The 140,746-nt window shown below is 53.7% G+C and overlaps 3 protein-coding genes and 1 long non-coding RNA gene across 7 annotated transcripts; 2 read left to right on the forward strand and 2 right to left on the reverse strand.

Moving 5' to 3' along the window:
* The first annotated feature begins 246 nt into the window (after nucleotides 1–246).
* On the forward strand, nucleotides 247–60,242 carry ADAMTSL4 (ADAMTS like 4). 3 transcript variants are annotated; one of them, XM_084614118.1, is made up of 19 exons: nucleotides 247–324; nucleotides 1,134–1,243; nucleotides 16,737–16,885; nucleotides 24,894–24,963; nucleotides 29,154–29,959; nucleotides 30,706–32,032; nucleotides 33,725–33,827; nucleotides 45,337–45,473; nucleotides 46,878–47,082; nucleotides 49,383–49,561; nucleotides 49,883–49,988; nucleotides 50,410–50,652; nucleotides 51,752–51,881; nucleotides 52,951–53,155; nucleotides 53,540–53,713; nucleotides 54,556–54,729; nucleotides 56,541–56,720; nucleotides 57,418–57,562; nucleotides 58,509–60,242. In XM_084614118.1, the coding sequence occupies exons 3-19, from the start codon at nucleotides 16,854–16,856 to the stop codon at nucleotides 58,646–58,648; spliced, it is 4,356 nt and encodes a 1,451-aa protein (XP_084470244.1). In that variant the 5' UTR covers nucleotides 247–324; nucleotides 1,134–1,243; nucleotides 16,737–16,853; the 3' UTR covers nucleotides 58,649–60,242. The 3 variants fall into 3 exon arrangements, with proteins under 3 accessions (XP_084470244.1, XP_084470246.1, XP_084470245.1); XM_084614120.1 differs by lacking the exon at nucleotides 247–324 and adding an exon at nucleotides 10,440–10,556 and having other exon boundaries at nucleotides 463–1,243; XM_084614119.1 differs by lacking the exon at nucleotides 247–324 and adding an exon at nucleotides 463–706.
* Nucleotides 60,243–99,911: 39,669 nt separating this feature from the next.
* MCL1 (MCL1 apoptosis regulator, BCL2 family member) lies at nucleotides 99,912–105,324 on the reverse strand. The gene is made up of 3 exons (XM_084613930.1): nucleotides 104,683–105,324; nucleotides 102,304–102,551; nucleotides 99,912–101,695 (listed from the first exon to the last, which is right to left on the reverse strand). Exons 1-3 carry the CDS (start codon nucleotides 105,305–105,307, stop codon nucleotides 101,579–101,581), a joined length of 990 nt encoding a protein of 329 aa, XP_084470056.1. The 5' UTR covers nucleotides 105,308–105,324; the 3' UTR covers nucleotides 99,912–101,578.
* On the forward strand, nucleotides 105,206–128,353 carry LOC311512614. The gene is made up of 4 exons (XR_014709488.1): nucleotides 105,206–105,325; nucleotides 119,411–119,451; nucleotides 127,527–127,568; nucleotides 128,087–128,353. It is a non-coding gene; the product is annotated as an uncharacterized lncRNA (long non-coding RNA).
* Nucleotides 122,095–134,716, reverse strand: ENSA (endosulfine alpha). Of its 2 annotated transcripts, XM_084613931.1 has the most exons (4): nucleotides 134,545–134,716; nucleotides 127,577–127,702; nucleotides 124,800–124,966; nucleotides 122,095–123,039 (listed from the first exon to the last, which is right to left on the reverse strand). In XM_084613931.1, the coding sequence occupies exons 1-4, from the start codon at nucleotides 134,599–134,601 to the stop codon at nucleotides 122,982–122,984; spliced, it is 408 nt and encodes a 135-aa protein (XP_084470057.1). In that variant the 5' UTR covers nucleotides 134,602–134,716; the 3' UTR covers nucleotides 122,095–122,981. The 2 variants fall into 2 exon arrangements, with proteins under 2 accessions (XP_084470057.1, XP_084470058.1); XM_084613932.1 differs by having other exon boundaries at nucleotides 122,095–124,966; nucleotides 134,545–134,714.
* Nucleotides 134,717–140,746: the final 6,030 nt, after the last annotated feature.

Genomic DNA, 140,746 nt, shown 5'->3' on the forward strand with positions numbered 1-140,746 from the left:
TATGTGGTCACCCTGGGCAAAAGTCCCTCCCTTCTCCGTGCCTCGGTCCGTCCCCCCTCCCGGGAGGGGATAATCACCCCACTTTGGGGGAGGGGATTGTTATTGCCTTTGAATTTCCAGCCCCTGGGGTGCAGGGGTCAGAGGGTGGCTAGGCGGAATGTGTGAATCGCAGCTGGCAATTGGGGGGCGGGAGTCCAGAGCGGCTGCTGCTCTGGGGGGGAGGGGGTCTCTCGGCTCGGCTCGGCTCGGCTCGGCTTTTCTCTTCCGTCCTTTTTCAGGCCAGGCGCTGGGAGCCTCTCGCCGGCAGCAACTTCGTGCGGGGAGGTAGGAGGCCGCGGGGGGCCAGGGGAGCCAAGCCCCCGGGCGCAGGGGAGGGAGCGCGGCCGGAGGCGGCGGGGGGAAGCGGGCTGGGGAGGCGGAGCGGCCGGGGATGCATGGGGAAGGAGGCGGAGAAGGGGCAGGAGGAGGCAGGGCTGGCCGGGCGGCCGCTGCTGCGATCCGCGCCCGGGGGGCTGCACCCGGGGACCGGCTGGAACTGACCAGCCAGGCAGCGAGGGCTACCGGGAGCCGGGGCAGCGGTCGGCGGGGTGAGCCGGCCCCGGTGCACCCACCCTTGGGGGCGAAAGGGGCTCCCATCCGGCAGCAAGAAAGTTACAGCCAGGTCCGGAGCGGCCGCTGGACCCCTCTGCCTGCATTGCACTGGGAGGTGGGCGCAGACCAGAAGTGGGGTGAGGGGCTTGCAAACCGCCCAGCGCCCCCGGATCACCAGTACTGGACTGGGGGCATCCGTAGACGCTGGAAAAGCGAGTTTTCTGCCTTGGAAAAGGAACCCAGCTGTTTGAGCCCAAGCAAAATATCTGGCGTTACCAGCTACTTAGTGGATTTCCCTCCCAAAATATTATAGCCGTCTCCCGTTTCTTTCTATCCTTCCATTCCCCCGTTTCTTTCTATCCTTCCATTCCCCCGTTTCTTTCTTTCTTTCTTTCTTTCTTTCTTTCTTTCTTTCTTTCTTTCTTTCTTTCTTTCTTTCTTTCTTTCTTTCTTTCTACTCTCCATACACCCCATCTATTTATCCCTATACAACCTCTCTCTCTCTCTATCTCATCTTCTTCCCCGCCCCCTTATTTCTCCAGGAGCATATTTCTTTCTCAAAACAAACCCGAGAGCCAAGGGGTTAAACGTCCAGTCTGCAGCCCCCTTGCCCCAACCCCTGGATGTGACTCGGGAGCTCTTCAGAAAGAAGGTAAGTGACGCCGGTTGATTATTCTCTGTAGATAAGTGGATTGCCATGGAAAAGCAGCTCTTCTCCATTCGGCCCCTGTCTGTTACTCACTGGAACTGGGTCAGTTGCACTGTAGTTTGAAACCTGTTGCCTGGGTGTGCTGCTGGCTAATTGTCATACACCTGTTGGGTTTTTGAGACTATCTTTTAGCTGCTACTCCCCAGAAAAATGCCAGAAAATTGTGTTGTGTGTGTGTGTGTTAAAATGGGTCTTGTTGTACCAACCTTGGTTGCAAATGAAGCTTTCATCTGCTCGTAATATTTCACCTTGCACTGATGTCTGTCTGAAAGAACCACCGGGTGGATTGTTGTAAAAGCAATGGGGTGGGGCGGGGGTTCATAATATTTCAGACACCAGATGCTTAACAAAAAGTCAATCTGACTTTTTAAAGTTCCCCTTTTTTCTGCCCATCGTGGGTGTGACATAGTTACCAGGATGTGTTTATTTGTGTGCACCGGGGTGTGTTGAAAGCAGTGGCTGGGAAGTGGCAATGAGAGCCGGGGCAATGCTTTAGCAAGCCACACACACAAAACAGCGCCCATCAAGTTTGTTTTAACTTTTATTTCTTGCAGAGACAAAGCTTTGCCCCATCCCTGCCTGGAAAACAGCTCAAAATAAATTGTTATGGAATGTGCAAGTGAAAAATTCTCCCCCCTCCCCAGCGGTTTTCTCCTTCCCAGTTGTGATTCTCACACTTGAAGGCTTTGGTCCTGATCCAAAGCCCCTGTCGAAGTCAATGGCCAGGCTGCCCCATTGATTTTGGGCCTCTCTGTGCAGTAGCAAACAGCAAAATGCTCCATTCTACTGTTTCACTTTGGCATCCAAAAATACTTCAGATTCTTTCATTTCAAAGGGCTCAGGGAAGGGGGCAGGGAGGGGGATGTTTACAAACAAGGATGGGTTACAGAGGGGAAGAGAAAGGTGCATGCAAAGCTCTGGCCTTTAGCCATTTCTGGGCCCAGCACAGATCCACCCTGAGGGTCCGGGTATTTACTGGGCTGCGTTTTCCTTTTTCTAAGATACTCCAGTGAGGAATCTGGGCAGTGGAAGCCACTGGCAGCTCTGCCGTTATCACTAAAGGGGCAAAGGATTGTGTTGAGAGAAATATAAAAGGACCCTGCATCGCATAAAGGAACCTAGAGAGTGCTGTTGGGTTTTTTTAACCCTGATCTATAGCCACTTTTGGCTGGCACTTCCCTCCCGTGATATATTCGAGAGTTAAAACCTATGACCTCTCTCCCATTTGGTCCTCGGTGCCAGCCTGGGTGGTCCTCGGTGCAAGCATGGGATTGGGTCTTTTCTCTGCGATAGATAGATCCATATTTTTATGGGACACATTGCTTCAACCTCAGCCCAATTTGGTGCCAACCCGTCGCACCCAGCCCAGGACTCTGTTCCCAAACAGACTAAAAACCACCTCTTGATGCGTATCACCCCATTGCAGCAGCTGCTGGGGTGACTGGAACCTCAGTCCTTCCAGGAGTACGTGTGCTGGACTCTGTTTTCATTCACACGGCACGGCTTAATCCCCGAGGGAAAACGTTAGCGGGCCGTAATCCTCTGGGAGGTGGCAAGCGGAACCCACCTGCTGTCAACTCCCAGCAAAATTCCCTTTATAGAGCCATGTGTCGAATAAAGGCCCAGATTGTTTCACTGCATTGCAGTGTGCTGATTGGGAAGCTCCCGTGTGGAGTGGAGTTGCTTGGTGGAAAAAAAATGACTTCACTATAAATGTGTTAGTGGGCTTTCTCTCCGGTGCATATGCACTGTGGTAGCAGCTCGAGCAAGGTGGAGTGTGGGCCACATCGGGACCTCCAGACACTTTTGAACAGACCCCCCAAAATCTTTTTATTTGCTTATTATGATCATTATTGTTGCTGGCTGTTTTTTTATTATTTTCTCTGGAGTCTGGACCTTGGCTATACCTTGACCAAGAAGTTTGGAACTTGACAAAAGAAAATAATTGACTACCCCTGGGATAGACTTTCTAGAGCTAGCTTTCACAGAATCATAGAGTTGGAAGGGACCTCAGGAGATCATCTTGTCCAACCCCCTGCTCAAAGCAGGACCAATCCTCAATTTTTGCCCCAGATCTGCAAATGGTCCCCTCAAGGATTGAACTCATACAACCCTGGGTTTAGCAGGCCAATGCTCAAACCACTGAGCTATCCTTCCCCCCATTTGGAAGAGGAGAGGAAGAGGAGAGTTTGTTTAATCATCAGATCAGGGACCGGGAGTCATGACACCTGGGTTCTTTTCCCCGTTCTTCCATTGTGTTACCTTGTTCAAGTCATTTGCCTGCTCTTCAGTATTGCCAATGACAAGTGTTTGAAAATGATGAGTCATCTCTCCACCCCCACTTGCGGGCAAAAAAAAAATAAATAAAATCCACCAGATTGGTTTAGAAATGATGAGATTTCTAAAGAAAAGAATAAATTTTGTGGGCTTCCTGTAAGGCCTCGGGATTCTGAGACTTTGATGTTCATGACTTGCAGCTTTTTTCATAACCATGAGGGCGAGTAATGTACTATAAAAAAAAACCCAAACAAACAGGAACCTGAGATTCTGATATATTCACATGACTCCAGCAGCTGGGTCTGCAAGAAAAGCATCAAATAGCTCAAGATTCTCAGTTAAATTAGGAGAGCTGACACTACAGGGTTTGTGCCTCTGTCTTCCTAAGGGGAGAATATTCCTTGCTTTTACAGGGGAGTTGTGAAATATAACTGGTTAGGGTCTCACGGGCTCCCATGGGAAGTTTGCCTGAGTGGGGAGTTCAGATCCTGGCTATCTGTGAAAGGTTTTGACCTCCTCCAATGAAAGGTGATCTATAAGAGCAAAGTATTATTTAACAAGGATATGGGGATATATTGTACGCTTAGAGGAGGTGTATATTTGAGTGGTAATACCAGCATTAACCCCTGCCCACGCATTAACCCTAAATCCTGCCCCCAAGCCCCCAAATCCTCGGTCCGAGTCAGTTTAGAACCAGCACGGAGTACTAGAGACTAAACCTCATATCTAGCCTGATCTCCTGTAATCTAAGGTCAGGAGCAGCCCCAGAAGCTTTGAGCGGTCCCCAAAATAATGTGCAGTGGCATTTGCTAATTGCGGCCTGGAACGGAACAAACTCTGTTTCTAGTGGAAGAGAATGGAAAGCCAAAGCTATTTCAGTGCCCTGCAATGTTCAGATTGCAATCCATGCCTGTGACAGGGCAGGGTGTGTGTGTGTGTGTTATGACTTTGCTGTAGTATAAAATCCCTCCTAATTGATGGTTCCATGCACCTGGATTATTCTGTGTATTCTGGAGCACCACCCTTTGTGCTGGGCACCATCCCAACACATAAGAGATGGTGCCCGAGACGTCATTAGATGAGCTGCAAGTAGCATTTCCCTGCCATATTTATCCCTTTGATTGGAGTAAGTGCGCAGCGAGCCTAAATGTCACGTTTAGACGCTTCCTTTTCACACCTCTATCCATGGGAATCAAAGAAAGTAGAGACAGAAGAACCATATGGGTTCATGGCCAGCACTGGATTTTTCCCTATGCACACTGGCGATGCTCTGGTAGCTTTCCCTTGCAGGAGCCGCCACCCCTGCTAACAAGCTGGCTTGTCTCTCTACAAAAGTGTACTCAGCCAGAGATAGTACAGCGGTACAAGCGTCCCCTCGTTATAGAAAGGGGCTTACAGGAAGGGGCAATAAACTATCTCAGCATCAGGCACTTTTATACCAGGACAACAGCTAGGTGTGAACCAGGCTTCAGAATGTTCAGTTGACCGCCCTCTTGAGAAGGGATAATAGACGACCGAGGGTACGTCTACACTGCAGAAAAAACCCTGTGGCAGCAAGTATCAGAGTATCAATTGTCTGGGGTTCACAGGGCTAAACATTGCAATGTTAAGTGTTCCCGCTCAGGCTGGAGTTGGGGCTCTGAAACCCAGAAAGGGGGGGATTGAGTTGACCCAGGCTCTGGGACTCGCTGACGTGGCTTTTGTTTTGCAGTGTGGATGTACCCTTAGGCCCTCATTCTGCAAACACTTAAAACAGAGCTGCTGGACTTTATGACCAAGAGAAATCATGCTGAAATCCAGTTTGTGAGGGAAAACCTGGAAAATTTGGTAGAAATGTTTCATGGGGGGGTAAAAATCCCCATTTCCCACTCAGCTCTGGTAGTGACGTTTCTGCCACGGATGCTGATTTGCACCAGTTTGCAGCATGTTCTGCTTGACCGGCCCTTGTCCCCCGGTGGATGGAAGCTGATTCGGTGGATGGAAGCTGATTCGTTACTTGGTACATCTAGTTACAGGTGCTTTCAGCAGCAGTGTGTGATCCTGGCTGTGGGCCTGCAGCTGCAATGACATCCATGCAGGCGGACTCCTGCACCCAGATCTGATTGCAGGATCGGGGTTGGCTGATCTCTGATTTAATGCAGATGGTGAGGTTGTTAATATGAAAGGCTAGATTCTCCCAAGAACGCAGGGCCAGATTTCCAGGGGATCAGCAGTGCACCCCTGATTGGGGCTAGATTCTCCAAAGCACTCAGCACCCAGCAGCTCCCATGGTGAGATTTTGCAAAGATGTTGGCAACCCGCCCCCCACGCTGAGCTCATCTGAAACTCTTGAGCTTTAGGAAGACGCAATCTGTTCTTGTGTTCCAAAACGTGAGCAGCGCTTGGACGCTGGTGTTGAGGAGCCTTGTAAAGCAGATGTGCAACCAAAGGAAGGCACGGACTTTTAATGGGACTGAACTAAGCGGAGCAGTTTGGCTCCAAGCGGGAGCGTTCTCCTGATGTTGGCTCTTCGTTTCCTCTTGTCTCCGTGTCTCTGCTTTATTTCCCAGCGATTTGCCTCCTTTTCCAGTGTATCTCCAAGAAAAGAGTACGTCATAGTATTAAGGAACATATGTGAGTGTAATGAATTGGAACAGGTCCGGGTCTCCAGGGAGGCGGTGTGGCAATCCGGAGGATCTGGGGCCTAGTCCTAGACCTGACACTTAACGTCTGCCCTTAGGCAGGTTATTCAGGCCCAGATCAATCGATGGAAGGGAAATCGGTGGCCGTCAAGAGCCGAAATCCCTTTGAAGAGCTGGGCCTTAGAGCCTGTGATACTTACGCTTGTCCTCAAGTCTATCCCCGTTGGGCTAAGCCTGTGTTTAAGCGCTTTGATAAATGGTACTCAGGTGTTTTGCTGAATCAGGGCCAAAGTAACTAGTGATTTGGGGGGCCCAACGTGAGACAGGCTACAGGATGCTGGAGAGGCCCAGTTCCTGTTGACTCTGATTGGTGTGGTGGGTGCTCAGTACCTTTGAGGCACTAAAAATCCAAGGCCCCCTCTGGAAATTTGGCTTTGAACTTCTGTGATGTGTTATCACCAGATGGGGAAAATGCCTCCCTGAGTCAATGGGGAGGAGTGGAGGATGGGCTATAAAGCTCAGGCTGCAAAACTGGGTTCCCTTAACCCCTCAAAGTCCCAGGGCGTTTGAGGTGTCAGTCCCGGGCTGCCTCTAGTCATTCCTGGTAGATGAAATGCCTCCTCCCTGGAATGGGCTGCCGATGTGCTAAGTGGCGGTCCTGCTACTTCGGACCCTGCTGTTTTACTGTCAGATGTTGCTGTGGTTTGAAAATCCCACAGAGGAGAAAGTCTCTTTTCAAAGACACTCAGGCCCCTTATATGTGATGGGACAGGCCAGGCAAAAAGAGCTGGGACTGGGTTTTGGTCCCAAGCTACACCCCCTTTTCATCAGTCTCCCATCCAATTGGTCAGTTCTATGCTGACCATAGTCTCGGCAGGGGGCCGATGGAGAGAGGAGGTGGAGCCGTAATACAAAGCACTCCGGCAGTCCTTAGCTGGTGTAAAGATCCTTAGGGGGCGTGTGGCTCAGAGCAGCCCTTAGGCTGCTCTAAGTTGTGGCATGGGTTGGCCCAGCCCTGAGTCAGACCGAAGATCAGGGGAGGAGGGAGATGGCTTAGAACCACTCTTCTTCCCCTCTTAGGGTCCCCTCGCTCTTTGCAAAGATCATGGATCTCCATTTTATTGTGATGACCTGGCTTTTGTTTAAGGACCGAACCACTGCTCTTGTCCAGATATTCGTTACTAGGGAATATGAAACAGCTTGTCCAGTGAGAAAGGGGCAGAAAAGCTATGATGCTGTGTGGGAAATGGCTACAGGCAAACAGTCCTGTTTTGAGCTGGCTAGTTATAATATGGGGTTTTCCTCTCCCTTTTTCTTTATTACTGTCAGGACTATTTGCCTGAAAATGGGGTTTTTGCTGTTCTCTGGGGCTCCCTTTCTCCCTCCTGACATCATGTTTCTCATTTCACCGTTGTAGTGTTGCCAGCTCTTGGCATTTTATCGTGATAGCTGGTGTTTCTTTCCATAAAGCCCCAGCTCCTGGAATCCTTTGACAGTACAAAAATCTCACCTTCAGTTTAAAAGAAAAAGAAGGTTTCTAGCCCTCACAGTGGCAGATAAAAGCTCGTGTCCGGAAGGCTCAAAACCCAGAAAGCAAATAAAAAGAACTCAAAATGCATTATTATTTTTAAATCTCGTTATTTTAAGCCCATCTGATGATTTTGGAGGGCCTGAAGAGTGATTTTAGGATGCTTGCAGTTGGCAGTCCTGTAGCTGGCTGCCACAGAAATGACTCTGATGTTATAACTTCAGGTAGGGAATTTATAGGCTTTGGAGCCAAATTCCTGAGTTCTCATGCAAAAGTTCTCAAATCCCTTAATAATAGAGATCAATAAAAGGAGTGAAGGCAGGATCTTTTCCATACAGAGTGTTCCTGAAAGTTTTTTCCACTAGGCATCAGCTGTCTTGGCATTCAGCATTCGTTTTATTCATTGTTTTTTGTGTGTTATTAAAATGGCTTGCTAGACAGTTAGCTCACAGCATCCAACTTTATCTGCAAATCACCTCCTGTTTTCTGTGTGAAAACATCTGTCTTAGCTTTCTGCTTTCCCCGGACACTTAATTCCTCTAGCATATTTTTTTCCCCTTTGCCCCCTCCCTTCCCCCACCTCCCTGCTGCAAACGACTGGTGGCTCGTATGAGGTTATCAGGAACTTTGTGCTCTTGAATCTGAACAAAACCGAGCAGGGCTGTTTCTTTAACAATGGGGGTTTGGATTCAGTTCATAACCCAGATCTGGGCCCCACCCAGAGAAACTCTTCCAAGCCCTGGTGTGTTTTGGAATCTGGATTTCATGGTTGGCTCTCTTACTATAACAAACCAAATGCAAAATCCCACATCTCAAATTTTGGGGCGTGTGAAATGCACGTTCAGATCGGGTTCCAAATTTTCCAGCTTTCTAGTTGAAAGAGGAAGCATCTGGTAGTTTAGATCGCCAATTTAGGGTTAGGGTGGGATTTTCAAAGGGTCTGGAATAGGAAATATTATTATAATCTCAAAAATTGTGTTCTATCCTAGAAAGGTTCCTATACCAGGCTCATCACCATGGCGCCTGGTCCCTTTGCAGTAGTGCAGTAAGAGATGGGGCTAGCATGTGTCACACTTTTTCTTTAATTTTTCTGTGGAACCAGAGACCCAAACACAATAAACTTGCCTTGACCTATGAGAACCAGAAAGTGAAACTGACTAAAAACATGAAGTGAAATTGACCAGTCTGGTTTTACAGTCAAAAGTGAGCAAAATATTAAATACCCCAATAGCATCAGGGATGAAAGCCGAACTGGACACAGATTGCTAAGTCCTGGCCTTTTGACTCCTGTTTATTCCTGTGGCGAGTGATGGCGCAAATAAGAAGCTCCCATTGTCATTCCTATACAGCCCCTTTATAATATCGTGTCCTCATATTTAACAAGTTCTGGTGAAAGTTTAGCAGCTGGCATTCCAGCACCGACCAGCTGACAAGTGCAGCTATGAGGGTTTCTCGTAGCTCGAAGGACAGTTCAGATTGTGGGGAGAGTCACTGTATGGTCTGAGAAGAGCGAGGTTCTCATCCCAGCTCTGACAAGGATTCCCTGAGTGAGTCACTGCAACGCCCTGCCTCAGTTTCCCCTTCTGTGCGATGGGGAGGATAATGCTGTCCTTGTTCACGGAGGCCTTTGGGAGGGTTAGTTAGTTCATGTCTGAAAAGTGCTGTAAGCGCTAAGCACTGAGAGCTAAGAAGTGGTTAAATAATGTGCTAGGGAGGACATAGGAGGAGAGGCAGGCAGGATACCTTTCTCTGCCTTGCCCTTAAATCCAGGGCCAGATCAGAGGGCCCATGGGCGACTCCTGTTGGGTGGTATCTGATGACGTAACAGGTGAAACATCACTTACAACGTGATCTGATTCCCAACTACCTTCACTTTTCCGATTGGCCTCAGCAGGCCCGCCCTCCGCTCCCCCAGCCCCTTACGGCATTAGCTCGGTGGAGGGGTGGCCGGGGACAGACATGATCATGGCTTCAAGCCCAGAGATCTGGTTCCAAAGTGATTAGCACTAATTGTGTTCCCCACAGACAAAAACCCGCTGCGAGAAGTCTCCGGGCTTCTTTCCGTCCTTTGCATAATCTCCTCTGAAACCTTGAGGAGGGATTGTCTCCCTCTTGATTCTTAGCTGAACTGGCAGGTTCATAGAGTCATAGACCTTAAGATCTGTAAGAGCCATTAGATCATCCCGTCAGACCCCCTGCTTAACTGTATCCTCAGCATTGCAGGCCCCTGGAGCTCTAGCCCTGGGGATTAGGTGCTGCCGGAACTAGGGGGCTCCCATCAGAGGAGTCTTTTAATGTCCCCTGGTTCCCAGACGTTGTGGTGGCTCAGCTATCTTGGAGATTAGGCCTGGTCGGCCTGAGTGGTGGTGACGGCTGCTGGATTGACGGTGCTGGAGAGCTCTGTGTCTTCAAAGGACAGGGGCTGCGTCCGTGTAGGCCTGATCTGCAGTGTGGCTCAGTCCTACCCCAGAGAGAACTGTCTCAGGAGGGGAGGCAATGAGCCCCTGAGCTCCCCATTCAGGCGTTGACCCCCCAGGCCCACTGGGATGGCAGTGCTCACTGCCGTGAGGAATCGATCTCACCATGCCATACTCTGATCCCATGGATATTTGCAAGGTTAGGCTAGGCTGAGAAGGAACGACGCGGGTAGGGATTACAGGCAGGCTGGGGAGATGCTTCCTGAGGCTAAACGCATTGTCCTCCTTCTCCACAGCAGCATCTGCTCAGGCGATGTGATAGACACGGGCCTTTGAAGTCCAAGGTTCTGGAGTGGATTGCGCCGGGCTTGGGAGTTCCTGGCAGAGGTCGGGCTGATCAGAGAGCTGGCAGGGTGAGCGGTGACTAATTTGCAATGCCAGGGAGTTAGTTCTGCCAGCCTTGGCACAATCATCAGTCAGTGAGGCCTGATTCTCAAGCAGTGTACAGGAAGGTCATGTGGCTTAGTGGACAGATCACTGGGGTCGGGTTCAGGACACTTCCGGTCTATTCCCTCTCACCAAGAGATGTGCCTTGGCTGAGCAGTTGTCCTGCTGCCTGGCCGTGGCTTGGTGAACCCTCCCACACCCTGGAGAGATGGTGCTATTTCTAATCGCCCGCTTGGTCACGACCGATTTGGGAAGCTAAAGGGGAATGCAGCGGGCGTGGCGTATTTAGATCCTACTTGGCCATCTGAGCGAGTGCCACATAACAAGGAGCTGGAGACATCCCAACTAGATAAAAATACCAGAGCGTGGATTAGGGGCTGGTTGGCCAACAGGGGACAGAGCCAAAATCTCACATCTAGCACAACCACCTTAAAGTTAAGAGAGCCTAACTTTCACTAAGGCCCACTGTTGAGGTATCAAGGGAGGCAGTGTGGCCTCGTGGATAGACATGTGGGTTCGATTTCCACCTCGGCCACCGGCCTGCTGGGTGACCATGGCTCTGTGCCTCAGTTTCCCCATCTGTAAAACGGGGATCATCATCGCCACCTCCCTGGTAAAGCGCTTTGAAATCTACCAATGGAAAGTGCTAATTAACAGCCAGGGACTAAGTGTAACTGTAATTCATGCCCACTTTAAGGCCCTCTTGCTCTGCCAGAGTGTTGTAAATGGGAATCAGGCTCTTGTCTTCATGACAGGAAGCTGTGGTTTATCTCAAGATAGGATCTTGGTATAAGATCCTAGTGGACAGGGCAGGAATGGTTTTATCCTGATGGAGCTAATCAGGCTCAATAATATACTCCCCATCTGGAGTTTACCTGGGCTAGCTACATGCAGGTAAAAACCCCTGAGCCCTGTCTCTGCTAGGATTGTACACTGAGACAGCTAGCTCTGTGTCATGAGTGTTTTAAAATATTCCCAGCCAAACTCCGGATGAGACATCGGAATTGCAACAATGTTTACAAACTGAAAACATTTTTGGTTTGTGTCGATTGAAAAATTTAATTTCAATTTGGGCCCTTTTTAACCTTTCTTTAGTATAAATTAAGTTACATTTCGAACCACCAAACCCCAAATTTGGGTTCCAAGAGCAGCAAAATGAGAGATTTTGAAACTTTTCCCCAAGTGTTTTTCATGTCAGGAAATTGGTGGAAATGGACCTTTTCCTGCAGACAGGTTCGGTTTTGGTGAATCAACATTTTTCAACAAAAAAATTGTTTTGTCTCAAAATTCCCAGCCAGCTCAATATAAAAACGCACCTTGTTTTTGCAGTGAAATGGCCAGAGGCCGAGGGGAGCTGGTCTGATTTTACCCGAGAGTAACTGACTGCAGAATCTAAGCCAGCGATGTGGAGTGTCAGCCCCACGTTTGGGGCGTGGATTTACATGGATGACTTTTTAAATAGGGAGTTGAATGCAAATAGAAATGTGACCATGGGGTTTATTTTTAAAAGCAACAAAAACATTTGTGGTTGTTATGGAAACAGTTGCACTCCCCCCTCCCCCTCCCCTCGTCATTTTGGGAACCTAAACATAACAGCACAAGACCCAGGAAGAGAAATTGTCTAATGGGGCTGGATTCTGAATTCCCTTGCACCCCTGGGTGCTAGAGATGGGAAGCCAAAGGACCATCGTCCTCCTACTTCTGAGAACCTGAACTCAGCGGGGTGCAACGGAGGAGGGGGGCAGGTCCCCCTCCTTGGCCCCTGACCACAGCCAGGTGGCATCCCAGCAAAGCCCCTTTGCTTAGCCACATAGGGGTGGCTGGGCCAAATTTATGTGGCATTGTGACCTCATGCACCAGGTTGCAACGCCACTCATTCAGATTTGGCCTGGCCCCGCCTCCACCATAATGGAGGGCCGGCTGAAGCAAACTTGTCCCCCCCACCACTTTTTCAGTCCTTCCAGAACCGCACCGCCCCCCCACCCCAAAAAAAAAACAGAGAGGAAGAACCACACGCAGGACAAAAAGCCAGTCTCTGCCCCAAGGAGCTTGCAATGGCTGGGGACAGCCAGCCGGGTGGGCGAGCACAGGGAAACGACGAGACGATTGTGGTCAGTGTGGCGGCCGGTGGGGATGGCACAGCAGCAGCCTGGCTAGTCTCGGGTGCTTTGGAGTCACCCTGGTTAAGTAGCGTTTTAAGAGGGTTTAGAAGCAGATAATTTTGTGGATGTTGACAGGGAGCTTCCCCGTCGGCGTGAGGAGCAGCAGGGGAGGAAGGACAAAGGGGCTCATTTGCCTGCGCATCACGTGGGCGAAAGAGGCTGGGATCGTGGGTCGACATCTCGAGGGCACGGGAGAGATGCTAGGGAGGGAGGGGCCAGGCCGGGAAGGGCCCTGAAAGTGAAGGCAAGTAGCCGACCTTTGATGCGATGGAGAAGAGGCAGCCAGTGGAGGGATGCAGAGTAGGGCCAAGCGACGGGCTAGGAAAACCGTCTTTGCAACAGCCTCGTGAATGGCTCTGAGCGAGGCCAGACTGTATCTGTCCGGGCCAGAGAGGAGAAGGTTGCAGCAATTGAGATGCAAGATAAGAGCCTGCCTGGTCTGGTCCTCGTCGGGGCAGGGACTGTCTCTTGCTCTGTTCATGCAGTGCTCAGCGCGAGGGGCATCTAGGTGCCACCATGCGACAACAGCCGACGGTTGTCTGCAGTGCCGGTCCCGGGATATGAGAGAGACGAGGTGGGTGAGGAGATATCTTTGTTTGGATCCAGCTTCTGATGGTGAAAGAGACAAACTCTCATCTTCTTCAACCCGAACGTTTCTCTCTCTCACCAACAGACGTTGGTCCAATGAAGCCGAGGTTCTCAACATTATTCTCTCTGAGGGTCCCCCAAGATACTATTAAAAACTCCACTGCTCATCTCTGCCACAACAACTGTACATAAAAGCCAGGGCCAGCATTAGGGGGTAGCAAGCAGGGCAATTGCCTGGGGCCCCATGTCTCCTCGGGCTCCGTGAAGTTAAGTTGCTCAATCTTCGGCTTCAGCCCTGGGTGGCGGCTTCAGCTTTCGGCCCTGGGCCCCAGCAAATCTAATCCTGGCCCTGCTTGGCGGCCCCCCTGACACCTGCTCGTGGCCCCCCAGGGGCCCCTGAACCCCTGGTTGAGAACCACTGCAATAAAGGATATTACCTCCCCCACCTTGTCTCTCTCAACCATCACTAGAGGGAGGAGTTGGTTCACCTGCAATCCAGGGCCTGACCCCACCCTCCCGCGCCCGAGTCCCGTGGGCGACAGTGGTGTTACACTAGTGCCGCTGAAATCAGGATGGGGCCCCGAGTCTGCATCCGGTGCTGAGGAATGCACAACCGCTCAGCCAGAGGACAGGCGCAGGGGGACAGGGCCCTGGACACAGTGCACCCGAGATCTAGTGGGGATCGGTTCTGATCTCCCTGACCCCGGGCGAAATCCAGCGGGACCCTATTGGCTTCAGTGGCGCAGCCATGTAAACAGAGCAGAGCTTATCAGGAAGTGCTCCAGGGACTGACTCGGAGACGTGCTCTTCCCGGATGGGTGCAGAGGGGGGTCATATGGAAGCGGGGGGGGGGGGGGCAGGTAGTCCCAGTGCCAGCCCATCTGGAGCTCCTCAGCCCAAGGTGATGGAAGATGATTTCAAGGCTGGGTGGTGAAACCTAACAGGAGGGATGGAAGGGGTTAAACTCCTAGTCCTGAGAACGCTGGAGTCTCCGGGGAAGTGATCAAAGCTTATAAATGCCGCCCAGGGAGCCATCTAAAGGAAGGATGGAATTAGCCTGCGTAAGGAGCAATGGCCCCAAGCGGAGGAAGGAACTGTTCAGGCTTTGCAGGGGGAATTCTTTATCAGGACAGTTGAACAGTGCGCAGCCATCCTCCCCCGCAGCCGGGGGACGGGGCCTCGGCCCTGCAGGGACGGGAACTCTGGGGGCGTGCAAGCTGCCGTCCTGCCTGGCGAGCGCCAGAGCCCCCCACTCTGCACGGGGGGGTGGGAATGGTGACATGGGGCGCAGAGCGTACAAGGCGGGGTGTCCACGCGCGCTGTGTCTCTGGGCTGGGTACGCAGCTCTGTGCATGGAAGCAGAAGTGGGTCTGCGTGTGCAGTGTGTGTGTGGGGGGGGTTGTGTATGTGGGGGGGGGTGCGCGCACCTCCGCCTGTGGACATCTCGGCTTGCTCTGGGCTGCTGGCTCCCGCTGTGCGGTGACCGACTTTGTCCCACTGGCTGCAGCGTGTTGCCAGCCGCCCAGATTCCTTCCACAAAACACACAGGCCAAGAAAGAAGCCTCCAGCCCGGGCTGACAGCGTCCTGCCTCGAGGGGCCAGGGCCAGGCTTTCCCCCAGGATCCTGACACAGCGGGGATTCTCCTGGCAATTGCTCTGGGTAGAACCAGGGGGCAAAGTCTCAGGGTTGTGCTGAACTTCGATCTAAGAGAAAGTCCTTATTTCAAAGGCTGGTGGGAGAGCCGAGCTTGTGTGTTGCACTGCCCGGTACCTCCCTGGATGGGACCATCTGGGAGAGCAGCAGCCCTGACTTTGGTTTGGACCTCCCCTCTGTATAACACGGTCCTGACGGGCCCTGGCTCTGGGGCAGGGGCTGGGTGGCTCAGTGGGTTGAGAAGGGGCTGCAGTGCCCATCTCCCTAGGTTACCTGTTCGACACCAGCCCAGAGCAGCAGTAGCCAGCAGGAGGGACAGTCAGGTGCCCTTGTTCTCGAACAGGTCGGGTGGGTCCAGTTCCCGGGGAGACGAATGCTGGTGAGGGTGGCTGTTAATTGCCCCCCAGTCTAGTGGCCTCAGTGGAAAGCCCGAGGGCTGAACTGGCCCATGGAGACTGCACACGAGACCTTAGCCCCTGGCCCCCCTTTCTGATGACCTTGTGGGACGTTGACAAGAGGCAACCGATCCACAAGCAGCTGTTCTTGAGCCGGGGTAGGGCAGAAGCTGATCCCGTCCCCAGGAGACCTGCCCGCCCCAGCCTGGGCTTGGATCCTCCGGAGGTGTCTCAATAAAGCCCATGTTTGAGATGGGATGAGCCCGTCCCATCCAGTCTGCCAGGGGGCCTGCACCCTGGAGTGACCCTTGTGGAAGATATTTCCCAGCTGCTGTTCAGTGTTCCTCAGGCGAGCCGTTCTGCCGTCTCAGAGATCTCACAGTCTGGAAGTCGTCCCTGGGATCTAGCCTGGTCTCCGCTTTATCCTGGTGATGCCTCTCCGCCCCTGAGGCATGGGTCACCGTACTCACTGATGGCAATTTAGGCGTGGAATTCCAAAGGAGATTAAGGGAGTCCGGTGCCTAACTCTCACTTCAGTAGGATTTGGGCATTGATTCCTATAGGTTCCTGTGAAAATCCCACGCTTTGTAAGCACCCGTCCCATTGAAACCCTCCCTCCACGAGGGGCAGCTGCACTGAGCGACCCCCGCTGTGCTAAGAGGCGTGACAATGGATAGACGCGTTCCCTCTGAGAATCACAGCCGCCACTGGCGGGGCACCAGTTCTTGGGATTTTACTGGGAGTCTCGCGAGATTTGTCGTTTTCCTCAAAGCCCCAGCTCCTGGAGTCAGGTGATGATGAGCTCTCAGCTTGTATTTCAATAAGAAAAGACATTTCCTAACCTGCACAGTTGGAGAGAAAAGCTGGAACATGTGACCCCCCCCAACAAAGGCTCTAAACCCAGAAAGGAAATAACAAGATCCCCGAGTTCATTATTTTGTTTCAATCTCGTGATTTTTTGAAGGCCTGTCTCCTGGTGTTTGAATGCTTGGGGGCTGGCAATGCTGCATCTGAGATGGCTGGGAACCTCACAACAATCCCATCCTCCTTCTCTGAAAGCACAGGCCTCTGCCACCTGAGCTAATGGAGAATCCTCACTGCAGTGTGGCGTCTAAGACACACAGCGAGCAGTTCCCAGTTCTTTCCAGCAGAGAGCCACATTTGCAATGATGCTTCTCCCATGCAGCTGGTTCTTTGATTATGAAATGTCCCTAAGGGATTCAGTGTTAGGTTTAAGAACAGAGCCACCCTTAAAACCAGAATTGCCTGGACGTGCCGTCAATATTTAAGGTGGAGGTAAAGGGTTTATGTAACAATTGACTTTTGTCTCTTACTATTTTTACGCAGGGAGGCAAGGACGCCTTAAAAAGACTCTCAGGACAGCCCAGATGCTGAGAAGAAGAGGAGGTCATTTGAAGAAGTAAAGCAAGGAGCTTCCACTTCAAAGGAAGGAACTGAGGCAGGATGGGATCTGTGCATGGAGGCTGGATCAGCAGGTAAGGAGGTATAGTCCCTGGGCTTCTCTGTAGGTTTAGATGTTGTGAAGTGGGAAAGAGAAAGACCTGGAATCCAATGCACAGGGACTTCAGTCAATCTGTGGAACTCACTGCTGCAGGCAGTAGAGCCAACCCCTGCTCAGTTTATTTATATGGCTTACTGTGTCCATAGGGGTCCAGCCACCGTCATCCCTCACTTTACAGCTAGAGGGACAGCACTTTGCTCAAGCACACCAAGTGAGTCAAGGGCAGAGCCAGAAATAATCTCTCTGAGCAACTCACAGTCTGCAATGCGTTTATCTCACAATCCCCCAGAGGCAGGGCGGTACTACTATCCCCACTGTACAGATGGGAAACTGCGGCACAGAGCAGCTAAGGGACTTGCCCAAGGTCACACAGAGAGGCTGTGTCAGAGCAGGCAGTCCAGCCCAGCCAACCCAAATCCCATGCTACTGTCCTAATCACTAGACCATCCCTCCTCCTGTGCTCTCTGCCTCCCAGCCCGTGTCCCATTCACTGGCCCATGCATGTAAGCCATGCGAGCTCAGGTAACATGGTTAATCAGATCTCAGGCTTCAGGGTGGCAAGTGACCACCTGCTGGGGTCAGGAGGGAATTCCCTCCTTCCTCACCACCCCACGTTCCACGCTGCACAGTCAGCCAGGTGCAGTGTGGAATGTTTTTTATTTCCTTTGTTTGGAGCATCAGGTCTCGGCCATTGCCGGAGGCAGGGATGCCAGACGTGACGAGCCGACAGTCTGATCTGCTGGGGCAACTCCTCTCTTCTCCCTCACCGCGCCCCAGCTCCTACTTCCTGGGCATTACTGGGTGGCCGTGGTCAGAAAAGTGACAACTGATGGCCCCTTCTTATCCAGACATTGGCGTGCGAGTGTGTGCACACGTGTGTGAGCACATGTAGAACCAGAGCTCCTTTAGTGACACAGATTAATATTTATCTTGCTAGCCCCCCAGAGCCATCTCAGCTCTGGGGAAGGGAGCTGGCCTCTGTCTGTTACCATTAGCCCAGCCCAGCTTCAGGATCAGGTGGGTTCAGTTCTGTCTCAGCCCCTCCAGGTCAGGGTTACGTGCGGGATGGCGCGTAAACCACACAGAACGTGGCGTGATTCTTACGAGCCTGGGGGAAGGTGTGGGGATGGTGGGTAGAAAGCCCGTCCTTTTACTTGTCAGCTGAGCCAGCCAGACCGAGGGTCTTTGAGACATGACAAATGTGGGTCCGCCCCCTGTTAAGGCCGTTCCCCCCCAAGAACAGAAAGATGCTCCCAGCTGGCTGGGTCTGCAAGGCAGGGATCCTAGGTGTTCACAGGGAATTTTACAACATTGATTGGACACACAAGCCTGCCGGGTGCTAAATGCCTCTGGTTCAGTCCTGGTCCCACGGAGCATAATGCAAGGGTCATAAACAGACCAAAAACCAGGGTGAAGGGAAGAAGGTAAAGATCAGGGAGGATTAATAGGCTCATGTGGCCACTTAGATCCAAAGCCCACTGAAATCACAACAGATCCGCCAGTCCCTGGGGCTCTGGATTGGCTCTAGGGCATGGACACATGGTGGTGGCTTCCCTTTAAATCTCACTTCTTGTAAGGTTTGCAGGAGTGAGTTTTATGAGGGGGTTGGAAGTGAGGCCAAGGCAGTGGCTTGGCAAACAGTTAGTGTCCTATTATATAGGGGCAGCCTAAAAGACTGGGTACGTGCCCCCATCTCTCCCTCTGGGGGCTGGTGCAGCTAAAGGATAAAAGCCTGCTGTTGTTGCTAGCTAGTGGAGTTGCTGCTATAGCGTAAGACCGTGCTGCAGATCCAAGCTTTGATTTTGCTGCTGACCAGTTCTAGAACGGGACGGGGACGGGGACGGGAAAGGAGACCGGCCCGCACCAATGTAGTCGCATCGTTGCCGTGACAAGGGCACAAAATGCACCAAAAAAGGGACCACCAGCTACCAGCGTGGGGGTGAAGCAAATTCAGCTCACTTCTGCCTCAGGGATGTGGGAACTTCCCTGCTGGGACGCAGCCCCGAGCCCCCGGTGCCCAGCACGACGCACGTCCCTGCGAGATGAAATGGGCAGCCGTGCCTCTGGCATCGCTTGGAGCTAAGGGGCCCGTGGAGGGGCCGCAGATTAAACTAGAGCCCACGGGAAACTGCGACGCCGAGCATCCCATGCTCCGTGTCGGGCTGAGATTGAGCGCCACACTGCATGCGGGGACCTGTTTGCTGGCGAACTCCATGCTCAGCACCTGGCCCGTGTGGTCTGATGCTGCTCAAGCTGGGCTGGTCGGCTCCACAATGTCTCCTGGTGCTGAGATGGTGACCCAGAAAGTGTCCGCTGGCCTCCTAGCTTGGGCTGTGTCCTTCCCTGGCTGCATTCCTTCGCCTCTAGCTCCCTTCGCGTTCCTGGTAAATGCCGTGGAACTTGCCCTGACAGCCCAGAGGGCCCAGCTGTAGCCAGGATGGCGAGCAGAACTGGGGCCAGATCCTCAGTAGATCTCTGCTGAATCTGAATCTGCATGGGTGTAAATGACAGCACAGGCTGCCGGGCAGCAGAGAATGAGACCCAGGGAGTTTCTGAGAGCCGCTGTCCAACCCTGAGCCTGACTGATCACATTTACACTGGGGTAAATCAGATTCTTCTAGCTCATGGGATGAGTTCTCCTTAGACCCTGCGCTACCATCCTGAGCTGTTTAACCCAGGAGCAGCCGGATTGCAGGATCGTGTGAGCAGCGGCAGAAGGGCTGGTGCCTGAGTGCGGAGTGGAGGTGCATGGGAAATGTTCTGGCGTTGACTTTCTAGTGGGAGTCCTGCTATGGGACCAGGAGTCAGAGCACGAAGGGAGGCATGTCGTGATACCACATCATCAGCCATTTGGGACCCTTGAATGGTTTGCTGCTCGGGCTCTGAGACGCAGAGATCTCGGCTCCACGTTGGCCTGGGGTGCTTCTCAGGCTGGGAGCAGATGAGACACTGAAGAAGGCGCCCTCTCCAGGGGAGGTCAGGGCCAAGGGCCGCGGCTACTTAATTCCAACCCTGCCGAGGTGGTGGAGCAGCTCCCAGGAGCTCTCTCGAACAAGCCGACCTTTCAGACCATGGCTCGATGCGCCTGCAACTCCCCGTCCAAGGCGGGGGAAACAATAATAAACACAGAGCGCGAGAGAGTTCATCTGTGTCGACAGCGCTTGAAAAGACCAGCAATCTTTAGTCCTCCTGGCTCGCACCCAGCTTCCGGCTGGGGACTGGGTTTTGCCACCAATTCCCTGCCGGAGACCATTGCCCGAAGCTGAATGAGATCTAACAGGGGCACCTCGGAGGGGAAAGAGGGGAGGGTTCGGCTGGGATAAGCGCGCCAGGCGGTCAGTCTGAGGCTCTGAATTTGAGACTTTAATCTGAATCAGAATTAGAATCTGAATCTACTCCGAATCCAGATTTTTAATCTGAACATGAATACATTTCCCAAGGGTGGAGGAGCATTCACCAGCAGTGGCAATTTAAAATTGGCTGTTGTTCTAAAATACACGCTCGAGTTCAAACAGGATTTAATTCAGGGCAGTTCTCTGGCCTGTGTTATGTGGGAGGGCAGACGAAAGTGGTCCCGTCTGGCTTTAGAAGCTAGGAATCTATAATCAAAACCACACATCTTAATTTGAATCTGAATGAATCGAATTTGAATCCTGCATCTTAATTGGAATACATTTAAAATGAATCGTAACTGGAATCAGAACTTGATTCTTAGTCTTAATTTGAATACGTCTCATTTGAATGTTACTTTGAATAAATGTAATCTGAATTTTACTCTGGATTTGGATTTTAGGCCCTGATCCTGGAGAGATGTTCACAAGAGCTTCGTTTTATGTACGTGGGCGTTCCCATTGAAATGAACGAGACTGTAAAGTTAAACAGGCTTAAGGGTTTGCAGGGTCCTCCCTTCATCTTAATTTGAACCTTAATCATTTGAATCAGCGTTTTAATAAACTTGATCTGAATCTTATTCTGAACTGTAATTAGAATCTCAGGATATTTTAATATGAGTTTAGGGCTAAAATGTCAACAGTGCCTAAGTGATTTAGGAGCCTGCATTACATTGGTATTTAGACTCCTAAATCAGTTAGGTTACATCTACACTGCAAAGAAAAACCTGTGGCACTGAATCTCAGAGCCTGGATCAATTGACTTGGGCTTGCGAGACTCGGGCTGCAGGGCTAAAAATAGCCGTGTAGACGCTCCCATTTGGGCTGGAACCCCGGCTCTGAAACCCAGTGAGAGGGGACAATCTCAGAGGCCAGGCTCCAGCCCGAGCAGGAGCGTCTACGCTGCTGTTTTTAGCCATGCAGTGTAAGCCCCACGAGCCTGGGTTGCTTGACTTGGGCTCTGAGGTTTTCCTTTGGAGTGTAGACGTACCCTTAGGTGCTTATCAAAACATTGCCCTGAATCAATTTAATTTACCTCTGCATCACTCCTTGATCAGACTGATTTTAACCCAGCACCCTGAGCTCTGGATCCCACATTTGCTCCGCTCTGGCTGCAGGTGCTTCCCTGAATAATCAAGCAATGCGATCACCTCAGTTCCCTGGGCTGCCTTCGGGGCCCCCGCACTGCCGCCAGCTCTTGCTGGGGGAAAGATGGAGCCTTGAACTCGGGGCTCGGTGGGCGGATGTGCGAATCCTCCTGGAATGTCTGCGTCGGTTTCGTCCGCCATCAGAGACCTTGGATGGGGGGGTTGGATTCCCTTGAGGCAGAGCTTTTCCGGTCTCCTTTGGACAACGACTTTTCCCCAAGTGCTGCCCAAGTGTGGCCACTGGCCACATTCCTCCAGTCTGAAAATATCCCGTGCCCTTGACCTGATGGCCTGGCGGAGCAGGGCTGGGCTGGCTTTCCCAGGCTGCTGGCTGAAGGAACGCTGTGGAGGATGTACCCTCTCCAGCTGGTTAACCCCTGGGGCCTTGGCCGGCTCCCGTCCTCAGTGTGTGCGGAGGATCAGGGGTCTCGCCCCTCATTTCCCAGGCCAGGGATTCTGCAGGCAGCTCCGGACCAGACACCATGGGCAGGCCGCTGGGGCTGTGTCCAACCCTCCCTTGGCTGCAGCAGGAGTCACAAGCACCGACTAGCATTACTCCAGATGCTGGCCGAGAGCTCGATGAGGGCCCCTGATGCATGACGTGGACTGGCCCAGCCCGGGTTTACTCTCCAGTCACCCGCCCAGCTGGCCGCTCTTTACATCCTCTCGCTGTGTTTGCTGCCTCTCCGGTGCCATTTCTGCCACCTGGGTGTGAAACTGCACGCTCCTTTGCTGGCTGCCCCTAAAACCCAGCCTGGTGCTGCAACCTCCCCGCGCGAGTCACCCTGGGCACCGGATTCCCGCTCTGTTCCTGGCCGGGCTGGTGGATCATCTGGCAAGTCCAGGAAAGGGTCAGGAATTCCAGACCCCAAAGAGCAAATAATGGGCTGAGAGGGGCCCTAGCCCTAGATCTCCATCGCTGCCCTGGTAGGTGACTGATCGCTGCCTCCCTGATGCTGCTTCTACCAGGATTTCACTGGGAAAGGCCTCTCCACGGACCCCTCGCTTGCGATCGCACTAGCCCCCGGGACAGACACCGCTGCGTCGACAGAAGGATTCCTCTGTTGACCCTCCAGCCTCTCGCAGAGGTGGGGGAAACCTCTTCCCTCGCTGGTGGGATAGTCTAGACTATGGAGCTGTGCCGCTGTGGGGTGGATGTACCACTCATCCTGCTGTCCATGGGGAGGAGACATGGGCTGAGGGGGCTGTCAAGGAGCAGGTGTCTTGGAAGAAGGAGGGGCACTGATTTACCATTCTATTTCCCATGTTCTCATCTAGCTCCTCTATCTCCGGGTCTTTCGTCTAGTCACCGTAATGATGCCTCTCCAGTATTTTATGTCCATAGATCTCCCAAGTTCTTTGCAAAGGAGGGCGATAACCTTAGCCCCATTTTAAAGAGGGGGGAAACTGAGTCATGGAGCAGGGCTGTGACTTGTCCGAGGTCATGCAGCAGTAGAGCTGGGAATAGAAGGCAGGTCTTCTGAGTCCCTAGCTCAGGGGTGGGCAAACTTTTTGGCCCAAGGGCCACATCTGGGTATGGAAATTGTACAGTGGGCCATGAATGCTCATGGTTCCCAGCCAATGAGAGCTGCGGGGGCAGCGCTTGGGGCCGGGGCAGCGTGCGGAACCCTCCGGCTGCCCCTACGCATAGGAGCCGGAGGGAGGACATGCCACTGGGTCTGGGAGCCACATGGAGCCCCAGCATGTGCGGAGCAGGGCAAGCCCTGGACCCTGCTCCCCGTCAGGAGCTTGAGGGCCGGATTAAAACATTTGAAGGGCCGGATGCGGCCCCCGGGCCGTAGTTTGCCCACCCCTGCCCTCGCTGGTGCGTTAGCCATGAGGGCACGGTGCACTCCCACTCTCTTGGGATGAGCGGTTGGCTTTGTAACGTCCAGCCAGCCGGAGACAGGCCCTGGGGCAGCTCCTGCCTCATTGCACTGGAGCTGCAGCCCCCTCCTGCAACCCTCAGGCGAAGATGTGCTGTCCAGAGCGGCCCTTGCTCTGTCAGACTGACGCCGTAGCTGCCAGGCTGTCCCAGCCGCCCCCGGCTGACTCAGGGTTCACGAGCAGTTCTGGTTCCCGTTTTTGTGCTGAAAGGAGCGAGGGGGGCTCTTCCTGGAGAGTGGTGGGGGCTTTGAGTGGGGACGAGCGGGTCAGAAAGACAACGAGCAGCTATTTTGCTGTTTGGAGGAGAAAAAAAAAAGAGAGAGAGAAGATACTTGGCCGATTTGTGTGAACTCATCATCCGGGAGGAGAGTGGATGACTCAGGAGGCAACAATGGAGAATAACTAGGTCACTGGTTCAAATGGGAGCCCCCGTTCAGATAGTTCCGGGGGTCATGGGGTGAGGGTTTGGGGCCCCCTCCAGATTATTCATAGGTCTCTATGCTCCATGGTGGCCCCTGCTTTTTGCCAGCCCCAGACTTTGGACGTGGTTATTAGAAAAGCAAACTTTGCCTTCCCCCCCGTTTGAATTTTTCGGCAGTGACTCCCCTGGGAATTGGGATTACGGGAACTTTTCATCTCCAAGGTGCTGGTTCATCTCTAGTGCTGGTCAAGGAGCGTGGTGGGATTGGGGTAGGGAGCTGCTTGCTACGCGGCCGCCCGTTCGAACCCCGCCTTTCCCCACCCCCAGGCAATGTGGGAATGGGAGGTGGCTCAGGGCTCCGGGTTCAAATCCAACCCAGGTTGCTAGTGACACGAAATTGTCACCAAATTGTTCCTGAGTTGGAGGTGCTTTTCTGAGTGCTGCTTCGAATGCTGGAGTCCTCGAGGGGTTTGTTATTGTAGGGTTGCTCATGGGCATACTGGTTTGTTATTTTCTGGTTGCTCCTGGGCGTTGGGGTTGCCTATGCAGGCTTGTTGTTGGAGGGTTGCCGGTGAGCACAGGGGCAGCATGTGCAGGTTTATTATGGTAGGGTTGCGGTGGCAGGGTGCCTTGCTTTTATAGTTTCACAGACTCCAAGGCCAGTAGGGACCGTTGTGATCCTCTGGTCTGCTTTGTTATTGTAGGGTTGCTGTTGATCACTGGGACGTGGGCACTGGTGCAGAAACAGGGGCTCCTAGCCACAAGGCAAGAAAGCAGCGCTGTGGTTGGTTTGGATAAAATCTGTACAACGGATTACATGGGCCGATAGCAGAGACCCATGGAGACGGGTCTCACCCATTCTGGGCCGTCGAGCCGGGGTGGGGTGGAGCGGGTAGACACCCCTGTGTTACCGTGAAGAGCAGATCTGGGCACCTCTCCTCCTGGATTCGCGTGTGGAACCATCTCTGAACATTAGCAGCTGTGAGGTGTCGGGATAATGGGGGGGCTGGGTGGCCTGGAATCCAGCCCTTCCCAGGAGAGCAAGGGGTTAACAGCGGCCGAAGGGAGCCGGGCATTGGAGCCAGCAGGGTGGGCACCTCCTCTTGCTAACGGCCGCGTCTCTGGTTTTCTCTCCAGGCTTTGCATGGCTGGACTGGCCCTGGCTCTGGTCCTGCTGACGGCCCAGCTCTGCCAAGGCAGCCGGAAGGTGAGTCACCAGACCAAGGACCTTACAGCTGGGCGGGAGGATCGGGGTGGGGGCGGCTTGGGAAGCACAGACGAGTTATCTCGCCAGCCCCAATGTGCATCGCCACCTCCTGGAGTCACAGGCTTCATCACCAGCAGGGAACCTGCCTGGGGCGTCCCTCTTGGGATCTGCTGCTGGGCTAGTGGAGATAGACCTTGGCCCCCTCCCCCGGAGCCGGGCTGGCCCGCAGGGCTAACGGGGATAGACCCTGGCCCCCTCCCCCAGAGCCGGACTGGCCCACAAGGCTAATGGGGATAGACTGTGACCCCCTCCCCGGAGCCGGGCTGGTACATTAGGCAGGGTTGGTGACCTGGAGACCTTTCTCCTGGAAAGCAATGGGGAGGTGCCCCTTAGGGGGTGCTCTCCCTTCTGTGGGGGTGACGCCGAGCGTGCTGGCTGCACCTGATCAGTCACAATCTCCTGGTGCTTTTTGGGGTGTTGTACTGGCCAGTCCCAACTGGAGGTAGATGGTGTTCTCCCTCCATCAACTCCCTTGGGGCTGGGTATATTGTACTCCAGCACTGCATTGCCTGGGGTGTTGCTGTGGGCTGTTAAACAGCTGCCATGTTCTTCCCCAGAGGTGGCTAAAATCAGGCAAAGCAGGAGCAAGTGGGAATGGTGGGGCAGGGATAACCCCCTGGGGCCTGGTTTTCAGTGACGGTGCAGCTCCTTTATGCTATTCAGGCAGGAAACATTCCCCTGAGAAAGCCCTCATCCTGGGGCCTCCCCTGTGCTCTGGCTAGTCTCTGCTTCCCCCAGCTCATATGGGGCTGTGAGAAGCAGAGCATGAGTTAGAGCAACCTCAGGGCTGCTCTAAATTACACCGAGGGCCAGGCAAGGCCCTGTGTGCAGGGATCACAAGTGTAGTGTTGCCAGAGCAGCTGTGGGGGGGCTGTCTCCTGGGTCGGGACTCCTGGGTTCTATTCCCAGCTGGGAGGTGGGGGGAGATGGGGGTCTAGTGGTCAGAGTAGGAGGGATGCTGGGAGTCCGGACTCCTGGGTTCCATTCCTGATTCTGGAAGGGAAGTATAGTCTAAGGGTCAGAGCAACCCCCCAACACACACCCGGATCCCACCCTTGGAGGAACAAGTAAAGATCAGGCCTGGGTTAACCAGTAGCAGAGGAAGGTACAGAAACAAGTGGGAGAAAGAGGCTTAAGCTTGGCTCCAGATTCTGCCCTGGGATTTGCATACGCTGTGGGAGCTGCGTGCACGCGGCACCGAACAGGGATGGGAGAGCACCAAGTGAGCGAGATGGGCAGGTTCTCCAGGCAAAAGGCCGCTTCCTTTTGCCAGATTCTCCCCTGGAGGGGCTCTGCAGGCAGCCTGCATGTCAGGGCTGCTTGCGGGCTTGGGGAGAGGCAGGGGCAGGGGAGACGTGCATTAAAACACAGCGTCACATCACGGGCCAAGTCTATGAGGAGCGGGATGCTGGAGGGGAGGGCGGGAGCTTCTGAACGACCGTCATCGAGGAAATTCCCAAAGAGCCGAGCCAGCGCGGAGTGTCCTCCCTGCGGCCTTGGTATGTTGCAGCGAGCACTGGCGGGGGCAGGAGCAGCATCTTGTCCGCTTTAGGAGTTTACAGCCCGTGGAAATCAGCAGCAATCTGGGCTGAGGGGGAAGCCAGACGCTCTGCGGGGTGGGGTGGTTCTCTGTGTGTTTTCTCCGGGGCAGCCTTGCTAACCCGGCCACGTGTTGCAAAACGGAGCTTTCCCTGGCTCTGCCGAGCAGTCCCTGTGGCCCCCCCCCCAGCCCTTCCTCCGCCAGCGTCCTTAGGAGCCAGAGGCCCTCAAGCAAAAGCCAAGTCGTGAGCCGATGTTTGCTCTTTGCCCTGCACGTTGTGCACAGTCAGTGAGCGCCACACTCAGCCGCTCTGATCTGCTGGCGTGCTACGCCCTCTTGGGCACACCGCCGTACGAGGCACCAACAGTTGGAGGATTGGGCCCACAGCTGGGGGAGTTTGGGATTTGGATTGGCGGGCCCTGCTGGTTGCGGTGTGCGGCTGAGGGTTGGGGACAGGGGCTCTGGGTGTAAAAAAGCCCCCCTTTTTACAGCAGGGGAAACTGAGGCACGGCACGGGGCCGTGACTTGCCCCAGGTCACCCCGCAAGCAGTGCTTGGACTAGAACCTGCGGGCCAGGCCAGTGCTCTGCCTAGTCGGACACAGGGTTACAGTAGCACCGAAGGGCCCCAACTGGGCTCTGCAGAAACACAGAGTGCGAGGCAATCCCTGCCCTCTTGCTCCCAGTCTGAACAGCCAAAGGGGAAACTGAGGCACGATAGCCAGCCACAGTCGCCCAGCGGGTCAGTGACAGAGCTGGGACTAGAGCGCTGTAAGCAGCCTCCCAGCTCTGGCTGGGCAGTCTAAGGGCTGCCCCAGTGCTCCAGGGAGGTATCCTTGTGTGAAGGGTCAGCGGGGCTGTACTCAGCCCTGCCCCCACGGCTTACACTGCACAGGTAGCTATGCTTCTGAGCGCTGGAAAGGCTCTGAGGCATCGTGGGCCTGAGCCCCAGCAGGCGTAAATCCAGATCGACTCCAGTCAAACGGCGCCCGTTGATGCCAGCAGCAGACTTGGCCCTCAGCTCTCAGCCTGACTGTGTCGGTCCTTCAGGTGCCGTTGTTCTTGGGGGGGAAGGAGAGGGGGCCCCAAATCCTTTGAAATCTCTTTCCCTCTGCCCGTCTCCACTGCTTCTCTGGCCCAGGAGGGGGCAGAGGAATGTGCTGGGCACAGGGCAGTCAGGGCCTTGGTGTGGAACGTCCGGCCGGCGCTTTCCAGTGTCCCTGGAAATGAAAAGAAAAACATGGGAAATTTCTGATGCGGACACGGGGGCCTGGACAGGCTCGTGGGGGGAGGTTGTGTGATGGGGGTGCTAGATCACTGGTTTGAATGCAGCCTGGGGCGTTACTGGGAGACAGTCATTACGCCCATCTAGCAGCTGTTTGCTGTTGGCCTGCATGGAATGAGTTGCTAGTTCTCAGCCTAGGACCAGTGTTTCCCAGCGGCTAGAATAGTGGAGCAGGACTCAGGAGACCCAGGTTCTACCCCTGACCGCCTCTTGCTCTGCCTCAGTTTCCCCATCTGTCAAATGGTGATAAGATCCTGACCTGCTTTGCACTGTGCTTTGAGATCTCCTAATAAAAAGTGTTCTACAAATGCTAGGGGTCATTGATGCTTCCCCTGGAGATGCTGAACCTTAGCTGAATCTCCTTCCATCTTTTTGATGAATGAGCCATACAAAATATATATATAGCCCGCCCAGAGAAGCTCGCGGGCTGTAGCCAGGCTGGCCGGCTTGATCCGAGCCACTAGAGCAGCGGCCCCAACCTGTGGGGCGCAGGAGGAACGTTTGTTGGGGGGCAGTGGCAGTGCTCTGCTTTGCACTGAGTGGGTTTAACAGGCCTCTCCCCGCCCCACGGTACCTGTGCCCTCGTTAAAATCCAGCCAAGCACTAGCGTCTCCTGAACCATGCCAAATATTGGCGAGCACGTCTGTTTTCTTAATTTCCTTTTTTGGCGAAGGCTGAGCCCTCCAGCCCAGGGGCCTTTGGGATGCTGTAGTGAGGAGCAGCGAACAGCTGGGCAGCGATAAACTCCCCAGCCTGCTCCCCACAGCTGGACCCGCCCCAGCTGGCGTGGGATTGTCCCTCTGTCTGAGGCACCCGGGAGAGGCCAGGCCAGGCAGAGCCAGCTGAGGTGGGGGGAACAGGGAAGGACCCCACGTTTCGCAGCAGGGACACAGAAGGAAAAGCTGAGTGGGCGGGTCCGTGCCCCTCGTCCCAGCCTGCTTCCCTTCAGCCCCGTCTTTTGGCTTCTCTTCCCCCGTCTCCGGTCTCTTCCCAGGTACCAACCCGCTCGCCGCCGGATCCAGGAGGCTCTCCCTGCCCACCTACGTCTTTCCGTCTGTCTTAGCTCCAGAGACCTGGGCCACAGCTACCCCTTGGCACCCAGCGCCATCCCTGAGTCCTGGCTGGCATGGGGCTGCTGGGTCAGGCGTTCAGCTGTGTAGAGGGGATGCGAGCCCCTGGTCAGATGCTCACGGGGTGGAGGTGGGAGGCTCCGACTGAGGCCAGGCCAGTGGAGTTGAAGTCCCCTGCTCTTCAGAGCCATGGCCAGAGCCCCCCGGTGACGGGGCTGTCTCCTTGTGCCCTTGCAGGTCCCACAGCGGACGTCTCGGCAGGTGCCCGAGGAGGACGGAGATGGAAACCAAGTGGCGGGCACCTGGAGCGGCTGGGGCCCGTGGTCGTCCTGCTCCCAGCCCTGTGGGGTGGGGGTCTTGGAAAGGGTCCGCACCTGCCTGCCCCCCTATCTGCGAGCCCCCTGGGGGGGCCCTCATGGCCCACGCACGTACGCTCAGCCCCTGTACCCGGAGGAACGGGCCAATCCTTACCCGCCCCGGCCGTCCTACCCCCTTCACACTGATGGGGAGTCAGGGGCGCCTCTATCCCCACCGGGGCCTGCCTTCCCCCTCCACACCGGCTCTGCCCTCCCCCTCCACAGCGGCCCCAGCCACACCCGGCCGGCCCCCTCTCCCGCCCGCTTCGGGCCCCAGAACAGATACATCCGCCGCGAGTCCTTCCCCTCCGAGCAGCTACCTTCGTCCCCGCTGCGGGACGCCTCCTCCCGCCCCTCCAGCCGCGGGAGGGACCCAGCCCTCGCCCCCGGAGCCCCAAGGCGGGAAGAGGACCCGTCTGGCAAAGCAGGCACCTCCAGCCGCAGCCTGGCCCACTCTTCGCGTCGGCTGCGCCACCCGGATGCTCCCGCCACCTCCAGCCCGCAGAGGCCCTCCAGACATGGCGGCGCAGCCCTGGCGCGGCTGCCCGCCCAGGACTCTCTCCCGCTCTTCAAACCCGAGCGGCGAGGCAGCCACCAGGCGGGCGGCACAGCCGGCAGCTCCCAACACGGTGCCCTCGGGTCCAGGTGGGCGACATCCCCAACACAGGAGTCCCGCGCCGCCAGGAGGTGAGAGCCAGGTTCCCCCGTCGGTCCCCCGTGGCAGAGCCTGGGCTCGCAACCAGGCCGGGGTGGGAGGCGAGGGAGAGGGAACCGGCTGGCTCTGGGCGTTGGGTCAGGTGCCCTTTGTCCGCCAGTCACTGACTGGAGGGCGGGGGTCCCGGCACTGTTCCTACTGCCCTGGCCTCTGCTCTGAAGCCCCCCTCCCAGCGGGGAGGCTCGGATCCTAACTCCCATAGGCACCAAAATACCTTGGATCTGGGCATGGAGACCAAAATACCTTGGATCTGGGCATGGAGACCATGGTGGGGGTGCAGATCCCATCTCTGTCCTCGCCCTGGGAAATGGAAATTCAGGGCCTGGGTCCCCAGGGCCGCCCACCTGCCACGGTCCCCAGGGCTAAATCCACTCAGAGACTGAAAAGGAGTCAGCTGATCCTCACTATCATATGTCAGGCCTTATTTGGAATGCCCCGGTGGCAACAGCAGGGAGAGAGCTCAGATCCTCCCACTCCAGAAGCCTAGTCCCACCCCCACTAAACTGTGGGAGAATCCCCTTGAGCTGTGTGCAGTACAGGGCACGTGACACAAGGCGTGCCATTCTGAAGCCAGTAGGCACACACGTTAGCCAGCTCCCTCCTTGCCCACTGTCCTGGGTGGGATGCCCATTCTAGGGGCAAGAAGACAGATGGGTCCCTGGCTCCCCCTTTGCTCTGTTTATGCAGGGCCTGTAACAATACTTCCCCCCCATTGCAGGTCTCGAATTCGAGAGTCCATCAAACCGGGTAAATATGGCTACGGGAAGGTGCCCTTTGCGCTGCCCCTGCACAAGGAGGTGGCGGAGGGGGGCACGCCACGGTTCAAGAGACACCGAGGGCCCCCGAGCGACCAGCCACCGCTGCCCACCAAGACTCCCAAGCGCAAGGCCAAGGAAGCCCCCCGCCAGGAGAAGGAGCCGCCGGCCAAGGGCGAGCACCATCCGCACCACAAGCAGAGGAAGTCCGTGCCGGCGGAGGACTCTGTGCAGCCCCGGCTCCAGGCTGGAGAGCTGGCAGAGAACAGCTCCGAGCTGGCAGGGCATAGGGCGAGGCCCAGAGGTGGGGGAGACGGGCCCGCTCCACACCGCCAGCCCCACACGGCCGAGCAGGGCAGCGCTGGGCCACTGAAGGCCGAGTCCACAGCCAAGTCCCACGCAGGCCCCTCGGTGGATGAGGCGAGTCCTGGAGAGAATTGGGAGCCGGCAGCAGCGCCCCCAGAGCCACGAGGGGCCCGGCATCGCACCGCGGAGGGCACTCCCCAGCCAGGCCCGTCTCCCACGGAGCAGGTTGGCTGGGCTCCGTCGGCCACCGTAGGGCCTGGCGGGGGAGAGCCAACGGCTCCGGAGGAGACAGGTTCACGGGAGTGGCGCCCGAGGGCGGGTGTGCAGGCGCCCACCGAGCGAGGAGGAGGAGATGGGCTCGGGGGCGCCACAAGGGCCTCCCAGCAGTCTTCCCACCCTGGGACACCCGTGGGAGAGAGGGCCCCAAGCAGCAGCCGCGCCCCTCGGCCATGGGGGGAGCTGCGCCTCACGCACAAGGTGCTGAAGAACCACAGCTCCACCGTGGAGGCTCAGCTGGAGCCCAAGGGACACGGGGCAGGGGGTGGCCACAAGGAGACACCAGAACTTGGCCACCCCCATCCCCGCTCCCACCATCGGGCCGCAGGAGCACCAAAACCCTGGCCTGAGGCCACCCACCTGGCCCGGCCAGAGGGAGCAGGCCCTGCTGACCGTGCCGCACCCTCCCATCTCCGCCAGCCGGCCAGGCCCCGTGTTCAGAGACAGAACGAGTACCGCCCAGGCGGCTACAGCACCCGGGCCTCCCAGAGCCTCTTCGTGGAACAGCCCTCGCCTCACCGGCTGGCAGAACCGGACATCTGGCTGCTCCACCGTGGCAACCCCATCCAGTTCCAGGCCAGGGGGCAAAGGCCCAGGCTGGGCCTGCACCCAGGCCGCGAGGTGCCCCAGTGGAATCTCTATGACCCCGGCACAGAGACCTTCCACTGCGAGGGGGAGAGCAAGCAGTTCAAAGCCTGCAGGCAGGAGGTAAGGGCCTCTGCTTTCCCTACAGGGGCGCTGGATGCCTCCCCCTGGTGGGACTAGAACTTAGAGCCCCATGCTTCAAACCCCCTACAGGAGAATCTCCATTCTCCATGAGCAGTATAGGGCATAAGACACACAGGTGATCAGCTCTGCTTTCCTCCAGGAGAGGACAGTGCTGGGTACACATGCCCACCCATTTTATTACAGTATTAGCCACCCCATCTTACAGGCGAGAGGGGCAGCAACTTGCCCAAGGTCACCCAGCCCATCCCAGGAAAAGAACCCAGGAGTCCTGACTCCCTCCTCCTCCACTTTAGCCAGCGGGACCAAACTATCTTGTGGGGCCTGCGTCCATTTAACAGTAAAAGGCTTCGAGTCCATCTAGGGAAGCAGCCGCCAGCGAAGCGGAGAGCGTCTGAGCTGGGAAGGCAGACAACGAGCGATTTGGTTGCTAATGGGGTTTTTTGTGCCAATTTATCCTTTTTTTTTTGGTTTAATAAACAGTGAAAAAATACACAAATGTCAGGCCCAGCCGGTTCCAGGCGAGCCCCGCTGCCGTGCTCCGAGAGCACAGGGCTTATAAATCACCCATCCCGCTCGTTTATACAACCCGGGCCAAACCTCCCCCATTGGCTGGCGGGAACTTGCTCCTCTAAATAGCTGTGAGGGCTGGAGGTGCAGGACGGGGCCCAGGGCATGCTGGGAGAGTTACAGGGGCTGTTCGGAAGAAGTTATTTAGGGGCCCCATTGTCTGGTGACTTGAGGTCATGTGGTTAAGGGGAGGGAGCCAGGACACCTGGGTTCACTCTGTGAGGGGAGTGCGTTCCACTGGTTAGAGCAGGGAAGGGGGCTGAGCGGGGAATGTGGTTTGATGGTTAGAGCAGGTGACAGGGAGGCATAAGTCCTGGGTTCTGTTTCGCTGGTTCTCTCTGTGGCCCCGGGCTAGTTGCATCCCTTCTCTTTGCCTCAGTTTCCCCCCGTATAATGGGACAGCCCTCTCCTGCCTCACTGAGTGCAACTCCAGGAACATTTTTAAAGCACCTGGAGATCTTCACAGGGAAGGTGCCCAAACAAGGCAAGCACTCCATGGCAATGGCTCCCCCTTTCTGGCAAAGAACGTGCATTCACGGCCCATAGCATCTTTCCCCGCAGCTGGGACCTTGAGGGCTTTGCGGACACAAGGGATTGATCCCTTCCATTGAGAGATGGTGGGATGGGGGGTGGCTAAGCAGTGTAAGGAAGAAAAAGGATGGGCAAAGAGTGGAAGGAATGGGGTAGGAGAAGAGGGGAGGACGGATGCTGGGGGGGAGAAAGAAAGGATGATGAGCATCACATGAGCAATCCTTGGTGAACAGCTGCCATGTCCCACCCCAGAGGTGGCTGCATTTTGCCACTGAGTAAGCAACCTCTGTTACAGCATTGCTATGTGGCCCTTGACCAAGTGCTGCCCCCCCCCCCACTCCAGAGGAGGCTGCATTTCGGCAGTGCACAAGTGATCTCTGTGCCGCGTTGCTGTGTGGCTGGTAAAGACCTGCCATGCCCCACCCCAGAGGCAACTGCATTTCAGAGCCCAGGGTATTTGTATCTCATGTTGGTGGCGGGCACTGATGTAGCAACACGCGCCACCATGTGGAGACCTGCTTGGTGTCTCCTAGCGCCAGATTCAGCTGCATCCCAGCTTCCTTTCCCTTCCAGCCGTGCCCAGCTGACCAGCCCGACGCCCGAGCCGTGCAGTGTGCTGCCTTCAACACCCAGGAGTTCATGGGCCGCCTCTACCAGTGGGAGCCCTTCACAGACGGTAGGGGACTGGGACCCGGGCCTGGCATTCGGTTACGGGGCAGGGGGAAGTCCAGTGGACCCTCGTGCGGTACCATCTCATTGCTCTGCCATGGCTTGGTGTTCCCAGGGGGTGCCTACGTCTTTGGTGGGCTGGCTAGGGGCCCCCTCTGGGCCCGCTGCCTCTCCACGGCTCTGCCGGTGCCCCTCAGTCCCGACCCGCAGCCCCCCTGCTATCCCAGCCCTCCCCCCTCACTCAGATCTGCCCGTGCCCCTCAATCCCGACCCGCAGCCCCCTTTGCGGGTGGAGTCTGGGGCTCCCCACTTGCACAGCTTTGCAGGTGCCCCTCAGTCCTGCCCGGCCACCCCGCCCTCCCGTTCCAGCCCAGGGGCTGGTGCACGGCAGCCTCGTGCCATGACCAAAGTAGGAAAGCACCGGGCTCCTTTCGCACAGCCTGAGTCCAGGCTGTGGACCAGCCCCCCACTCCTGCGTTTAACCCCTCGGTGCTCCCAGCTGGGATGGGCAGCTTTGCTCTCCGATGGCTGTGTCCCTGAGACCCCGGCCTGCAGCTGGGATTGGCCTTTGCTGCTTTCCGCTCCCTCCCCCCTGGCTGACGGTGGCACTGCAGAGGGGCCCTGTGCTCAGCTTCATCCTGGACTGGTTTTATCTCGGGGGCTGTTGGCTGCGGCCCCTCTCGCTCTCTGGGTCCTTTCCCCTTTCTTTGCTCCCGTGCGGGCGCAGGCAACTGCTCCCACCCCGCCTCGTTCCTGGTGGCCGGGTTTGGTCTCTGCACCTGGGGGACACATTCTCCACGGCCAAGGGGCTGTCGGGCCTGTGTACACACACGGTGACGGATGGGCCCCAGCTGGGCCAGGGCGCGTCTATCCTGTCGGCCCCAGGGTGACCCATGCTGACGGGTGTGAACCAGAGATGTGTCCACATCTCCCAGCCAAGGGAGTGGGTCACGGCGCTGTCTGGTGGCGCGCAGCTGAACCCAGCAAACTCATTTCACTGGTGATGGAAGCACACTGCCCTGCTCCCTTGGCCGAGCAGGGTGTGTGCCGGATGTCCTTGAGAAGCCTTTCCCACAGCCTGGGTTGCTCTCTGATGAGCCGGTTAGTTCTCAGTGCTCTGGAGCGTAACCCGGGCCTGGGGTTTGGGCAGGGGGCAGTTTCGTGGGTGTCCTGTTGAGCACAGCAGCAGTTCGGGGGCTGGCGTGTGCAGAAGCGTGATTGGGTGTACCTGTGTGCGGCATGTGGGGCGAGGATGGTGCCTGGATGGATCTCCCCGTATGCTTTGTGCGTGTGTCTCTGGCTGTGTCCATGGGCTCCTCCCTGCATGTACCGCATGGATCTGCGTGTGTGTTTCATGCAAGCATGGACTGCGTGTGCCTTGCTGGCTGTGAGCATGTCTGCAGGGAAAGGGCCTTTTGTCTCTTAAATCACCGCATCCAGGGCACTTTGGAAGCCAATTAGCTGGAAAACTTCTCTCCAGGGAGGCTGTTGTACTAAGGAAGGGGGTGGGGGGTTCCTCATGGTGGGGGCTGGGGTCCCAGCAGGGCGCTGGGACATTCCCATTTCCTGCCTCGGCCCCTGACTCTCTTGCTCTGAGTTTGCTCACTTCCTTTCGCTGTGTCCTCAGCAGGAGTGCGGGAGAGGGGACACGGACTGGAGGGGGTGAGGGGTTGCAGGGGGTGGGGAGGCACAGGCGGGTGGGAGGGCAGGACCTTGACACCTCTCAGGTCTCGGGGGCAGCTGCAGCAGGGCTGGATGGGAATTAAATAATAATCCGTAAGAGCACAGTGTCAAACTTTGGAAAACAATTTGCTTTGAGTTGGAGACAGTTCTGATCCAGAGAGGGTCCGGGGGGCGGTTCTAATCTGGGGGGACCAGGCACCAGTTCTGATCTAGGGGAAGCCAAGGGCTGGTCCCAATCCAGGTGTTGTGTTTCAGGGAGCAGTTCCAATCCAGAGGGAACCAGGGGCTGCATCTGATCCAGATGGGCAGGGCTAGTTCCAATCGGGGGAGGCGACGGGCTTGATTCCAATGCCGATCTGAGGAATCTGATCTCGGTTCTGAGCCAGGGCATCGCAGCCAGTTCTGACCCAGGGCACTGGGGTCACTTCTAATCTCATTCAAACTGGTTCGTCCGGTCGCTGCTGGGAACCCTGGGGGATCTTCTGTGAAATTAGTCACCACTTCTGGGTGCAGGCAGCAGCTGCAACCCCAGCCACTGGCTCCCTTTCTGAAATGCCAACCCCTGGGCCCCACGCCCCTCGCAGAACCAGAGATGGAACTCAGGAGTCCTGACACCCAGCTTCTCCCACTCACAGCACTAGCTGATTTGGGGGTGAGGAGTGCCCAGGAAACCCCCTGAGAGGAGCCCCTCTGTGCCCTACAGTCCCCAGAGGCCAAGACCCAGGCTGGAATATTTCAGCACGAAGTGAATTGGATGGAGAAAAGTCGAAGCTGGCGGGGGGTGGGGTGGAGGTTGGAGTCAGCCCCCCATCTCTGTGCTGCGGTGCCCACTCCATCCTCCCTTCCCGCCCCTGCTGTCTGTGCCAGGCCCCCTCCTCCCCCGTGTCCATGGCACGAGGGCTGGCAGGTGTTTTTTGCCGAGTTCGGCAGATCCAGCCTTTTCGGCCGTAATCCCCTTTCTCATGGCCGATGGCCTGTGCAGTAATCACCGAATGGCATCAGCCCCACGCCCAGTCTGTTATTCTATGCCCTGCCGGGGCTCTCTGCCCAGCTCAGTCATTAGGCAGGGCAGGGGCAGCAGGAATCCAGAACCCACTCTGGGTGCCAGCGGGTGCCCCCATGCCTTGGGCCCGCTGGCTGGCTGCCTTCCCCGACTCTCTTCTTCTTCGTTCTTTTCTTTCATCTTCTCTTTTATGTCTCTGTCATTCTTTCTCTCCTTCCTTTCCTGCATTGTCTCTTCCTCCGCTCTCGTCTCTCTCCTCCATTCACGTTTCTTTCTTTCTTTCTTTCCACTCCCCCCACCCCCAGCTGGCACCTTCCATCCCTGCAGGACCCCTTTGCAAACAATCCCCTGCCAGAGCCGCCTTGCCCACGCTGCTGTGCTCTCCCTTCCCTGCCCTCCCCCCACCCCAGCCATGTCCCCGGAATGGCCCAGGTCTAATGATGTGCGTAGCAAATTGATTAAGCGCTGGAAGATTTATAACCAGCTGACGCTACACTGTTCATTGTGCACCGGGTGCAGCAGAACCAAGGACTGTGCACATCTGAGCCGCCAGCCTCTCTGCCTTCCCTGGGGAGAGCCCATCTCACGTCTCCATCCTGCAGCCGTGGGGTTGCCCCTCTCCCCATGCCCTGCCCACCGTGGGTCTGGCACTGGGGTGGGGGTTGTTAGCCATCAGGCTGCTGCGAAGGGGGTCTTTATCAGATTCCTTTCTAAACCCAGCCGAGCAGCTGGCAGTAGCATCTCTGTTAATGACTCTTCATCCCTCTCCGGCCCCGCAAGGATTTCAAAGTGCTTTACACAATGAATCAAACTCCCTGGGAGGCAGGGATCAACCATGTTACAGGTGGGGAAACTGAGGCACAGAGCAGGGGGATGCGATTGGCCCAGTATCACACAGCCCGTCAGTGGCAGAGATAGGACTAGAACCCAGGAGTCCTGGTGCCCAGTCCCCAGCTCTAACCACAGGGCCACACTCCCCTCCAAAAAGCCAGAAATAGAACCCAGGAGTCCGGACATCCAACCCTCCCTGTCTGTATCCCGGGGCTCTGGCATGGGGTGTGCTGCTCACGAGTGGGGGTGCCAGTTCCAGGGCAAATGGATCTCTGAGCTTGCCCCAGAGCCAGGTAGCAGGGCCCCCTCCCGCTTAGCTGAGCCCCTGAGCCAGGGTGTGGGGGACTGCAGGGTAGCTAACAACGCCCTGAGCATTCATTAAATAGTGTTATCAGCAGGTGCCGGCCATTTCCCTGCGCTCGGTGCCGCAGGCCGCCTAAGCAGCTTTAGCCAGTTAATACAAGGACACGACTTATTAACGGCTCTGCACGGCCAGGGCTGGACCAGCCTGGAGTCCATGATTAGCTCAGCGCAGCTGGGGCCTTTCCGAGGACGGGCTTTTGCTAATCCAGTTCCACGGCAGCATCAAAGGCAGCCACCCCCACCCGGCGCCTCTGGGGGATAATTTCCAAAGTGAATTTGCTGGTGCCACTACAGTTTGGATCCAGCGCTGCCTTATCCCCAACTCCCAGTGATGGGCCCATGGGGCGAGAGGCTCATCCCTGTGGATTGGGGCCCAGATCTCCAAATGAGTCAGGGCCCCAGATCTGCTGGTGCATCCCCATGGGTCAGGGGTCAGGATCTCACAGTGTGTCCCAGTGGGGCAGGGGCCTGGACCTCCAAGCATGTCTCAGTGAGGCAGAAGCCTGGATCTCTTGGCATGGCCCAGTGCGGCAGGGGCCTGGATCTCCTGGCGTGGCTCAGTGCGGCAGGGCCCTGAATCTTTTGGGGTGTCCCAATGGGGCAGGAGCCCGGATCTCCTGGGGTGTCCCAGTGGGGCAGGGGCCTGGATATCCCAGCATGTCCCAGTGGGGCAGGGACCCAGATCTCCCTCAGCTGACCAACTGCTCCAACCCTCTGTGCTCTGCTCAATGTGGGCCCCCCCATCTTGCATTGTAAAGCTGGCCCTGTAGGTTCAGAGCCATGCACTTTGATTTGGGGGCTGGGGGAATTGTTCTGTCTCTCAGCTCCTTCCAGGGGCTAAAGCTAGCCAGAGCCCATCCAGATGTGCAAGGTCCTTCCCCTTCCCATCCAGATGTGCAGGGTCATGCCCCGCACATGCACTCCCCACGCATCTACCTTTCTACCGTCCATGCCCAGCCAGCCCTCGGCTGCCGAGCCCAGCCGGGGGGTGAGGACGTGAGGGATGAATAGCGTTTCTGTTCAAATACTGTGTTCTTTCCAGTTGGCCGGGGGTAGAGCCGTGGCCTCCAGCCGCTGAGACAGCACGTTGGGAAAATAAACCCTGGCTGGGTTATTATTATTACTAAAGGGTCCCACTCCGGCTGTGCCCACCCCTCCCCTGAGCTGGCACCAGAGGGCACCAGCATCTCTAATCACTCGCTCTGCTGTGGAAGGGGTGGCACCCAGGTCTTGCAGCGCGATCCAGGGCAGAATTGGGGCCTCCCGCCTGTCCCTCAAGTTGATGCCTTGTGTCCAGCTGCTGGGACGCACCCTGGCTTCTGGCCAGCGTTAAACCAGCCCTGATACCCACAGCACACCAGGGAGAGGGGAGGTGCCAGGTTGGAGGGCAAGGCAGGGTCACCCAATGGGGACTAGGACAGAGCAACTCTGGGCTCAACCTCGCGTCCACAGCACCCCTCCCTTCCCCCTGAACTCTAGGGGAGGTCAGATCTCAGTGGGCTCAGGTCCATCTGGATTGGGGTCAGAACTTGGTGGATTCAGTCCATCAGCATCAGAACTTGATGGGTTTGGGTCTACCTGGATCTGGATCAGAACTTTGTGGGTTCAGATCCATCTGGGTCAGTACTTGATGGGTTTGGGTCTGTCTGGGTCAGTACTTGGTAGGTGTGGGTCCATCTGGATCGGGGTCAGAACTCGGTGATTCTGATTTGTCCCATCTAGTTTGAAATATCCCACCTGATGAGGTTTCCACCCCCGCCTGGCGACGATTCTGCTGTCTCATTAGACCCCCATCGATACCAAACACCCCCTGCTGACCCTCCCGAAGGCTGTCTCCTGCCCCAGCCCCTCTCGCTCTCACCCCTTGGACCAGCCTCAAAAATCAATCTTCCCTTAGGGTGGTGGCAACCACCCTTTGCCCCTGCCAGCGGGGTTTGAGCCCTGGACCGCTGCCCCTTGAGCTAAAGGAGTAACTGTCAGTTAGCAGCAGTTGTAGGATGTTATCCTTGGTGAGGGCTCTCCTGTCCCCCTCAGCCCCCAGTGCTGCGCTCAGACCACACCCTTCTTGAGTGTTATTCACCCCCATGCTCCAAGGCGCTGAGTGCCCAGCAGCTTGAGGGGCGGGAGGGTCAGGCAGATAGCTCAGGAGGAGACAGGTTGAAAAAGAGGCTATCAATCTCTTTGTTTTACTGCAGGGCTGGGGGGAGTTGCGAAGCGTGCAGCACAGGAATAGGGCAGCATCCCTTTAAACAGTTTGTGAACCCTCTAACAGCGCTCACCATGCTCTGGACTGTAGAAGATGCCACCCGGCTGCTGCTCCGGCCGTGTCTAAAACAAAACACGGTGAGCACCAGTAGAGGGCCTACACAGTATTAAAGGGGATACCAGCTTATTCCTCTGTACCACAAAAGGCTTTCGGGGGCGGGACTTCGCAGCCGGAGGGGAGGCCGGCTACAGAAAAGGCTGCAACCCACTAGCCTAATGCAAAACCCTGACTGGAAACAAACATTTGCCCCAGTCCGTACGTATCCAGCTCCCACCTCCGCTGTCCCACGCGCCTCCCGTCAGCGCCCACGCTCCATTTACAACCGGAGCGGCCTGGACTCTTACCGCAGCTCCACAGCCGGATTCAATCACCCAGACTGGCGTGGGGCGGGAGCAAGGCCGGGGGTGGGGGAGCTCAGGGGGCCCTGCAGATGTTTGCTTCGAAGTATGCGGTGATCTGTCAGGCTGGGGAGCTGTGCCAGGAACTTCCTAGCCTAACGAGCCCTGTCCCGCAGAGGGGCAGGGGCTGGGAGATCAGGTGCCGATGACCTTTGCTGGGGGGGTGGGATGGGGTTGCAAGAAACAACTCGGGCTGTGGGCAGGAGCCCTTGCGCTCGACCTGGAACCGCCTCGAGACCGATCCTGGGGGAGGCAGAGAACGTGACACTCAGTGGTTCTCAACCTTTCCAGATGACTGTACCCCTTTCCAGAGTCTGATTTGTCTTGCGTACCCCAGGTTTCACCTCACTTAAAAACTCCGTGCTTACAAAATCAGACAGAAAAATACAAAAGTGTCACGGATTACGGGAAAATTGCTTTCTCATTTTTCCCATATAATTCTAAAATAAATTAATTGGAATATAAATATTACACTTACATTTCAGTGTGAGCCTTGTTCACTTGCGAGACTTGTCTGAAGCCAGAGCCCGCGGCAGCGCGGCTGAAGCCTGTAACTCAGCTTCACGGGGGTCTCCTGTGGCCTGGGGCCCTGGGTCAATTGCCCTGCTTGCCACTCCCAATGCTGGCCCTGCATTTGCGAGCCCCCAGGTTGAGAAACACTGATCTAGATGAGTTGACTACCTCCTGGAAGTCCTCTGCGTGCCCCCACGGGTACATGTGCCCCTGATTGAGAACCACTGACCTAAGAGCCGAGGGCTAAGTCTCTTTACTGCCCTGTTTGCCCAGGGTTGTGAAGATCACGGGTGGGCCGTAGTGGATGGCTGTGGCTGCGCCGTGAGACTGAATGGGGGTGGGGGAGGAGGCGGTGCAGCCTGGCACCTGCTTTTGGGGGTCACTTCAGGCCTGAGGTAGTGGATGGCTGGGGCTGCGCCGTGAGACTGAATGGGGGTGGGGGAGGAGGCGGTGCAGCCTGGCACCTGCTTTTGGGGGTCACTTCAGGCCTGAGGTCATTTTCCCAAGAGACTTTTTTTAGAAGGCATTTAGGAGCCTGGCTCCTGCAGTGGGAGGAGACCGATGCAAGGAGTTCGTTTACTCTGCAGCTGGGGGTGTGACTGACACCTGTGGAGAGGCCCAGGGACCACGTGCTGCAGCCATGCACCCCAGCTGCTGGGGAGACGTACCCCAAGTGTCACTGCAAGCCAGCGGGGGCGGGGGGCTCTGGCTTCAGACGCCTCCATGCAAATAACAGCCCTGCAAAGGTGCAACCGCTGCCAGGTAAACCGCCCATTTGGCTCCCAATGTGAAAGGGCGGGGCTTTGATTATGTTGGGGGGGTTGGTGACTCAGTGAGCTTGGTTACCCAGAAACCACCCGGCCGTTCTGCCCTGTGATCTGCCTCTGCGATCTGCGGGGTGGGGAGGGAAGCAGCGGGCCTGAGACTCTGGCCAAGACTCAGAGGCCTGGGGAAGAAAAGAGCCCAGACGGATGGGACCTTTACGTTGGAAACGGGAGAGCAGAAAGTCATCCCAAGTGATTAATGACCTGTGAAGAATGATAGTGGTGGAAAAAGATGGGCGGCCAGCCAGGCTGGGCTGGAGTCTTCTCCTGCATTTGTTCCCCATCCCTCCATCTTCCATTTTCGCTCTCTCTTCCCACTGCTTTGTTCATCCCTGTTTTCTCCTTCTCTCTCTGGTCCCCCCTCCATTTTCCCTCTCAGATGCCTGGAGAGCCCCATAATCAGCCCTTTCCCCACTCTCTGCAGAATGGGCCCAGAAGATGCTGGGGAGAGCGGCTGCTGGGGTCAGACCCTGAGGCCGGCTGAGAGCAGAGCACACGGTGTGTGTATGGAGGGTTATTCTGGTGAACCCAGAAACTCCCAGTTTCCAGCCTCTTGGACTGATGCTGTGTTGGTATAATCCCCTCTCTATCAGTGTAACTCCACTCACAGTGGGGAGTGGGGCACTGCTTTAACTATGCAGCTACAGGATAGTATAGCCCTCGAAACCAGTAAGGTGCCACAAGTCCTCCTTTTCTTTTTGCGAATACAGACTAACACAGCTGTTACTCTGAAACCTGTGGTGTGCGATGCTCTTACATTGATTTAAACCTGGCCCAGCTCCTGCTGGGGAAATGTACAGATGCAAGTTAAACCGGGAGAAACAGTTTGACATAGAGACGAGCGTCCGCACCCAAAAGCTGAACTAAAAGCCATTTAACTGGTGCAGCTTCTGGCAGATCTTAAATTGACGGGGCGACGACTCTCTGTAACTGCAGCCGCAACACAGGGCCGGACCCACTTTAACCCCGCTGGTCTCAGAGGGCTGTGGGTAGGGGTTAGTCCCGTGGCTTAATGCACGGCTGGACTGTCCGAAGAACCTGCCTAGACCAGAGGACAAAAACTTTGCCTAGATAAGCCCTTCGTTTCCTTTGTAGCTTTCTTTGAAGGGCTTTAGCAAATGCATTTGGAAAGTCAAAAGGGCTCCTCTGCCCTTTCTCTTATCCACTGTGGTGCACAAAGGACATGGGTCTTTGCCAGCCCACCCACGTCAGGGCGAGACGTGGCTCGTCTGAGCAAACAGCAATTTGCGCCCCGCTTGGCCCTGGTGTAACTGATTTCCCAAGGTGTCTGGCCCACAGAGAAGCAGCCCCAAACCTCTGCAGGATTTAGAGCCAGGTGGTTTTCCTTTCCAGGAGCTGGGCTCGCTATTTACTGGCTGCTACTGTTGTAGTACCAGAGCGTCTCCCAATCTGTAATGGTTTTATCTTCACACACACACACACATCCCCCCGCTTGTGGGCAAGGCTAATTAATGGGAGTGAGGCATCCAACGACCTTGGAGAAGCTGGGCCTATGTCATGTGCCCAAGGGGACACAGGACGCTGGGGAAAGAGCAGGGAAACAACCCTAGCTCTTCTAAGTTTGAGGCTACCGCACTGACCACTGGGCCATCCTTCCTCCTCTCCCTGCGCCCCAGTGACAAAGCCGGGCTGGGCCCTGGCTGCCATCCAGCCCCCCGGCAGAGCTGTCACCGTCCAGGAGACGCACTGTGCGGCCTTTAGCCAGGAGCTCAGCCACCACGTTCTCGTGTTCCCGGGGCAATGCCCTCCGGTCCTGGCTACGCATCATCCCACGGGGCTAGTGATGATGCAGGGAAAAGCTTGGCAAGAACCGAAAGCTGGACGTTCAAGCCAGACCCATCCCAAGTAGACCATGATTGGCCCGCGACCCTGGGGTAAAGCCGGAGTAAACAGGAGGCAACGGGGTGAAAGCAGCTTCCCCCGCCCAGCCCCTCCCCCTCTGTATTATTTCTGCTCCCGGCCAATATTTGGATTTCTGCTGGACGCGGTGGGAGTGGGGACGCGAGGGGAGGGGCTCGCACAAAAAGCCCTTTGTTCCCTGCCCCACTGTCAGCCCCAAGGCTTTGCCAGCCAGGGCTGCCAGGCGAGATGGGGCAGCGAAAGGCCAATTGCCGCACGTCCCAGGGGGCAGGGGGGAGGGAGCCATGTGGATGGGGGGGGCGGGAGGCGGGGGGACCTTTGGTGATAAATCACCCCCGGAGCCAGCAGCTCTTAGTAAAATAAACTGTGGAAAATGTTAAAAAGCCTTGGCTGCTCCCCCACCCCACCCTGTCCTGAAGCGAGGTGGGGGCCGGCAGAGGGGGGTTAACCCTTTGCGGGGTAGCATGCAGCCTGCAGGGTGGGGAGCTTGGGCAGGACTAGACAAGGTGGGCATTCGATTCCCCCCCCACAACCCTGTTTCATTAACGAGCCCTGGGAGGGTTTGGACATTCAGCAGTGACGCCAAAATGCCCCGGGCCGGGCCCCCGGGCCCCAGTACTCAGAGCCAGGCTGGGCTAGCGGATGGCTAGGAAATCTTGGAAACAAACCGGGGTTAGGGGGCAGGAGCCCAATAGAGGGCGCTCTCCCCTCTGAGTCAGTGCCCCGCTAGGGGGCCCTGTGCTGGGGGGGGCGCTGAGGGGGCTCAGTAGGTGGCGCTCTCTCCTCTGAGTCAGTGCGGGGGGGGGGGCAGATGAGCCCCCAAACCCCGGTCTATCATTAAAGATCCCCCAGCAATCTCCCCAAGGTTGCCGCCTTCTGCAGGCCGAATTCCCCAGCAGTCCCCCCGGACGCGATATTTTCTTTCCTGTCCCATCCCGAAGAGCGAGCGCCCTGTTTGCCCTGTCTGTGCCCGCCGGGCACGCGCCTACAGCCCTCCGTGGGCTCCTCCGAGCTCCAGGCAGCACACGCTGCCAACGATAACGTGTCTTTGGTTTCTCTGCGAGCCCCCGGGCGGCTCCCAGTGCGGCCCCTGGATCCCAGAGCGACCCCCGCTGGGTCCCCAGCCTGGTGTCTCTCTGGCCCCTTGCCTGGTCCATGCCCTGGGGTCAGTCCCAGCTGAGCGGCTGCTTTTCAGGAGGGCAGCTCGCCCGTGCCCAGAGCTGGGGTTGGGGTGCACGGCCCACCCGCCAGGGGCACTAGTCTGAACCTACCATCCCCACTAGCCTCATGCTGCTTCACCAGCTTGGGGGAGGGGGGGCAATGCCCTGATCTGACCCCTCCCCCCCCGAGAAGCCCCCTTAATCCCCCTCCAGGATATAGTAAGTCCCACGAATGCTTGTCAGCCTCCCCATGTGCTGTGGGGGGTCACCCAGGCCGGCCAGGGCCCACCCCTGGGGGCAGTGGGGCAGCTTCCCCACCCCACCCTTTAGCTGTGCCCTGGGTAAGCCGCATTTTAGGGCTGAGCGGGCGCTGGGTTGCCACCAGGACACCTGGGGTCTGTTTCCACGGGACAATGGCAGGGAAAGGGGGCGACGATCCAGTCTGGGAGCTCTCCGGGGCCAGGCCGGGCTCCCACTGGGGCTGCCCGGCGCACGGTTTCCCTGTTCTTGGTCGGGGCTCGAGGCGCGGCCATCGCCCGCGCGCGGGTTCTCCCTGGCAGGGCCGCCCTGAACCCCGGCTCCGTGTCGTTGCAGTGCGGGGCTCCCAGCGCTGCGAGCTGAACTGCCGCCCGGTGGGGTACCGTTTCTACGTGCGGCACACGGAGAAGGTGCAGGACGGCACGCCGTGCGAGGCCACCTCCCTCGACATCTGTGTGGCTGGAGAGTGCTTGGTAAGTGAGGCGGGGGTGGGGGCGTGTACGTGCAGGGGGGAGCTCTGTGCTCTTGGACAAACCCCCCCCGCCCCCCCGCCCTGGACCCACTGCTCTAGGCCCTGTCTGTGGCTGGAGTTGAAGGGAGAGGGGCTGGGGAGGGGGAACAGGGCAGACTCTGGCCGGGAATGGGGCATAGGGACGTCTCTGGGTCTGAGCAGCAGGCTGGGAGCCTGGACTCCTGGGTTCTCTTCCTGTCTCAGCCACTGACATCCTCAGTGACATTAGGAGAGTGGCACCCGTGCTCTGTGCCTCAGTTTCCCCCTTGGTGCAAAAGGAGGGAGCCATGGGGCAGCCCCCGGGGGGATATACAGAATCTGTGATCCAAGCCCCCGGGGGAAGGACGCTGTGGGGGAAGCCCAGAGCCCGGCCCCACCTAGCAGCCCTCGCCCACCAACTCAACTCCCTCTGCCCTTCCCACGCACCCCCTTCCCCTCTCTGATGGCCTGTCCCATCTCCCAGCACCCTCCCCGCCCTGCCATGTACTCCTCCCTCGTTAACCCCTTCCTCCCTGACCTTGAGCACTGATTGCATGGGTGTGGGGGTGTCATTTATACCCTGTGTTTAACCCCCAACTTTAACATCTGGCCCAGTGTGGGTCCCCCTCCCTGCCTGGCTCAGCTGGGCTCTTCAGGGGTTGGAAACCCCTGTGCCCCCCAAAACTGGACCAGCTGCTAGGCTGCCCCTAGGAGCAGCAGCACCTCTTGGCAGAGCAGGGGTGCTCCCCTGGCTGCAGTCGGGGAGCCCCCCTTGCTCTGGGGTCCCTCTGGGGAACAGGAAGGAAATGGGGGAAGCGCTGCAGAGGGGCCTGTGTTGGGGAGGGGTGCGTGGGGGATGGGGCCACTGTGGTCACATATCTCTAAGCTTACGGAGTCCGGCTGAGACCTGGGCGAGAGTTGGGGCGGCCCCCTAATTTAAAGCAGGCCCTGGTTAGTTTCTCAGGGGCTCACCCTGGTTCGTTTCTCTGGGACTCACCGCCTCTCCCCATGACAGGCTGCTCCAGGGCCTATTCGGAGAGGTGCGGGGGGGTCCCCCGGGGCTAGGGGGTCGGGCAGTGAGTGTGTCGGGTCTCGGCCCAGCTCCTAGCACGATGTGGGTTTGCTCCCGCCTCTCCAGGCCACCCTCCAGCCAGGCCAAGCTTCGCCCAGGGAGGGGAGGCCCCGGGGCTCAGTCGGAACATGGCCAGGGCACTGGGGTACTTGTGCCACACATGGGGGGGTCTGTTCTGCACAGGGATCACGGGCAGGGCAGGAGAGCCGGGGGGCTGGCAGGGATGGAGCTAGGTGGCCAGAGGGGAGGGCCCTTGCCGCGGCTCCGTCCCATCCCAGCTCACATGCCTGTTTCTCCCTGGCCTTCGCTCCGCAGAGCCCTGGCTGCGACGGGATCCTGGGGTCCAACCAGACGCTGGACAGCTGCGGTGTGTGCGGGGGCGACCACTCCACCTGCAAGCTGGTGGTGGGCAACTTCAGCGACTCCAACGTGCCCATCGGCTACCACAAAATCCTCGAGATCCCCCAGGGCGCCACCAGGATCAACGTGACCGAGATGACCCGGAGCCCCAACTACCTGGGTAAGGGCTGGGTGGGATGGGATGGGATTGGGAGGATGGGTCCCTCTTGGGACTTTGCTCGTCACACCAAGGGACTCTGCACTTGCACTGGGACTTGTGCAAGCTCGCATGCACACACGTGCGATATACACACACCCCGGACTCACACATCTTGCATGCACACACACCTTGCACGCGAGCATGCACACACGTGTCTGTGTGCCTTATATGTGCGCACCGCTGTTGCACACACATTTTGCACAAGCATGTGGCTTACATATTGCCTGCACACTTCACGCACAGGTATCACAAGCACATGGGCACCTAGCTCGCCTACCTTACACGCTCACGTGTCTCATATATGCACACCTGGCACGTACATTTTGCCTGCTCGCTCCTTGCTCATGCCCAGCCCACATGCACTGCCTGCACACCTTGCACGAGCACGCTTTGCACAGATGCATTGCACGTACGTGCCTAATACACGTGCACCTGGCATGTACCTCTCCTGCATCACCTGTACACTTTGCACATGCAGACCTCGGGCACGTGCCGCACATGCACACCTTGTGTGCACACGCCATATCCTCATGCAGGCACGCCGCACCTAGCTGTCACACACCCGGACACGTCACACCCAGCTTGCACGCACACCCAGCTGAGATGAGGGCAGGCAGCTGTCCTGCTCTAGGGTCTCGGCTGATCGCCTGCATGGTCAGGAAGGGGTTTGGTAGATTCCTTCCCATGCAGCTCTGTGCTCTAGGCAAGAGTATCCTCTGGCGCACCAGGTGTTGGCGCTGGCTAGGGGCATGAGACAGGGGCAACGAGCAGCTGCGTTGGGAGAGCCTCTCCCAGGCTTGGAGGAGTTTGGGTCCAGATTGGCACTTTGCCGCTCAGGCCATTTTCTGATGGGATCTGGGACAGCCAGTGCAATGCACCTACACTTGTGTGCAGAGAGACGTGCACACACATGCACAGGTACACGGATACATGCACGTGTGTGCACCTACCCACGCACTCGTTCGCAGACGCACCCACATGCAGGCCAGGCTCACGGACACACGGGTAACCTGAAACCCATCCACTGCCACAGACCCCTCCATACGGGCACATAGACCCACACATTCACACACACACACACACGTCCTGCACAATGACACACAGAGATGGGCACGCAGACATACACGTGTTCACTGACACACACAGTCGTACACACACCCCTGTACCCTGACACACGCTGACATGCACAGACACACGTGGACACTGACGCACACAGACATAAACACACCCACACCTGTACAATAAGACACGGAGATGTGCATACAGACATACACGTGTCCACGGCAAACACAGACATATGTACCCCCCCTGTACACTGACACCCACAGACATATACACACCCATGTACACTGACACGCACACAGACATACACACGTGGACATTGACACACATAGATATACACACACACACACCCCTGTACACTGACATACACACACATACACACCCTGGTACACTAACACACACACACCTGTACACTCACACCCACACCCCAGTACACTGTCACACCCACCCCCTTGTGTGTGGTTTTTGGGAGGGGGGGGAGGGGGTGAGAGAACCTGGATTTGTGCAGGAAATGGCCCAACTTTATTATCATGCACATTGTGTAAAGAGTTGTCACTTTGGATGGGCTATCACCAGCAGGAGAGTGAATTTGTGTGGGGGGGTGGAGGGTGAGAAAACCTGGATTTGTGCTGGAAATGACCCACCTGATGATCACTTTAGATAAGCTATTACCAGCAGGACAGTGGGGTGGGAGGAGGTATTTTTTCATATTCTCTGTGTATAAATAAAGTCTGCTGCAGTTTCCACGGCATGCATCCGATGAAGTGAGCTGTAGCTCACGAAAGCTCATGCTCAAATAAATTGGTTAGTCTCTAAGGTGCCACAAGTCCTCCTTTTCTTTTTACCCACCCCCTTGTTCACTGACACACACCTGCACGCAGATTTATACAGGCACACCTGTACACCGACACACAGAGACATGCGTGCAAAATCTACAAGGACATGTGCACACACACACACACACACACACTGAGTGCACCTTTCACTAGCATGCAGGCTGCCCGGGCTCCCCGTTCTTGCCAGGTTGTGCTGTGACCCCAGCCCCACAATGCGGCAGCTCTCCCTGTGCCCCGGAGTGTGGGCTCCAGGCCCGCAGTCCATGCAGAGCACGCCGGGGTCCCAAGCGAGCACGGGGGAAGTCCTGGAGCCCCAGGCTCAGGACGCTGACGCAGCCCCTCACCCACTTCTGTGCACTGCAGCCTTGAGGGGCCGCTCCGGCAAGTCGATCATCAACGGGAACTGGGCAGTGGATCCCCCCGGGCGCTACGAGGCGGGCGGCACCGTCTTCATCTACACCCGGCCGGGCCACGAGGAGCCCAGCGCAGGGGGAGAGTCGCTGACGGCCGAGGGGCCCACCACAGAGCCCATTGATGTGTATGTGAGTACGGAGGGGGGCCAGGGGGGCTGGAGAAGGGGGCCACTGTGTGCCGTAGAGGGGAATGGGGGAGCTGGGAGGGATTTTGGACCCTGGGACCCATGGGGAGCAGTCTAGGGGTGGGGGGGTTCCTAGGCTCGGGTGGGGGGGGGGGGATCCTGGGGAAGGAGGCTCGCAGAGGAGCAGCCGGCTGGCTCCGAGCATGGCAGGCCATTGCTGGCTGTGGCGGGCGAGGCTCAGAGACCGGCTGGGCGGCCTGTTGAATGGTGGGTGCCTCTCACCCCTGGGCCCCCTGCTCGAGCCGCTCTCTGTCGTCTCCCCCAGATGATCTTCCAGCAGGACAACCCTGGCGTCGCCTACCGCTTCTTTCTGGCGGGGGCCAGACCCGACAACCCCGCCCACGAACCCCCTGGCCGCCGGCAGGACGTCAGTAAGGAACCTCCTATCACCCTCCGGACGCCCTTCCCCCCCGTCAGCCCTCAGGGGCCCTTCACCCTCCATCATCCCCTGGGGCCCTTCACCCCCCCGTCACCCCTGGGGGCCTCCCCCCATCACATCCCTGGGGGCCCTTCACCTCCCATCACCCTCCAGGGGGCCCTTCACTCCCTCCCCAGGGGGCCCTCCCCCCCCCATCACCCTGCAGGAGCCCTTCTCCCCACATCATCCCACGGGGCCCCTTCAACCCCCATCACCCTCCAGGGCGGCCATTCCCATCCACCCCTTGGAGGCCTCCCCCCATCACCTCCCAGGTGGCCTTCGCCTCCCTAACACCCCCTGAGGGGCCCATCCCCCCTGGGAGGCCCTCCCCCCCATATCACCCATCGAGGGCGCCCTTCTGTTCTCCCCTCCAGGTGCCCTGACCATGTTGTCGCCGAGCGACCAGCTGGTGCCGCCCACCTCCTACAATCACCCCATGGGGACCCGGCACCGGGCGCCGGCACCGGCCAGCCAGTCGGGCAGGACCCCCGGGACACTGCAGCGTAACGTCCGCGTCCCCCCACTGCCGCCCCCACCCGCCCTGCCCCGGCCCCAGCCGCACGACGTCTATTGGAAACGGGTGGGGAGCACCGACTGCTCCGCCTCCTGTGGGAAAGGTGAGCGACCCCCGCGCCCCGTCCCCCGCACAGCCTGGCCCCTCCTCCGCCCCATCCCCCCACGACCCACCCCAGTACCCCCATCCTCCCCACTACCTGTCCCCTCCTTCGCCTCATCCTCCTGATTCCTGTCCCCTCCTCCGCCCCGTCCCCCCACGACCCACCCCAGTACCCCCATCCTCCCCACTACCTGTCCCCTCCTTCGCCTCGTCCTCCTGATTCCTGTCCCCTCCTCCGCCCCGTCCCCCCACGACCCACCCCAGTACCCCCATCCTCCCCACTACCTGTCCCCTCCTTCGCCTCGTCCTCCTGATTCCTGTCCCCTCCTCCGCCCCGTCCCCCCACGACCCACCCCAGTACCCCCATCCTCCCCACTACCTGTCCCCTCCTTCGCCTCGTCCTCCTGATTCCTGTCCCCTCCTCCGCCCCGTCCCCCCACGACCCACCCCAGTACCCCCATCCTCCCCACTACCTGTTCCCCCGCAACCTGTCCCCTCCTCCTCCCCATCCCCCACGTCCCATCCGCTCCTATGCCCCATCCCCCAAGACATGTCCCCCTGATCCCCATCCCCGCCATGACCCGTCCCCTCCTACACCCCGTCCTCACTCCCTGTCCCCCTGATCCCCATTCTGCCTCCTTCCCATTCCCCCACTGCCCTTCCCCCCACTCCTTGTCCCCTGCTCCCCAATCCCATTGCCCCATTCCTCCCTGCCTCCCTGATGCCCCCCCCTCGACCCCCAGCCGGGTGCATGAGCAAACTCTGTGGCTTCCCCAACAACTCCAGCAGCCCGCAGCAGCTCACTCACCGCTGCAAATGCTGCTTTCCCTTGTGTCTATGACCCCCAGGTTATCGGGGGGCCTCCCAGCCCCCGCTGTCCCCCCCGGCCATGTCTATGACCCCCAGGTTATTGGGGTCCCCCTCCCTGCCCATGCTGTCCCTCCGACCGTGTCTATGACCCCCAGGTTGTTGGGGTCCCCCTCCCCACCCACGCTGTCCCCTCGGCTGTGTCTATGACCCCTGTGTTATATGGGGCCTCCTTTCCTTCTCCCTTCCATGCTGACAGCCTCTCCCCCACACCCCCCGCCGTGTCTCTGCAGGGCTCTGGCAGCCTGTATTCCGGTGCAGCACGCGCCACTCCCAGGAGCAGGTGGGGGAGGAGCAATGCGCCGATGCCCCCAAACCGCCCGCGCCAGACGAAGCCTGCAACACGCAGCCCTGCCCGGCCTAGTGAGTGTCTGCGTCCCCCGGCCTGGCCAGAGCCCTCTGCGGGGAGCCAAGGACACAGGGCCCTGGGCACGGAGGGCAGGTCCGGGGCTGTAGTGAGTGCAGGTCTCCCCCAGGACTGTAGTGAGTGCGGGTCCCGCCCCGCCCCGCCCCCCGGGGCCGTAGTGAGTGTGGGTCCTCCCCCCACCGGGGCTGTAGTGAGTGCGGATCCCGCCCCCCCCCCCCCCCGGGGCTGTAGTGAGTGTGGGTCTCCCCCCACCGGGGCTGTAGTGAGTGCGGATCCCGCCCCCCCCGCCCCGGGGCTGTAGTGAGTGCGGGTCCCGCCCCCCCCCCCCGGGGCTGTAGTGAGTGTGGGTCCTCCCCCCACCGGGGCTGTAGTGAGTGCAGATCCCGCCCCCCCACCGGAGCTGTAGTGAGTGCGGGTCCCGCCCCCCCCCGGGGCTGTAGTGAGTGCAGATCCCGCCCCCCCACCGGGGCTGTAGCGAGTGCGGATCCCGCCCCCGCACTGGGGCCGTAGTGAGTGCGGGTCCTCCCCCCCCGGGGCTGTAGTGCGTGCGGGTCCTCCCCCTTGGGGCTGCAGTGAGTTCAGGTCGTCCCCCGTCCCCCCCAGGGCTGCAGTGAGTGCGGGTCCTCCCCACCGGGGCTGCAGTGAGTTCAGGTCGTCCCCCGTCCCGCCCCCGGGGCTGCAGTGAGTGCGGGTCCTCCCCCTTGGGGCTGCAGTGAGTTCAGGTCGTCCCCCGTCCCCCCCAGGGCTGCAGTGAGTGCGGGTCCTCCCTACCCGGGGCTGCAGTGAGTTCAGGTCGTCCCCCGTCCCCCCCCGGGGCTGCAGTCAGTTTGGGTGTGTCCCCCCCTGGGGCTGCAGTGAGTGCGGGTCCTCACCCCCGGGGCTGCAGTGAGTTCAGGTCATCCCCCGTGTCCCCCCTCGGGGCTGCAGTGAGTTTGGGTGTCCCCCCCGGGGCTGTGGTTCCCGCGGGCGCCCCATGTGCAGGCTCCCACGGCCACAGGCCAGGGCCTGGAGTCTGGAAGGCCGCGGTGCCCAGCCCGGGCTGACCCTGACTCTCTCCGGCCGCAGCTGGGACGTGGGCGAGTGGTCGGCCTGTAGCAAGTCCTGCGGGCCGGGCACCCAGCACCGCCAGGTCCTGTGCCGCCAGACCTACGCCAACCGCAGCACCATGGTGCACCCGCAGCACTGCGGCCAGCTGGACAAGCCCAGCCCCACCCAGCCCTGCCAGCTCCGCGTCTGCAGCCACTGGGAGGTGCGCACCAACTGGAGCGCGGTAAGGACGGGCCGGGGCTCGGGGCCGGGGCTAGCGCCGGGAGCTGGGCACGGAGGGGGGCGGCCCCCATGCGTCAGGGCCTGACCTGAGCCCTGGGCGGGGCTCGAATGTGGAGGGGGGATAGGGGGCGGGAGGGGCCATGGGTCTGATCTGGGGTGGGAGGGGGCACGTGGGGTAGGTGGGCCCATGGGTCTGATCTGGGGTTCCTGGGAGGCGGTGCTGTGGAGGGGGGATGCCTCGGGGGGGGTGCCATGAGGGAGGGGAGCCCCTGGGGGGCAGGACTGTGTGGGGGGGGGGGTTCCCTCCCATCCCATACAGGGAGGCGTTGTCGTGGTGACACCAGTCTCCATGGTGACACCACCTCCGGCTCCGCCCTCCCCCCAGTGCTCGGTTCTGTGCGGCCTGGGCCACCGGACCCGCCACATCCGCTGCATCAGTAACCGCGGCGACCTGCTGAGCGATGGCGAGTGCAACGGCAGCCACCGGCCCCCGGCCAACGAGGCCTGCGACATGGGGCCCTGCGTGCGCAGCTGGTTCCACAGCGACTGGAGCAGCACGGTCGGTGACCCCCCCCCGGCTCCGCTGGTGCCCCTCACTCCCGACCCACAGCCCCCTGCTAGCCCAGCCCCCCACCTCCACCGGTGCCCCTCACTCCCGACCCACAGCCCCTGCTAGCCCAGCCCTGGGAACCCCCCCGCTCCGCCGGTGCCCCTCACTCCGACCCACAGCCCCTGCTAGCCCAGCCCTGCCCCATCCCAGCTCTGCTGATGCCCCTCAATCCCGACCCGCAGACCCCTGCTAGCCCAGGCCTGGGCCCCTGGAGCAGGGACAGCCCAGTCATGCCAGATTTTGCGGTGATCTTGCAATGCTGAAGCCCTTCCACTAGGAACAAGGTTGAGGCCCAGCAAACTCATTTCTCTTGTGACCTGAGATTCTTGGGAACCCCCCAGCCTGGCCCGGATAAGTTCAGTGGGTTCCTCAGGGGATTCCCCATAGGAGAAGCTCCCTGCCTCAGGGCTGGGGCTGCGGCATCCCTGGGGTCGGGGGCCAGGAGGGGCTACGTGCAGACCCTGGCCTGTGGCTCCCTGCCTGGAGAAGCCCAGCCATGGCTTCCCTGCGATGCTGGGCAGTGCTGCCTTCTAGCGTCCCAAGGCCCCAGGAGTGCAGCTGGGTGGATCTGCTGAAGGATGGATAATAAGCCCCATCAGCCCCCCCTGCCCCTTGCAGGGCCCAAGGAGCCATGGGGCCAGTGAGGGGTGGATCCCTGTGTAATGAACCAAGGTGCAGGGGTCTGAGCCGTCCCAGGCTAGATAGCACCAGGCCCCAGGAGTCCTACGCTGGGAGGTGCCCCCGGCCAGGTTCCCTGATGGTGTCTCTCTCTCTCTCTCCCATCGGCCCAGTGTTCGGTGGAGTGCGGGACGGGGATCCAGCGCCGCTCTGTGGTCTGTCTGTCCAGCTATGCCAACGGGCAGGTGGAGGAGACCTGCGCAGGCACCAAGCCAGCCGACATGCGGGCCTGCAACAGCGGGCCCTGCCACCGCACTGTCAAGTGGTACACGGGGCCCTGGAGCCAGGTGAGGAGGGGTGTGGGCGCCGGGCCGGGCTGGGTGGGAAAGCACCCTGCTCTTGGGGCCAGGCCTGGGGACACTTCTCTGCAGCCTCCTGGGATCATTTGCACTCAGCATGGGGTATGTGTGCTGCACACGCGTGTGCCAGGCAGAGCAATCAGTGCTGCGTGTGTGCGCTCACGGGCCCATACGTAACAGTCAGTGCTCTGTGTGTGTGTGCATATGTATTGGTGTGTATTTGTGCCCATGCATAACAATCAGTGGTGTGTGTGTGAGACACATATCCAGCATACAGTCCAGCCTAACGAGTAGCTGTGTCACCCCTGCCCTCTAACCTGGGGGCCCTTTACACTGCTTGGCGTCTATAGCCTCCAATCTGGACCGCTCCAAAACAACCTCCGGTGTGCAAGTCACTCCCAGCTACGTCTGTGTGTGCTCCAGCCAGACACACCTTGGCCCTCACCAGCCTTGGCTATACTGCAGGGTGACCCCAGCACTCCCCTGGTCCTAGATTTCCCCCCAGAAATGTATGTCCTGTCCTGCCCGGCCCTCTGCTGGACAATACAAGCGAGTATAAAGTCCCTCCATTTATTACTAGAAGTGACATGCACACATCTCGTTCCCCCAAATGGAGTTTCGCAGACACTTCGATTCCGACACGTGGATTAGATAAACCAATAAAACAAGTTTATTAACTGCCAGGAGAGAGATTTTAGGTGAGTTACAAGTCATGAGGCATAACAGTCAGAAATGGATACAAGAAAAGTAAAGAGAAACACTGCAGGTGCCTAACTTCGCAATCTCTGTTTAATTCGGGGCAAGGTTTACTCCCCACGTGTTCTCTGCCGTTTTACTGAAGAAGCTTCTTAGGCCAGGAGCCCTTCCCCAGTTCAATGGCGGCTTCCTTTGTCCCTCTGGTGCAGAGAATCGATGGGCAGAGAGAGAGAGAGAAGGGGAGCCTTGGGGTGTCTGTCCCCCTTTTTACAGCATCTCCCCTCCTCTTGGAAAACATTTCTGGCTGAGATTCTGGCGACAGAGAGTCTGTGTGGAAGGATGTTCCCTGCTGCTTTTCCTCACCTGTTTGGGGTTTCTGTTTCTACCCGCCCTGCTTGATGTCTCTGTTTGCTGCTTAAATGCCAATTAAGCAGAGCCCATGTTCCTTTGTTTGAGACAGGCCTGTTTGCCGGGCTCCCTTTGGACCATGTGTTAAGATCCCCATGCAGTTGGAATCTATCGCTTCACAATGTGGCCACCCATATTTTATCAGGACAGTATTGACCAGCAGACAATGACTTTTCTGATGATACCTCCCAAGGCATAACTCAGTACCCAGATTGTTACAGTAGTGTGCAGGGTGTGCACATGGGGACATTCTGTCACGGGGTGTATGGCTCCCCTGGTCTGTGTTTGCACTCGCCAACCCCAGTTTTGCCCTCCTGGGGGCCAAGGTCTCTCGCAGACCCCATAGGGACACACCGCAATTCCAGGAAGCACACAGAGCAGCAGCTGCTTTGCCAGCGAACAGAGACGGAGAGATTAGCGTCTCCCATGACCAGCTGGGCTGGTCCCGCTAGGACATGCCCTAATGACGAGCACTCCGGGTGGGACGTGGGTGGTGGGTGGGTAGCGGGTGGGTTTTCCCTCAGTGCCGGGTGGGTGACATGCAGGAGCCCTGCATCCGATAAAGTGAGCTGTCGCTCACGAAAGCTCATGCTCAAATAAATTGGTTCGTCTCTAAGGTGCCACAAGTCCTCCTTTTCTTTTTGAGTGCCCCCAGTGGCCTGAGCCCTTTCCCTCCCCTCCCTTCCCCCCCGCAGTGCTCGGCGGACTGTGGCACCGGTTCCCAGCGGCGGGACGTGATCTGTGTCAGCAAGCTGGGCTCAGAGTTCAACGTGACGGAGGCCTCAGAGTGCGCCCCCCTGGAGAAGCCGTCCTCCCTGCAGCCCTGCACTGGAACTGCCTGCGACGCTCGCTGGTTCTCCACCTCCTGGAGCGCGGTGAGAGCCTGCAGGCCCCTCCCTGACAGACCTGGGCTCCCACCCCCAACCCAGGCCCCTGCCAGCTGAGCCTAGGGAGACTCCCCTTCAGATGAGAGCCATACAAGGGCTATGACATGCAGTCGAACCATTCCGATCCCATCCACTAGAGGACAGTGCAGTACGTGCCCTGTGGCCATGCCAATCTGGTTGCCCATTTTTCCAGGCCCTGGAGGTTTGGCATAGCATGAGTGGCTATTCGTTTGCCAGATACTTGAGAGGCAGCGTCTCCTGCAGGGCCGTCAGGGAAAAGTGGGGGCTCAGCTTCACTCAGTGCGTCGGCTCTAAGCTGCCCCCAGCCTCAGGAAGCAAAAAATGGCATAAAATGGCATAAAAAATCCCAGCATAAAACCTAGTGTCCTGGCCAAGTCGGGTTGTCCCCTCCCCCTCTCTCCCCGTACAGGCCCCAACTTCACTTCCTCTCTTAAACTGCTGTTCAACAGCTGCTGCACCCAAACCATTTCAGCATTGAGTGAGCCCTGTGCAGCATTGCCGAGTGGCTGTTGCCAGCTGCCACGCTCTGCACCAGAGGTGGCTGCATCTCTGTGCTGGGTGGGGAGGCCGATTCCCCTGCACAAAATCTGCAGAGCAGTGCAGGGGTCCTTATGGTTCGGGGGGGATGTCGGTCACTCTCCTAACCCCCTCTCTGCCCCCGCAGTGTTCCAAGTCGTGTGTGGGGGGAGTCCAGGTGCGGGAGGTGCAGTGCCTGACCCAGAACAAAACCTTCAGCAATCTCTGCCAGTCGGACCTCAAGCCCATCAAGAAACGTTCCTGCAATACCCAGCCCTGTACCCCTGAGCTCGGTAAGGGATGCCAACCGCCTGTGTGGTCAGCCACCCCCTTTTCCACCCCACTTCACCCCTGCCTGAGTCCATCTGTATACCTCTCCTCTACAGTGCCCTAAGCAGAGAGCAGCCAAAGGGAGCCCAGGGCAGGGGGAGTGTCTAACAGGGGAGGTGGTGCAGACGCTGGGGCCAGGACCTGGTGCAGACTGATACGGAAGGGATGGACTCCCTGAGTGAGGAGTGCCCCTCCCAAGCCTCATGAGAGGTGGGGGCTTGGGGTATGAGCAAAGGACTGGCAACCAGGACTCCTGGGTCCTATTCTCAGCGCAGGCTAGTGATGAGAGCCAGGACTCCTGGGTCCTATTCCCAGTGCAGGGAAGGCTAGTGATGAGAGCCAGGACTCCTGGGTCCTATTCCCAGTGCAGGGAAGGCTAGTGATGAGAGCCAGGACTCCTGGGTCCTATTCCCAGTGCAGAGAAGGCTAGTGATGAGAGCCAGGACTCCTGGGTCCTATTCCCAGTGCAGGGAAGGCTAGTGATGAGAGCCAGGACTCCTGGGTCCTATTCCCAGTGCAGGGAAGGCTAGTGATGAGAGCCAGGACTCCTGGGTCCTATTCCCAGTGCAGGGAAGGCTAGTGATGAGAGCCAGGACTCCTGGGTCCTATTCCCAGTGCAGGGAAGGCTAGTGATGAGAGCCAGGACTCCTGGGTCCTATTCTCAGCTCTGTCACTTTTCTTCTCTGTGCCTCGGTTTCCCCTTCTGTGCAGTGGATGATACTTCCTGCCCCGCCCCCATCTTGGTAAAACCCCTCTGAGAGCGAGGGCTGCTCCCTGGGTGCCGAGCAGTGATGATGGATTGGAAGCCCGCCAAGGGCGGGGGGTGTGGGACCAAACGGGGTTTCCCCACAGCGTTAACCCCGAGTGCGCCGCACCCCCGGCTCCTCACCGCTCCCCTCCTCTTTGCAGACGAGAACTGCAGGGACAAGTACCACAACTGCCCCGTGGTGGTGCAGGCCCGGCTCTGCGCCTATTCGTACTACAAGCTGGTGTGCTGCGCCTCCTGCACGCGGGCCGTGGCGCGGAGCAAGGACTTGCAGAGCCGGTAGCGGCGCCGGCCGGCCAGAGACGGGGGCCAGGCTCTCGCACGCTCATCATGCGGATGGGCGTGTTCCTTGGGGAGGACTCGGACGGACCTGGGCTGCTCGTCCCCCCCAAGGCCACCCCGCAGCATGTGGGGAGGGAGCAACCAGACTGTGCCCAAGAGGCCGGAACGGCTTTGAACGAGGATCATGGCCAGGCCGCATGCCTGGCTCATCCCAGGGCCACACATCTTCCCTGTCGCTGGAGAGGCCAGTTCCGCTCGCAACTCTAGGGCCCAATCCTGGGTGGAGCTGAGTGCCGGGAGTTTGTCCCCGCTCACTCCAGCAGAGGCAGTCCTGCCCAGGATCAGGGCCCTTGTGTGTTACTGACCAATTCTGCGTACGGGCCCAGTGGTGAGGGGAAGGGGCCGCCGCAGGCCGCAATACTGACTGCTCCCTGGGGCCGGGATGCTGTAGGGCCCCGCCCCCGGCCCGGCTGCCCCGTCATCACGTAGCCCCACAGGTGAGCCCGGAAAGCCCGCCACCCACCCTCCACTGGAAGGAATTGGTGCTTCCTGCTGGGTAACGCGACTCCCAGCGCTTCCACGGAGCCTGACCCTCGTGTTGCCTGCATCCCATGGAGCTGCGAAGCCCAGTGGTGCCCCGTGCCGGCCGGCCTCGTAATGGTGCAAAGGGACCCATGTGCTACGTGTCCCACCCCAGAGCCTGGCCTGGGCGTCATGTCTGAGGCCTCCAAGCCCCCTCTTTGGGCATGGAGGTGACACAACTCAGAGGCTGGGGGAGCTCCCAGTCCAGCTTCTGGCAGACACAAGTCACCGCCCCGATTAGCACCAGGCCGAGGACCGAACGGGCAGCAGGAACCTGAACTCCCCTCTCACCCCTAGGGGGTGCCCCTGCACGTGGGGAGCTTGCCCTGCACACCCAGCTCAGCAGCTTCTGCCGGTGCTGACGTGACCCCTGAATGCGTGTCAAGCTCGAGTGAGTCCCCTCTAGTTGTTTCCCCATCAACTTCCTTCCCTGTCCCTGCTTTGTCTGGGGAACTTACAGAGCAAACCTCCTCTGTAGAGCCCACGCCCCCAGGACGTCTGCATGGGCTGGCTGGCTGGCTGCTTTGGTGATAGCGTCACTGAACTGCTTCTCCCTCATGTCTTTCTGCTTCTCTTGAGACCAATGGGATTCTTGCTGTTAACTTCATGGGCTACAGATCAGCCCCTAGATTTCCCTTCACTTTTATTGTCCATGTGTAATCCCCACCTGCCTGCTTGAGCTATACACAGGATTTGAACCTGGGAGCTTCAGGAGAGAAAAAAAAAAAAAGCACACACGTCTACCAATTGAGCTAAAGCATCACCTCTCTTAGGCAGTGTCTGTAGTAGACCTTTAACCTCTTGTGGACCAGCCATTGGACGACAACATGGACACACCATGCTGGAGCATTGCAGGGCCACATTTTATGAGGCTGGGTGAAGAAGAGGGTAGCAGGGGGTAGAAAACCCCTGACAAATAAAGGCATTATATTAAAGACATTTTATAGAAAATTTTTACTGCAAAGCCATTCAGAGTGTCCAGATTATATAAATATATAACTATATATTATAAAGATTGTATCTGGGTTTTTTTGTGCAAATCTAATTTATTTTGTATTAAAGATGAGCTGATGTTTCCCTGTGGGCTTATATTTTCCCCCCCTTTTTAAGAAATATGTTACTTTTGCCAACTTGAAGAACACAAAAAAGAGTATTCAGGATTAGTTACCTGGTTAAGGGTTGGTTGGTGCAGAGAAATCTTAGATGGGAGGGGGGAACTGGGGCTGGGAAAGACTGTGTAAAGAATAATAATGTTTTATTATTGTATTACAATAGGATCTAGAGTCCTCAACTGAGTTTGGGGCCCTGTTGTGCCAGGCATTGCATAGGCTGAGTGAGAGACAGTCCCCAAAAGGTTACAATCTAAAGCCCTGATTCAGCAGAGCGCTTAAGTCAGTGGAGCATGAGCTAACAGAGAGCTGGGCATCAAGACACCTGAGACAGCGGTAAGAGCAGGGAGCCAGGATGGTTCTGATTCACATGCTTGAAGTTAAGGGCATGTTCATGTGTGTTGCGGAATTGGGGCCTTAGACTCTGCGCTCTGCTTGGCTGGGATGGTGGCATGAGCCTGGTGAATTTCACTCTCTGTCAGGGACCAACCTGGCTACAGCATCATTGCAGACAACAATGGGAGACAACTGAATTTTGCTTCTGAAATGGCCACTCCCCAATACGAAGAAAAAGGAAGCAAAACTGAACAGCAACAGTGACTTCCTGAGCAATGGCAGGAAACAAAACATCTCCAGAAGACTCACTCTCCACAATCCTTTAACCCTGACATACAGCCCCAAATACGCTGACCAGCTTTGCAGAACTTCTGAAAAATTGAGGAACCTTCACCAAGACCTCACGTACTCCAAAAGGGACCCTCTCAAACAAGAAATCAGTGTATGGTGCCACACATGGGAAGGAAAAAGATCAGGAATCCTACGTGGAGACCATGCAAGAAAACCAAAACAACTATCAACTCCCTCTGATGCCAGCCATCCAACACAAAACAAAACCGTGGAACCAACTCCAAGAACTCCACAACCCACAGAACACCACCTCCAGGAGAAACCAGGGCACCAGGACCCACGTGGACGCTACATGACACCCCAACATCATCCATCTATCAAGACCACCCGTATCTGGAGCTGAATTGTCTCTACTCTACAAGGGACTGAACTTTGCCCAACTGCAAAATCTGGTATTGTACTAACGTCGAGAACTAGAGGAATTCTTTCGCTGACTCTGCTTCAAAGAATTTCACAACAATAGCAACACCACCCACAACTATCACGTCCCCACCGACAGGTCATAAGGGAAAAGAATCATATGACCCCCCAGTAGACGATATCACGCCATCATCATTACACTGATTGTGTCAGGGAAAAAATTGAAATCCTTAGTAAAACATCACATCCACCCCAATCTCTCTACCACCGAGAGAACAGCTACACAGTCCCTGAAAGCTAACCACCAGATACGGATCAAACCCGCATGCAATGGGGGCACCATTGTAATACTCAACCGTGATGACTACGTTAACGAGGCCAGCCAACAATTCTCTGACGCCGCCTACTAGGAAGAGATCAGAGAAGACCCCCACCACAAGTCACCCAGGAATTTAATCATCAAATCCTTCCCCAAACTACTCTCAAGAGAAACTCTACAATCTCGTTCCCCACAATTCCACCCCAGGGACCTTCTGCATGCTTCCCAAGAGACACAAGAGACCCCAGGCAGACCCATCATATCTGGCCATGGCACTCCTACTGAAGGAATATTGAGACCCATAGAGACCATCCTCAAACCACTCACCTCACAAAGGGCCAGCTTCCTCCAGGACACAACTGACTTCCTCCAAAATCTCCCAACATTAACAACCTCCCTCAGAACACCATCCTTGCCACTATGGAGATTACTTCCCTATATGCCAACATCCCACACAGTGATGGCATAGCTGCCTGCCTCAAATATCCACAAGACAATGGACGACTCTCAGATATCCACCCCAAACATGTCGCCAAAGTCATCCTTTTCCTCCTCACCCATAACAATCTTGCCAAGCTCATCAGCAGAAGCAAGCTCCCCACAGACCCACTCAGAGTGGCACCAGACCCCGCCAGAACAACAGATGCAAAACCTACAGACCTGTCTCCACTGCTACAATGATCAACACCTCCCACAACACACCTTTCAGAATCCTTGGGTCCTACACATGCCCATCACAACATGTGACGTACCTCATCCAGGGCACTAAATGTCCCGGTCCCAACTATGTGGATGAAACCAGACAATCACTACACTCTCAGATGAATTCACACAGGAAAACGCTAAAAGACACAAACACCACATCACCTGTGGCTACCACTTGTCACAAAGTGATCACAATCTGACCTCTCAGTCCTCAGCCTTGAAGGAAACCTGCACGACATCTTCAAAAGACGAGCCTGGGAGCTTAAATTCATACCTTTGTTAGATGCTAAAAATCATGGTCTTAATAAAGACAAAGGATTTATGGCTTATTACAACAATGTGTAACCCATTCACCCACTTTTGGTCCTGCAGGGGTGTTAACGGGCCGCATCTCTTTGAATGGTCCTTATGCTAAACAATCTGTTCCACGTTCTGTTTAGCTATGAGGTGCTGACTACCTTTCCCAGCCCTGCAGAAGAAGCTCAAAAACGTCTCTCACACCAACAGAGGCTGGGCCAATAAAATATATTCCCTCCCGCACCTCGTCTCTCAACCATCTTTCTAGTCAGTTTCACCTCTGCATTTCGTCCTTCTATCCAGGCTGCATAGGGGGAGGAAAAGCCACTCTGCTCCTGAGTCCCATCATATCGTTCCTATCTCAGAGTAACTGCATGGCCTGCAAGGGCATCACGCCTGATTTACACCAGGGTAAGCAGAAACTCAGGCCCATTGAGCTCAGTGGAGTTACTCCGGATTTACACAGGAGCAAGTGAGAGCCGAATCAGCCATTCTCCCCCAATTGCCTGCAAACTTAAGGAAGGCAGAGGCCGGACAGTGCGTAATCTGCATCCTGATGCAGCCGGATCCTAGTCCTGAACTCACACTCATATGGTCTCACGTGGCTGATTGCACTGTAAACAATCCACCATCTCTAGCTGCCTGTCCGCCCACAGGAGCTGTCTTCTCCCAGACACACCTGTCACCCGTCCAGCTAGTCTCCTATTCCCATGACAGGCTCTGGCGGCAGAACCTAGCACATGCTGGCCAATCGGACTCAGAGAGCTACGCTTCTCTGCTACAAAGAGGGATGGGTCTTCCAGAGGGCAGACGCTGGAGGGAACCTTGTGGGGCGGAAGGGGCAGTGGAGCATGAGCTAACAGAGAGCTGGGCATCAAGACACCTGAGACAGCGGTAAGAGCAGGGAGCCAGGATGGTTCTGTTTCTATTCCTGGCCTGCCATCTTCAGTTAGTCCCATCCCTGCTCTGCGCTTAACATCTCCAGGGGCAATGTGGGGTGGATTGGGAGCCTTCAGTAATGAATGGCAAGGTGCTTTGCGATCCGTGGCGAGGAGGTGACGGAGGAACCATCCTTGCAGCCTGAGGGGTGCCCAGCGGTTTGCCTCTCGCTGCAGGGCCTGCCGCCGGACACATGGTAGCTCTAAGGAGCACGTTTGCTTTGGTCTGGTGTGTTATTGACATCTGGCAAGGACAGCTGTCCAGCCCGGCTTGCGGCCTCTGAGCTGAGCTCCGTGGGACGCTTTTCTGCTGGTGCAGGCCGGTCTGCAGACTGGGTCTTCTTGACACGGTTACTGCCCGAGTTTAGCAGAACCAAACACTGCCCCTGCTAGTGGCTGGGCTCTCGTTAGAGGCAGCAGCTCGGCTGTAGGGTCACCCAAAGCTGCTCTGAAACAATCAGCATCAGCAATCCTCCCCACCCCTTCCCTAGCAGCATGAGAAGCTGGTTGCTTTCGCTGGGCAGGGCCCGTTAGCAGCTCACGGACCTCACGGTACTGTGATTTGCTCTGAACTGCTGCACTCCAACACCCCCCCGCCACCCCCAGCACTGCTGGGCCTCCTAGTTGCATGGGCCCCCACCCCCAGCACTGCTGGGCCTCCTAGTAGCAACTAATCAGCATGCAAGCCCTAGAGACGCCCCCCTGCCAGGAGTGGTGTCCTGGTACCTGACGCAGCCCTAGGGCAGCGGGATGCTCTGAGGTGACCTGCCACTGCACTATCAGCTGAGAGGGGGCAGCAATGAGCTGGGGGGATCCCACGCTGCCCAGACAGCTGTGGCCACGGTAGCACACACGGGAGATACAGCACAGAACCCAGCAAAGCACATGCCCTGAGCACCTGGAACCAGCACATTGCCAGCAAGGTAAGTAGCCCTTCCCCGCCCGGGGAATTCACCTCCTCCTTCAAGCCTGAATTCTGCCCTGCCTCTTTGCTGGTTCCCAGTGCAGTCAGTTTATAGGCACACGGCTCTGACCGGGCTCTGCGATGCACAGACCTATATGGCGAGTGAGCCCAACGGGGGCCCACCAGTGCAAAACCTATGTGAGAGAGCGGACTCCAGCCCCCGCGTTTCCTGCCCCCCCCCCCGGCACAAACCAGTGAGTTATACGTGCACTTGCCCTGGCGTAAAGATCTGCAGGGCAGGACAATGGCTCCTAAGGCCCTGCTCAGGAACACCCTGATACGAGGCCAAAATGGGGCTTTGTGAAAACTCCCTGTGCCAGCGTGCAGGGGGTGACCAGGAGCCGGGGGGCCGAGCACTCAGCTGCTAATTAGTCCCCGGAGGAAGCTGATGGGGTAATTGTCTGATCGGGGGCTAGTTGGGATAAAGATTCAAGCAGTCCAGCAGCGCTAGGATTGGAAGGACATGCTCGGGAGGGGGGCGAAGGACAGGACAGTCACACAGCGGCCCTCTACCCTCCAAGCCCTGAGCAGAGAGCCACACGCACGGCAGGTTTTGTATATCGACTGTTGCCCAGGGTAAAAGGTCACTGAGCGCACACCCTGGGGAGTGTGAGGAAGAAGGCGGGCGGGTGAGGGCACCCCATCACCCCAAAGCACCGCCAACAGCTGGGACCAGGAAAGGAAGACTACAGCCAGGACAAAGCCAAGCTGCCCTGAAACCGACTTATGCCACGCAGAGAGGCCAGGTCATTGTGAAACCCAGCCCAACCCCTGCAGGCTCGGCGAGATGGAGAGGAAACCAAGGGAATTCGGATTCCCAAAGGGGGCAGCAGCAGCCGGATATCCTAGGGCTCGGCTCCCATCGAGGCACCAAAACAAGGGCCCAAGTCTGCAAAGCGCCCGGCACCCAGCGCGTCCCGTGGCGCCGATTTTTAGCACCCAACATGCAGCGCCCTTGTGAACATCTTGGTGAAAAGAGCCACAACCGCTGGTGTGTTACCTGTTTCAGCCACCAGGGGTCACCAGCGATCAGCTTCAGCGGAACACCGCGCCCAGGGCTGCGCAGAGTCTGTCTACACGGCGCCCTAAAGCTGGACTCTTGACTCAGGCTTGCGCCTAAGGTATGGGCACGCTAGCACAGCTGGGAGACCCAGCCCCAGCCCTGGTAAGCCCAGGCTGAGCGTGCGGTGTGGACGCTCCAGTGCGGTGGTGGAATCTAGGCTGCAGTGCAGACGCTCCAGCCAGGGTCCGGGCCCCTCCAGCTGAGGACTCAATCCACGTGCTGTGATTGTACCAGAGCATGGGGCGGGGCGTCTGACCGATGGTCACTCCACAGCAGCCTGGGGGCGAGCAGCAAGGTGTAGACTTCGCCCCCCCATCCCCACGGGCCGCAGGGCTCTGACACAGCCGAGGCGCTCCTAGGAAACGCACGTCACACAGCCCGGCCCAGACCGTCCTTTGCTGGTCCTACCAGTTCCCCGAGGTTGACATTAGTCCCGGCTCCTAGGAAGGTTGCACACAACCCGACAGTAACATGGCCACAACTGCACTTTTTTAACGCAAAGGTAGTAAACATCATTCAGGGACGGGAACCCAGGATGTCACAGGCAATTGCCCTCCATCACAATTATCCCCATTTTACAGCTGGGGAAACTGAGGCATGGGGGGGGGAAGGGCCTTGCTCAAGGTCAGCCAGCAGGCTGAGCGAGGCATAGAATACAACCGAGGTCTCCTGCACCCAAGTCCAATGCACTGGCCACTAGGCTGCTTCCAAAAGGAGCCTAAATGAATTGTGACTCCAATTCCCATAGAATTTCTATAGGATTTGACCACCTAACTCCCTTAGGAACGTTTGAAAATCATGGCTGTAATGAATGGTTTTGTGCCCAGCAGGCATGTGGCACCGTTACACAAAGCCTCTCCAGTCCGCAGCGTGTGAGCAAGTTTTGATTCTTGGGATGACATGAGGTGGGGTATCTGGGAAAGAAGTGGGGTGGGGACTAATGGTTGGAGCAGGGAGGGCTGGGAGCCAGGGCTCTATGGAAAATGGGAGCCAGGACTCTTGGGTTCTAGTCCCAGCACTGGGAGGGGAGTGGGGGCTCGTGGTTAGAGCGGGGCACTGGGAGACAGGACTCCTGGGTTCTGTTCCCGCCACTGGGAGGAGAGTGGGGGCTAGTGGTTAGAGCGGGGCACTGGGAGACAGGACTCCTGGGTTCTGTTCCCGCCACTGGGAGGAGAGTGGGGGCTAGTGGTTAGAGCGGGGCACTGGGAGACAGGACTCCTGGGTTCTGTTCCCGCCACTGGGAGGAGAGTGGGGGCTAGTGGTTAGAGCGGGGCACTGGGAGACAGGACTCCTGGGTTCTGTTCCCGCCACTGGGAGGAGAGTGGGGGCTAGTGGTTAGAGCAGGGCACTGGGAGACAGGACTCCTGGGTTCTGTTCCCGCCACTGGGAGGAGAGTGGGGGCTAGTGGTTAGAGCGGGGCACTGGGAGACAGGACTCCTGGGTTCTGTTCCCGCCACTGGGAGGAGAGTGGGGGCTAGTGGTTAGAGCAGGGCACTGGGAGACAGGACTCCTGGGTTCTGTTCCCACCACTGGGAGGAGAGTGGGGACTAGTGGTTTGAGCAGGGCACTGGGAGACAGGACTCCTGGGTTCTGTTCCTAGCTCTGGGCAGGAGGTGCCCGTGTGGTGGTGCAGAGGCCAGGATGCACAGGGCTTGTTTTCTATCTGCACTGTAGTGTCCACGTGCTCAGTCCTATCTCAAATATCCTGTTATGAAGCCATTCAAGGGCAATCTCCTGGCTATAAAACCCTAAACACCCGCCCATGCCCTGCAGACCTGCCATGGGAACGGCCAGGCCCCAGTTCCTGCAGTGCAGCCCGGCGGGCAAGGGGGACGGCCGGACGGTGACTGACCACCCAGGTGCTCTGCCCTTGTGGTGAGGGAGGGCTCAGCTGGGAGCAATGTACAGAGGCTGCTGGACATGGGCAGCCCCTGCAGTTCCTCCCATGCCCAGCCAGCTGCCTGCATGCCACCTGGGGACGTCCACACTGCAAAAAACCCGGCAGCCGTGAGTCTCAGAGCCTGGATCAGCTGGCTCAGGCTCACACTACGGTGCTAAAAATACCAGTGTAGACGTCCCCCCTCGGGCTGGAGCCCAGGCTCTGGGGCCTGCCCTGGGTCTGAGACGTACTCCTGAGCCCTGGCCTGGGCTGAGAAATCAGCTGCTGGGGCTGGAAAAGGACAGTGGCCACAGCAAAGGAGCATGGGAGGGGGCTCAGATACTGCAGCCAGGGGGAGCGTGTAAAGAACAGAGAGAGAGAGAGAGGGAGAGAGAGGTGAAGGGTGAATATGGGGCTAGCTAGCTCACGATGGGTGGGTGGGTGGCTAAGTTCCCTCTAAGCTGTGTGACCGTGCAGCAGGCTATCAAGGGCCGTGCAGGCAGGGAGAGGCACCTCTCACCTGGCCTGAGCTGCTGAGGCAAGAGAGGGCTGGGGTGGGAATCCCCTCTCCCCACCGCAGCCCCGGGGCAGCCTGCACCCCAAACTCTTCATCCCCGGCCCCACCCCAGAGCCCGCACCGCCAGCCAGAGCCCTCACCCTCCTGCACCCCAGCCCTGTGTCCCAGCCCTGAGCCCCCTTGCCACACTCCAAACCCCTCAGCCCCATTCCCACCACACATCACCTCCATATTGGTGCAGCTAACAAAATTCATTCTGCACATGGTCATGAAAAATTAGAGGAAACAGTGGATGGATGGATGGATAGAGGGGGTACATGAGGAAGGCTGGATGGCTAGACAGGGGTTCTGTGGATGGATGGGTGGGTGGGTGGATAGAGGGGGTACATGAGGAAGGCTGGATGGCTAGACAGGGGTTCTGTGGATGGATGGGTGGGTAGGTGTGTATATGGAGACATCTTTTATTCAGGCTGGATCAGGCCCTGAGACCCTTCAGGAGCAGGGCAGGTCCCGTCCAAAGGACAAGCTGGGCTGGGCATGTGATTGGCACAGAGCCGGGCACTCCCTTAAAGCCCTCTCCTGTCCCAGCAGAGCAGCAGGGAGGTGCCTGCGTTCGCATTTGCAGCCCCGAGACCTCTCCCATCACATCACCAGCACCAGCCCACTCCTTGATGCCCTGCAGGGAGCAGCTGCTGCTGGCGGGCTGACCTTGGCCAGCCCGCCTGCACCCCTTGCCCAGCCCCCCGGCCTCATGGGCCCGGCCCCCACTCCCACGGAGAACAGAGCCGCTCTGGGCCGACCCACGTTCGGGGCCTGTGCTGAGGCTGCTGCTGGCAGGTCCCCCCCTCCCAAGTTGTGTTCCTGGTTCTCTGGGATGCTGAGGCCCCACTGGGAATCTAAGGGGCATTGGAGTGGGGGGAGGCCGATCCCTGAGAAGCCTCCCCCCATCCCCTGGCACTGAAGGCGACGTAGGGTGGTGTGGCACTGATATGGGGGGCTCTGCACCCGCCCTTCTCCCAGCCCCAGTGCAGGGGGTGGATCGGGGGCGTGGCCCGAGTGCCCTGCGCTGTGGCTAGTCTCTGCTCCCCAGGGGCCGTAGCAGAAGGTAGAGCAGCCCTGAGGCTGCTGCAGTTGAACCCCGGGGCTCAACCCCAGAGCATGGGGCGCGCGAAGGGGGCTTAGCACTGCCTGAACCCCAACCCCGCCAGGCCATGCCCCAAGCTCAGGGGTGGAGGGGGTGGGAAGCAGGCGAAGGGTGATTAGTGAGCTGCGGGAGCGGGGACTGCTGGGAACTTGGCGGCTCATGGGCCGTAGGCTGGGGGCTGCCAACCAGCATTCCTGAGCAGTGACTCAGCCGCCGGCCTGCCGGGCCCCAGGCTCCCCAGGGTCAAGGCAGATAACCCCAGCGCATCCGGATTCCTGCTGGCGCATCGGCCGGCGAAACACCAGCAGGGGCCTGTCCCGAGGAGCGGGAATTGCTGGGCGGGTGGCTGGAGTTTGGATTTGTCGCAGGAAATCCCTGGCCTTTGAAACAGATGAACGAAGGGATGGCAGGCGACTCCGGCAGCCCGGCTCAGCTCTGCCATCGCCCTCGGCAGCGCCGCACGGGGGCAAGCCAGGGGCTGGTGTCTTGCACACGCACACACGCATAGGCACAAGTGCGCACACCTGCATTCTCACACACACACGCACACATGCACCTTGCAGCAGCTGGGAGACCTCCCCCCCCCCCGATCTGTGCCATGCCCAGCCCCGGGGGGGGGGGCTGCCCCGACAGGCCCCCGTGGTGTAAGCGAGAGGCTTTTGGTTGCTCAGCTCAGGGCCATCCAGCCACACCCTGGTGCCAGTATCTGGGTGCTCCTGCCGGTTGGTTCCAAAGGTGCCCGGCGCTGGCCGGGGGCACGGCCGGGCGGGGCGGGTGACTCCAGCCAGGCTCCCTTGGCAGGGTGTTTTCCGAGGCCCTGCTCTGGCTCTGGGGGGGGCTGGGGGGGGCTCCCATTCCAGCCCATGGTGGGGCAGCCACTACTGCCCCCTCGCCTTGCACAGTGAGAGGGAGGCGGGCCTGGGGCGCCCCCCCACGCATGGGGGGGCAGTGTGTGTGTGTGTGTGAAGTGATTTTTTATCCTAGGTCAGGCCTGACCATTTAAATGGTGGTGGGGGGGGGGGAGCTGCAGGTCGGGGTTCAGGGGCAGCGGCAGAGTTGGGGGAGTGGGTGCCCAGGGGGCTGTGTTGGGCGTGAGGGCGACGGCAGAGCTGGGGGTGGGTCGGGGCCGTTGCTGCACTGGGAAGGGAGCTATGTCGGGTGTGGGGGGGATGATAGGAGAGCTGGGGGGTGGGGGCCATTGCCGCACTAGGGAGGGGGGCTGGAGACCCGCGCAGCCCCCTGAGAGCTCTGTGCACGGCCTGACCTGCATTTGCTCTACCTGGGCCCTCTGGGGATGTCTCTAGCTGCAGTTGCTGGTCAAGTGCCTCGTCACAGACCAGCCGAAAGGGGAACTTTCCCCAGACATGATGTGGAAACCTCTTCTCCCCTCAGCGCTGCGTGGGCTGAGCCCAGTGCAGGGAGGTGCCGTGCACCCATGCACGCAGAGCTCCCCTGCACTGGAGAGCCAGATGGCTGCTTGCGAGGTGCCCACGTGAGATGAGTTTGGCAGGTCTCAGCTCGGTCACTAGCAGAGCCCGCGGACAGAGACAGAGCTGCACCCAGCCCTGGAGCCTGGATGCCCCCTGGAAGGGGTCACTGCTCTGGGGACCTAAGTCCCTGGGGCTGCCAATCCCATGCACTGGGTATCTGAAGTGCATCAGACGAAATGCAGGGGGCCCCAGGGCTGGGATATCAGGGGCTGTGGGTCGGGATTGAGGGGCACCAGCTGAGCTGGGGGAGGTGGACCCCAAGGCAGGGATAGCAGGGGCTGTGGGTCGGGAGGGGGACTGGCTGAGCTGGGGAAGGGGGACCCCAGGCGGGGATAGCAGGGGCTGCAGGTCGGGATTGAGGGGCACCGGCAGAGCTGGGGGAGGGGGACCCCAGGGCGGGGATAGCAGGGGCTATGGGTCGGGATTAAGGGGCACCGGCAGAGCTGGCGGGGGGGTGAGGGGATGTCCCAGGCTTGGCTAGGGCTAGCAGGAGCAGGGAGCCGTCCTAGGAGCTGTGCGTGGGACTCGTTTCTGTTCCTGGCCGTGGGCTGGGAACTTGCCGCTCGGCTGCGTTGCAGCTTCCCCTCTCTGTCTCTACCGCAGCCCGGGGCTTTTCACCCCACTCGGCCCACCACATCCTGTCGCTTTCGTTTTCCCTTTGCCTTGCAGCTGAGCCCGTCCAAGGCCGGGAAGTTTGTGTTTGTGTGTGGGGGGGATTTGCTGGAATTCACGGCAAAAGTCCTGGCTTCCCCCCTAGCCGCTGGGCAGCTGCTGCAGAGACCCCCCAGCCCCCCAGCAGGGCTCATTACCTCTGCAACGGCCCTGTCTTCTCCCTGCTCCGCAGACCAGGGCCGAGCCAGGCCGGCCAATCTGGATTGTTGCGAGCTGTGTGTAACCTCGTTCCGGGGTGAGTTCAAACCTGCTCGAGATTGGCAGGTGTGGACGCACCCGGCAGAGGCTGGGACAGAAGGCGCGTGTGACCTCGCGGGGGTGGGAGCTGCGCTGCCGGCTGGTTTGAGCCCGGCCATGTCAGTGCCACAGGCCTCGGTCCGTTCCCTGGAAATAAAAGAGGTTGCACCAAATACCCGACTAGGCCTGAACAGTGCCTAGCTGCAAAGAGGGGCACCAGGAGCAAGCTTCCCCCCTTGCCCGGGCATTGTCCCGCTGCTCTCCCATGGTGGCATCCTGCCCCCGTCTTCCCCACCCAGCCGCTTCCCACTGGCGGGCCCTGTGCAGAGCGTGCTCCAGATGGCAGATGGCTGGGAGCTGGCACACCCCCCCCCTTGGTGCCAGGCATGGCTGGCAGCAGACACACAGAGCTTTATCTTGCTTGTCTGCTGGGTTCTGCACACAGGAGCCAGAGGCAGAGATGGCCTGTTCCCCAGCTGCTGCTCAGGGGGGCAATGGGGTGCTTGACGGAGCAGAGTTGCCACGACGCCCCATTCAAGCCACCCGGAGAAGGAGCAGGGGGCAGAGTCGGGTGTGGGGGCAGCGTCCTGTAATGGGGTGGAGGGGGGACCCTGCCCCACACACTATAAAAACTGTTCCAGCAACCACTGCATGGGGGCGTGAGGGGATCCCAGGTTTACCCCCTGCAATTTGTACCACCTTGGGTTACGATCCTGCCCCGAGCAGGGTCAGGCAGGGCCGGGCGTGGACGCGAGACCACCAGGGAGCAGCTGATTGGGGCAGACGCACATCCTGGAGCAGCACTAGCCGGGGCTGTGACGCCCGCCCCTCGAGACGGGTCTCTCAGCTGAGAAGTAAAAGCCAAGAGGTTACTGGCCCATAAAAATCCCTTGAACCCTGAACCCTGATGGCCCGGTCTAATCCCCTCCCCCTCCCCATTCTTCAGCTTCAGCAGGAAATAGGAGTCTTCCTTGCTTCCTATCCTGCACGGCTGTTTGCCTGTGACAGGCCGGCTGCACCCTAGCCCAGAAGTGGCTGCATTCCAGCGCGGGGGACGTGATCCCGCACCAAACGTTTCAGGCTGAAAAGCATGTTTCATACATGTTTATGAAGCTTTAGAAAATCTTAACCCGCCACGGGCCTGTACACAGCCTTGGGGTATGTTCATCCCACTGGCCCTAGCCACAGCCCCCCAAGAATCTCCCCTGCAAAGGTGGGGGAGGCGCCTCAGGTGAGCCAGGGTAGCGCTGCCATAGAGGGGGCATGGCTAGTGAAGGGGGGGTCGCAGCGAGTCCTGGGACGGCTGGCGTTGGAGGTCGTCAGCTCTGTGCTGGCCGTGTGGCACTCACCGGGAGAACAGAACTCCCCCGCCGGCGAGCATGTGGGGAGGGCAGGGCTGGAGGGCGCTGGTCTCGCTGAGCCAGGCAGTTCTGCAAGCCCGGCGCTCGGCCCCTCCAGCCCACACTGCACGGCTCAGCAGAACCCGGCAGCGAAAGCAGAATCTGCGGCTGCCAACGTGCTGGACCAAGGTTTGGGGCAGGAAATAGCCGGCCAGCCTCTGAGGCCAGGTTCCACATCTCGATCTCGCAACTGTGTAAAGGCAGCAAATGCTCCGGCAGGCAGCATGGGCTAGTAGGCAGGGCAGTGGCCTGGAGGCCAGGACAGCTAGGTTCTAGGCCTAGCTCAGCTACTGACCTTCAGCACATCAGGGCCCCTCTCTGTGCCTCAGTTTCCCCTCCTACCCATTAGCTATTTAGCTTGGAAGCTCCTTGGGTATGGCCTGTCTTTCCCTTTGTGTCAGTGTAGCATCTGGCCCGGCGGGGCCCTGAGCTCAGGTTCTTCCTCACGTCCTGTCCCATACTGTGGCGCTGCACAGCTGTGAAACAGCTGCCACGTCACACCCCAGAGGTGGCTGCATTTCACTGGTAGCTGCAGGTCAGATTTCTTTCTAAAGCGCTCAGCGCCCTGCTGCCCCACCTGCGCTGGGTGCTGAACTCCTTTGGAAAAGCCGGATGCTTCATTTGGGTCCCTCGGCAGGGTCTTGTTCTGAGCTCAAGGAAGCAAGTGGCTTGTTCACAGGCGGGTTGGCAGCCAGCGTCAAGGACCTGACTTTGTCCAGGCAAAGTGGGGACAAGCCACTGCCCATGAGAGTCGGGGATTCTCAGCGCTGGGTTGTGCCAGGCATGTCAGCGCTGGAGAGCAGAGATTGCTGAACAGGCCGGACGCCTAACGAGCCGCTGTACATATTTCCACAGCCAGCAGGGGTGATTCATCCCCTGCTATTTGTTCCTGGCGAGGCCAGGAATCTGGCGGTTTCGTGGGTGTAGCCAGTAAAGCCGGGCTGGGGACTGAGCAATGCTTGGAATGTACCTCGAGCCCCTAGGGGCATAGGTGTAGTGTGCTGGAGAGAGTGGGGTCTAGGGGTTAGAGCAGGGGGCTGGGAGTCAGGAGTCCTGAAATCTAGTCTGGCTCGGGGAGGGGACTGGTTTCCAGTGGTTGGCGAAGGTGGGTCTGGGTGTCAGGACTCCTGGGTTCCATTCCCATTTCTGAGCTGGGACTAGGAGTCAGGACTCCTGGATTCTGCTTTCATCTCTTACCCTGACTGGTTGCATGACCTCGAGTATTTTCACCGGCCCGTGCCTCAGTTTCCCCTTCTCTAAAATGGGACTAATGATCCTGCCCCATGGCACAGGGGAATTATGGGGGGGCTCATATATTCCCAGGGTAGATGAGAGCAGAGCCAGGCCCATGGCACCTGCCAGAGGAGGACTGGAGGACTTCATTATTGAGATAACGACCCCCATCTGTGTAACGCCAGAGCTTCTCCCAATGAATTACACCCAGCCACCCCACCCCCTCCAGCATGATCGCCTCTTGATAGAAGAGGAAACTGAGAGCCAGCGAGCAGAAGCTAAAGATCTAAAAACAAAATCTAAAAAGAAAAAAAGCTTTAAAGCGAAACCAAAAAAACCCTGTTGGTTGCTAGCAAAGTGTTCGCTCTGCTTGTATGCTCCCCCCCCATCCCACCCCTGCCTGCAGCTGGGCTACAAGACACCATTGTCTCCTTGTTTCCGCGGCCTCTATCCAGCTGCTCCTCTTGCCTTGTCCTGAGCCTGGATGCTCTTTGGGCCAGGGGCTGGCTCTTTGCTCTGGGTTTGTGCAGCACCTGGAGCAGGGTCCGTGATACAGGCTCCCAGCCCCGGTGCGAATACAAACTGTAAGAAGAAAAACAGCCAGGAAGGCAGCGGCAGAGCTGGGCTTGGAACCCAGGAGTCCTGGGCTGATAGTGACTAGCCATAAAGGCTTTAATGGTGGGCAGCTGACCAGATCGGCACCTTCTGGGCAGGAAGTTTCTGGGACAACCCGGGGAGCTGCTCTGCCGCTTGCTTTGCAATGTGGTTATCGTGGCCCAGAAGCTTCCTGCTGGGTCTGACTCAGTGCCCTGGTGTTTATGGGGGGGAAGGAAAGGGAAAGGGGGGGGGCTGCATTCCTTTGCAGCTCGGGGACCCCCTGCAGCTCCCAGGCATTCCAGAGCAAGCCCGTACCTGCCGCTGGCAACAATGGGGGAGCGGTTTGCCGGGACGGGAAGTGTGCGGGCAGACAAGAGCTCGCGGCCAGCCCTGCTCGCCCGCCCCCCTGCCCATCTGAAATGCACCAGCTCAGCTAGTGAGTGCAAAGTGCGGGGGCCTTCAAAGGCAGTGATGTCTAGCGATTAGAACAGGGGCCAGGGGCGGGGAGTGAGACTGGGAGTCAGGATTCCTGGGTTCTTTTTCCAGCTCAGGGGCGAGAGTGTGTCTATGGTTACACCAGGGGACTGGCATTTCGGGACTCCTGGGTTCCCCTTCCGACACCGACTCGCTGCGTGATCTTGGGCAAGCCCCTTGCCCTCTCTGTGTCTCAGGCTCTCCATGGGGGTTACTGATCCTGGGGCCGGCCCCCGGGGCAGCTCGTGAGGTTTAATCCCGTCGTGTCAGCAGAGCCAGGTGAGCCCCTCGGGCTGACGGCCCCACCCTGGGGCTGATACAAGCTCGTGATGCCCGTGTGATACGGTGCGTGCCAAGACTGCTGAAAATAGCCCGAAGAGAACCCGCTGGGCCATGACAGCTCTTCCTGCCTGCGCAGTGGCCTGTGTCCGGCTCCGTGGCTGGGAGACACGCCGGCCGTGTGGCTGTGGGCTGCATGACGTCAGGCCGTGCGGGGCTCCCCCACCCCGCCCCAGGGCCCGGCAGGCTCCGCAATCTGAGCTGGACGCCCCAGCCTCGGCTGCCTTGCGCTACACCAGGGGCTCCAGACGGGGCCTCCCGCCCACAAGCCTCGCAGCCCCAGCCTGTCCCCCTGGCCTCCTTCCCTCACCTCCCGCAGCGCCCCCACCCAATCTCCTTCCCCCGCCTTCCCCTCCCTCTCCCAGCCGCCTCATCCTCAGCCCCACGTCCTCCTAACCCCCACCCCCTTCGTCTCCCTCTCACCACCTCTTCTCCTTCCAATCCTTGCAGCCCCCCAGCCTGTCCCCTCACCTCCCCTGGGACTACCCCAGTGGCATGGCTGGGTCCTGCACAGGCCCACCTGAATCCAGCGCAGTGTGAACTCTGCGCAAACCGACTAAGCCAGAGACAAAGGCCGCCTTGGCCAGCAGGCCAGCGTCTGCTCAGGTTTAGTGCCCGTGTAAACAGGGCTGGGCCCACAGGGCTCCTAGCAGCACCTGCCCCAATGGCGCTTTGGGGAGATTCCCAGATCTTTCTCCCTTAGCGTTTGACCGCACAGGCCTGGATGGAAGATTAGGATCTGGCCCCTCCCTCCCTCCCCCCACTATGCTCGGGAATTTTGCAACTGGATCGTGACCCAAGCTTTGCAGCGGGGACACATTTCCCAGCTCCCTGCAAGAGGGGGAATTCGCCTCGCAGCAAAATTACCGGCGTCAATCCTTGTCACAACGGAGCAGCCCTGACTCTCGCTAACACGAGTGCCGTGGCACTTTGCTGGGGCGCTCGCACTGGTGTCGTGTCCGTTCGTAGCCGTGCAATGAGTTTGCGTTCGTGTGACTGAGAGGAGAATTTGGGTTCGTAACTCTGCAAATGCCCCAGGATGGAATAACGTCCCGGGTACAGAGAGCTCAGAATTTCCCCTGGACTGTTTGCAACTTAAGCTGGGAGTCGCTTTGCTCGCTGGCTTTGCAAACTTTCCCCGCCTCGTGCTTTCTGACAGAGCTCTCCCACTCCCTCGGCAGCCTTCCAAAGCGTTTGCAGCCGTGTGAGACCGAAAGTCCCTGAGCTTGGGAAAATGCAGAGGCTCATCTAGGAGAGGCGGGGTGAAAAGGGACCCTGCAGACATAACTGCTCTGCCCTACGCTTCCCCTCTCATCAGCTGGGCAGGGCTAGCCCAGCTCTGGGAAGGGAACCGGGTCTAGTCTGGCTCGTGAGTGGTCCCCAGCATTGGTGACTAAGGCCTCGATCTTCCAACGCAGTGTAGGCATCTAACTCCCACTGGAGGTTTGGTGCCTAAATACTTTTGGGGATCTGGGCCTAAGAACCAGCTCCACCCCCATGCCTGAGCTGCACAGGGGTCGTTGAGAGCAGACAGTGAAAATCCTGCGGGTCAGAAGGCTGACGAAAGGGGTGGTGCTCTGCCCCAGCACCAGCCGCATTTAAGTGCAGGCAGGCAGGCGGCGACTCTACCTGGTACAATGTGAGCACGGGGCGAGGAGTCAGGACTTCAGCTGTCCGTGCCTCAGCTTCTCCACCTGCACAACAGGGACAATAACACTGGATTGCGAGGGTTAATTAGCAAACCGTCTGCAAACTGTTTCCGAGGGAAGCCTTGTGCATTGTAACGCATCTGGGGTCACTTGGAAGATTATGGCAACAACAGGGGTCCTCTGGTTCCCAAAAGCCCCTACATTCCCTGCACCTAAAGGAGAATCCCCATGTGCTGTCAGCAGTATAGGGCCTACGATACACAGTTGAGACGTTCTCATTGCATCCAATAGAGGGCACTGCCACTTGTGTATATGTGTGCGTGCATTATCCAGCTGGTTGCATTATCATCGTGTGTTGCGGGCAGTGCCAGGCGGCTGCAAGGATGTTGACTATAGATGGGGGAAGATGGGGAAGGGCAGTGATTGGGTCAGAGCCCTCTCCTGCAAGAGCCCGCACTGCCTGGGCCCCAGCTGCCCTGCAGGGAGGCTCATGGGGGCTCCTGCCCCACCCTCCCGGCTGGAGTCAGAGAGGGGCGGGGATTGTGGCTTCCTTCCTGGCTGTTGTGTGCAGCTCCCTGACCTCGCCCCAGGCCAGGCTCAGGGGTCAGCTCTCTGCCACGTGTGCAACTGATGTCTATGAGCAAGTGATGATTGACCTCTGTCCCCCTTCCCCACCCCCCCAGCTGGGTGTACGTGAGGTTTCACATACTCCTACAATGCACTGAGCCCGTCAGGGCCACCAGGGGTCCCAAGCACACGCCGCAGGCACGGATAACATGCAGTGTGCATGCTCCCCACCACACCCCGCCCCCCCCCCCAATCTTCCTGCAGCCCTGCACAGACCCCTCTGCTGCATTCTGCAGCTCCCCCCGCTCTTCCAGACCTGGGGTCCCACACAACTCTGCCGACGCCCCTCCGTGCTGACTGTCCCTCATCCCCCATGGGCTATTCCAGCCCGGAGCTCCATGCACGCAGCCCTCCAGTCCACGGGGCTCCCATGCTCCTCTGGCTCGACCCTCCCCCCTCATTTCAGTCCTGGGCTCCCCCCAGACAGCTCTTCTGCAGCCCATGCCCCTGGCCCTGCTGTTCAGTCCTGACCCTTGCCTAAGCGCAGCTGGGGAACCATCTCTGGGCCAGCAACTAACCGGAGCTGGACTGAGAACGACCAAAACTCATCTCATGTGTGACATAAGCCATGGGGTGAACAGGCCTCCAGGGGTGGAGGCCAGTGGAATGAGACAGGCCGAAGCTGAGGCATTCTCTACTCTCACTGGACCTAGAGCCTTTCCTGGCTGCCTCGAGGGCCACCAGCAAATCACAAATCCTTGTCTTTGCCCGCACTGAGCTCACCCAGCCTGCCCCCAAGCACCTGCCCCTGTGGGGGACTCAGCGCTCAGGGGCCTGATCCCTTCCATGGGGGGACTCGGCTGACTGCAAAGACGTTTGCTACACCAGGGATCCATTTGGCCCTCCGCCTATTTTCCGCTGACACTACCAGCAGCAGGAGCGTTTTAACTCCACGCTGGGGGTTCTGGTGCATCTGGTTACATATAAACAGGAGCTACAAAAGGCCTTTTGTCCGGCCCCCTCCCCCGCCATACAGGCCTCCCTTGTTTCACTTTCCACCGCTAATTTCAGCCAGGGCAGAGCGGCTGTGTCCTTGCACGGAGACCCGCCCTGCAGCCGTGGCATCCCGCGCCGATGTTTCCAAGGGCCGCTCCTGTATTTAACACCCGCTGCAGGAACTGGGGTTAGCAGGACCGGACAGGGTAGCAAGGCAGGGCTGAGCAAGTGGTAACGCGGTCTGGCTAGTGGTTAGAACAGGGGACCGGGAGCCAGGACTCCTGGGTTCCCGTCTCAGCTTTGGGCAGGAGCGTGATCTGGTGGCTAGAGCAAGGGAGAAGGACTCAGGACTCCTGGGGTCCATTTGTAGCGCTGCCACTGACTCATGGTATGACTGTGCCTCCCGGCTCGCTTGGTGCCTCGGTTTCCCCAGCTGCAGACTAGAGATGCGTACGCCACAGCGAGTGGCGTGAGACCTAATAAATATTTGCACAGCACTTTGAGATCCTGTAGCACCCTTTGGAGGACACAGTACTCCTGTTTACCGGAGGAGCCAGAATGGCTTTGTAAGCGGGTCCCAGTGTGACCTAGCGGCTTGAGCACCAGACTGGGAGCCAGGAGATGTGGTTGCTATTCCCAGCTCTGTCGCTCACCTGGGACAAGGACTTTCCCCTCTCTGTGCCTCAGTTTCCCTTCCCAATTCTCCGTGCCTTCACAGCAGCTGGGGGCCTGGTCTCAGCTGGGCCTCTAAGACCGACCGTAAGAATCAGTGCAGCTCAAACGGCTGCAAAATATTGACCCAGGACACACGGTGCCCCAAGGTCATGACTTTTTACAGCGCTTGTGATTTTTAAGCCCGATCTGCATTTGCAGTCTCTGCGTGAGTGGGGGGCTGGCGCGGCTGCTGGGGGGCTGGCACGGCTGCTGGCGGACGGTGTGAGAGGATGGACCGAGCGTGGGAGCCACGCGGAGGAAAGCGGGAGAGACAGGGCAGCCGGGCGAGAAACAGCCATAAGGGGCCCCACGGCGGCTGATCCCCAGCCTCTGGGGGAGTTACTCCTGATTTACACCAGGCTGAGGGGAGAGTCAGGCCCAGGGGAATCTCTCCACCTAGCAGGACAGGGAGCAGCTCCCCTCCCCCTATGTGATGCAGGAACTGGCTTCCTGGAAGCCGACCCATGTGATTTCCCTCCATGATGCTATTACCAGCACTGTTGCTGGGCAGAGCAAACTGCCTAGTAGGCGTGTGTGTGTGCAGGCCGGCGTGTGTGCACAGGCGTGTCGGTGTATGTTCAAAATGGGCCAATCAGAGCGGAAGCAGCCCCGGCCGCAGAGCAACACCCTGTCCCCATGTGGGGGAATCTTCCCTTTGCACTGGGACTGAGAGGGGAGTGGGGGCTAGTGGTTAGAGCCGGACGAGGGCTGGAAGTCAGGGCTCCTGGGTTCTGTCTCTAGCTCTGGCAGGGCAGTGGGGTCTAGTGGTTAGTGCGGGGGAGGCTGGAAATCAGGACTCCTGGGTTCTGTTCCGAGATCTGAGAGAGGAGGGTAGGGTGATCAGACAGCAAGTGTGAAAAATCGGGACAGGGAGTGGGGGGTAATAGCAGCCTATATAAGAAAAAGCCACAAATATTGGGACTGTCCCTATAAAATTGGGACATCTGGTCACCCTAGAGGAAGGGGGTCTAGCAGGTTACCTCAGGGGAAACTGGGAGTCAGGACTCCTGGGTCCTCTCCCCAGCTTCGGTTTTCTCCCTGGAAAAAGCACATTGGACGCCCGGTTAATCTGGTGCGATGGCCCCTGACGGGCATTGCAGCTAAAGACAGCCTCTGGGGCAACACTTGCACTGATTCAATATACAGTGTGATCCGAGCTAGCCCTCGGGTGGGATGAACCTCCCATGGGACTGTTCACCAGGACAAGCCCTCGGGGAGCGCCAGACCCGTGGAACGTCGTGTGTCCCAGATGAGCTCTGCTTTTGGCCCAGAGGCCCGGGCGCCAGCCCTGACCTGAAACGAAACGAATGGGAGCACACAAGTCCGCTAGTGTCGGAGCGTGTGCAGGGGGCGAACGAGAGTGCACAGGGATGTGTGTGCCTCTTAGTGCCCATGGCCACGTGGGTCCGTGTGAGCGCACCAATGCTGTGCGTGTAAGTGTCAGGATGCACAAGTGAGTGGGAACAGGGTGGACGTGTCAGGGAGCATGTTGCTGGGCAGAGCAAACTGCCTAGTAGGAGTGTGTGTGAGCAATGCATGCCTGAAATGACATGTGAGGATGTAAGTGTGCAAATCTGAGAGCATATGGGACTGCATCTTCACCACAGTGCATGTGTGTGAGTGCCCATCTGAGTGTGTGTTCATCGGTGAGTGTGAGTACCCAAAATCAGGTGTCTGCATGACAGTGGGTGTGTTTGTGTGGGTGTCTATGTGCGTGTGTGTGTCCGTGCGCATGGGTGTGTGAAACCTGTACATCAAGTACTCCCTTGGGAAAATATTCTGCTGATTCCTGCAGAAAAGTCCTGAGTCAATTGTGGGAAAGGCGCTAGATACCGCAGGGACTGCTGGAATTGCTGCTGTAAATAACCTTTCTAAATATAGTGGGGAGGGAAGTTCTCAGTGCCATATCCCACGATCCCGGGGACACGATCGCGCCCAGGGTAATATATTAATAGCTGAGTGTGCCGTGTTGCATTTCGTTATCATTCGATGCCCCCACGGAGGGGGATGGACCCTTTCATGCATTTTCACCTATCTCGGTTGGGTGATCGCTGAAGGAACTTCTATAAGCAGCTGGGAGAGCCATCCCTGTCCAGTGGCACGATGCACTGTATCAGCTGTTCTGCTCCACCCCAGAGGTAGCTGCATTTCAAGGCTGGATGAGCAATCCCTGTGCGGTGTCATGGTGCACTGTATCAGCTTCTCTCCTCCACCCCAGAGGTGGCTGCATTTCAAGGCTGGATGAGTGATCCCTGTGCAGTATCATGCTGCACAGTATCAGCTGCTCTGCTCCATCCCAGAGGGGGTTGCATTTCAGTGACAGGTGAAGTGACTTCTATATGTTGCTTGTAATCACAGCTTCATCAAGGCCAGAAGGGACCATTAGATCCTCAAGTCTGAGCTCCCAGACCAGAGAATTTCACCCATTTACCTCTGTATTGCGTCCAGGATCTTGCAATGGGCAGGGAAAGGGGGCTCCCAGCACACTTTATGATGGCAAGTTGCAGCAGGACTATGCGAGAGATGACGTTCCGTGATGAGTTTCTAAGAAATGGCCCCCCTTGGGTTTCAGAGAACCCGGAATTGGCTCTCACCTGTGGTCACTTCCTTCTTCCCCAGCTACACACAACTCGCAAGCACTAGCCGCAGCATTCTCACTGCTGGTGCTTTCCAGCCCATTTCACACTCATGCAAATGACGGCACAAGAGGTTGGGTAAGGGAGACTCATTTCCCCGGTTTTCAGATGAGGCGTACAATCAGGGTGTTGGCCACCTCGTCACCGTAAATCCCATGGTATCTTCCACAGCCCGGGGTAAATTCCAATCTGGGTAATTACCCTTTAGCCTCCTTCAATCCCCCTCCGCGGTTTCAGCTGGCTAAGGTTCTAACCTTTTGTATGGCGCTGCTGTGAATTGCTGTGAATTGTTCGAAAGCTGCCTGCATTCCGCCCCAGAGGTGGCCGCATTTCCACGCTGGGTGAGCGAGCTCTGTGCAGTGTCGTGGTGTGTGGTATCAGCTGCTCTGCTCCACCCGAGAGTGACTTCATTGTAACAATATGTTCCTTGCCTTCGATTTCTCAACTTTGCTTTGGCCTGTTTGGCTACTAATAAATAAACCTTAGCGCTTCTACAGAGCTTTTCATCCATCGGGCGCAACATGCTTTGCAGAGGAGGGTCAGGATCATGCCCCTCATTTTGCAGATGGGGAAACTGAGGCACAAGGAGGGTAGAGGTGACTTGCCGAGGGTTGCACAGCAAGTCAGTGGCAGAGCTAGGAAAAGACCCAGCAGCTCTGACACCCAGCCATTGTCCTATCATATTGCCTCGTGAAAAGAAATAATCAATAGTTAATGATGCTGAGATGTTCTCGCTTGCAAAGCCCAGCCAGACATCAAGCTTTTACCAGATGCTCAAAGTAACTTTGCTTGTGGCTGCTGGGACAGTCCCCTGCATAGAAACCTCGGAGAAGCAAAAAGTACCGGGGAAATACATCTACAAACGTCCCCCAGGCTGCAGAACTACCAGAGGCTGCCTTCGTGTCCTACCGCCTGGCTCTTCGGATACCTCCCTTGCAGCTGCCCTTCCAGCCATGAGCTGCTGTTGCCACAGGGATGGACAGCTGCAAGATCCTGTCCCGCTGTCCTGGTTGGGAGACCTCAGCTGTCTGGGCTTAGCACCTGCAGAACATAAGGGGAAACAGGCCCAAAACGGAACCAGCCACATCCCCGCAGGGGTCTCAAATGGCAGCACTGGTGTGGCTTAAAGCTGCAATAGGCTCAGCAAGACAGGATGCGGGAACTAGAGGCGGATCTCAAAGAGGAAGCTATGAGCTGGCAAACCAGGAGGGACCATCCCATCTCCAATGGTGCCAGAGATGGATGCACAACCCACCCACTGACACCTGCACTGTGCAATACGATGGTACCAGGAGGAATTCCTTCCTGATCCCCCTGTTGGCTGTCACCTTATGCCCCGAAGCATGAGGATTGCCAGGCCTTCAAATCTCTCTCAGCATTGGTGCCAGTCTTTGCTCAGACCAACATCTAATTAACGAAATGATTCACTTTGGTAACAGACACAACAGGAGTTAAACCAACACGAAGATCAGCAGCTAAAAACACCAGGGGCCAGGCGGCTGCTGAACAGCAGGTGTCTCTCAGAGGCAGTTTTGTCTAGTGGTTAGAGGACAAGTAGCTGTCAGGACTCCTGGGTTCTATTCCCAGCTCTGCATGAACAAAAATGAGTCACTTCACAGGTTTTTTAGGGCAGAAAGAACCATTAAACCACCTAGTCTGACCTCCTGTATAACACAGGCCAGAGGCTTTGCCCAGCATCTCCAGTGAAATTGAAATCAACATTTTGTGCTTGGCTTTCGGAGAGGCCTCCAGTCTGGATTTGAAGACATCAAGACATTGCAAATCCCTTGGTAGTTTGTTCCAAGGGTTACTCACCCTCATTTTTATTTCCAATGTGCCGTGAGCTGGCTCCAGCGTCTGAGGAGTGTAACCCTCAGTGCGTGGGACTGGTCCCACACAAGCTGCATTCTGAATGGGCCCAGCCCGCCCTGCGCACCCACGGCACAAACTCAGCCGGTGTGTCGTCCTGGCTGCCTTGGCTGGAGAACAGCTGCCCCAGGACAAGGAATGAGTGGGGGGGTGCTCACTGAAGTGCCTTTTTTTGACATCCCCCCCGCCCCCAGCAACATCTGCAGGCACCAGATGGGTGATCTCCCTGCATGACACAGATGGCACCTCGGATCTGGTGGTGGGGATGGAGGGGTTCAGCTCAGCCTTGGGCGTTTTGTACACAGAGGGCTTCAGATCAGTGGGGTATGTGTGAACCAGCTCTGGTAAAATCAGATCTGCCCCAAATCCAACCCAAGCTGTTTTCCACGCTCAATCGCTAAGGATTCTCCCTGGCTGATTCCCCGCCCGCCCTCCTTCCTGTGAGCTGGGATCTAAAGAGTGCAAATGGGAGAGGGGCCCTGGGCATCCACCCAGCTCCAAATCCTAGGGAAGGAGCAGAAAGCCACTCGATGGGATACTGCTCAGTACTGAGGACGGGGGCGATACGGCAGAGCCTGCAGCTGTGCAAATTCCCCGCTTGTTCAGGGCACGTCAGCCCCGCACTGCAGCTGCCCCTGCTGGTCCGTATCCTGGGATTGCTCTGCTAATGCACCTCACGTCCAAGCCCCCGGCCCCCTCGGGAATCCAGTCCCGATCGCTCCACTCATGTCTCTGCCCACGGCTCCATCCGGCCTGGGGTTCCCTCAGCCCAGCCAATGCATCTCGGTCCAGGCTTCCAGCACTCCTTCCCCGCTATTTTGGCCCAGAGCCCGCCGCTGCTCCTCAATCCACGGCTACAGCATTGCAGGGCCTGGTGACAGCACGCTGCTCTGCCAACGTCCATCATTCCTGAGCTCCGACAGCTGGGTATTAGCCCGGGGCCCCGACATGCATTTTTCCCATGGCACCTCGGGGCCTGTCTGCAGCGCCCCTTGGGCCAGAGGCACCCGCTCCATGGGTGCTCTGGGGCTCAAGCACCCACGGGAGAAAATAGGGGGTGCTCGGCAGGCACCAGTCACAGCTGTTGGGTGGGCCGCCGATCAGCTGTTCAGCAGCTGGTGGGAGGCGGAGAGGGGTCCGGAGAGGAGCCAGTGGCAGGCTGGAGGAGGGAGTAGGAAGAGGCGGAGAGAGGGTGGGGCCTCAGGGCGGAGCACCCACAGGGCAAACCAGAAATCAGCACCTATGCCTCAGGGGACCCTGGGAAAGGGGCTTCCAATCCCATTGGACATTGTGGGCCCCCTGTGCATTTGGCTGAGACCCGGCAAACTCGAGACAGGTGTGAGGCTCTGGCGACAGGCTGGGGACGCTGACAGCCCACAGCGCATTCAGCCCAGGGCAGGAAGTTTGCTCGGATTTGTGAAGGAGGTAGCCGTTAGTTCGGATTCAGAGGCTGGTTTCATTGAGCTCCCCTGGAACAACTCCAGTAAAAATCTCAGGCACCATCTGGAAGCAGGCACCGTTAGCCTGCGGTTCAGCTCGGACGGCGTTAAAAAAGCGACATTCTTGAGCTCACATTTCACTAGCACTTTGAAGGCTCCCCCCCAAAGCGCTTCTCAAGCTGTGTATTCAGACAACACCAGGGTAATGCACCCACCTCTGGGGTGGAGGAGAGCAACCAACTAGCACACAGCCGGGGAGAGAGCAGAAATTATGGCCAACAGACCAAATCTCTGGTCCTATGGAAAGTACTAGGGAACTTTAATATTTACTTAGATCTGACAGGTCTGCAGCTGCTAAGATTTCTCCCACAGGGCATCTCTAGAGAGCATGTCCCCACAAAGTCAGTATGGTCTAGTGGATAGGGCAGGAGACCCTGGGTTAAATTCCCTGCTGCTGGGTAATCTTGGGTGAGCGACTGCCCTCTCTTTGTGCCTCAGTTTCCCCATCTTTAAAATGGGTCTAATGATACTGACCTCCTCAGGGATGTACCGATGAATGGTGGCATATTAGGACTAGGTACTGTTGTATGGTGTATTGCCCTGGGAAGATCTGTAGATCTTTGAGCCTCCAAAGACAGAGAGTGGCTGAATCTACGCCATGCCCTCCACTGTGAAGGGCTCCTCGGTAGTTTCTTTAATGTGCATTCCACTGCAGTCCGGCCCTCCGAACCATAATAGCATGAGCCGTGTAGCACCATGCTGCAGGCCCTGATTACCCAAGCTCTGTAATCGCATCTTCCGGGGTCAACAGCCTAGGAACTGCTGAGCCCAGTGGGGATCAAAGCCCTGTTCCGCTGGCTTGAGCTGAGCCAAGTGTTGTTTTATTCATGGCCCCACCGTGGTGTCACTGTGGCAGACAGAAACACGCTGAGCTGCCAAGGGGAAAAGCTTAGTCAAGCGCTAAAAAAAACACTTCATGCAGCCCGGCATGGGACTCAAGCGTTGAGACTATGGATGCATGCATGGTTTGGGGGTTCCAGGCCCTAAGGGAGCTTGTGGGAACAGGTCCAGAATGGGATCTGCAGCTGGCATTGTCAGCTCCACTGGCCACAAGCAACCCTAGAGAGAGGGGCACATTTCTCCAACTCTACTAAACTGGCTCGCAGGCATCAGAAGTAGCAAACGGCTCTTGGGGTTAGCAATGGGGCAGAGATTTGGTTTCCATGGGGGCTGGTTCTGCTCTGGCTTGGTGGCTGGATCAGAGCGTGGCTCATCTGGCTCTGTAGCCTGCCTCTGACAGTGGCTGTGTGCCGGCTGCTTGGGCAGGGATGGTGGAGGACACCCCTTAATGGGCAATACTAGACTTGAATGGCCTGTGGCGAGTGATTGTGTCTTTCAGGCTATATGTGATTCCTCCAGAGCTGAGGAGGCAGTAGGGTCTAGTGGTTAGAGCAAAAGGGTAGCCATCAGCTTTGGGCAAGTGGCCTGCTTGCAATGCCTCAGTTTCCCCATCTACACAATGGGGCTAATAAACCCTGTCTACAAAGTGGTTCAAGGTCCTCAAGTGCCATAGAAGGGCTGTGTAGAAAGAGGGGCTAATACGACTGGGGACTCAGACACCTGGGTTCTACTCCCATCTCCGCCAGTGACCGTGTGCAAGTCAGTGCCCTTGTTTGTGCCTCAGTTTCCCCTTTCGCCACCTGTCTTGAACTCCATGGCTGTGTGATGCCTAGCACAATGGAACCTCTAAGCACTGCCATGAGACTTGGCGGAGGGTTCACATGTTGGCTGGGGCCATGTGTATAATGAGGTGAAATATGCCCAAGCCTGGCCTTAAAAATCCCTCTGAGCATATGGTTTCCTCTACTCTTTCCCCGGCCACTGCTGCCGGTAACAACCAAAATATTTGTGTTCTGTGGAAACTCTTGTTTCTAACCCAGTTCGGCTTAGTCATGGGCCTCGTGAAAAGGTCAGCCTCCCCCGGCTGCCCTGAGGTGAAAAATACCCACTCGGTTCAACGTTCCAGCTGCATGTCAGGGGGCCGGATGACTCATGGGGAAACCAGATACAAAGCAAAGCCGCTTCCCTAGCGATGGCGGGGAAAATCCGGGGCTCAGCTGGTGAACGCTTGGCAAGACCACTGATTGGCCACTTGGCTCCGTAACCTCGAGGAGGCCTGGATGCTTATAGATGCCCCTATGGCACCCAGCAATGCCAGGGGATTGACTGTTAATGTGATAAGCCTCCTGCGTTCTCACCCAGGGGGTCCCAGAGTAATGCCTCAAAAGGCGAAGCTGAACCTCTGGGAGGTCCCTGGTGAGAAATGCATTCAAAGCAGGGCATGTGAGAATCAGCTGATCAAATTGATCCGTCCAAGATGCTTATATGACTCCGTGGGCACCCTCGAGATACCCTGTGATCCCGTGGATATTTCCTGGGGACCCAATGATACCACCCCAAGATATTCATCCAGTTCCATTGGTTCTTCCAAGAGACTCACTACTGCCCCCATGATGCTTATCTGACTCCACTGATGCTCCCAAGATGTGCCTCTGACCCCCATCTGACCCCAGCAATAACCCCCAGATGCCCATCCAGTCTCACCAATCCCTCTCTGAGCCCGGCGTTAACCCTCAACCTTGTGTTAATGTTCAGGAGACTGACCAGTTTCTCCTTGAACCATGGTGAGATGGATCCTGCTGAGGCCTTGCTGGGCCTGAGTCTACCACCCTCACTAGCCCTTTATATTCAGCACCGGGCAGCTTCCATCTAAGGATCCCAAAACGCTTTGACCAAAGCCAGGTCGGTATCACAACCCCCATTTTACAGAGGGCAAAAATGAGGCACAGAGAGGGGCGCTGACGTGCCTGAGCTCACATGGTGCAGGGAATCCAGGCCTCTTGGCGTGAGCCTTATCCACAAGACCACCTTCCCCCCCCGCCAGATTAAACTGGGATGGAGGACCAGTAATGTCCAGGCACCCCCATGCTGCAGGAGAGAGCGGCTAGCAGGGAAACTGGAGGGGACGAGGGAATTTTTGGCTCCTATTGAAACAAGCCACTTAAGGGATGATCTAGCAGATTTCCTTTTCCCCAAACACCTACCCCAGGCTGAGGGCATCCTCCCAGCTCGCATAGATAATGCCCTGGGATGTGTGGAGCCCAGACCTCGATGCTTCAAACTGCATGACCCCCGCCCCTCAAGGGAGCAAACCGCAGGAGAAATATCACTGTGTCTGCCGCAGAGGCATGGAGGGCTGGGAGTCAAGCCCGTAACTAAAGAGACCACAGTCCATCCTGCTGACCAGTAGCGTCTCGTTGCTTCCTTGGGCTTCCCCACCTGTCTGTCTCCTGTCCTAGGATATGTCTGCTCTGCAGTCACGGGGCGTGAGCGCAGCTTGTGTACACACAGCCAAGCTAGCTCGGGTCTGTCTACATGAGCTGCGACAGCACCTCTTGTGAGGCCTAAGTGACTAACCCATCCCCTTCCAGCACGCTCCGGGGTCTATACTTGAGAGGGCTGCTTCCATTTCCTTCCCCTCCCTAACCCAGCAGCTGTCACACACTTCCCCTCCCTGTGCAGGAATAACGCCCTTTGCCCTCCGCAGGGACTCAGCCAGTTTGCAGAAGGCGTGGGAGGGCCCAGCCCTGGGCAGAAGCCCAGCTTGAGGCTGTTAAACACCCCCGGGTTTCTGGGTGGTGCCCAGGCCTAGCATGGGGTTCTGCAGCTGCCAGCCTGCCCCGCTCCCCCAGTGCCACCCTAGCAGCTCCAGGGTGCCTAATGGAAACTGCTCCTAGATGCAAGATCAGCTGCAACAGGGGCTCTGAAAGGCAGCTCAGAACAAGGGGCGGTGCATCTTGGATCTCTGTGTCTAAGCAACCCAAGGTCCCCCCATACTCCATGCGGCTTTGATAGCAGGGCGCAGGGTGCGTTTAACTGGGTCAGAAGACAGGAGAGCCCCTGGGCACAGGGCCTGGGGGCCTTGAGCTAGGACTGCCCCTGTGATAACTGGCAGCAAGGGCTTCCCAGAAGGATCGCTCGGCCATGGACCTGGGACAAGGGTGTGTTGCTATAAATGGGTGTGGTGTGTTCCGGTTTCTGCCTGTCAGGGGGTGTGTGTGTTTGTGCTGGAAGGAGGTTGTGTTTGTGTGTGAAGGGTGTGTGTTAGGCTTGGGGGGAGGTGCTGTGTGTAGCAGGAAGCTGTGGGAGTGGGGGTTGTGTGTGTGTACAGAGGGGTTGTGTGGGCTGTGTATAGGGGTTTTTTGGGTGGTATACAGAGGGGGTTGTGTATGCAGAGGGTTGTATAGGGGGGAAGGGATAGCTCAGTGGTTTGAGCCTTGCCCTTTTAAACCCAGGGTAGTGAGTTCAGTCCTTGAGGGGGCCATTTAGGGATCTGAGGCAAAAATTGGGGATTGGCAAAAAAGGGGGTTGGACTAGATGACCTCCTGGGGTCCCTTCCAACCCTGATATTCTATGATAAGTTGTATGGGGGTGGGCTGTGTGATATAGAGAAGGGGTTGCATAAATTTTGTATGCAGTGTGTGTAGCAGGTTGTGTGGTGTATAGCAGGGGTTGGGGCTGTGTGGAGGGGGTAGTATGTGGGGGGAAAGAGCAGTGTTAAGGTGGGGGATTGTGTGTGTGCGACTGTGTTTTCAGGGAGGGGGGTGTTTTGTGTGTGTGTTTGCAGTGCCTAGCACATCAGGGCCCTGCTCCTGGTGTGTGTAATCTATATCCAGCTGGGAGAGCCAGACTTGTGTGTCCACATGCAGCTGAGATAGTGCAGGCTGGATCCCCCAGAGATGGACTCAGGGGCGGGCTAACCGCCCCCCAAGGCTGCAGGTGGCCTCCAGCCAGCTGGGCTCTGGTCCCTTTGCTCACGTCCAGTGGGGGGCAGGAGAACATGTGACTGTCTCCTGTCTCTGCAAAGTGCTGAGTGGAGGAGCAGGAGGTGCAGGGATGGGGAAAGCAGGAGATCCCATGATGCTGAGCTCACATGCAGAGGGAGCATGCAACACCCACGGGGTGGGGGGGTGGATTAGCTCCCTCCCAGGTCGAGCTTCACTCTGCACAAGTGGGGAGGGGGAGGGGATCTCTCCACTTGCCAGCTGGACTGCTCAGGATTTCCAGGCCGAAGCAGATTTCCCTTGAGCCCCTGGGGGCCGAGAAGGAACAAGGCAGGATGGGCTAATTAACTGGCTGTCGATTGGCTGGGGAAGTGGGATCCAGGCTGCCCCTCGCAAAGGGGCAAACAAAAGGGGCAGCTGTCGCCTCCCGGGACGGGTTGCCGCTGTTTGGGAACAGATGGCAGGCCAGGCCTGCAGCACCAGCTGCCATCCGGCCCCAGCTGGCTCTCAAGCGCTGCATTGTTCTCGGTTCTGTTTGACGTTTACCTGCCAGCCCAGGCCTGAGTTGCTTTCTTGTCCCCTTTGATCTCCTCCCCCAGGCTGTTTATTTGCCAGTCCCCCTCTTTTCCCTTTGCCGGGATCCGATGAACCTTCTCAAAGGTGATGGGGCTGGGGAGAAAGGGGTTGGAACCGGAAATAGCACCGGGAAGGGGAATTCCAGCCCGAGACAGCAGGAAGGAAGCCCAGTGAGATAAATTCAGCTCAGCTGGGTTCCTGGATGTGCTTCCACGGCCACCTTACCCCATGTGGGCTTTGGGCTCCAGATCCCTGGGTTCTGGCTCTGATCTAGGGCATGTCATTTCTCGTGCTCCGTGCCTCAGTTTCCCCATCTGTAAAACAGGGCGTGGTGCTACTTCCCCTGTGTCGCAAAATACTTTCAGACCAATGGATGAAAAGAGCTAGGTTCTGCCAGCCCTTGGGCGGGACAAACATCCAATTGGAAATCATTGGGGGCTTTAGCCTGCATGTAGAATGGAGCCCTGCTCCAGCTCTGGGGCTTTGTTATATCCCACAGGGAGCCAAGCCTCTCTGAATGTGAGCTATTCGCTGCCACTTGCATCTGATGCCCAGTCCTGTCTCTAGCCCACCCCCTCTCTGCTCAGCAGGCCCGCTCTGCTCACGGAGAAGCGATAAGCTGCAGCTGGCGTTTTATCTCTCCTGGTCCTTTGCTGTTCCAGGAAGTGGGCCCTGATCTCTTGAGCGAGCTCGCCTTCTGCCTGGGGCCCCAGTTAGGTCCATGCCCTCTTTCCTTCAGATTTCTCAGTAAAACCGAAATGTTTCACTTTATTCTTAGCAAGAGCCTTCTGAATTCTGAGAAAGCAGGGTCAGCTGGGCGGGCCCGAGCATGCTTAAAATGAAACTGACTCAGCTGTAGACACAAGGCGGATGATAAGCTACCTCTGCACCTTCCCTTAGAGGTGGCCACGTTGTACTAGGTGCTGTGTGCACCCAGTGAGGAGCAGTCCCTGCCCCAAAGAGCTTACAATCTCGTTGCCCCATTTTGCACCTGGGAACTGAGGCCCAGAGAAATTAGCTGATTTACCCACAGTGGCAGAGCCAGGGCTAACACACAAATCTCCTGAGTTCCAGCCCAGTGCCTTACCCACAAGCCCTGTCATCCATTGAGTTCAGTATCCTGTCTCTGACCCTGCCTAGCACCAGATGCCTCAGAAGAAGGTGCAAGAAACTTTTCGTCAGGCAGATGAGGAATAATCTGCCTCCCACATTAGGTTTCCTCCTGGTCACTTTAATTCAATTCGTTTAGACCCTGAAGCATGAGGTTTAATATCTCTACCAAAACATACTTTAGCATTAACTATTCCAACTCATTCGTCCTTCCTCGGCAGCTAACCCAGTTCCCTCGGTGAAGCTCCCTTACCACTGACCTAGAGTACCCAAAGCTGCCCAGCTCCCAGCTACATGGCGAGAAACGGGGTCTGCATTTAGAGCAGGAGAGATGACCATCCAGCGCTAAAGCCTGGGATCTTGCTGCAGTAGACATATCTGCGCCGTCAGGCCAAGGACAAAGCAGTGGAACATCCCCTGGATGGTCCATGGAGTGGACTCAGGACCCCAAATGTGTTTTCTGACCTCCGATTTCTCCAAGCTCCTGGGCTTGCTTTTGTTTGTTGACTCAGGCTTGGTCTACACCATGAAGTGAAATCAATCTAACTACATCGGCTGTGAAAAAATTCACGTCCTGTGTGATGCACTTAAGCTCTGGGGTAGATGCTGCCAGGTCCGCGGCAGATTTCCAGGGCGGTGGGTTAACTACAGCGAGGGAAGAACCGCCCCCGGCGCTGCAGTGACTCTCAACACTACTGCATTACTGCAGCGCAGCTGCGGTGTTTCTAGTTTCAGGGACCTCCTGGGAACTCAATGCACCCGCAGGAAAGAGAGGAGGTTCTCGGGAATGAATGGGCAGCGCTGGAGGAAGGCCTTGTCCGAGCTCGGACTAGAACCCCGGTGTCTTGTATCCCAGTCTGTAGCACAACAGGCAGAGCAAAGGCTGTAGCTGTTCAAGCGTCCTACCTGCGGCCCTGCCAACGTACCTTAGCCCTGCCCTGGAGGGGGTGAACTAGAGCAGGGGGCTCCGGCTCTGTGGCCCGTTCAACCTGGAGCCTGTCCTCTAAGATCACCAGCCAGGGACCCTGTTGTTATAGTTGTTGCCTAGATTTTGTGACCAGGCCGAGAGCCTTTGGCACATTGCACAGATGTTGTCAAACAGCCAGCAGCTGGTAACGACTGACCGTGTGGAACCCATGCCTGTAATGACTCGAATGGTTCCTACTGGCCTTTGAGTCTATGAAAGTAAGTGGGGGTGACCAGGGATTTCTTTTATTGCACCTTGAAGGGCAACTGAAATGAACCTGGTTTAAAAGCAACCCAGGCTGTTCAATGCACTATTTACACTCGAGAAAGGAATTAAAATGGGAGCCATCACACATTGCAGCCCTGGCTGGGACCCAGGCATGAATTCATTCTGATGGAATGCCTCCCACGCTCACTTCTATGTCCATCCTTGAACACTCTGGGCCGGACTCTTTGGCCCTAGACTCTGCACTTGGGGCAGGGACAGGGGTGGAGAGAGAAGGTAGCACTTCCTGCATCGGGCGCCATGCAGGGCGGCGCTCACATCGGGTACATCCACACAGCCGCTGGGACGAGCGACGCCCAGCTCGGGTAGATGATCATGCACTAGCTGGGCTCAAGCGAGCGCCGAAAAAAAAGAGCGGTGTAGCTGTGGCAGGAGGCGAACCACTCAAGGACACGCTTCGGGGGTCAGGCAGGGTAATATTCAGGTGGCTATCCCATGCCACCCTGCTGGTTTTAGGCACCAGCTCAAGCTAGCACGTGCATATCTACCTGAGCTAGGAATGACACCTCCCAGCAGCTGTGTGGAAGTATCTATACATTCTCCTCTATTCTGTTCTACTGGCCCCCGAGAAGCACAGAGTAGCCACAGTGCAGTGTGCTCTTGCCTGGCACCCTATGCTGAGGGACTGGGAGCAGGGCTGGTGCAGCGATAGACCAGCTAGGGAGGCCCCCTGCCCTGAGTGGACTCTAGGGGGCTATTTACACCCATTTCAAGGCAGCTTTATGCAGCCAAGGTGGCATGAAACACCCTCAGGGCAACTCATGTCAGTTTTACATCAATGTAACTCCAGTGAGACCGAAGAACCAGGCTCATGCATACTTGTACCAGCACTCGTACGGTCATGCAAACTTGAACCAGTGCAAACTTGTTGGGGGGACAGAATATCTTCCCCTCATCTCAAGCGATTATTTCTCCTTCTTCTTGGAAGGATTCCCTTTGTTGTTGTTGCAAGGCCCTGGGGTCTCTTATTACAGTATGAGCCAAGGCAATGATCTCATTGGAAAGCAATGGTGTTAACAGATGGGCAGCATTCAAGTGTTTGTTCCCAGGATGGAAAGTTAAAAGAGGCGGTGTAACTTAGAGAGGCTCCCTTGCAAAGACAAGATCCCATATAAGTCAGCTTTGTCCACTGGACGATGCTTAGGTGCAAAGCACTTTGGGGGTGCTGAAGAGCGTTCATCGCAGCAGCTTTGCATGAACCCCATTAGTCTTGGGGCAGCTTTCATGGCTTTCTCAATCCTTACTCTTTCTACTGAGACTTCCAAGAAAGGGAGTCTGCTGGCCAACATGCCGGGGATTTCTGGGACACTGGCATCTGCTCACTGGCAAGAGAACAGAGCAAAGGGACTTTCTAAGAACGCGCTTCACAAATGGCAGCTTTGAAAGGCGAACAGAATGTCCCGCCTGGAGCCGGCGGGCTGGCAAAAAGGAAAGGCAAAGGGACCTGAAAAACAGGTGCCAATCCAACAGTCGGGACCAAGATGTGAAGTGAGAACATTGCGCACAACCAGCTGTTGGGGTGGGTTGGCTCATGACTTTATCTGCTCAGCTAGTGCTAAAAATCTGTAAATGGGGATCACAGGCCTGCCTCACAGGGGTGAGAATAAATACTTGGAACATTTTAAATTGTTCAGATACTACAGTAATGTGATAAGTACCTAAAATATCCAGAGTAGAAGGATGGACAGCAAGGTTAGGGTCGCACTTCAATAAAGTACCTTTCCTTTGATGACTACTTCTGAGAAGAAAACTGATGTGAGTTCGTCTAAGGAAAGACTCAAAGTGGAGCACTTTAGAGAAGGAAGTTGAGGCCGTGCGTGGAGATTCAGGAGATCTGGTTCTGCTACAGACTCCGGCTTTGTCTACACTGCCACTTGCAGCGCTGAAACTTTCTTCTCTCGGGGTGTGAAAAAACGATGCACGTTTCAGTGCTGTAAAGTGGCCGTGTAGACCGTGCTAATCCCAGCGCTGGGAGCTATTCCCCACGCGGAGATGGTTTTATTACAGCACTGCTCTCTTTTATTACAGAGCAGCCACATTCGGCAGCGCTTTAGCGTCGGCTGTGTAGACAAACCCATAGTTTGGGATCTCAATCACGTCACTTCATCTATGCGCCTTGCTCTCCAGTCTTGAAAATGGGGATAATAGTACTTCGATACCTGATCGGGAGTTAGGAGACGTTCAGATATTATGGTGATGGATGGGAGCTATTTAATGGAGTCTAACGGGAAGGTGAATACAACCATCTACAAAGCATTGGAGTAGCCTCCCAAGAGAAATAATGGAAGGCTCGCTGTTTGGGGCATTTAAAACTGAACAGACTCTAGGAAAGAATCCAGGAAAATGGTGCTGTTGGGGTTTTGGAAATTGCTGGATTAGATCACATAACAGGTTGCCTCCCTCTCCAATTTCTATGAACGCCTTAGGCTGTCTTTTTGTCACAGTACTGTCCCGCTACCTGCGGAAGCATGCATGCCAAGAGAGATTTGCACAACGGTTGCAGTGCAACACCAAAAAATTTCAGGCATGATTTGCACATTGCTGTTTGCATGGTATTTCAGAAAAACATCTTCAGCTTGCATCCATTAAAGGAAACGGGCCTAGCCTCATGCCACAGGATGAAGTAAGCGCTTTAGCAAGAATGCAAAAAAACACATTGCTGAGTGTTTAGTGTGTGATACTTTGGAACAGCGTAACTTTGGTAGATGGAGCCAAGCTATGGGATTTTAGTTGGGAGCAGCAGTGAATAGCTGGCAAAGACTGTTGACCACTGCTGTCCTCTGTTTATGGCGTCTGTCTGTCACTATAGAAACTATTACATCATGCCCTGAGCATTATAATTGGGAGATCGAACAGTACATTTGTTAGCTTGAGAACTTGCAATGTTTCGCTCCAAACCAGTAGTACAAAAGCACTGCTAGACAAGCGCCCAATGAGAACATCAAATTAACCTTTTGTTAGTGCTGAGATTGCTACGTTTGCAGCACCATAAAGTAAGTTTCTAGCCATAGCAGGTGGCAAGAGCTGGACCTTTAAACATCACTTCTGATTACCATTTTGCTCCTTTCCCCACTTCAATCCTGACCTGAAAGTTGTAGTCAAGGCCGAGTTCCTCAAAAGGTATTCAGACTCCTAACTTCCAAGCCTTAATACCTTTGAGGGCTGGGCCCAGTGGCCTAACAACCACTTTTGACAGAAACGAATTCTTTGTAAAGTTACAAAGCGATCCCCTCCCTCCTCGCCCTTCAAAGGGTATGAAGCATTTATGCTTGAGCAACAACTGCCGTCAGGCTGCATGTGGTGGATGCAAGACAGTAAACAGAATGAATTGATTTTAAAAAGGTCCAAAGACACATTGCGGGCAGACCTTTTCGGTATTCCAGCCACGTACCAACTCTTCATGGTGCACAGTAAGTCCCTCTGCCTCTGGTGTTAAATGCAGAGACATGTCAATGGTGTACAGAATAAAAATAATGGTTGCCCCATAGGGATTGGGGGGGGGGGGGGAAGAAGGGGAGAGAAGAAGTGTGGTGAAGTTTTGAAGAAAAGGTGAGTTTTGAACTATCCCCAAAGTGGCAGGCTGCCATTTCAGCAGTTTGAGGACACTGCTGTCACTTTTAATTCCGTTATTAGCATCCTGGGAATATATTCCATAGTCCAGTTTTTGACTGAGTTGCAAAGCTTCCTGAAGTGGGGGAGGGGTTGGAAACCCCACTCTGAGGTCCAAATCCCAGAGCCAGCATTGAAAATCTCAGCCCCAGTTTCTAATATAAGAAAGTGAGCAGAGATTGGCTAATGGGCCACAAACACCATCAGTGGTAGGGGAGTAAGGAATTCAAGTAGTCCAGGGAATCTTTATTAAAAAGAGAGAAAGGGCTGCGGATGGGGGATGATAGATATGTTCAAGATGATAGAGCAGGCATTGATAACATGTTCCTACTTCCAGGCACTGCTGGATCACTCTCAGAAAGGATAAATGAATGAATGCAGTGACCTTGTTCAAAAATTGGAGGAAACTCTTAGTTAATAAAGGTTCATGTTCTAAACAACTGCTTCAGAGAAGGAAAAATGGATTGTGATTACTGGCACATTTTCTGCTCTCTGAAAGCCCTTATTTGAAAGGGAAAGGAAGTTTCCACCCTTTTACCAAAGCCGAGATAGCCTGTATTGAATAGATAGCCTTCACAGTATATACATGGTTACCAGGAAGCAAGGCAGCTTTGACGCACTTTACACCCACTACCTAGAAACAGAGCAGCCAAGTGGTGAAGGGGAAACCAGTCTACAAATTCCATATTTGCATGTTTCCATAGCAAATCCCCACCTTTGCATGAAGCCACTGGACTTTGGGAAGGGCTTGCATAGAGAGCATTCCTAAAAGTAGCTTAAAAGGAAGACACAGCCAAACACTGCCAGATGCCTTGTCACCATATACAAAAACTGCCAACTTTCTTCCAGTGGCAGAGGCCCAGATTCTCAAAGGTGTTGGGGCCCTTAACTTCCATTGATTCCAATGGAAGTTAGGAGCCCAAATACCTTTGAGGATTGGGCCAAAGTGACCAGCTGCTGCTGAAGGTGGCCATCTGCTGCATTGTTCAATGAAAGCGGACAGACTGTTCATTCGAAGTGGGGGTGGGGAGAATTGCACTGAGCATTTTCTAGTTGAATCGTGACAAGGTTTCATTTTTAACAATGCTGTCAAGAATTCTGCCACTCTTTGCCTCCCAAGCAAGAGATGAATGCAAAGAAGCAGCAGGGAAAAGACCCCATGAGTTAGGAACACGACCATCCCCCGCTACACCACAAAATACAGCATTTGCCTTTTCAGACAGGCCTATGAAACAGCTGTTTGCCAGCGTGCCAAGTACCCTGCCTCCCACATTCCCCACCTATAAGCAATTTGTCATTAGCACCAGTAAACACAGAGCCAGCCTAAAGCTTTTGAGAGGGTGAGCAAGCATGATTCTTGGGTACACAGCACACTCTTAACTCATTACCCATACCTCGCACCCCACTCTCCTGTAATCTCATACAGCTGGTTGCTCCTTCAATGCCAGCACTCATACCGCAGGAACTCCCCGCCCCCCCAGTTGCTATACCTTTAAAAGCAGTCCTACCTACCACCCTCAGCTTGCAGTGAGGGAGGGCATCTGCGTAAGTCAAAAAGATGGCAGCTGTAGCACATCTCCCATTGTTGAGAGGAACCTTTGGTAAGACATCATGTCAGTATGATCAAACATATTGCTTCTGCAGCAAGATGCAGCAGGCCAGTTGCCCTCATAGTGCAATCCCCTCATGGAGGAGAGAAGCTGGAGCAGTGAGGTACTTGTTTCTAAAGAAGCTTGTATGGGACAGGTTTCAGAGTAACAGCCGTGTTAGTCTGTATTCGCAAAAAGAAAAGGAGGACTTGTGGCACCTTAGAGACTAACCAATTTATTTGAGTTAATCCTGGGTATCTGCTTCAGGCAGGAAGAATACTTGAATACCAATTGATGTTTTCTTGCCCTGGACAAGAAAGGAGGCTAAATGTATAGCTAGAACTATGCTGTTACCTTATACAGTGGCTGTAATTAATAGTAAACCCTTGCCAGGTTATAAAAAGTGTGTGTGGTTTAAATACAGATATCATACTTACTATATTTGCATAGTTTATTTTAGCAGGGAACAGGCTACAGAAAAGCAGGCAGGCACAATTGCAGAATAGTTGGAATCTAATAGACCTGTGAAAAGCTATGCCTGTTTGGTGAAGGCTGTTGCATTTCTGGGGGCTGAGAAGAGGAGGAACAAGTATTTCAGTTGTACACATTGTCTGGACCCTGCCTGAATGTCAGGGCAGTGCTGAAGAGACTAACCCTATCCAAGCTTAAACAAAAACTCTAAAGATTAAAGGCTATTTGTGAAATGTTACTGCAACTGTTGAATTAGCCTCTCCCTTTGTGGTTGAGCCTTTGAGTGCAGCTGTTAGCACTTTTTATGTAGCCCTGTGTGATGTTTAGCTGAACGCTTACATGCGACTGTTGAAGAGGTAAATTGAGCTGCTTAGTGAAGAAAGACCCCCCTCCCCCTTCTCCTTTTAAAGAGAGCTGTGATCTGCTGAACACGTTAAGATTTAAAGGGTTAGAGATGAATGTGAGTGTTTCCTTACTAACACACAATTTTGGGTCAACTGAACATAATCATGGAGTAAGGGTTCTCACAACTTTTGCACTATCAACAGGATGTTGGGGATTTGTCTTGACACCTCCTCATTCACAGTTGGACACTACTGCTAAGACAGCTAGAGCAGCTGTACATGGAGTACTAGAAAAGCTACAATGCTTTGTCATCTGTGTAACTTGATGCAACAGCTGGATGCAAGCAGAAGTGGGACTGCGGTAATAGGTAGTGCTAAGCCCTGTGAGAGCTACCCCAGGCCCCTGTACAGTATATTCATTCATACTATAACTGAAGACTTCTGCTACCACTGTAGGCTGGAAATTACATGCACATTAGAGAGAGAAGTTCACTACAGTCACAGCATACACTTGGCCACAAAATACTGTTATGGGGTGCTACTGCCTTAACTTCCAGGCAGAGGAACAGCAGCAAGATTTAACTGTGCAGAAGTGAACAAAAACCACTTTATTGACAAGAGTAGGACGCTCATTTATTATGTAAACAAGCAAGCCTGATGCTAGCACCATGTTTGAAGTCTAGGCTTTGTTTTACATTAGCTTCCACTTCAACCCTAATTCAGTCTGAACAAGATTTTAAATACAGTGAAGACTAACATACCTCATTTTGCTGAAAACCCAAAATTTAATATGAAGCTATTGTGCATACAGAGAGGGAATCAACTGGCTCAGTTCAAAAAAAAAATTAATACCAGATTACTCCCTGCAAGCCTGTCCAGAGTGAATGTGAGAAATAGCTATTGAAGGATTGAATTGAGTATGTCAAATTAATGGATTCATGGTGCTAACTGCAGATTCAATCCAATTTAGTTGTTTTATTTAGTTTGAGAAAATGCTTACATTCAAATTAGCTTAGTTTTGAATCAAGACTAAAAAAATAGGTCAAAATAAAACATGACTAGGAAATAGCCAACAGTGGCTTCCAGAACACTCACCCAGCCATTAAAGAGTCAGGAATAATCCAAAGATTAAAACAATCTAATAAAAAAACCAAAAACTCGTGCTGCGGCCAGCAAGTCATAGGGAACACAGGCATCAGTCACATAGCCAAACTTCGCCAGAGAAGCCTAGCAGTTTTACTAGAGTACATGAGGAAGAGACACTTTGTGGAAGTCAGGGTAAGAGAGAAGCAAAAAAGGAAATGCTGTGTACAGCATTTCAATAAAGGGATCTGGACTCACTCTAGCCATCTCTCTCAAGAGATCATCTCTGTAAAAATGTACATATTTTACAGACATTTACAAAGTTCTCTGTACAAGCCTCCCCACCCCCTGCGAAGTTGTTTTTTTTGTTTTTTTACATACTTACAACTGCACTCCCTCTCTTTATGACTGCAGGTGTTCTTTGAGAGTCATAACAGAGGTGGCAAATAATGGCCTAAGGAGCTCTACTGGCAGCCTGTTAAAGTTGGCTAGCTACAGCAAGGTCAGGGCTTCTCAGCTTTCAAGATGACTGTACCCCTTTTCACTGCTGATGGAATGTAGGCATATTTCAGCAAAAGTTCCACTCATAGCTGGTATATCTGGTTATACCCAGAATATACCTTTTTGCACTTCTAACTCAAGACACAAGCCACAAACTTAGAGACTCAATGGGTCCACAGGACCCTAGTCCACATTTCCAGTGAGCTATGATCACAACTCAGAGCGAAGGAAATGAAACTCATTCCGTATACAGCCATCATACCAAAACTAATAAAAGCCTCTAGACAGTCCGGAGTAAGAGCTGCTGGTGCTTTTGTTGACTTGAACAGGAGCTGTTCCCCTTAGTGACAAGACTGCACTTAAAAACAGTACTCTTAGCATCCTTTCACAAGGCTCTTCAAGGAAGCAGTATTACTTGCTTCATTTTCTGTTCTCTTTAGCAAAAAAATCCTCTTGTTGGTACTCTCAGTCAGACTGCACCACACTACCCTTTCAGGGGGGAAGGGGAGGGAGGGGGAAGTCACTCAGTGAGATTCCCAGATGTTATTCTCTATGTTCCCTTGAAGTACAGTGTCATAGGTATTCTTTCACAGCAGGAAGTGTGCAGTTCACTAACTCCAGATGCAAAGGAGAGCTAGTCCACCTCGCATTTAGGTCATTTATATCATTCCATGGCTCATCGCATCATGTAGGCCAAGCTTGCTCCCAGTCCAGCAAAGCCTGCAAAAGCCACCAGAACATTCCTGATGCTACCTTCTAGATCCTCTACACGGAAGAATTCAACAAATCCCTCCTGGAAGAAAGAAGTGAATTATTAATGTCTAACATTAGCCATTTACCTGGGGTGGGGTGGGGGGAGGGGGGGGGAAGGGGAAAAAGAGGTGCTCACTATGCAATTTGTCTTTATGAAGTTCTCATAACAGTAGCATCCCTGCACACCACCAACTGGGGACTAATCATGACAAACTTGTACCAAATACAGAAGCAATTCAGTACATTCTACCTGATTAAGGGAACCTGTCTAGTGGCTTGAGTGTGGAATTTGGCTCTAATTGCAGAATACTCATGGCATGACAGAACTCAATTCACCTTTGCACCTTCTGATTCCTATCTTTAATTTGGGGATAATGTCCACAGGGCTTTCAGATGTATGGATGAAAGTGCTCTAAGTGCAGAGTAACATCATAAAACACCATGTATCTTTATTACACCAATTAAGTGATTCATAATCCGCTTGCACTGCTCCAGCCAGTAGTTTTAAGTGGATTGGTAAATCATCCTGTATACCTTAGGCATGTACAAGCACAGGTGTCACCAAGTGTCAGCCAGAGATAGGCAATTACTACTAGACTTATGGACAACTTCATTAACCACATTCAGTCCCTGCAATCTCTCACTTACCCAGCCTCTTTGGTTAACTAGCCAATCTCGTTTGCCTGTGACAAGCACATCTGTGATGATCCCTGCTAGTGTGTTGATGCAATTCTCCTGGTTTATGCTCTTCAGGTGTTTTGCAACAAAGGCACCAAAAGAGATGAGTGTCACAATTCTACCCCAGTTTGTTACTCCATCATTGAAAACATGGGTTGCAACGGCAGTCACTGACTTCAGATCCTCCTCGTTCTTGATGTCTAGCTTCCGAAGCATTCCTGAAGTAAGAGATTAGCAGAAGAACATAGTGAGTTACTTTTGTAGTCTCAGTGTAAGCAACTGCAAATACTATACAATAGGTAGCATAAACACCAGCAAAAATATCTGCCTTAAAGGCTAGACAACTATTGTATATCCTTCCTCCCAAGAGGAAGAGAGGAAGATGGGGAAACCATTATCTCCATGCATGCAGGCATTAAGTCTGGAAGCTTTAGTACACAATTATATTAGCATGAGCTATTTTAGTTAGTTAAATTCTTTTTGAGACAGGGACCTAAAATGAAAGCGCTGTGACACTGCACACTTAAGCTTTGGGAAAAACCTCTGTATTAGCCAAATCACAGTACCCTCCTCCTCACTGGATTTAGAATGACAGATCAAACAAAACCAGTTTCTTTTCAGCCTGTCTTTTGGCCTCTCCTTGAACAGGCTAGGTGAGTTAGAACAATTATGAAACTGTCACGCCTTTATTATGTTTATTAAAAGGAAGTCCAACCATTCTGACCCCTTGATGAATTAGCATAAATTAGACATTTGAAGCTACTTTCTTGTTATAGTTAACATTTACAGGATTCTTCTCCAATATTAGTTCCCTATTCAGCACCAGGAGATAAAAGATTAGTTATCCAAAAATACTGGTTTATCCCAGCATTACTCAAACTCATGAAAGAGGTACCATAATTTATTCAGGTGGCTTAATGCCAACTGTAAAGGCTAATGAATTCTATTCCCAGGGAACTAAATCCATTTGAAGTCCTTATCTTCTTTGATCTTAGTAAAAATATAACCCTGTGGAAAGTCTACAGTATCTCAAATACTTTAGACTCTTCTAAAATTTAATGAGTTATTTGAGCTCTCTCTTCAAAAAAGAAAAAAAAAGTTACAATATTGCTCAAAAGTAGGAGTTTTGGGACTTCATATTATGGTAAGTACTGTAACATGTAACTTACACAAATTTCATGAAAAAAGTTTTCAAAGTCTGGCATTTCAATAGAACCTGACGAACTCAGAGCTTAAGGTAAAACTGAAATTCTGTTTTGCTATTACTCAGACACTAGAATAGAACTGAAGAAAAATGTGACCTTCAGAAGTTCCCAGAAATTTTCAGACTGGAGTATTACTAATCAAGAAGATACAGGACACCCAGCCATGGACATGGACTTCAGCGTTCAAATTTCTGTAGCTATTTTAAGACTATTGTGCAGCATTACACACTCAGGGTGAAGCTGGTGTAAAATGCTAGAATAGTGTAATGAGAGATAGAAGTCAGAATAAATACTTGCTAGCACTTCTGTTCTACTGCAGCCTAGAAAACGAAGGCGACTAATCCATAACTGGCTAACCTTTGGACAAGATTTACAATATATTTGCATGTTTGCCCACTTTCTGCACCCTACTATGGTTAATAAGTGACAATCTAGTTTTGCAGAAGTTAAAGGGTTTTCCCCACCCTCTAGATAAACAAGGTTTAGTTTCGTTTTTGAAGGAACTAAGGTTATTCTTTCCCAACGGCTTCTGAAAGAATGCCCCGTAACTGGTGCCAAGAGCCCCGCAGCCCAGCCTGCTGCATTCAGCTGACCCCTCTCCCAGCCCTGCTTCCCGGGGCGGAGTCTCCAGTCCCTAGATCAGTAGTTGGCAGCTTTTTTCCATTTGCGGACCCCCCCCCCCCCCGGATATCTTGCAGGGCGCCCAGCTGCGGAGCAGAGGTTGAAAGCCACTAGCCTATGGCAAGGCCAGCCTGGCGCGGACCCTTTAGCCACAGGGGTCCACGGAGCACAGGCTGAAAAACCACCGCCCGCGATCGCCCCAAAACACCCCCCCGCCCCCGAGGTGACTCAACAACCGCTGCCTGATACAGGCCACCGGCAAGGTCCCCACCTCCGCTCGGCAGAGGGGGGCCCACAGCGCGGGAACGCCCCCCCCCCCCGGCAGCTCCGCTCAACTGGGATCCAGCCAACAGCGGCAGGCCCCAGCCTGAACCCGGCTCCCCCAGGCGCCCGCCTCTCCAGTGCCGGGGCCAACTAGGAGCAACCCGGGTCCGCCCCCGCCGCCATCTTGGACGCCACCGCCCCCTCGCCCCGCCCCTCTTCCCCCGCGGGCGGCCGGGCCCGGCCCGGCCCCGCCCCTCACCTTGGAAGGCGATCTGGTGCTTCTCCATGACGCCGTCGCCGACCCTCCGCAGCGTCCCCAGCGCCTTTTCCATGGCGGCGGGGCCCGCGCCCCGCGGCCCGCTCGGCAGCCGCTTGTGGAGCTTCTTGCCGCCGGGCCCGCCGAGCTCCGCGGCCTCCCGCAGGTAGCGGCCGATGAGCTCCAGCGAGTCCCGGTACAGCCCGTCCAGGTCGTCGTCGTCCTCCGCGGGCGGGGTGCCGGGCAAGGAGCCGGCGGCGGGCGGCGGCGGGCCCATCCTCTCGGCGTCGGGGTCGCAGCCGTCCAGTTCCTCTTCCGGCCGCCACAGCGAGGCCGGCCGGGGCCCCACGGCCACCAGCGCCGGCGGGGCGGGGGAGCCGCTCCGCGCGCGGGGCCCCTCGCCAATCAGCGCGCGGGCCCCCTCAGAGCGGCCGTTGGGACCCCAAGCGGCTCCGCCAATCAGCGGCGCCGGCCGGCCGGCCTCCGCCGGAGGGCCGGGGTCCCGCGCGCCTGGGGCGGGAGGGCCCCCCGCGCCGCTCGGGGAGTCCGGCGGGGAGGGGGCCAGCGCCGGGCCGCTCCCGCAGTACAGGTTGAGGCCGATCACCGCGTTCCGCTTTAACGCCAACATGGCGCCGTCTGCACCCAGGTCGGACAATCAGTGAAGGCGGGCGGGGGCAGCGCCGTATATATAGGAGAGGGCGGGCCCCACGGGCCAGAAGGGGAAGTGATGAATGGACGGGGGGGCCGAAGGCGGGGCCTGAGGAAGCGCTGGCGGCGGGTGGGGGGGGCTGACTGTGATGAATGAGTGGGGGGGGGCGGCGTGGAGGGGAGCACGGAGGCAGGAAAGGGGGGGAGGAGGCAGGAGAGTCTGGTTCGGGGAGGGGAGAAGCGGGGAGGGGGAGGGGAGAAGGGGGAGGGGAGAAGCGGGGAGGGGGAGGGATCCAGACAGCGATGGAAAAATCCAGCCTCGCTGGCTTTGCGCCTCCTGCGGGTGGGAGGGGGGAAGCTCCTCTCTGAATGCCTGTGGGTTTCCCCACGCTGTTCCCGGAGAGGGGACATATTTTGGTTCTCTTTTAAAGAAGAGAGAGAGAGAGAGAGAAAAGGGCAATTCTGGACTTTCCAATTGTTCTCACCGCAGATCTATCAATCCTTAAACTTTAAAAAAAAAAAAAAAAAAAAGGGTGTGGGGGGGACACCCCAGATCATAAAATGTTCCCTTCGTGGGGGGTGGGAGGGGGAAAAAAAAAAACCACCAGGATTTAGAACCAAAAAAGAGCACTAAACGGGTAGGCGATGCCTGCGTTCTTGTTAGCGTCATTGCAAGGTTGGTCCCAAACAAGCCCACTTTACAGGGTGCTACGTAAAAGGCTTACTTACAGGCCTCGCTTCAAACCATCGTCAGGGAAGTGCAGCCTTCTCTGGGACGAATCCTGCAAGCCGCTTAGCAGCGCATAGCAACATCGTACCCAATTTCAGGACAGGGAGTGAAGGAAAGCATTGTAGCCAATGGAAAATGAAGGAACTGTGCAGGGTATAAGTGTCAGATTAGGAATACAATGAAGACACCAGGGATAACACACTGAGGATATGTCTACATTAGAGCTGCTACAGCAGCACAGCTATATACTTATGATGTTAATATTGTATATTATATATCATGGGTAAGAAATATTCAGTAAGCCAGATGTTTTTTGCACAAAAGCAATTCACTAGGTCACAATAGGCCATCAAGGTCTACCAATGGGTCGTGAGCCCAAAAAAGTTGAGAACCACTGCCCTAAGTGCCCCAGTATTGCCAAGGTGGACTACACCAAGTAGGGGGAATGAATTGTTTAGAGTAGGGGTCTCAAACTGGGAGTTGGGACCCCTCAGGGGGTCATAAGGTTATTACATGGGGGGGTCACGAGCTGCCAGCCTCCACCCCAAACCCCACTTTGCCTCCAGCATGTATAATGGTGTTAAATACACAAAACAAGTTTTTTTAATTTATGGGGGGGGGGGTCGCACTCAGAGGCTTGATATGTGAAAGGGGTTACCAGTACAAAATTTTTTGAGAACCACTGGTTTAGAGGTATAATTACGAGACATGTGGTGAAATTGAGCTAGATTTAACAGGTGGTGGAATAGCATCCCAAGCGAGGTGCTGGAAATGTCATTGCTTGAGAGTTATAGCTACACTGGACAAAACACTAGAAAATGTGGTGTATGGAATACCATGACTCTTACGTGGCTAGATCAGACCAAATACATCTTTTCCAGTTTCTGTGATTTCATGGGAAGGATTACTGTGCAAACCTAATGCTGCCTGCTCTTGTCTACACTGGAACATTTCCCTTAACAATTTCCACCATTGTAACCATCATTATTATTAATTACCTCTACTTGCAGTAGCAACTAGCAGCCCCAGTCACAGACCAGGACCCTGTTGTGATAGGTGCTGTGCTGTGCACAGGACAAAAAGGTGATCACTGCCCCAAAGAGCTGACAATCTAAGTAATGGTGCATCGCTACTGGTGTGTACTGTACTGTCCCAGATACTAAGTGTGATATGCAAGCTATCACTTAAATCCACTTCTGTACCAAATGACTGGAGGAGAGCTAATACGACACTACTTTTTTTAAAAGGCTCCAGAGGCGATCGTGGCAATTACAGGCCGGTAAGCCCAACTTCAGTACCGGGCAAATTGGTTGAAACTATAGTAAAGGACAGAATTATCAGACACATAGATGAGCATGATTTGCTGGGGAAGAGTCAACACGGCTTCTGTAAAGAGAAATCATGCCTCACCAATCTATTAGAATTCTTGGAGGGGGTCAACAAACGTGGACAAGGGTGATCCAGTGGACTGTACTTGGATTTTCAGAAAGCCTTTCACAAGGTCCCTCATGAATGATTCTTAAGCTAAGTAAGCAGACATGGGATAAGAGGGAAGGTCCTCTCATGGATCAATAACTGGTTGAAAGACAGGAATCAGAGGGTAAAAATAAATGGCCAGTTTTTAGAATGGAAAGAGGTAACTAGTGGTCTCCACCAGGGCTCTGTACTGGGACCAGTGCTGTTCAAACATGTTCATAAATGATCTGGAAAAAGGGGTAAACAGAGGTAGCAAAATTTAAGATGATACAAATTACTCAAGATAGTTAAGTCCAAAGCAGACTGTGAAGAGTTACAAAGGATCTCGCAAATCTGTTTGACTGGGTGACAAAATGGCAGATGAAATTCAATGTTGATAAATGCAAAGTAATGCACATTGGAAAATAACCCAACTATATATGCAAAATAATGGGATCTAAATAAGCTCTCACCACTCAAGAAACAAATCTTGGAGTCACTGTGGATAGTTCTCTGAAAATAGCCGCTCAATGTGCAGCAAAAAGAAAAGGAATACTTGTGGCACCTTAGAGACTAACAAATTTATTAGTCTCTAAGCTGCCACAAGTCCTCCTTTTCTTTTTGCGGATACAGACTAACACGGCTGCTACTCTGAAACCTGTCAATGTGCAGCAGCAGTGAAACAGGTAATGTTAGGAACCATTAGAAAGGGATAGACAATAAGACAGAAAATATCATAATGCCACTCTATAAATCCATGGTATGCCCACACCTTGAATACTGTATGCAGTTGTGGTCATCCCATCTCAAAAATGAAAAATTAGAATCGGAAAAGGTACAGAGAAGGGCAACAAAAATGATTAAGGGTATGGAACAGCTTCCATATGAGGAGAGATTAAAAAGAGTTTGGAAAAGAGATGACTAAGGGGAGGATATGACAGAGGTCTATAAAATCATGAATGGTGTGGAGAAAGTGAATAAGGAAGTGTTATTTACTTCCAGGGATCACCCAATATAATTAATAGGCAGCAGGTTTAAAACTAACAAAAGGAAGTACTTCTTCACACAACACACAGTCAACCAGGGGATGTTGTGAAGGTCAAAACTACAACTGGGTTCAGAAAAGAATGTGATACGTTCCTGGAGGATAGGTCCATCAATGGGTATTAGTCAAGATGGTCAGGAATGCAACTCCATTGTCTAGGTGTCCCTAGCCTCTGACTGCCAGAAACTGGGAGTGGATGATGGCAATGGAGGTGTGAGGGGGAGATCACTCAGTGATTGCCACATCTGTTCATTCCTTCTGAAGCCCCTGACATTAGCCACTGTCCAAAGACAGGACACTGAACTGGACGGACCATTGGCCTGACCCAGTGTGGCTGCTCTGATGCTCGTACGTTACTCCCTGATCTGTAACAGTCACTGGGCAGTGGGATATACCCATGGGCAGCGGGTGAACCCCCATTTTGGGGAGGCTAACCTGCTGGCCCTGCCCCTTCCACCCAAGGCCCCGACCCTTGCATGCCAGAGCCCCAAAACCTGTCCCTTGATCCCAGAGCTAGGCCGAGCTGCTCCCGCCCCCCACCAAGTGCCAGGCCAGCCCCAACACCAGGTTGAGTCAAGTCGTGCCCCAGAACGCCAGGCTGAGCCACTGCCTCCTGCCTGAGCACCAGGCTGAGCCGCCCCCCACCCCTGTGCCGGGCAGAGCCGGCGCCCCACCCCCCATCCAAGCTGGTGGCCCCAGTGCCTGGCCAAGCCACCTCACTCCCCCGCCAGCCCCCTGCACCCGCTGCTTGCTCTCAGTGTCCCTCCTCACTCCCCTGCCCTCGAGGAGCAGCAGGGACTTGGGGGGTGGGAAGTGGAGTGCAGGTAGGCAGCAGCAGGTGGGGGGGCCTTCTGGGAAGAGGCAGGGTCACCGCAGCCCAGGTGTCCCGGGGTGGGGGCAGCTGTGCCAGGGAAGGCAAAGCCTTCCCTGACCTTTTATACCCGCCATCCATGGGTATACCACATAATGAAGCCCACAGATATGAACACCACATCATGGAGACCTACTTGTCCTTGAGTCACACAGATAATATGCAGTCCTGTCTATACTAGCACCCCACCACAGCAATGGTGAGAAATCAAACTCCTCAGGTGCACATTGCCTTTCTGGTCTGGGGTGGGGAATGAAGAGGTGAAATGAGAGCAAGCTGTGGAGAGGGGATTTACTCCAGATGACTGTTTCTCCCCTCCCTTTGCATGGTTGTGAGCATTCAGAAAGGCTTTGAAGTAGGTTTTGCATTTAACACTTGGCTGATGAGAGGGGTGGGGAGGGTTGCCATTCACACCTCCGCAGCTGCAGTTGTTACTTTGGTTACATCTACACTAGAGACCTTGTTGTGGCACATCGGTACCTATGCAGCTTCACCGATGTAAGATCTCTTGTGTAGCTACTCTATGTTGATGGGAGAGAGTTTTCCCATCAACAGAATTAAACCACCTCCAACAAGCAGTGGTAGCTATGGCCGTGGGAGAAGTTCCTAAAAGGCCTTACACATGCCCCAAGCTGCCATTCCCACTGGGGCATTATAAAAACACGCAAGTAAGCAGGAGAGAGGTCCATGTGTGTAAACTAGTGCAGTGTTCAGGATGCAAGCTCGAGCTCTGACCTTGGGCAAATCACTTAGGACATATCTACATGGGAACAGAAAGTGAAGCTAAATCCAGTGTAGCTGGACTGGAGCGAACCCCAGCTGTAGACTAAGGAAGGTGGGAGTGACACTGATGTAGTTCATCCCATCTTGAAACCCCACAGTAAGCTGCACTGCTACAAATCACAGCTTATTTTATGCCCCAGTGCCTCTAGACAAGGAGATTTGCCCTGATGGCTCTTCACCAGTGTCTGTCATTGTGGTAAATCCCAAGCGAAGAGAGTCCTAAGGTTCAGAACACAGGTTCTGGGAGGTGTGCACAATCCAGAGGGAAGAGAAGACTAAACACCGGAATGGAACTGATTGAAGGAGATGTCTGAAGTGAAGAGGATTTGTGGGCCATCAGGGAGGTGAGAAAAGGGGAACCCTGCAGCTGGAAGAAGCCTGCCATGGGGTCAGAGAAGGGGCTGTGAACCATGCCACTAATAATACATTAATTTGTTTTTCATTTGATAGTCCGAGCACACTCTACAAGGGTAAATAAGTATTATTGTCTCCATTTCATGGATGGGAAAACAAGCCCAGAGAGGGGAAGGGACTTGCACAAAGATCAGCAGCAGAGGCAGGAGTAGAACCCAGGAGTCCTGATGCCCAGGCCCTTGCTTTCTCTGACGGCTAGACCACACTGCCTCCAACTAGACAGCCACATGCAATTTGACATGAGTGAAATAATTGCTTTGTTCTTCCCCCTTAAGCAGACGTTAAGATTAAGCTAGGAAAATACTTAATCTAGGAAAATGCTGCTATGCAATCAACATGGATTGGTTTTGTGTTCAAGCTTTGAGCCTGGAGGAGATGAGAGGATGCCTGAGTTCTGAAGAAAACAGCATGACTCAGATCTGTATCTAACATAGCTCACATTCCTCTGCAAATGGAGGGGGCAATCTCTCACTCACCGAAGGCGTAGTTAATCACTGGTGAAATAAAATAAAGTAGATTTAGCAGTCACAGGCACTCTTTATTTGGTGCAAATCACTTCCTTTGCAACAATGGTCTAATGAGGGAGCATGGTAGGGTTCAAGACAAGCACTTCTGTGAATGAGCAAAATCATTAGGAAGCTACCAACTTCCCTTTACCCCTCCGTCTCCCCCAGTTTGGAGGGAGAGCCCTTCAAGCCCTGACTAGAACCAGTATGGGGTGCAGAGCGTCAAATCAGCATCCCGTGGATTGAAAGATCATCTTGTTTAGTTTGTCCCTGTCTCTGCTCACTTTTGGTCTGTATTTATTATTGGCAGTAAGGATTTGCTTCTTGAAGGCAGCTGTGTGGCACAGCTGTGCCCTGCTGTTTCGGTTGAATGCAGTATTTTTCACTTCCTGTCTTAAGCTCTCGGATGGTGTAAGGCATGCTCTTAAACAGCTGGCGTATTTTAGGGGTCCGTGATGATTCTTGTCCAATGCTGTAGGAGCAGGATGAATGAAAGGTGCTCTATCAATGCCAAATATTATTTGATAGACAGCAGAAGAGGCCGGATAATGGAAGCTAAGCCTTGATACCTGGGAATTTTAGCCATCAATCACCAACCACTGGAGTAACTGCAGCCGTGCAAACCTCTGATATAGACATGCAAAACTGTTTTCAGCCACAAGTCGTAGTGATACAACTCATTCCTGCTTGATACCAGAGGCAGTTTGTCATCTTGGGGCTAGTAAAGTGGCTCAGGACTCCAGAGAGCTGGGTTCTATTTCTGACTGTACCACAGGCCTGCTTGGGCTTGGGCAAGTCATTTCCCTTCTCTGTCCTTCTATTCTCTGTCTCTTTTAGATTCTTCAGGGCAGTGAGAGACTGTTCCTATGTGGGGCCCTGATCTCGGTTGCGGCCTTCAGACAGTGCTGTAATATACATAAATATCAAAGCAAATCATGGCTCAGCCAGCCTACATTAGGAGTTTGCACTGGCTGTAATTGGGGCAAATCCCCACTTTTGACTTCAAAGCCACTGCCTGGTCAAAAGCCTTTGTTTTAGAATTACCCAGTACAAGTGTCAGAGTAACAGCCGTGTTAGTCTGTATTCGCAAAAAGAAAAGGAGTACTTGTGGCACCTTAGAGACTAACCAATTTATTAGAGCATAAGCTTTCGTGAGCTACAGCTCCACGTCCACACAGGCTGTGTCTACGATAGCACTTTCCTGAGCAGGGGTAGAGAACACAGGGCTAGTGGATGGCTCCTGAACCCTGTATACCATTGCTACCAGATCATAGGAAAAAAGAACAGTTACTGACCCTACAGTAATGCGGGTTCTTTGACATGTGCTCTCCACACAGATCCTATTCTTGATGTGCACATCCCCCCAGCTGTTCCAGATTGCTGGCCAAAGGAACCCAGTGTGCGTGGGGGCCGCACCTGTCCCTTGTGTCCCCACCTGACGGCATAAAGAACCCAACTGTCCCTCAGTTCCTTCTCCAGTACAGAATCTGATAGGAGCAGGATGTCATAGTAGGGGGGATGGAGGCAGGCCATAGAATCCATTTTGAAGAATTATATTTCCGGTAGGGCAGTGGTTTTCAACTTGCGGCCCACAGATCACTGCGGTTCACAGACTACATTTAAAATTTCCAAAGGGGTCTGCACCTCCATTTGAAATTTTTAGGGGTCAGTCTGCAAATGAGAAAAGGTTGAAAACCACTGCTGTAGAGTAAGTAACTGTTTTCTTTGCGTGGTGGTCCAAATGGATTCCACTTTTGGTGACCAACAAGCTGCTAATTGCTTGTTGGTGCGTATTCGGTGTCCTACTTAAAAAATGCCTGCAAGATCACCTACCTAAACTGGAATCCAACCTGGAAGGATCTAGTAAGGAACAGGGCCTTGTAAAGGTGTGACTCAAGCGCCTGTAGCCATCCTGTACATTTCAGATGCAGCAATATTCCTCAAACAAGCCGCAGAAGCTGCCTGAGCTCTAGGTTGGAGCTACCCTGGCTAACTCATAACACATCCTTATAACACAACACAGCCTTACGGTTGGAGATCCACTTGGATAACTTCTCTGTGGCTATAGGTTGCTCCTTAACACTATGAGCAAAGGCCAGTCTGAATGATCTGGTCCGTCCACATTAAAAGAAAAGGCCTGTCTGCCATTAAGTGAGTGAATTCTAGCTTCCCCCAGGGTTGAATGAGATTTAAGAAAGAAAGCAGGAGGAGAATGGATTGGTTCCCAAGAGCTCTGTGGCAACCTGATGTTCCTTCTCTCTTCCTGTCTCTCCTGTAATTATGGCTGAACCAACCGGCATACCTGAAGTGGCTTGATCTGTCTCTGTGGGGAGGGTGATTTAGCCTGAGAGACCAGAGCTAGTCGGAGAACAACAATTCCATTGTGCGACAAACTTTTGAGGTTTCAATATTTGTTTTCATTTCACAATGGACTAAAACCAAATATTTTTACAAGATGGGATTGTGTCTAAATGTCTGTTTTCAGCTCTGAAAGATTAGGTTTTTGATTTGGGTCTCTCTCAGTGAGCGAAAAGTTTAGGAATCTTCACATCGAAAATGTCATCAAAACAGATACATCTCTGCAAAATATCTTAGCTTTGATGGAACCATAGTGTTTTTTGATAAAAAACACTGAGTGGGAAGTGTTTCAACCAACTCCACTAGAGATAGCAGAGGAAGTAGGCTTCCTGGAGGAAGGTTAGTCAGCCCAGGGGGTCAAGTAAGGCCAAAGGGTACTGTGGTGAGGGCACTTAGGGAGTATCAGGTGCCTCAGATCCTAGTGACCGCCCCTTCCTGGCCACCCATTAGGATTGCTATGAGAGGAATTCAAGCCTCTATAATCAGGATTCCTAAGGGTGTTTCAAGCTCCTGGAATTTGAATGGAGTCCAGCCACTACCCCAGTCTCGAAGTCCGTGGGCACACTCTCAGGGCACAGACCTTCTATCTGGAATCCTCCACTCCTGACTGTTAGAATGCACTCTCCAGCCCCCTAGCTCCTCCAGGTGCAGTGCTGACCCTTCAGGCTCCCTGGTATCAAACACACCCCACTCCCAGAACTGCATCTCAAAGCTGTGAAAGCTTCTGGTTCTCCCCACCCCGGCCGACACACACTTTGTTCAGTCTATCAGGTTTATGCTCTTTATAGTTAACCATGTAAAGCACAGATCATACAAACCCAAAAAGCATCCTAAACTCAAAGTCCCTCACTAGATCACTCTTTCCTTGGGAGATGGTTTATGTTCAGACAGGCAGGGTCCTCCACCCCATTGCCTATCCTGCCCCTGCAGCAGCCTCCTTCATCTCAGGGCTTGTCTACACGGCGACGTCAACAAAACTTTTGTCTTTCATGGGTACTTAAAAATGCCCCCCCCGAAAGACAAAAGTTTTGCCGACACAAGTGGCAGTGTGAATGCGGCTTTATCGGCAGGACCGCTCTCCTGCTGACAAAGTTAACGCCGCTCGCAGGGCTGGAAGTATTTTGTCGGCAATACCAACAGCTTTTGTCGCTAAAAGCTGTGTAGTGTAGACAAGTCCTTAATCTGGTGCAAGGTGTTTCCCTCCGGAGTTCCACCAAGTCCCTTTATAGAGTCTTACTAAGGTCACCTTTTGTTCTGCCTTTTGGTCATTTTACATTCATCCCAACCCTGCCTTCAGACAAGGGGAGGAACAGGAACTGGCTTCTCCCACAGAGAGCAAATCTGTTCTCCCAAGCTGTTTCACTTTGAATAGGCCTTTGAGTGCTGATTGTTCACCATTGTTTCTGGCCTGTCCGAGACATGACAACCCTGCAAACTCACAGGGGATCCATATACATAGAGGCTTTCCATGATGCAGTAATTTTATGATCTGAATTTTGGACAATAGTATGAAATTGTAAGTGATCCAGACAGAATCCTCACTTTGTCACACAGGCAGGGCGATCCCTATGACAGGGCTGCAACTACATGGCACACAACACTGTAAAGTCAATCATCAAGTGATCAAACTACTGAGGTCAGCTGGTATTGAGCAATAATCTTGATTACAGTGCCAGTCAATAGGTGGGAAACTGACATCACTACAGAAAGATGATAAGAAGGGCAGGCCCGACGCAACTGAAAGTAAAAATACTCAAATCGTTATGTCATAGAAGACGCCATGAAAGTAGCTTTACAACTCTGAGGCAGTGGGATTGCCCCTCAGGGACGACAAGTCCCTGACTAGTGGATGGCCAAGTGACTCTCTGCCTATATATTAATCATTTCCTTTTCAAACTAGCAATAAAACTTCAGGCTTGGTGGCTGCAGGAAATCCTAAGCCTGGAGTTGTGCTGTACCCGAACATACAAGAGGCCATACTATAGGGCATGCTCCACCGAAGCACAAGAAAAGGGAAATTTGAAGGTGAGATCTGTAAAGGAAATGACTCTGACCCTGATTTTCCTTTGACACTGGGTTTTACATCAGTGTAACTGCATTAAAATCAGTGGAAAACACAGTAATAGTAACCGCATCTACGTGTATGCTTCTTCACCATTGCTACCCACAGTGAAGCCGGACAGGAGGAGATTTGCCTGAGAACACCGGAACCACTGAAACTCCATTGAAATCAATGGAATTACTTCTGATTTACATTAATGCCTGAGAGGAGAATCAACTCCAATGCCTGGAAGTGGAAGGGGCAGGATTTCTGGATAAAAATAGCACAGGCCCAAGAGTGGCCTCTCAACTGCACAGTGGGAAAAGGGACAGAAAAGGAGATCCTTGGAAAGCAGTAACACTGTGTGTAGCGAGAGTGGGTAGTAAACTCCCTATGTGGAGGGGAGAAAAACCAGAGCACCTGCAATTGAGCTGCATACACCACCCTTTGGACCTGATTTTCATACGGATTGAGCACCAGCACATCCCATTGATACCAACCAGAGTTGCAAGCACTCAGCAGTGCTGAAAATGAGACCTGTAACATCACAGACCATCAGAGACACGATACTGGCCTACACAATCCTAAGGTCTGATCTTGTCTGGCACTTCCTATGTTCTAGACCTAGGAGAGGATAGCCCCTATTTTGATAGCAGTGGTTTGACTGCATTCAGGATACTGCAGTCCAGCTCAAAAAAAGATACCAAACTGGCAACATCCTGCCAAGGGGTGGGGAAAGGAAGTAGAGCACAGTGCCGCCTGCTTTTTCTCAACTGCACTGCAAGCAGAACATCGGAGGGAAGCAGCATAGGTTCTAGGATCCTGAAGTCGTTGAAGCAACAAGGGTGCTAGGTGTCCAATAAAGGTTACATCGCAGAACCAATTACTTGCATCCAGGGTGGTTAAAGGAAGGCCAAGAGGCGATATGATTTGAAGGGCATCAGCAACAAGGAGAGAAAAAGCTATTAAAGTAATGGGATAAAACAGAGCGAGAAAAAATGTAGGCTGGAAACCAAGACCTGGCTACTGCTGAAGCTATGGAAAAATATAGAGGGGAGCAATGGGAATCCTGCTCATTACGTTCACCACCTTTTAGCTAGACAAAGCACTCTGGAATGTTTTGCAGGGAAAAGTTCTGTGATCAGCTAGAGCAGAGGATGCACTTAATTCTCTTTGGGGTCTTGTAATCTCTATATTTCTTATTATGAGTATGTGCCACTACCATCCACTCTATGGGAGCTTCAAGCTTCATTATCAGAATGAGTCAGTTAGACAAACAACCTGCACCTTGGGAAGGTAACCTTGAGCTGTTCTTTGAGCCACCTAGGCCAGATGGATGGAGCAAAATTGTGCTTTAGCGGTATAGCTTATTCCTGCCACCAAGTGAAACAAGTGATACCAGCAAAAGCAGAGGTTTTTTTGGCCAACATCTCCAACAAAAACATGAGCCAACAAAATTCTTGACCAACCTGTTCCCTCTACCCCAGACACAGCTGCATTTCTGTAGGGCCAGTGGACTGTGCCTACAGTTGTCTGGGATGAAAGATACTCGACCAGTGTAAAACTAAATATTTCTTTTAATTAAAAATTGGTTGAGCAAGCTGCATTGGGTTGACTCCCCTCTGAAGCCAACTGAGTATACAGAACTCTGAACAGACTGGGGGTTTGTGCCAGCCCAGCCATGTCAGTCACAAATCACACCTCTGAGTGATACAACTATGCCAATAAAAGTTTGTAACATAGACGTGGCCCTAGTCACTTATCTTTTAACGGAGAGAATGTTCTTCTTGGCCTGGGGGTGGACAGCTCCTCTCCCACACCCAGGGTAAATGTAAAAGTTACACCTATCTTGCATAATTCTTCTTGTGCTGGTCTAGTTCACCAGCTCCTGTTTACCATTTACACATGGACAATCTCTACGTAACAAACCAAAGTTTGGCACTGAACAATGCATTCCAGGCAAGTTATTTTTGCTTCAGTAGATCAAAGTGTTTCCTTTTACTGGACCAACAAACAAAGTGTCAGGCCCCCCAAGGTCCATTCTTTAGCTCTGAGGACTCTATCCTTGCTGGGTATTGAATTCTTGCCACTAAAACCAATACAGGTTTAAAAAGGCTTAGGAGCTCAGAGACCATTCAGGCACCACAGGGCAAGACCTAGCACATATTTCCCATCAAGTGCTGAGCCTTGAGTACACAAACAAACATGGGCAAAGCACATACTTGGCATAAGACACAGAACAGTATGTTCTTGCCCAGGGCACAGTACAGAAACTTGCACTCATGGCCTGGCTGGGGAACAGATGAACTTGAGTTTTGAAACATCTAACAAGGATCTAATATATTTAAATAGAAAACTGATCTACAAAAGTGTCAAGTCCTCTTTATGGCCGTTTGATGGGTCTTTAATTCAGACACATATATTTCAAAGTGGCTATAAGACTGAGATGTGTTTCAGCATCAATTATAAATGTGGTGGGAAGACAGGGGGAGTTTTCATTCATTTCTCTTTCTAGCAAGAAACTTAGGTTAGGCCTAACCTTCTCTCACTGAAATCAATAGGAATTTTGCCAGGATTTTAACAGGAGCAGGATTGGTCCCTATTGTAAACATGCAACCAGTCTAAGTTAAATACACACACACACACACGTACATGTAAAGTAAGTGCTGAGCACAGGATTGGTGTTAGGCTTTTCTAAGGTGCCTCTTCCCATGTATGCTGGTATTACTGCATATTCCCTACAAATGAAATGTAAACCCTTAGAGCTAGTCTGGTTTCAATAAGTGATGTCAGTGAAATGAAATGCTGTGATTTAATAATAGGATCTAACTGCAAAGAGAAAGACAACAGATATTAAACCTTAAAACAAATCAGAGAGGTATATTTTAAATGCAGGAGCTTATTTTCCAGTCTTAACATCAAATTCCATCACCATTGTATTAAAGTGGGTTAATATACTTATTTTCAAAATAAGATATAAGATGATCCATGTATCTAGGTTCAGACCCATAGCACTGCTAAACCACTGGGGATGGCTGCCTCGACTAAGCTCTGGGTTGGAAAAATTTGCATTCCCTAGGATCACAGTTCAAAATCCTGGTGGAAATCAACTCAATACTCTGCCCTTACACAGCAGATAAAATCAGTTCCAAAGTTTTCTGTTAATAGAAGTCTTTCAAAGGAGACTTTAAATACTGAGTTACCATTAGTCACACCCACACACACTTTTACAGAACCTAGATTTCATAATGGTAGATAGATGTTGCCCCAGAATTCTTGACCAACTTCTCCCCCACATCACTGCTGGTTACTGCCCTCACCCAAACATACAGCTCCATTTCATGGGGACCAGATGGACTGTGTCTGGTTTTTGGGGTGATGAGTGTAAAACTAAGTACTTTAGTTAAAACATTGGCTGAGGGAAGAGCTTTGTGCTGACTTCAGTCAGAACCAGATGAGTGTTGATTTCCAAATTCTTGATTAGCATCCGCCACTTAGCTCACTTGATCTCTATTATTGATTGGCCGTTTTTTCCCCCCCAATCAGTAAAGTGGGTCAGGATAGGGCACTCTAATCACTTGCACTAATATTTGCCAAAAGGGTACTTACCAGAAACGTTATATTACAGTTATAGAGATTGGAGAGTCCCATTTGCTTTCAGCTGTACTTTTGTTTTCTATTTGGTGCTATACACATTTATCTCAAAGTGCTAAACATAGGCTGTAGCCTAAAAAGAGCAGAGGTAAAGAAGGCAGGTGTTGGTGGGATCAACACTACCGCACACAGATACCCTGAAACTGGAGATTATTCAACTGAGAGGGAAAATATTAGCCAGGACCTTTGTGTTATCCTCTTGTCTCATTCTGTGCCTTCTCCCTAGGTTCAAGCAGGAGAAAGGATCTTATATCCAGAACAAGAGAGGTAAGTTAGTAGGCTGCAGGTGAGTGCTCCATTAAGTTTTGCTTCAGAACCTTTGAAGTCAATGGGAGTCTCCAATGGGTTTTGGATCAGACCCTTGTCCATGGTAGTTACATTCCTACAATCTCAGTCTTCATATACAAGGAAACACGATGCTCAGCCCACCTTTTTCTCCATGTACCACTGGAAGGGCCACAAAAGAATGAGGGGAGAGGGAAAAAACCATCCTCCAAAGCCCCAATAGTCTACAATGAATCCTGACTCAACCCTAGGCCCCATAGGTATCAACTTGTCCTTGGTCCACTGCAAAATTGGAACCTTTGGCCAGATAGGGTTCTGGAACACTGCACATGGATGAAAGATTTTTAACCACTACACGTCTCAAGGGTGATGGAGAGGGGAGATTGAAAATATTGCCTCAGCCCGCTGTGATCTAATTGTAGCACAGGGGCTACATATTCTACTGTCGCGGTACACGATGGGAACCTGCACTAATGCAAGGCCCCTTCCTTGCGAGGGCCTGCTAAACTACCCTTTGCTAGACTAGACTGTGGTGGGCATACTGTCCCTAGAGCCGCCGCTAGGGGTAAGCGGACTAAGCAATTGCTTAGGGCCCTGAGCAGCTCAAGGGGGCCTCCTATTTGCTTATTATAGGGGGGGTGACTTCCTTCCCACCCCAAAAGGAACAGGGTATTAAGAAATACCATTGCAACAAACAGAAATTTCATAAGGGAAAATGTATTCCCTAGGAAAGTGCTTTTATACATCAGTTTTTTAAAAATAAACCACCTCAAAGGAGTTTCTTTCAGTGCAGTTAATTGTTACAGGGGAAACAGGAAAATAGTTTTGATGGAGGGGAAAAAAAAAAATCAATCACATGATTTTAGAAGTGTTGTAAGTTAGTTTTGCTTAGAGGGAGAGAGAAGTGGGGGGAGGAGGGAAGATGTTGGATTTTTTTTATCGCTAGATAAGATTAACAACATTTCTTCTGCCCCCTGCTGCTCACAAAAAGGAATGCTACAGGCTTCCTTTAAACGCTAGTGGGCTCAATTCTCCATCAGCCTGTACCTTGTACAATCATTTACACCAGTTTAAAATCGGAAAGATGGTGTTTTGCACCAATGCAAAAGACCAAATCTTCAGGACAAACCTAGCATTCCAGTCCTAAAAAACCTGAAAGACTTAATAATATTGGGACATTAACAAATCTAGTTTGCATTTCCTACCTGTGCAATAAGATAAAGTACTCCAAAGCAAATGAATGTATTCCAGATATTGAAAGTCCCCCACTCCCAGAGAAGTATGAATGGCTCTGTGGAGCTACCGTTTACACATTTCTGCAATGCCTATTCAATCAAACTACAGCACAGCATCATCCTGTAAATACAGTCACTTTGCTCAACAAGCTTTGGTTGAAATCCTACTAACAGTGAACTGAAAGTTTCCTTGCACTTAAAAAAAAAAATCAAGATTTATAATACTTCTGTTAGCTCAGACACTGATCTATCAAAATTTCAACTGGACACAAGCATTGTTTTTTTCCAGCCAGTAGAAACAAAAGACTACTCAGCCATTTTATCTAGGGTTTTATTCCATGACATCAATACCTTACTTATCCTCCAATAGTACCAACAGATTCAACCTTTAAGGCAAGCTCAACTTGCGATCCCTTCTATACCATAGTCCAGCAGTGGATAAATAACGGGCATGAGTGTTGGTTTGATATAATTGTGCCTTATCTGGATGCCACCCTCTCTTCAGGAAACATGATTCCATAGGAATTGCAGCAAGGAACCCTTTGGGATGAAAAGTCAGCTCTTTTTTGGGATCCTGGCATCTGTGTCTAGGAAAGTATCAGTCAGCTTGGCCCATGAAGAAAAACACAAATCCAAACATATTAGCTCATTAAACATGCAGAGGTCCTTTACTGTTTTGCTGTCAGGGCTTCTATTTCTAATTAATAATAGTTAGCTTCATCCTTTCACAAGCAAACAAAAGAAGTTTCCACTTAGTTATTTCCCCAGAAGAGGGAATATATATATAAAAAATTATAGCCATGCTTCAGTTTTTCCCAGAAGTCCATTTAGACTAAGGAGAAATCATTCCAAGGACAAAATATTTGTATCCTAAAGTTGTATGTGGTGCAACTGTCCAATGAAGATCACTAATTCTATTTCCACATTTAAGGCTGCACACCAAGAAGCTGAGCTGCAAATGCCAAACAGTGGAATAGAATTGGAAGGAAGCCACTGTGAAATACATAACGCTCCCTTTTTAGGGTCCATCTTTCCCCACTGTTTCAGTTTTCATGACTGAACAAAAAATGACTTCAGTAGGTGTTTGAGACAAGTTTATTTTTTAAAATAATCCTCTCTCCTGATGTTTTTCACCCAGTATTTTGAAGGTAATTTCTTTCTCCTTTATATATAAATACACTTGGTATTTCCTGAATCCTGGAGGGAGTAGGGGGAATGGTTCGACATGTTCATTCCCCTCTGTTCTCTTTGTCAATAAGATTTCACTGAGATCAACACCATGAAGGTTTAGCCAACAGCTAACAGGTACTTAGTGGTGCAAGTGTGGGGTTTTTTTTTTTGGTTTTTTTTTTGAAGAAAAAAAGCATAGAATAGAAGATAGAGATGAAGATGATGTAAAAAATTATATATATTTATATATATGATTCATATCTATTTACAATGTGGCTGGGACAAACAAACAGCAAGACATTTGAGGAGATTATACAAGACACCAGTAGCTTTTCCCCCAACCTTCTCAGATTGCTTTGGAACCTGGACATAAGGCATGAGGAGACGGAGACTAAAGAATGAAATTACACATTTACAAAGAAGGAGTTCCCCACTCCCGCTAAACCCGGTCTCCTTTTCACTCTGGTGAAATTGACTTTTTATTGACCAGTCTCTATGAAAAGAAAAAAATGGTTCTTTACAACCTCAGAAACATGGATGTTGATTTGTACGATGTGTCAGGCTTGGCTTTTTACTTCTTTTTTGAAGCAGGACTCTTAGGAATACCCTGATTAGCTAGATGCAATACCATGCTTTCCCATTTAGAATCATCATCAGCAAAACATGGTCAACTGAAACAGACCTTTGTATGAATTACTTGGTAATTTTTAGTCCCTAAAGTAAGACATAGTAGAGAATGTATGTAGACAAAGCTACATCAATTGTGGAGTTTCAAGTGTTAACTTTCACTTGGTTTTCTTCACCTTGATAGGGTATCCTATAGAATGAACTGACTCAACAGATTCCCTCCCCTGTCCCCAAAAACAAAAAAACAAACCCAAATCTTTAAATTCTGGACTTAAAACAGAGATTCATGTTTTCTTTTAGCACAGCAAGCTGCATGCTGAAATCTTAAAGTCATCATTCCAGTGAAACACCTTTTAACCCAATACACTATTGCATCTCTGCTAAAATATTCCTTAAGATGATAAATGCAGTCCGATCCTCTGTTCCCAGTGAAATGCTGTATTTTCTATGCCACACGAAGACCATATTTGACATGCATTATCAGTTGTGATCTTGCATTCCACAGGCTGCATCCATTGAATCAACATGGTTTTCAGGCCTGAAACAGACACAGGCAGGAAAAACAAAACAAAAAACCAAGCTACTAATGTGTTATGTCATTAATGCAAGTTTGCTTTTATGCTTCTTTCCACTCCATCCTCTCAGGTGTTTTTTGTTTTTGTTTTTTTAAAACAGGCTGGTGACCTTCTATCCTGAAATCCTATATCTTCAAAGAGAATTTCCTCTTCCCCACGCATCCTCATGTGTTTAGAAGGGTCATAATTATTGTCCCATTTTTCTGAACTACAAAAGCCATGTTTGCTTTACACTCTTCCTAATCCTTTCCAACAGACTTAAAAATATTTGTATTGGTAACAGGCTGCAGTGCAGAGTTAGTTATTCTGTAATTTCAGCTATTAGTTAAGGGGCTAGCCTAGGACTCAGAATTATGGAATCTATGAATGAATCTAAGGTCAGAAGGGTCTACTGTGATCATCTACTCTGACCTCGTACAAAACATAGGCCATAATACTTCCCCCAAATAATTCCTAGAGCAGATCCTTTAGAAAAAAACCTAATCTCTATTTAAGAAAGGTCAGTGATGGCGAATCCACCATAACCTTTGGTAAATTGTTCCAATGGTTAATTACTCTCACCGTTAAAAATTTACACCTTATTTCCAGTCTGAAACTTGGGAGATACAGGTTCAGTTCCTTGCTTGGCCTCAGTCGTCCTTCGTGACAATGAGCAAATCACTTAGTCTCTGAGCCTCAGTTCTCCATCTGTAAAAGGGGGATAATAGTACTGCCGTGCCTCACTGGGGTGCTAGGAGGATCAATACATTAAGGATTGTGAGGTGCTCAGATACTACGGTGATCAGGGCCATACGAGTTCCTGAGACAGAGCGATTTAGTCACAGGTACAAGTTCTGATTGAAGGTAAGCAGGTGGTTTTAAATGTTGACAATTAAGAACACTGGATTTTCAAAGAGGAAATCAAAGATTAAAAACCTGCTGATTCCAGGAAGTAGAACTTGAGAGTCTTCTGTCAAGAGGGCTTACTCTAATTTTGCCAAAGCACATTGGTTCCTGTGACTATGGAACAGTTCCCAATTTGCTCAGCCAAGCAGAATAGGAAATCTTGACATTTCTTTAAAAAAAACCAAACACACATTTTGCTGAATTACTTTCTGTATTCTCACTAATTTCTTGTTCAGGAGTTCCACTATTCATTTAGCTCAAGCATAAAACATATACCCATGGGCCACCTGTTTACTGGTTATCCTAGTCCTGGCCAATTCTCTGATTGCCTTCTGTACAGTCACCATACCTCTCAGTACCTTGGACCTAGTAGCTGAACGGCAAGAGGCCCCTAGAGTCTCAGGACTTGCATTCCAGTTGTGCAACCAAGCTGAGAGCCAATAGTGGACTGATCCTTTAGTGCAGTATTCTACTTTTATAAGCTTCCTTGCTTGTATAGTGAGGTGGCAAAGTTCAAACACTTCTGCTATAACTCCTCTGATACCTGAGGGATTTGAGCTGCATGCAAACTAAGGCAGCAAACTGACTTTGTATGGAAAGGATCCACTCAGCTGACTGATCACCAGCTGTAAAAATCTGCACACACCCAGGACTATAAACACATCTCACTTGCTTTTCCTTTTGTTTGATTACTGTAAGTATTTGAATAATTACATTAATTCCGATCATCCCAGCCCTATAATACAGTGAAGTTCAATCAGTTTGACACACACACCCCCACAAAAAAAAAAACAAAAAACCCTCAACAACAACAACAAAAACAGAAGTGCAGGTTTACCCTGCCAGCTTGCTGGTTACAAGTGATGACTTTCTTGGTGGAAGATCTTGTGGTGTCGGGATATGGTCTCCTGTCACCAGGTTATTGTCAGGCCCGGTGCTTGGCAACTGCTTGTTCTTCATCTTTGCCTTGGCCATATTGTAGTCACCCGAGTCAAAATACTTTTGCTGAAAGAGGGACAGGATTTCAGGTTACTTCGGCAAAGTCTTAAGAAAATATACTGCCCAAAGACTTGTTGGAATACTGTGAACATACAAGACTTATCTAACCATGAATGTATTTTCTTGATATTAGTAGTAGCTTGGTCAATGTACACCATTGTGTCACTGAATTTGCAGACTCGTTAGATAAGCCTAGCCTGCACTTAGAAGTTCCAGTAAAGCCATAAAACTATAGCTACCGCAGCAGAACCGTGCTACTATAGACAGAGGGCTTTTGCTGGTATAGTTCATTCGGGTTCGGTGAGCAAAATAAGCTACCCCAGCAAAAGCGCTTTTGTGCTGGAATAACCACATCTAAGCTAGGGTTTTTGCTGGCACAGCTATGTTGTAAACAAACAAACCCAAGCAAAATAACTCTCACACCCCTATCAGGCAAAGCTATGCTAGCAAGATTTATGTATAGCCCTGGCCTAAGAACAGGCACTAAATCCTCACTTTAAAGAAACAGTTACATAACACTTGAAGCCGGACAAGCAGGCTCCTTCCACACAAGGAAATCCACCTTCACATTTTATACACATACTTTTAAGTAAGTTTGTAACACAACCAGTCACCCCCAACGAATTTTAGGCCTTTCTGTAATACTTATTTTAAAGAAGTAAATGATCATGGTTATCACTTTACTAACGTGTACTGTAAATAAATACAAGTCACCAAGTACAACAGCAGTTGATAAAGCTTTAGAACAGAGAATCTCTGTTGTGTTTACTAAGTTCCTTAAAGGGACTTTTAAAGCCCAAACACTTGACCTACTGTCACATGGCTGGTTTCAGAGTAACAGCCGTGTTTGTCTGTATTCGCAAAAAGAACAGGAGGACTTGTGGCACCTTAGAGACTAACCAATTTATTTGAGCATAAGCTTTTGTGAGCTACAGCTCACTTCATCGGATGCTGTAACCCTAATGGGGAAAGACCCTGGGACCCAATTTTCATTCACACCATTCTGGTAGCATAAAAGAAGCCTTAAAGTGGGTGTAAATGTCATGTCTGCCAGAGCACCATAAAGGGGCTTTGGTGTAAATGAGAAGGGCCTGATTTTGCTCTCCCACTGGTGAGAATTAGAGGAGAATCAGGCCCTAAATATCGGATTTAAAAACAAAAACCCCAACTGCTTCCATGCCAAGAAATTAAATAATCATTATTTTTGTGCTTGCCCTGCAGGCTGTTACCTAAAACAATATTAGCAGAGTAACATCAACAGTAAGAGATAATGCTGGCACACAACCATGTTTTGGCAGGATGAAAGGCTATAAATAAAAGCTATAAAAGGAAAACAATGATGTTAATTCCAGTGAAGCAAAGCAGAGGCAGTGGGCAGAATCCCTGTGTTCTAAATGGGAAAAAAGAGCAAAATAGTTGCGTTTTCCCAGCTTCTCAGAGGATTTTTATACAACCTGAAGGGGATAAGACTGTACCAGACTGCTTTACAATAGCTTTGTAAAATATTACAGCTATAAACAAGATGCCAGGCTTTGCTTTACTGAATTTCAGCGAGGGCTTTAACAAATTCCTCAGACGGAGGAGTCATGAGGCCTAATATACCATTGCCTTGAACCTTGGCCAGTCGTACACCAGTCCGGAGTGGGTGTAAAATGCTGCCATTCTGAGCTGGTGGCATTTCTACACCCACTTTGCACAGGTCTAAGTGACTGCACAAGGTGCAGGGCAATGGAAAAATCAAGCCCACAGTTTCTAATTTTGCATCATTGTTCTTTAAGAGTTCTACTTTGAACCCACATATGAGATTTGGAACATCTGATCTGCCAGATCACTGGCTGGTGCACGACCAGCCCCACAGCGTTAAGGTAGATCCCAGGGAGAGGCCCAGGTGGCACAAGGAAGTCAGTGCACTAGTTTCTAAGTATCAGAGTCCAAAGCATGATGGGTCACAATGTGGAGAAATGGGAAGCCACTGAAACAATATTCACATAGCAAAATCCACCACACAAAAGACAGCATCGCTGTTCATGAAAGGCCCAAGACAAGAACAGCCTGGGATGATCTAGATCAGGAGGTGCAGAGCTTGGGAAACAGGGGAATGTGCCACACAGACATCTACTATGGCGACTTCAGTGGGTTTTAGATGGGGCCAATCCCAAAGAGCTTTAATCAGGTCCTACAGACCCCTGGCACAAGCTTGCATCATCAATAACATTCATAAGCACAAAGTCACTCAAGGTACAAGTAAACTCATTCATTCTGGACATTTACATCAAAATTACGTTTGTTCCTACATTTGAATACTTTTCAAGTGGTCTTGTCCAACTTATTTCATGCCTGATATATCCCCAGGCCACCAATGGTAATGAATATAAACGTATTGGATACAAATGGCATAACAACAAGTTCAGGTCACTGGCCCGGTTTGGTCAATAGATAGAAATATAAGCACCTTAGGTACATACTGAATCCAAATCTCTCATTCAATTCAGTCTTTACTAACAATGTCTAGACTACTTTAAATGCTACTGTCTATATCTTATACACTTTTCTTTACACCATCTAGTGATGATGACGCTTAGCTTCCAAGACAAGAGCATTTGAGTAGGTAAGTACCCCTTTCTGCAGTCTTTTCATTAGGAAGTCTGACCCTCCTGGCTTCTGTCCTAAATTAGGATATTTGGCTTTTAGTTTTGCTTCTTCTGCTTTCTCAGGGATGACTGCTTCCTTCTCCTGTGTATCCTGAAAAACAAGAAACGGATTAAAGCTATTCAACCCTATGAAAGAGGACACCTTTATTTTACCTCAGAAATCTAGTTATATAATGTTTGTCCTATAACTACAAGCCTAATGTTTTGCTAATTGAGGTGTGGCCCCTTAAATGCTTAAACATACTTTGAGAACACTGTAAACTCAATTCTAAACCCATAGGGGGAGTGGCTTTCTCAGAAAGCCTGTGGGAAAGCGGACAGATAAATGAGCCAGGTGAGAGATACAGTCATTGATAAGGAGCCATCAGTAAGTTCAACCCAGGCAATGAGATTCAGCAGGGAGTCATCAGTTTCACATCAAGTCCCACCAGTTAAATGTGGCACCATCTCTAACTCTTCTAACCTTTCCACACAGCAGCAGCCAATTGGCTTAGCCAATATGGGTGATGGCTAGAAATTCAACCAAGCTTTTATACTCAAGCGCAAGCAACATGCCAGAAACAGCTCCCAGATGGGTCACAGAGATCAAGTTCTGCTGCTTCAACATGGAGTAGTTATTCACATGTATCCAATGCATCAACATTCCCCAGTGCCGTTTCCTAGCATTGCTTAAAGATAGTTGTTTTAAACAATTGAGCTCTCTGATCACTAAGAATCATTAAAAGGACAAGAGGCAAATCAATGTTTTTAGTGCATATTTTTTCATAAAGGGGAATTCCATAATGCTGAAGAGTGCATGTAGACAGCCCAGGAAGCCAGAAGGTCTCTGTATCCATACAGCACAGATCATATCAGAGAGGTTTACCCTGAGCCACCCCACCCCTGTGTGTGCCTCAGCCCTATGCTGAAGAGAAAACCGTTCCCGAGCAAGATGTTATTTCACCATCCAAGACTCTTTATCCTATGGACTGCGTTACACAGGTCAGACTTGCAGTCCTTTCTGGCCTTAAGATCTATGAATCTTTGGCCCCTCTGCAGAGATCCCCACCAATCCCTCAGGTGTGATGGTTTTTGCAACATGCACACCTGTCTACTAAGAATTGGACTGAGACTTTGCAACTTGTGTCGTAAAAACCAAACAATGCCGACTCAAGTCAGTTTCTACCAAGGCCAAATTCAAACTGGCAACTCCAAACCCATTATCAATCATCTATGCCATCCAGTATTGCGGACGCAGCAAGCTCAGCCCCAGGGGCAGAACACCACATACTATATATATCATATCTCTGGTTGATCAAGAAGTGGCATTGACTTGTTCTGTGGCAAGTTCCTTCTCATCCCCCTGGGCCCAAAGGCTTCTTGCCTAAGCACAGAGTAGATTAGGCGAGGTAAAAACAGGGTTGAGATTTTCCATGTCCTTGCTGGAGTCAAGGGGAAAAAAACAAAACACCTTTATCTTCAGCTTGGCATGCAGGTGTCAATATGGTCACGAAGAGAGTTGCTAGAGCAAGATCATGGAGATAGAAGAAACAGGATTCTGCTCAATGTCACTAGAGGGACCACGAGTTTGAGCCAGACTAGCTACTCCTATGTTCCGATTACATTTAGTTCCTCTTGCTAAAAGGGCAGGACAGAATCCATCCAATTAGACAATCTACATTTGATTTTAGTAAAGAGAACAGGCAAATTTCTGCCTTAACGGTTAGGATTGGGCACATTATTGTTGAGTTCAAGACACCTTTGCTCAGAAATATATAGATGGAACGCTACTGAAACAGACATGTGAAACTTTAAAATTGGAAAAATTAACAAAAAAGAAATAAATCAGTATCCTAACCTAGAAAATTAGTGGAGGCCTGTAAATATCTGATAATGTAGACTGGTTTTTAAGCGACAACATCAGGACTATTGTAAAGAAGTTGCTGTACAAGAGCAGAAATTCTTGATGGCTTCAAAATTGATGCCATCTGCAACTATTTGTCTCAGCACAGTGGTAGAGGAGGTTTGAGGGCTGCCTTGGATGTATTACTCACTAACGCCCCTCCAATCACGTGCGGAAAGAGGAATAGAAGGATTGTCACACTTCTGTCGTCCAAGACAGTGCTTAACCCAGCCCTATTCTTTAAGCGGAGTTTGCTTAAGTAAAGAGGACTGTGTAGACATGAGTCAAGCAGAGCGTGGATGTCAGCAGAACCACAGAGTGACTACGTTTCTCAGTTCTTTCAGAATTTTTAAATACAGCTTTGAGAGCAGACTCAATGGTATAAAAGCCATGAGAATATGAATTACCAAATACAGTAAATTCCATTTCCTAGAGCTATACTGCTTATTACACCAGAGGGTCAACAGTAGCTGGCCAGAAATAGAATGGCACAGTCCATCCTAAGAAATCTTGCTGTTCTGTTATTCTTGAGAAGTCAGCTGTTGGAAGGCATTTCAGTGGTCTCTAAGTTTTTCAAAGATTTAGAACAGAGGCCACTGGCCTGTTTAAGATCTGGATTTAGATGATTTTTCTCTACAGAGAGCAGCCTAATGGGCTGTGTCAGCTCTCTCTCCCTGCTGCATTCACTTTCTGGAAACCTCCATTCCTGCTAGTCACTATTGCCACCAATTCCAGAAAAGTAAGATCTTGCACAGTGAGAACTCAGTTCAATTTAGAAGGCCTGTGCAGCATATCTAAGATCCTCAGATTTTATTTGTTGCTGGCCTGCACCAACCTGTGATATTTGGTCCATTACCAGGCAACACACTGGAAGGAGAGGCAACATATTTCGAGAAGCCACTGCAAAATTAATAGATTAGCCAACAGAAAGTGAAGGCAGGCGTGCTCACATCTCAAAATCCACATCATCATAACTGTTCATTGTTCACTGTCTCAGACTGATCGAGCCATAGACAGACACTGAAAGCTCTCAGTCTTGGGTCTGGTCTTTCCAGGTAAGGAGAGAAGTACAGGAGGAAGTTGGTACTGCTGGTGGTACCAATACTGAATGTGTATTTTGGCAGTTAGAGTCCATGCTGGGTCGAGAGGGAGGTAGACTGATAGCATCCTGGCTGATAGTTGAATAGCGGGTTGGAGATAGGGGGTAGAAACCATGTTTCCTACCTGCGTAGGTATCTTATTCGCCAATCTATCAAGCATATGAGAAACTGGGATGGAGAGGCTTGGAAGCCAGGAGGCAAGATATGTGCCTGGCCCAGCACAGACAGGCACACTGGAGGATGCTCTGTGGATGACAGGTGGTGGCTAGTGACTATGTGTAGCCCAACTAGAAACATACAAGTTGGTATCTGGTCTATTAAAGGCAGTTGACAGCTGCTGAGAAGTTGGCTGTGGAACCTAAGCCACAAGTGTTCTCAGATATTTTCTGCTATAGTATTCATTCCAATGGTGTTAGGGTTAATGGAGATTTATCGCTCTGGCTGTCTTAATGAAGTTCTCTTTTCTAGGAAGTGGATACAGGTAGACAGATGCCACTCAGCCATCTACAACTCAAAGAGACACTGTCCCAAGAAATAAAGAGATTCTTTACTGTCAGAGAATTAGAGAGAGAAGCACAAGTTCCAAAGCGGTGTTTGGTGTCTCAGCAGGAATTCTGGCAGTGTTACCCATAGCCCAATAGTTCTTACCAGATACTCTCAATCCCACCTCCTCCGTTCAATTATTTATTTTTAAGTCATATCTCCATACATGGCCACAAAGGCTATTTCCCTCCCATTATCCTAGGTACGCGATCTTAAACTGCTGATCAGGCCCTTTACAGTCAATGGCTTTGTGCTTTACTCTACTTATTGGAATAAGATCAGTGGCCAACACCATAGCTGGGAAATTAATACCAATTAGCATTTTTCGGACAGCATGGCTATATGTGCAGCACTGCAATACATCTGAACAAAGAGACAATGGCACCTTTTCAAAAGTGTGATGCCACTTGCCTATCAAGATAGATTAAGCCACCAGGATCCACATAGGACACACTTATGTCCTGCCACTATATACAGACTGCCACAGAGCTGATGTTAATGTTTAGTCACTGTTCAAAATTAACGGTGATACACAGCTGCCACTTTTCCCAGAGGACGTGTATCACTGAACACATGTGCCCAGATGGCCAGCAGGTTTTAGCTGCATGACTGTTAGCCTGTATTTTAATACTGTAAGAGCCGGAAAGCCTATTGTTCTGACAGATCCCTGTTGTACTGGTGCCACCATAGTTTGGGCAATAACCAGTTTGGCTGAGAGCTGGCCATGTGTTTGTATGAGAACACCTGGCCTGTGCTAATCCTGCTCCAGTTCTGAAGCTTGAGATGGCAGCGCTGTGTATAGAAACTCTGAGACAAAACAGGCTTCAAGGTGTTCTTGCAAACTCTATTACCCAGAATGCTCTTCCACTTCACAACTATTAGAGATGGGGTGAGAGCTCCGAGAAAGCATTTAGATGCGAGTGTTACAGGTGGTTAAAATGTTTCTTTTGTGTAGGATTTGTGTGCCAGAGTAGTAGAAAGATTTTAACCTCCAGGCTGCACACCATATAGCTGTTTGTGGCAGCACAAGTAAAAGGGTCAAAGATTTTCTGCATCACGGGAACTCAATCTTGTGGCAGTGATCTAGCAGTGGCCGTTAGTAAGTGGTTGGACGGTATCATTGCTGGGGTGAAAATGTCTAGCCAGCTGTCACAGTCCATTTACTTAGTATAAAACTTATTCTGGACCCTTGCAGGCACAAATGCAGTTCTCTTTTGCATAGCTTCCCAACTGGTCCTATATAGGGCCCGATCCACAGTCCATTGAAATCAATGGGAGTCTCCTACTGACTTCAATGGGATTTGGATCATGCTCATACACAAGCTTCAGAAACATTTAGATTTTTTAAAATTAAGTCTGATGGTGGAGTGGCATTTGATATTCAGGGTCCCCTGCAAAAGTCATTAAGAGAAACGATGCCTTCTGAGGTTGGGAAGTTACATCCTCTGTTGTACCCATTTTAGCATTTTAAAACGAGAGACTCTTTAGGAGCAAGTATTTCCCTATATTAAAAACCAAGAGTTAAAAGAGTTAATATTTAAAATTAAGGTTTCAGATTGGAAACACTTTCTCCCCCATCCCAACATATATGATTTCTAGGACAGACGATGCCAAGGCATTTTGGAAGAGACCATTTAAGTCACGTTTCTCCTTTCCCTAAAGCTACCGTCTCCTCTTTGGTTACCAGCCACTTAAAGAGAATCAAGAGAAAAGAACAATTGGAAAGACAACGCGTCTTTGATAGGACAGTCTTTAAATAAATATCCACTTTAAATAAAGTGGATAAGTCTGAGTAGCTGTTCCCCTCACGACACCGTGGGCAACACTCTAAGGAAGTCGATGACTCAGGGGAGCTGCACACCATGAGGCAAAACAAGAATTTTTGTGCAGAAGGGTTATGTGGGATAATTTTAAATCATTACTCACTACAGTTCACTCCTGCAGTGTTAATACAAAACCTCCACTACAGTTTAAAACCACCCCCGAAGTAATAATTTTGCCTCTTCTCATCTACTGCAGCTGCATTTTCGGGCCGCCCCCCTGAATTCTGCTTTAGCCTAAGGAACTTTATTACCCTCAAATAAATCAACAGCTTGTGCATATAACTACAGAATTGGCTATAACAAAGTGGTTGCTTTACTGCAAGCCTGAACTGGTATTTTGAGAGAAACATCTCTCCCCCTTAATACCAAAGGGAAATTCCCTTACTTCCTTTGAAGCAGCCGTTATTATATAATCCTAATTTACCTCCACCTCATGCAAACCTGATCTCGCCTTGCCTGAAAAATTATTTACGGAGAAGTCATGAAACTGAGGTGAACTGACATGATTTATACTGAAACCACCAAACCATCTGCTTTTAAAGCAACTCCTGCACTCTTAATGCTTCTTGTGGCTGTCAGTGGGCTGGGCAGTCAGCTTTGTCCCACCATCGGGGTCTTAACAGGGGGGAGAGGGATACTTATTATAAGCCATTTCACATATATGTTCGCCGAGTTGTAGCTGTGTTGGTCCCAGGAGACACACATGGGTACGTGTGGTAGTATTTTTCACTGGACCAGCTTCTGTTGGTAGAAGATACAAGCTTTATCTACAAGCTTTTCGATTCTTCAGATGACCTGATGGGGCAGGTGAGCTGAAGAAGAGCTCTGTGTAGCTCAAAAGCTTGTACCTTCCACCAACAGACACTGGCTGGTGCAATAAAAGATATTACCTCATCCATCTTGTTTCGCTCCACAACACGTAATCATGGTTTCATGGAGACCTGTAACCTTAGCCCTGGTCTACACTTAAAACTTCCACCCCTGAGCACCCTAGTTAAACCAACCTGACCCAGGTGAAGACACAGCAAAATCAATGGAAGAATTCAAGCCCCCCAAGCTCCAACTAACAGTGGAGCCCCCCATGCTGAAGTCCAAAGCCCAACCCAGCACTCCCAGATCCTCCCTCCACCATAATCCCCTGCCCCTAGTGGACCCACCCCCGAGCCTGGATTCAGACCAGGAGCTCCCCCAAAATCACAATCTCCCGCCATTCCTCTGACCCTCTCTCACCCCATGGCTGCCCCCTTGCTCCAGAAGCTTCCACACACCCCCAGTATCCCACCACCCTGCTCTGACCCAACCCTGTCCCGCCTCAGAGCTGCCCCACGCCCCAGAGGCCTCCACACCCCCCGCATCCCACAATCCACCACCCCTCACCCACCCAGACTCACTCTGCACTTAAGCCCTATCTACCCCTCGACTCACACCCCCCGGAAGTACCACCCCAGCAGGCCTGTAGCCAATGACCAAACACCATTACCGGGAGCGACGAATACGGCAGCCAATCACAGTGCGGCGGGCGCGTACGGGCAGTCCAAGTGGCCAATCGGAACCCAGAACGATCCCGCCGCGACTCAGCCCTCACCTGTTTCTCGTCGCCCGTCTGTTCGCACCGGCTGTCGGTACCGAGCTTCTCCGACATGGTGGGGCAGGGAAGGGAAGAGGGACGTGACTGAGAGAAGGGCCGGTGTTCTGCTTCCCACACTCTCCCCGGCTCCTGTCACTTTCACTCTGTAACCAAAATGGCCGCCGCCGCCCCCTAACGTTTCTGCCTGGTAACTGACAAACAGAGCAGCCAATAAGAAAGCTTGGGAGGCCGGGGTGACATCATAACCAACCAATCACAGCCCTCAGAAGACGGGACGAGGGGGGTGGGATACTGAGATGAGACAGATGGGGCAAAGGGCCAATGGAGAGTGATGCAAGAGCAAACCGGGCAGGGCAAAACTTGGGAATGACGAAAACTGAGCGGGACCAATAAGAGACGAAGAGGAGGCCGTGGGGCGGGGAACCAAAATAGGGGGCGGGGTGAGGCGGGTCCTGGCTGTGGCGGGGGAAATTTCATTGGCTGCCCTGAGCTCCGTGGCGCCCGGTCCAGCCCCTGGCTCGAGCAGTGGCCTGGGTGTGAGGGCGGGGACTGGCGTGAGCCCCGCCCCCTAGGCATGGGGCCCCGCCTCCAACCCCCCGTTCGGGACCCGCCGTCACCCACGGGGACCCACCCCCCGGACCCTCTGGGACTCACCACTGCCCCCCCGGGAGCCGCCCCCCATCACCCGGGACACGCCCCCCACATCACCCCGGGATCCAGCACCGCCCCCCAGGAACCTCTGGGACCTGCACCCCTACATCAGCCTGGAACCCACCACTGCCCCCCCCCGGAACCCACCCCCCATCACCCCAGGACACGCCCCCCACATCACCCCGGGATCCAGCACCGCCCCCCAGGAACCTCTGGGACCTGCACCCCCACATCACCCTGGAACCCACCACTGCCCCCCTGGGACTTGCCCCCCAGGACCCACCCCCCACATCACCCTGGAACCCACCACTGCTCCCCTGGGACTTGCCCCCCAGGACCCACCCCGGAACTCACCACTGCTCCCCCCGGGACCCGCCTCCCCCTCCCCCTGGGACACGCCCCCCACATCATCCCGGGATCCACCACCGCCCCCCAGGAACCTCTGGGACCTGCACCCCTACATCAGCCTAGAACCCACCACTGCCCCCCCCCGGAACCCACCCCCCATCACCCCAGGACACGCCCCCCACATCATCCAGGGATCCACCACCGCCCCCCAGGAACCTCTGGGACCTGCACCCCTACATCAGCCTGGAACCCACCACTGCCCCCCCCCGGAACCCACCCCCCATCACCCCAGGACACGCCCCCACATCACCCCGGGATCCAGCACCGCCCTCCAGGAACCTCTGGGACCTGCACCCCTACATCAGCCTAGAACCCACCACTGCCCCCCCCCCCGGAACCCACCCCCCATCACCCCAGGGCACACCCCCCACATCATCCAGGGATCCAGCACCGCCCCCCCAGGAACCTCTGGGACCTGCACCCGCACATCAGCCTGGAACCCACCACTGCCCCCCCCGGAACACACCCCCCATCACCCCAGGGCACATCCCCCACATCATCCCAGGATCCACCACCGCCCTCCTGGAACCTCTGGGACCTGCACCCCTACATCATCCTGGAACTCACCACTGCTCCCCTGGGACTTGCCCCCCAGGACCCACCCCCCACATCACCCTGGGATCCACCACCACCACCCCGGGATACGCCCTCACATCACCCCAGGACCCAGCCCCTCCATATCACCCTAGGACCTACTGGCATCCCCCCCCCCGACCACCCCACAGGAACCTGTGGGACCTGCCCCTCCACATCAGCCTGGAACCCACCACTGCTCCCCTGGGATCTGTCCCCCAAGACCCTCTGGGACCTCACGGTACCCATATCCCCACCACTGCCCCCGAGGACCCACCCCACATATCACCCTGGGACCTGCCTCCGCCCTCCTGGGACCCACCCCCTCAGAACCCCCTGGCCCCCCCATCACCCCAGGGCCTGCTCCCCGACCTCAGGACACACACCCCCACACCATATTACCTTGGGTGCCATACAGTTTGTGTCTTCTGTGGTGATTCAATGCTGAGTCCTCCTGTTCTTGGGAATTTGGGATGGGTCCCAACTTGGATGAAAATGATGTTTGCACAATTAGTGTGTAACCATGTGAATGGCAGTCGTTAACATGTTCTGATCCCAGTTTGGAGTGAGCAGCCTAGCTTGCATATGGTTCTTTAATCCAGCCGTTCTTTATGCCCTTGGGGACAGCTAGAGCCTGAATTTAGGCCCAAAATGTAGATTTTTGTTCAGGTTAAGGGGAAATTTGCACAATATAATATAGCTAGAAATGGGCTCCTCCAGCTGCATTTAAGATCTGAATTTCAAACACACAATACTGAATACTGCTTGCAGATGTGGTCGCCCCATCTCAAAAAAGAAATATTGGAATTGGAAAAGGTTCAGAAAAGGGCAACCAAAATGATGAGGGGTATGGAACGGCTTCCGTGTGAGGAGAGATTAATAAAACTGGGACTTTTCAGCTTGGAAAAGAGATGGCTGAGGGGGGAGATGACTGAGGTCTATAAAATCATGATGGGTGTGGAGAAAGTAAATAAGGAAGTGACTGGGCCTGGGAGTGGCTGGCTCATTACAAAAGCAGCTTTGCCTCTCCTGGAATTGACACCTTGTCATCTATTATTGGGAATAGACCGCATCCACCCTGATCGAATTGGCCCTGCCAACACTGGTTCTCCACTTATTCCTTCACCCTCTCACTTCCCTGATCCTTCTCGCATGAACAGAGAGCAACAATACCCGAAGTCCAAAGGTGCAAACAATTCAATGTTTATTGGGGTGACCTTCCAGCAAGCTTAAATCCAAGTTCCTTTTTCCTTATTTTTGAATCCCAACTTACTTCCTGTTTTCCCCTAATTTATATAGTAATAGTCTCAGCTATACCTTAACCAATCATTTTACTGAAATTTACCTAACCAGTCCTAACATACTGTAACATATTAGCTAACCAATTATATCCCACCACCTTAATTAGTTTACACCCAGCAAAATTAATTATACAGCAGGCAGAAACAATCACAGAACCAGACAGAGACCATGCCAATAAACAATAGTAAAGGGGGGACTATAATAACAAAACAATACAAAAGTAAGAATTTTACAACTACATCTATAAAGACATAAGGGTTTCCCAGCTGTGTCTATTAATAAGTGAGTTCTTATCAGACAGAAAACTATCAAACTAAATTTCCTTTTACATCTTCTAGGCTCTTCCCTTTCTCTGGAGGTAATAGATCGAATCACCTTTCCAATAGCCCCAGATTGCCTTATTTCAATATAACTAGTTTGAAATGTAAGAATGTGACCGTTTGCTTCCCAGCTTATGGCTGCCTCTGCTGCTTAGCCACAGCCTAAGCCTTAGCCTAAGACCAGGGCCTCAGACTGTCACAGTGAGAGAAGGCCCTTACACAGATTCTTTCTTTTATAACTGTATAACTAGCTAAATAATAAACATATACCTAAATTCTTAAGGTATAGGTTTTTACAAACAGGCTTAAATAGCTATATCCTAACACAAGGTAACTCCCTTCCCTTCATGTGTCATTATATAAAGCCTGCATCTGTAATTTTCACTCCATGCATCTGAAGAAGTGGTGTTTTAGTCCACGAAAACTTATGCTCAAATAAATCTGTTAGTCTTTAAGGTGCCACCAGACTCCTTGTTTTTGTGGATACAGACTAACCCAGCTACCCCCTGATACTTGACACCATGCAAGGCACTACATTTAGCCGTATGGAGTGGAAATCCATCAACCTCAACAAAAAACTTGCACAGATACAGACAGACATCATCTTCCTCTCCAAGTGCAAACAGATGGACATCATACCAAATGGACTGAAGGTAAAAAATCCATTGCAATCGACATACTACACTGACTATGGTGAGAGACTGTGCCACACACTCCCAAAGAAACTGAGGAACCTCTTGATCAGCATCCTGTACAGCAGACAGGAGAAGTTCAAGAATGAGCTCTCAAAACTGGAGACTCTCATACAAAACCAACCTTCCACATGAATTTCTACGTGGCTGAACTTTACAAAAACGAGACAAGCCATTTACAACACACACTTCACTTCTCTACAGAGGAAAAAGGACAGTAAACTATCTAAACTCCTACATGCCACAGGGGGCTACAACAGTGGTACCCTCAACTCACCTAACAATATTGTTAATCTATCCAACCGCACACTTAGCCCAGCGGAGTCTGTCCTATCTCAGGGACTCTCTTTCTGCCCTACCACCCCCACAAACACGATACAGTTCTGCAGTGATCTGGAAGCCTACTTTTGTTGTCTCCGACTCAAGGAATATTTTCAACACACCACTGAACAGTACACTGACCCACAGGAACCCTCCTACCAACACTGCAAAAAGAAGAATTCTGTGTGGACTCCTCCTGACGGTTGAAATGACAGACTGGATTTCGACAGAGAGTGCTTCCGCAGATGTGCACAGGCTGAAATTGTGAACAAACAGCATCACTTGCCCCATAACCTGAGCCGTACAGAACGCAAAGCCATCCACAGCCTCAGAAACAACTCTGACATTATAATCAAAGGGGCTGACAAAGGAGGTGCTGTTGTCATAATGAACAGGTCGGATTGTGAACAGGAGGCTGCCAGGCAACTCTCCATCGCCACATTCTAGAGGCCACTATCCTCTGATCCCACTGAGGAGTACCAAAAGAAACTACACCATCTGCTCAAGAAACTCCCTGCTAGAGCACGGGAAGAAATCTACATGGACACACCCCCAGAGCCCCGACCAGGGGTGGTCTATCTGCTACCCAAGATCTATAAACCTGAAAACGCTGGACGCCCCATCATCTCAGGCATCGGCACTCTTATAGCAGGATTATCTAGCTATTTGGAATCTCTTTCCTCAGACCCTACGCTACCAGCACTCCTAGCTATCTTCGAGACACCACCGACTTCTTGAGGAAACTACAATGCATTGGTGATCTTCCTGAAAACACCATCCTGGCCACCATGGATGTAGAAGCTCTTTACACCAATATTCCACATGAGGATGGACTACAAACTGTCAAGAACAGTATCCCTGATGAGGCCACGGCACACCTGGTGGCTGAGCTTTGTGACTTTGTCCTCACCCACAACCATTTTGGATTTGGGGACGACTTATACCTTCAAGTCAGCGGCACTGCTATGGGTTCCTGCATGGCCCCACAGGATGCCAACATTTTTATGGCTGACTCAGAACAACGCTTCCTCAGCTCTTGTCCCCTAGTGCCCCTCCTCTACTTGCGCTACATTGATGACATCTTCATCATCTGGACCCATGGGAAGAAAGCCCTTGAAGAATTCCACCTAGATTTCAACAATTTCCACCCCACCATCAACCTCAGCCTGGACCAGTCCACACAAGAGATCCACTTCCTGGAAACTACAGTGCAAGTAAGCGATGGTCACATAAACACCACTCTATACCGGAAACCTACTCACCGCTATGCCTACCTACATGCTTCCAGCTTTCATCCAGACCACACCACATGGTCCATTGTCTACAGCCAAGCTCTGCGATACAACCGCATTTGCTCCAACCCCTCAGACAGAGACAAACACCTACAAGATCTTTATCAAGCATTCTTACAACTACAGTACCCACCTGCGGAAGTGAAGAAACAGATTGATAGAGCCAGAAGAGTACCCAGAAGTCACCTACTACAGGACAGGCCGAACAAGGAAAATAACAGAACACCACTGGCCATCCCGTACAGCCCCCAGCTAAAACCTCTTCAACACATTATCAACGATCTACAACCTATCCTGTAAAACGATCCCTCACTCTCCCAGACCTTGGGAGGAAGGCCAGTCCTCGCTTACAGACAGCCCCCCAACCTGAAGCAAATACTCACCAGCAACGACACACCACACCACAGAAACACTAACCCAGGAACCAAACCCTGTAGCAAACCTCATTGCCTACTATGTGTAAGGGGACTGTTGCCCCTTACTAACATTCAGTGGGGGTGTTTTAGTTGCTAGTTCCTAGTACTAAAAGGGGAAGGGTCTATGGGAAACCAGGACCCTGAGACTGGTAGCCCCCAGGAACAATGGGGAGAGGCCAATGCTCCAGGTCAGCCTGAATGACAGGGCAGGCAGGCTAATCAGA

This window comes from Lepidochelys olivacea (genome assembly GCF_965140295.1).
Source record: "Lepidochelys olivacea isolate rLepOli2 genome assembly, chromosome: 24".
Taxonomy (NCBI): Eukaryota; Metazoa; Chordata; order Testudines; family Cheloniidae; genus Lepidochelys; species Lepidochelys olivacea.

What these genes read in the sequence shown, in the direction of transcription:
- ADAMTSL4 (XM_084614118.1), top strand. Translation starts at nt 16,854, where the DNA reads ATGGGATCTGTGCATGGAGGCTGGATCAGCAG. An exon ending in TCAAAGCCTGCAGGCAGGAG is followed by an intron (nt 32,033 to 33,724) that starts GTAAGGGCCTCT and finishes TTTCCCTTCCAG; the next exon opens with CCGTGCCCAGCTGACCAGCC. An exon ending in ACGCAGCCCTGCCCGGCCTA is followed by an intron (nt 51,882 to 52,950) that starts GTGAGTGTCTGC and finishes CTCCGGCCGCAG; the next exon opens with CTGGGACGTGGGCGAGTGGT.
- MCL1 (XM_084613930.1), bottom strand. Translation starts at nt 105,307, where the DNA reads ATGTTGGCGTTAAAGCGGAACGCGGTGATCGGCCTCAACCTGTACTGC. An exon ending in GCACCAGATCGCCTTCCAAG is followed by an intron (nt 102,552 to 104,682) that starts GTGAGGGGCGGG and finishes CTCTTACTTCAG; the next exon opens with GAATGCTTCGGAAGCTAGAC. An exon ending in TAGTTAACCAAAGAGGCTGG is followed by an intron (nt 101,696 to 102,303) that starts GTAAGTGAGAGA and finishes TCTTTCTTCCAG; the next exon opens with GAGGGATTTGTTGAATTCTT.
- ENSA (XM_084613931.1), bottom strand. Translation starts at nt 134,601, where the DNA reads ATGTCGGAGAAGCTCGGTACCGACAGCCGGTGCGAACAGACGGGCGAC. An exon ending in TGAAAAGACTGCAGAAAGGG is followed by an intron (nt 124,967 to 127,576) that starts GTACTTACCTAC and finishes TCCCTCTTTCAG; the next exon opens with CAAAAGTATTTTGACTCGGG. An exon ending in GTAACCAGCAAGCTGGCAGG is followed by an intron (nt 123,040 to 124,799) that starts GTAAACCTGCAC and finishes TGTCTGTTTCAG; the next exon opens with GCCTGAAAACCATGTTGATT.